The 120453-nt window shown below is 47.2% G+C and overlaps 3 protein-coding genes across 8 annotated transcripts; all 3 read left to right on the plus strand.

The window, feature by feature from the left end:
• Positions 1–5942: 5942 nt before the first annotated feature.
• Positions 5943–19236, plus strand: PIANP (PILR alpha associated neural protein). Of its 3 annotated transcripts, none has more exons than XM_067545918.1 (6): positions 5943–6092; positions 12831–12899; positions 13141–13706; positions 13847–13928; positions 14237–14464; positions 14865–19236. In XM_067545918.1, exons 2-6 carry the CDS (start codon positions 12883–12885, stop codon positions 14884–14886), a joined length of 915 nt encoding a protein of 304 aa, XP_067402019.1. In that variant the 5' UTR covers positions 5943–6092; positions 12831–12882; the 3' UTR covers positions 14887–19236. The 3 variants fall into 3 exon arrangements, with proteins under 3 accessions (XP_067402019.1, XP_067402017.1, XP_067402018.1); XM_067545916.1 differs by lacking the exon at positions 5943–6092 and adding an exon at positions 6202–6495; XM_067545917.1 differs by lacking the exon at positions 5943–6092 and adding an exon at positions 6202–6495 and having other exon boundaries at positions 14237–14398.
• Positions 19237–39839: 20603 nt separating this feature from the next.
• ZNF384 (zinc finger protein 384) lies at positions 39840–70434 on the plus strand. The gene is given in 11 exon segments (XM_067545919.1): positions 39840–40376; positions 40682–40871; positions 43713–43783; positions 43929–44169; positions 44570–44879; positions 65228–65452; positions 66078–66260; positions 67051–67129; positions 69685–69843; positions 70017–70119; positions 70122–70434. Coding segments are annotated over 9 exon segments (1533 nt in total). The 5' UTR covers positions 39840–40376; positions 40682–40871; positions 43713–43717; the 3' UTR covers positions 70289–70434.
• A 16800-nt stretch (positions 70435–87234) lies between these two features.
• ING4 (inhibitor of growth family member 4) lies at positions 87235–116671 on the plus strand. 4 transcript variants are annotated; one of them, XM_067545924.1, is made up of 8 exons: positions 87235–87322; positions 108509–108580; positions 108709–108875; positions 109149–109263; positions 109600–109708; positions 110165–110312; positions 110744–110805; positions 111086–116671. In XM_067545924.1, exons 1-8 carry the CDS (start codon positions 87286–87288, stop codon positions 111123–111125), a joined length of 750 nt encoding a protein of 249 aa, XP_067402025.1. In that variant the 5' UTR covers positions 87235–87285; the 3' UTR covers positions 111126–116671. The 4 variants fall into 4 exon arrangements, with proteins under 4 accessions (XP_067402025.1, XP_067402024.1, XP_067402022.1 ...); XM_067545923.1 differs by lacking the exon at positions 87235–87322 and adding an exon at positions 97628–97684; XM_067545921.1 differs by lacking the exon at positions 87235–87322 and adding an exon at positions 98204–98329.
• The last annotated feature ends 3782 nt before the right edge of the window (positions 116672–120453 follow it).

Below are 120453 nucleotides of genomic sequence, written 5' to 3' on the forward strand. Positions count from 1 at the left end.
CTACATGATTACAAAACGTTACTATGTTTGAATACAGCTGTGAAGAAACGAGATAGCTGGTATGATTATCGTGATTTGCCTTGCTCCGTACTCACTGGTCACAGTCAGCATCAGGTAATTCTTCTCAGTTGTGTTCAATAACAGAAAAATTCATAGATTCATACATTTTAAGCACAGAAAAGACCATGATGCTGATCCATTCTGACTTCCTCTATATCACAGGCCAAAGAATTTCAGCTAATTACCCTCTATTGAGCCCAATAACGTGTATATGACTAAAGCATATCTTCCATACAGGCATCCAGTCCTGATATGAAGACTCCAAGAGATGGAAAACCCACCACCTCCATTAGTATTTGTTCCAATGGTTAATCACCTTCACAGTTAAACACGTGTGCCTTGTTTGTAATTTGAATTTGTCTGACTTCAGCTTCCAGCCATTGGTTCTTGTTAAACTTTTCTCTGTATATTGAAGATCCCTTTAGTACCCATATTTTCTCCCCATGAAGGTACTTGTACATTGTAATCAAGTCATCTCTCAGTCTCCTTTTAGATAAGCCAAACAGCTGGAGCTCTTTACGTCTCTCATTGTAAGGCATTTGTTCCAGCTTTCAAATCATTGATGTGGCTCTTCTCTGCACACCATCCAATTTTCCAGCACCCTTTTAAAGATGTGGACAGCAGAACTTGATGCAGTATTCAGGTATCAGTCCTATCAGTGCTGTAACCAGCCGTAAAATCACCTTCCTATTCCTCCTCGTTACTCCCTTGTTTATACAGTCAAGGATCACAGTCACTTTTTGCCACAGTGTCACATTAGGAGTTAATATTTAGTTGTTTGCCCAGAATGAACCCTAAATCCTTTTCAGAGTCACTGCTTTCCAGGATACAGTCCCTCATTCTTTATGTGTGGCCCAGCATTCCTAGATTTTTCCTAGATGTATAACGTTGCATTTGGCTGTATTAAAACACATATTGTTTGAATGGGCCCACTTTACCAAGCAATCCTGATCACTCTGTCTGCCAGATGCCCCAGTTTCCTCATTAGTAGCCACTCTGCTAATCTTTGTATCATCTGCAAAGTTTATCAGCAGTGACTGAATATCACTGATGAAAATGTTGGATAATTGTGCACTCAGTGCCGGTCTGTGCAGAGCCGCACTAGAAGCTCTCCCATTTGATGACGAATGCCTATTGCCATTACTTTTTGAGAGGCCAGTTAGCCAGTTCTTTATCCATGTAATGTATGATCAGTTCTTGGCCCTACACTATTTAGCATTTTTATTAATGACCTGGAAGAAAACACAAAATCATCACTGGTAAAGTTTGCAGATGACACACAAATTGGGGGCGTGGTAAATAATGAAGAGGACTGATCACTGATACAGAGCAAGCTGGATTTCTTGGTAAGCTGGGTGCAAGCAAACAATATGTGTTTGAATATGGCTAAATGTAAATGTGTACAGCTAGGCACAAAGAAAGTAGGCCATACTTACATGATGGGGGACTCTATTCTGGGAAGCAGTGACTCTGAAAAAGAACCGGGGGTCGTGGTGGACAATCAGCTGAACATGAACTCCCAGTGTGACAATGTAGTCAAAAGGACTAATGTGCTTTTTGGTGCATAAACAGGAATCCTGAGCAGGAGCAGAGAGGTTATTTTACCTCTGTATTTGGCACTAGTGCAACTGTTGCTGGAGTACTGTGTCCAGTTCTGGTGTCCACAGTTCAAGGAGGATGTTGATAAATAAGAGAGGGTTCATAGAAGAGCCACAAAGGTGATTAAAGGATTAGAAAACCTGCCTTCTAGTGATAGGCTCAAGGAGTTCAGTCTAGTTATCTTAACAAAGAGATGGTTAAGGAATGACTTGATCACAGTCTGTAAGTACCTACATGGGGAACAAATATTTAATAATGGGCTCTTCAATCTAGCAGAGAAAGGTATAACATGCTCCAATGGCTAGAAGTTGAAGCTAGAAAAATTCAGACTAGAAATAAGGAGGACATTTTTACCAGTAAGACTAATTAACCATTGGAACAATGTACGAAGGATTGTGTGGATTCTCCATCACTAACAATTTTTAATCAACGTTGGATTTTTTTTTCTAAAAGATAGGGTCTAGGAATTATTTTGGGAAAGTTCTGTGGCCTGCGTTATGCAGGAGGTCAGACTAAATGATCACAATCATTCCTTCTGGCCTTGGAATCTATGAATTTTTTATATTGTATAGTGCCAATTTTTTAATCAGAATGTCATGTCAAACACCTTACAAAACTTCAAGTCTATTACATCTACACAGTTGCCTCTTTCATCCAAACCTGTGATCTTATCAAAGACTGAAATCAGGTTAGTTTGACAAGACCTATTTTCCATAAACCATGTTGACTGGCATTCATTATATTCCTTTCCTTTCATTCTTTATCGATTGAATCCTGTATCAACTTTTCCATTATTTTGCCCAGGATTTATGTCAGGCTAACTAGTCTACGGTTACCCAGGTCATCCTGCTTGCCCTTTTTGAATACTGGCACACCATTAGCACTCTTCCTGTCGTCTGGAATTTCATCAGTATTCCAAGATTTATCAAACACTAACATCAGTGGGCCAGAGATCTCCTCAGCCAACTCTTTTAGGACTCTTGTGTGCAAGTTATCTGGGTGCTAATTTAAAAATGTTTCTCTCTGGTGGATGCTGTTTAACATCCTCCTTAGTTACTAATGGACTGGAAAGTAGTTCATTTATTCCCAAGTGATATGAGTACATTATCCTGCTCCATTACAAATACAGAATATAAGTCTTTATTAACACTTCTGCCTTTTCTGCATCATTATTAACAATGTTACCATCTCCAGCTAGCAATGTATCTATATCACTGCTAGGGGTTGTTTTTTTTTTTGAGAGGGGGGGAGTAGAGGGTGGTGGTAGTGGGGGAGGTTAGGATATATCATTGCTGTAATGGATAAGGCCTGACCCTAACCTCACAGTACCACTGTCACCCTAATCTCTACCTTAAGCTTACTCTGATCCTTTAACCTTTACATCACCCGAAGTTTAACCCCTTCCAAAACCCTGTGTATAATGTCACCCTATCCTCCTCTAAGCCCCTAGCCCTAAATACCTCATCCCAACCCCTTCATCCAAACCTCACAGTAACCCCTTCACCAACCTCACCCTAACCCTTACTCCAATGTCATTATAACCATCTCAACCTGACCATACCTCAACCCACTCAGCCAGCGCACTTCCTTAATCTCACTGTGACCTGCTCATCCTAACCCCTCTCTAAAATAAAAATTCCCTCCCTTAACTACATATTAACTCCCTAATGCCCTTCCCCTAAATTCAGGTTAACCCCTTCAGCCCAGTCCTACCCAGATGTCAGCCTAGCACCCTCCCCTCCTCTCAGCCTACCCCCCTCATCTGTCTGTCTCTCCCCTTTCCTTAACCCCCTTTGCATTATCTTCACCCCAGGCATGAGGGTGAGAGAACTTTGTTCTGTATCTCCCATTTCTCTGGCTTTTTCCTCCTTCTGTGTTTTTGCTCTTGGGGGGATTTTCAGTCTTTGCGTCATTTGGATCTTCGCCCTTTAGCTGACCTTTTTCCTGATTGAATTTTCTCTTCTCTTTTGTGCTTCCCAATTATAATAAATGCATTCACCAGAATTTGAAAAGGTCAACAGGAGCCTGAGTGGCTGTTTAGACCCTCCTGGAGCCTCATAGCCCTTAGTTAATCCCTAGGTCAGTGACAGGGCAGGAGGGAGTGGGAGAAAGCCTGGAAAAGACCGCACGCTAGCATGCATAGGGTTAAGATGTCTGGTTTTGGGAGAAGTGGTGGCGCCATGTCTCCCACCCACAGTGGGGTGTCCTTGGTCCCGTAGATAGCTGGCTGCATACAACCTGGGTGGTGAGGATTAGCAGAGTGAGGTTTTTACAGATCATTTGCTCAAGTCCCAGGAAGGCTGGAGATGAAAAGTCTGGAGAATGGGAGAAAACGAGAAGCCTGGATACCCCACACATAAAACCAGGGGGCAGAGGGGAGAGGTGAGGGGCTCTGAGGCACGCAGACACAGACATCTCTCCAGAAACACACACACACCAAGTCACCCAAATACAAACACAAATACTGACCTCCCCATCACAACACACACACTGACACACAAACACACAAGCTCTCACCACCAACCTCACACATGGCCACACATGCATGCTGACACCCCCAGACACACACTCTCACTGGTTATCCAGACACTCCCAAACACAAGAAACACACGCTGACTCTCCCAAATACATATGTGAAAACACACACAAAAAGCACACACCAACCACACACACACACATGAAATACACATACTGACACCCTCAGACAACTCACTGTACTTTATTGGCATGACAATTTATAGAAGTGTTGACAAAGTGTAATAGACACAGACTCCTCAGGTGTCTGTCAAAGGTGGGTACAGTCTGTTCCAGGCTTCACACGGTTCTGGAGGTTTGATCCATGTGTCCATTTGTCAGCAACGTCCGTTCCTGATGCGGTGGCAGGTTTCTCTGTAGCGTGATGCTGTCTCTATTATTTCCGTCTGTCTCCCAAGGTCAGGAACAATCTTTCCTCATCCCTTTGTGATGAAAGACCTGATTGTTTCTGAGAATCTGAGGAAATCGCTTTCTTGTTCCCTCATGTTTCAGAGTCCGGAGTGGAAAATGTCTTTCTGTCTTAGTCTTTCTTCTGTCATCTGTTGGTAGCAGTTGCTCCCCTCTGGATCTACGCTTTGTGTTTAGTACTTTGTGGTGAAGGGAATATTTGTCCATGAAACACTCTCCAAGCCCCTCAGACACACACCCCTACCCCTCTAGCTCAAACACATGCTCAGACACACATCCAAAACAAGCACAGATGCTTCCCCCAAGCACAGCTATTCCCAAACAGAAACAGCCAGGAATGGATCCAAATGGACACAGAGAATCAAACACCTAACACAGGGTGAAGCCCTTTCCTAGGCAGACCATACTTCCCTCTGATGGACACCTGTCTCGGTACATTTCGGCAGCCTTTGTCCAGCATGTCATGCCAACAAACTGTTTAAAGCACTTTTAAATTGGCACACACAAACACATTCTCATACAACCAAACACAAACATTTCCACAGCCATCCCTGATTACGCACAGCCACACACCCAAATTGCACACACACAGTGACACACGCACACCGACACAGAATATGGACACTGACACGCAGTACCTCTGCCACCCGCACACTCTGCCACGCACAAACTCCCCCAGACATGCGAACAGGTTCCCTTCACTGCTTTGGAAGGATAACAACTGTTGCCCAAGCCTGGTGCAGAGGCTGACAGACAGGATTCTGAAGACCTGAAGTTTGGGGCAAGGGGAAGCCAGTGGGGATGCGGAGGAAAGGGCGATCCCAGGGGCAGCAGGAGAGATCTGGTGGGGGAACAGGGGGTGGGAGAGGGGCAGCCCCGGGCAGGGATTCTGGGGGGGCAGTCTGCTCAGAGTCTTGGGTGGGGGGTCTCCAAAGGAGGACTGCTGCAGGGGGGGGGGGTCCTGGGTTCTGGAGGAGATGTTGGGGAAGGGGGTGAGGAATCCTGGGGTCATTTCTGGGCGAGGCGAGGATCGGAGGCGGGGGACGGCCTGGAGGTGGGCTGTGCTGTGCTGGGCTGTGCTGGGCTGGGCTGTTCCAGGGCAGAGGAGATTACAGAGGTGAGATCATAGGCTGGGGAGGAGGGAGGAGGTTTGGGGAGGTTTGGGGGGGAGGGGAAAGGTTCCCGGGCAGACTGTGGAGAGGGGCCCTCCGGGGAGGGAGGGGGGGAGGTTCCTGCACCCCCCCTCCCCGGGAGAGACCCTGCTGGCTCTGACTTCCCCGCCTGGTCCTCCAGCCCCGGTGACGGGTCCCTTGGAGACACCGCCTCGCCATAGCAACGCGTAATCGCTTCCTGTCGAGATGCTGACAATAGCCAGCAAGATGAGCGAGGGAGCCAGACAGACAGACAGACAGGGGCGCTGAGCCGGGGGAGGGGGGACGGACGGACGGACGGACGGACGGCGGGTCTTGCTGCAGGGAGGTGGGGGCCAGGTCTGTCGGGGTGCAGAGGGAGGAGACAGCGGGCGGGGGAGGGGCGCTGCGGGGAGGGCTCCGGCCGGGGGGCGGCGGGGACAGGGGCTGGGCGGCGGGCAGAGGCGGGGCTGATGCACGGATCGCCCCGGGCCCCGATCCCGCTCTGCACACGCTGGCCCCGGGGAGGCGGCGGCGGCGGCGGCTCCGGCAGCCCGGGGGTTAACGGCGGAGGCAGGGAGCCGGGCTGGCCCAGCCCTCCGCCGGCAGCTGTTTATTTCCAGACGTCGGTGCTCCCCCGGCTCCCGGCTCCGCTCCAGCCCGGGCTCAGCCCCGCCGCGCCATGCCAGGCACCGGCCGCAGCCGGGCGGCCCCAGCCCCGGGCTCCCCCGCGCCGGCTGGCCCCGGGCCGGCTGCCTGCAAGGTGAGTTCGTTCCCCGGGACGTGCGAGTCATCGCTCCCCGCCCCCCTCCTCCCGGTGGCCTTCCCCGGCTCCCCGCCGCCGGCCTGCCCCGCCATCCAGCGCCGAGCACCCCGCGCCTCTCTCCGGCAGGCTCCAGGGCTTGGCTGGGGGCAGTGGGCGCCTCTTGCCCTTCCCAGCACCCCCCCGCCCCAGCCCTGCGGCCCCAGGCTCCCTCGCACGCCCGGGGGGTGGGGGACGGAACCTGTTGTGCTGGAGCCGGGCCGTCGGCGATCCAGCCGGTGGGGGTGACGCCTGGCTCGGGGTGACGCCTGGCTCGGGGTGCGCCGTGCAGGGGAGCCCGGGGGGGTTTGCACACAGGCAGCGAATCCACACACGTGTTACACACCCCGGGGAAGCCGCCGTCTGCCGGGGGTCCGCACCCGCAGGGCGCAGCACCCGGGGGTCCCGCCCCCGGCTCGATCTGTGCCCAGCGCACGAGCACCGACTCCGCACCTCCGGCCCCAGCAGAGGAGAATCCACCCCCAGAGGCTCCCACGCATTGTCCCAGCCGCAGCTGGCCGGGATCTGAGCACCCCGGGACCGGGCCCTGGGACACTTGCCCTGGGATTCGCCTCGCCAGGCACTGAACGCAGCGGAGTCCTCACGCGTTAGCACCGGGTTAACGCTCCCAGCCCCTCCACACCATGGCACCAGCCCGGTGGGGGGCTGGCCCAGCATTCACACTCTCCGCCGGCAAGTACAGCAGAGTCCACAGACACTCATCAGCCTGGACTGAAACCCAGCCTCCAGACACAGCACATCCCGCAGGAGGTGGGATCCACCTTTCCCAGCCCCAGGCACAGTGGGGTACCTTAAGAGTCCCTTGATTCAACACCCCCCAGCTCCATTTGGATTCAGACTCTGCCCCTAACCCCGCCCAAGTGCACCACAGCATCTGAACTCTTCCCAGTGACAACAGGACACCACTCTCTTCCTTGCCTAGGGTGGGTGGGTCATGCTCAGTTTAAAAAAAATATATATATATATTATTGAGTAGAAATTTGGTGTGGGTCAGGCTGGGCAAAGAGGGGGTTTCGCTCTCAATGACGTGGAGTTAATGGGGAATGTTATTTCATGTGGTGGTGAGTTCCGCAGTCTCCTATGAAGTTTCTGTTCCTCACAGTGATGAGCCCCCCTCCCCCACCCTTCAACTGGTTGACAATTTCATTATTCCAGTGGAAGGTATTTATCACATAAAGCCATCATCGCAGAGGGAGAGACGATTGATTGTTCGTGTCACTGGGGTCAGTCCCATGGAGGGCTTTGAACATCAGGATGGAGACCCTGAATTGGGCTCTGTATTCAGTGGGGGCCCTGCGCTGTGTGCAGAGAACCCATGTGATGCATTCCAGCAAAATGTGTTGCTGAACAAACAGGCTGCTGCATTCTGAATTAGCCGAAGCTCTCTGAAGGCAAAGTGCTTCATTCTTGTATAGGGTATTGCAAGAGGCTTATTTAGATGTTACACAAATACAGATGGCTCTGGCCAGATCCAAGTCAGATAGAACTGGGTGCAATCTTCTCACCACCCCCGCCTACCTTCTTCCCACTAGCATGACCTGTCTTGCATGTGTTCAGCTTTAGCCAGTTGCTCTTCATTCAGACGTTGATCACCGCCAGGCATCAAGAAAGCTGTGAGATTGATAGTTTCCAAGGCCAGCGGGGACCATTGTGATCATCCCGTCTGAGCTCCTGTAGAACACAGGCCAGAGAATTTCGCCAGTTTTATTTCCTGCATCAAGTCCGTAACTTCTGGGTGAGCTACGGCATATCTTTTAGAAACTCATCCATTTAAAGACTTCAGGTGATAGACAAGCCAACACAGCCCGAGGTAAATTGTTCTGTTGTGGGATCCTCATTGCTAAAAATTTACACCCTATTTAAATTTGTCTTGCTTCAGCTTCCAGCAGTTGGCTAGTATAGACAGTCAATTCTTTATCATCTGTTATCATCTTCTTATTGCTGGCACCGCCGCCCTTGTGGTCTACCTAGTTCTCCACAGCTTTATATTGAATAGGACGGCAGAGAGAATTGCGCATTCTTGCCGATGAGAGGCATGGACATGGGTAAACAGTTGTCCATAAGGAGTTTTTGTGTTCCATCTCTGTGCGGCAGGATCTGCACCTCAGGATACCAGCCGTGGGAGTCACATATACAGCATCCAAGTGGAGCATCATCTCAGGTTCAGCCTCCTAACATAGGAATGTCCACTTCCAGCCCGTGAGTGCAGCAGGCTTTCTGCCCAGGGGATTAGTACCGAGAGGCATACTGCCAGTCCCTTGGCACAGTGGGATCCCTGCTTTGTGGCACAAGCACCAAGATTTACACTCCCAGTTTCCAAGAACAGTGGGATCTCTGCCACAGCAAACCAGACGCAGTGAGTGCAGCTGGCTACACAACCCAGGCTGGCAGCACTGGGATTCACATTCTTAGCCTGCAAATAGAATGAGATCTGCCCTGAGTTGGCACATTTGCCTCCGTTTTCACAGTCTCAGTCTGGGTGCATAGTGGGTGTAACACTGCCTGTGGCGACCCAAGAGCATGGGTGCCAGTCTCAGGACAGACTGTTAGGAACCCAGGCACAAACCCCAAATTGGTTGAGTTCTACACTTAGATTTCAGCAACTGAGTGTCACGTGGAAACTCCTCGGGCACTTTAACAGCCTTTACATGGAGTCACAGGCAGTCCTGCTTGGGTACTCTGCCCTATCTGGCTACCCAAATGAGCCTACCTTTGCAACAGATGGTCCCTTACACCAAGAATCACAGCAGTATTCAAGCTACTCCCAATCCCAAAGGACCAGTCGCTTACCCCAGGTCAGTTGCGCCTTAGATCTCCCACCAAAGACAACACTTGTACCAAGCTACAATGATCTACGTAAAGATTTATTAGGAAAAGGAAATTAGAGAATTATTTTCAAGATCAAAGCAAGCAAACAGCTACACAAATGAGGTAGTCTTAAGTTTCAACAGGTGATAGAAGCTTCTATAATCAGCAAGCTCTATAAGTCTGTTAGGGCTAACGCAGGCTAAGCAGCTGGGGATCTCTTGCATATGCTTAAAAAACACATTGCCACTCCCCCCCTCCCCCAGAGTCCAAGCAGCACAGAGATCCCAACTTCCTTTCATTTGGGGTTTTTATCCCCTACCTGCCATGCACTCTGAGCTGCAAGTTCAGCTGATGAAAGGAGTCCACTTGCATGACTCTTCTTCTTGGGGAGAAGGGCAGAACAGCAAAACCAGTAACTCACATTACTTAATGTCTCTGCTGTCTGATGATTTGTGCAGTCACAGAGGTTCACGATACAGCTGCTCAAATATCACCTTGCAATATGGGATACAGATGTTGTGAGATGAATGAACGCAGCAACTCACAAGCATTCCATAAAGTCTCTAAAGACTAAACATATTCTTATCATTCTAATATCTATTTGAACAACATGAACACACAGGTGAGCCAGACTGATTCCAGTTGTGTATTTGTCAGTCTTCAGTTGAGACAAGGGGACCTTGGCATGAGCTAGAAGCTGGTCTACCAGCACCAGAGTGGGATCTCCACCCAAGGGCATCACGACTAATGTTTCCAGCACCTGAGTAAAGCAGGATGCTCATCCTGGGTCACTAGCATCAAGACACCTACTCCCAATTTCCAAACACAGCGGGACCTGCACTCCAGGACAGCAGCATTGAGATCCACACTCTCAGAGCCTGCGCACCAGTGGATGCATACTCAGAATATTAGCACTAGGAGTCAGACTCCCAGACCGCATGTGCAGCAGGATCCGTGGGAAAGGCACTAGCACTAATATTCAGACTCCCAACTCCTGAGCACAGCAAGATCTGCACCCGAGGGTACCAGCCTGGCATTCACGCTTCCCGCTGCCAGAGGCAGTGGCATCCGTACCCCAGGACATTAGAGCTGGAATAATAACTATTATTATGCCCACAGGCAATGTGTGCAGGGTGCTAGCATCAGGATTTGCATTCCCAGACCTTTAAGACAGCCTGGGGCACTGACATCAGGAGTCACAATCACAGCCTCTAAGCACAGCAGGATGTGCATTACAGGGCATTAGCTCTGTGATTCCTACACCTGCACCTCAACTCACTAGTGCCAGAATTCCACGCCCAGCATCTCCCTCCCCAGTACAGGTAGACCCATGCTTCAGTTCATCAGCACAGATTTACGCTCCGATCCTCCATGTGGGATTCCCTCCCCCGTGACAATTGTATCCGGATTCACACTCCCAGCCTCTGAGCACAGCAGGATCCTTATCCTGATGCCCTAATGCCTAGTGCAACCTGGACATGTGGGAAGCTGCCCCTCCGAGCACTATCACCAGGATTCACACCCCAGGCTCCTGAGTCTAGGGAGATCCATAGCACTGGGCTTCACACTGTCATTCCCAGAATACAAAGGGGTCCATAGCCCAGGGCACTAGCATCAGGATTTGTTGCCAGTCTCTCAACCAGGTTTAATCTTCTAGGGCAACATGATAATTATCCAGAAGACCAAGGTCCTGCTATTGTAGGGAATCCTTTGGGCTCTGTGGGAACCTCACTCCATCCCGGTGTCTTCGAGCTGAGCTACATTTAAATGTCTTCCATAGGAGTGCTATGTCCCCTCTACCCACCACAGTTTGCGAGTAATGTAATCCCTGCATCAATGAGATGCAGGGACAAGAGTGGCTGCTGATCTCCCCCCATCTTCATATCAGTGGAACCCCAGGTTCTCTTCTTAGGGTGATCCTGCCATGTGTGGGAGGGGGGCAGGTTGCCCTGGCAGATGGATGAGAACTTTTTTCCTCTGTGAACCTTGTTTAAATATTTAGCAGCAGCGACCTAAAAATATCCCCGCTCAACGCATCAGCAGCGAGACATCCACTCCTTCGTGGTGGCTGTTGTCTCCTGCTAACCCCTCCATCCCAACGTGCTCTTGGGAGGGCATCTCCCTTGCCCCGCAGCTGGCGTGACACGCCTCACCTACCAATAGGAAGGGACTTTAATTTACAAGGCTGGGGTTTTGTTGTTAATCAATGCAATGCCAGGGGCAGACTGAACGGGAGGGGATGGCAAAAACCTCTGACGGGAGTGGAGGTTGTGCAACAGGTTGCCTTTGAGTCAGGACATTCTCAATGCTCAATCACCCCTAAATATGCACACACAGTCTGTTTTCCACCCCTCCACAGGGTACCAAGACAAAGCAGCTGTCCAGGGGTTCCCACACCCACATACTCATTGACTGTGGGGCTCATATTTTGTAGCGACAGCAAAGAAATTAGCAGAATATTCACATTGATTTTCTGGTGTAAAAGTTTTGCTTTATAACAGACTCCCAGTGTCAGGCACCTCGTCATCCCCCAGCACAGAAAAGAGTCTGGGGCTTTACTGGGCCTGAGAGATGGAGCATCTCCAGGCACGAAGGGTAGCAGCACTGTGCCGCCTATTGTCAGGCTATGATATAGGGAGAATGGGCATGGCAGACTATGAATCCAATGAACAAAGGCAGCCCTTATTCTGCTATTATCTGTGCTATGTAACACGCTCCTAGAGAAAGTGATTGCAAGTGGGGGGAAAGTGGCAGAAAGGAGCGTGTGTGTGAGAGAGAGATTGAGAGAGGAGTCCTGGAAAAGAAGGTATGGAAAACCTAATTCCATGTTAGCCAATGGGAGTGTAGACACTAAATATTTGATGGGCACATTTTTGCTCTTAAATTCTTTAGCAGATCTGGCCTTTTCTAGATGATTCACTCTCACGTTCATAATTTTCTTTGCTTACCACTACTGGTTTTTCCCATTTTCTCTTTTTTTTTCTCTGACACACAGAGGAAGAGTCTCTTTTTTAATAAACGGATGTACTCACTCCGCACTGTAAACAAACACAGAATTAAGATTCCAACATGTTCTAATGATAAGCAAACAAATTCCCCCCATGGCCTTCAGACATGATAGTCCCTGGGGAAATTGTGTGTGTGTGTGTGTGTGTGTGTGTCTGTGCATGCGAGTGAGTGTTTGTGAGACTAAGTTTATGCATAAGCCAGTCTGTGTGTTTTTGTGGTGTGTCTGCATTCGGATGGGGGAGGGAGGACTGTGGTGTGTGTCTGTGTAAGTCTGCAGTTTGTGTGTATGTTCTAGATGTGTACCTGTGGGCTGTGTGGACTAAGGGGCCTCGGTAGAGTTGTGTGTTGGGGCCCAGGATCTGAACAGCAAGGGATGATGGAACGCTGCACATCAGAACTGAGGGACACCAGGAGTGCTGGAGATGACATGCACTGAACCTCCTTTTTTTGTCTCTTAGTGAAGAATATGAGACGGGGTTGTTGCTGAGTGAAGAAACTGTTGCCTCTGCTATGGAGTCTAGTACCTGGTAGGTTCACAACTTTTAAATTGAACCAGTAATGTAGAAGGCACAATACAGAACGGAAAAGGAGCCCTGGCTAAGGGGGAAGCTCCCAGGTACTCCAGTCAGAGCTTTTCCTTGCAAGAGATACCATAGGGAGGGGTGTAGGAATGCTGGCTGTGAGGAGAGCGCCCCAGTGCTGGTGTCTCCCAGCAGGAGGTGCTCTTCCAATGACTTTCTCTCTCTCTCTCTCTCTCTCTCTCCACAGTGTGATGCTCCCACTGGTTTCCTGCCTCCACTCGCTGCAGCTCTGGGCCCTCCTGCTTCTGGCCTTAGCATTCTCATCACATGGCGTCTTGTCTCTTCGCTCCCGGAGCCCCCTCGCAGCTCGGCCGCTCTGCGTCCGGCGCAGCCCCTCAGCTGCCAGGCCTGTTTGCATTTGGGACAAGATCTCACCGCCAGAGAGAGACTCTCGCTTCATCGCACTGCGCCAGCGATTTCTGACCCCACGGGAGGGGGAGCTGCGTCATGCCATGCGGCTGAGGCGCCAGGCCTCAGGGGCCCGGCCTGCCACCCCCTCTGGGTTTGAGGATGGGCTGCCCTCCTCCCAGTACCCCTGGGCCATCGTATGGGGCCCCACAGTGTCAGATGAGGATGGAGGTGACACCAACTCAGCCAACCCAGGCTTCCCACCTCTGGGATACACCTTTGTTTCACCGCACGGGATGGCAACGGCGCAACCCAACTCCCACTCCCTGCTGCACAACGCAGGGCTCAACCTGCGGGAGACCCCCGCCACGCTGAGGCCCTTCTTGTTTGGGCCCCGGGGGGAAGGTAAATCTTCTTTGCATCTCTTGCACCCTGCTGGGAGAGGCCAGAGGTGCACTCGTGGGGAGCTCCTTCCCGCCCCTTTCCCTGCAGTGCCTTCGGCTGGGGGCTGGGTGTGGCTCTGACCCTCTCTCTGCCTCTCTCAGGTGTGGATCCGCAGTTGTATGTTACTATCACGATCTCCATCATCATTGTCCTGGTCGCCACTGGGATAATATTCAAGTTCTGGTGAGTGGGGTTTGAAGGTCTGGATGTCGCCCAGCCTGGGCATCTGCAAGGCTGCGGTGGGAGTGAGTTCTGGGGGTCGCGGGGCCAGAGACACTGCTTGGACTTGTGGGGAGGGGATTTGGGGACAAGGATCTCACTGTGCTCAGGGTGCTGTGTGCATGAGGGAGGTTTGGAGCGTGGACTCCGCTGTTCTCCGGATGGTGCATATATCAGGGGGCTGAGGGGCACAGACCCGGCTGTTCTTGAGGTTCTGGGTGCAAAGGGGGAGATGTCTCTCCCCTACTCTCAGGGACCATCTCTCCCTGCAGCTGGGACCGAAATCAGAAGCGGCGGCGTCACTCTGGACAGCAGAGCGGGGTGCGGCAGCAGGAGAGTCAGCAGCCACTCACAGACCTGTCGCCCACCACAGTCAGCATCCTGGGACCCTATGGAGACACACTGGTCCCCACCCCTGAGATGGAGGAGCCCAGGCAGGTCCAGGAGGGTGTAGAGAAACTGGGGGGCCAGGGGAAAAGCAGGACCTTCCAGCTCAACCGGTGAGTGACAGAAAGGAGGCCAGTGAGCTGGGGATAGAGACGGGGGAAGAGCGAGATGATGCGAAGAACACTTGGCACAAAGACAGACAAAGGCGGCAGAGTGCAGTTCTCTGGTGACTGTCTCTGAAGGCCAGGGCAGAGAGGGATTGTTTAGTAGGGGCCACGCGGGGGAGCCAAGGGAAAGGCACTCAGCAGTTGTCCACGAGTGCCGAGGGGTGTGTGAACCCCAGACATCCTTTCTCCAAGGGAAGGGCCCGGAGTCCCTTCCCTTGGGATGCTAGGAACTAGGAGCTTTGGGAAGAGGCTGGGGGTAGGGAAAGGTCATAGCCAGGAAGCGGGGAGGAGCTGATGAGGCATCTTCCATCTCTGATTCTTTTATTTCACTCCCTTTTCCCCCCAGGATCCCACTGGTAAACCTGTGACAGCAGCGGAGAGCAGCGGAGCTGGCTTCCACCCCTCCCATCACATCCAGGGAGCGTCCACGTCGGTTGCCACTGCTACACCAGGAACAACTCCTTTGTTCACCGCTTCCCACCACCATCATCAACTTAGCCGACGTGCTCAGGCAATGGACAGACTGGGCCTCGCTGGTCCCACGCTGGGCGGAGGGGAAGCACGGGGGTAACCCACACGGTGGGGTGACAAGGGAGTGGGATCGGGGAGCGCCAGAGCAGTTGGTGTTGTGAAACCGTAACCTCCGGCCCCGCCGCCAGCATACACACAGGCACTTTGCTCTCCGAGAATAACCCGCCAGTGCATGCCTACCACGGGGGTGGGGGAGGGGGAGAGGCAAGGTCCTACCCCCGGTTCCAACCTCTCTGTTCGTTCCTTTCTGTGTCATGTGCGTTGAAGTGTCTTCTGGATCGCTGGAGCTGAGTGGCTGCAGAGTTCCCAGCCGGCGGCAGGGAGTCCAGGACGTGTGTGGGGCTGTCTTCTGCCCGTAAGGTCCTGACCTCTCCCAAGGGCCCGGGAGCTGACAGCAGCAACTAGTGTGTGCTGGGAAGAGCTCACTCAGCATCTGCCCCCCCTTCCCCGGGGGAACCTTGCCGCTCCCTCTGTCAGTCCTGTCTTTCTGTTTTCTCTTTCTCCCAGGGCTCCTCCTCCTCTCTCCTCTCCCTGTCTCTTCCTCTATCACCCAGTCACCTTCTCCTCTCGCTTTTACTCACTCGCTCACTGGGAAAGGCTGCTTGCTCCCAGGCACTCAGATCTTTTGGAACCTCCCTCACCCAGGTCTGAGCTCTGAAGCATGACCCGTGGATGTGGGTGGCTGGACAGAGCTCTCACTGGGAACTGGGGCCTTGGCTTGCCGTTGGCGAGGGTAAGTGACTTGGGTTTAACAAAGGTCTGGTGGTTGGAGTTGAGCCTTCTGTCGGGACCCAAGCATTCCACATGGGGCGAGGAACGGGGCAGCAGAGAGTCTGGGCAGAGGCAGTGAGGGACTGATGCCACAGGAGGCAGGCAAAAGAGGGGACCCACCCTCAGCATGTTGCAAAAGGGAACAATGAGGGTGCTATATACCATTCAGTTATTCCTGGAGTGCTCCCTCCCAGTCATCAGACAGCGCTTGTGAGAGACCGGGAGAATGCCAGACAGAGGTGGGATATTCACAGGCAATTAGGATGGGGCTGAATGCCTAGGACGTGTCGTCACTGCTGGAAAAAGTGTGTTTGTACAGTCCGAGCAGAGACATGGCTATGGAGTTTCTGCCGTGATGGAGCTTGTTGAGGTTGACCTCACCTGCCTGTCTCGCAGTAAAAAGTGCCTGTGCCTTGTCTCCAGTAGGATTTTACTAGCCAACACGCGCTGGTCATCTCGGGGTAAAGATACCACTTGGTTTGTGAAGACATGGCCAGAGACTCCACAGCACACAGAGTTTCAGTAGATAATGCACAGGATCAAGAAAAGCCCTGGTCCTGCCCAATCACCCAGCTGCACAAGGAGATTCCCTGGCTCTTAGTAGCAAAGGTCACATTGTTTCAAGCCTTGCCACCCCCACGCTGATCTTTGTTTCACATTAGAGTGTTAAATTCCCCAGGTTTGCTTGGGTCCTGCCAGAAACACCCTTCTCAGATAGAGCCATCTCCACCAGGTGGAAGAGGGAAACAGACCAAATGGTCTGATGTATTTTCTGTCTGTCTCACTGACAAGCTATTGACAGGGACATGAAAAAGTTAATGGACTTGCCTTTATAAAACACTAAAAACAAACAGTAATCATTTAGAAAAGCTGATATTTACGTAAAATTACAGGCTGATTTTTTTAAACTAGGTTGATTTATAACTATGAACTGTTTCCTTATCTAGTATCAATTTTAAGATGTGTCTATAGGAGAAAAGTTGCACGACTTTAGTCATATCAGTTTACAATGTAATCACTTAAACTGGTTTAACTCTTGCTTAAATTGCTTTATCTTGTGTTGGTAAATCACCAAATTAAGCTAAACTAAACTAAGTGAGGCTTAAACTGATTTAAACACATCTACATTCGAGATTCTTCACCAGTTTAACTAGATCATTTTAAAATCAATTTAATTAAATCAGTGCAACTTTTCTAGTATAGTTGAGGCCTAAGTTTAGGTTCTCAGACCTTCAGTCCACTCACCTGATGAGCCAGTGATGACTGTTCTGCCTTTCCATTTGCAGCAAGGAAAATCTTCATAAAAACATTTGTAGCACATTCAGCTAGTTCAGTGCACTCTGATTGTTTTAGGAATTTACAAGCTCTGCTGGCAACAAGTGTGTTAGTCACTCTGAGTGAAATTTTTTTGGCAAATGGTTATTTCACCAAAAAATGCATTTTTCAGAGCAATTTGCAAATTCTGATTGAATTAAATGAATAATTTTGGCTGAAAAACATGGAAAAAGTCAGAATGTTTCAGTTTAACCATTTTGAAACGTTTTGTTTTGACTTTTCAAAGTGGCATTTCATTTTCAAATTTGGCCAATTTAAAAAGTTTGAAAACCTTCTGAAAATGGCTAAACCTGAAATCCGCCCCCTCCCTTCTCAAGTATTTCATTTTGAGTCAACCACAACAGTTTGCTCTATTCAAAATGAAACTTACCAGATTTTTGATTTTTAACAAAATTTTTAAAAAATAATTGGTTTGTCTGACTCAAAATGAATCTTTCCCCCTTATTTGGCTCCCCCAAGCTGAAAAATCTATTTTTGCTCGCTTCTGTTTATAAGATCTGCAAACTCGCAGTATATTGTTTTCCTTTATTTAGAAGAAAAGAAACAAACATAGAAAATGAAATGTGAAAACTTTGTAAATGCAATGTTAAGTTTGCACAAAAATCAGTAAATGCAGAAGAGAAGTCTCCTGTAGCAAGATCACCTTGAATACATTGCACATGTAGAATATTAGTCCAATTTTTCTAGCTAAATATGCTATTGTTAGTATCATTAATTATCTCACCTGAAACATACAGGATGTGCTATAAAATCAAGTTAACCCTCGGGTACAAAATTTCTCTGCTGCAGTTTCTGATTTCAATTGAACAATCAAAAAACGTGTTACCAAAACTTCTTGCATTCGGTAAATAATCTCACTGGGCCTGATTCTTTCCTGCCTGGTGCGTCATTTTCATCTGTGTGCACTGCTGCTGAAATACTCCCACATCAAATTCTCCACTCACCAGGGTTCTGCCCAATTTGAACAGGTGTAAATGACAAGACCAGGTGCCAGGCAAGGGAACCAGGACCCCTGTCTCTCCTTGTCTCTCTGGATCTAGCAGTTTCCCCCTTCCCCACAGATGAGTTGAGTCCTGTGCCTGCACTGGACACCCCAGTCATTGTTTCCTTGCAGCCTCAGCCCTGTCTTGGGTAGGAGGGGTCAGAGGGACAGGAATGTGCCAGTTTCTTTCACTGCCTGCCAGTCCCCACTTCCTTAGCCAGCTGTTTTTCTTGCCCACTATTTTTCCTCTTCCCACTCTCATTTCACGCCTCCATCCCCGGAACTCTTCCCTCCTGCTGTTTCAATATCCCCCCTCTTTTCCTGTTCTCTCTCTGCTGCTTTGTCTTGTTCTGTTTCTCCCCCACCCATTTCTCTCTGGTTTTTCCCTTTGTGCCTCCCTGACTCGCGCTCTCTCCCTCCCCCACCCCTGTGCGCTGTGATATATATTTTTGTAGGATTCTCTTCTCCTTGTGGTGAAATATTCAGTAGTTGTGGGATGTAAGTTTCAACATTTTTAAATAAACCTTTACAAAATACTGAAAACAAAATTGCTGTGTACGGTGTCATGGCAGGAAGCTCACAGGCCATCACCCCAGGGAGACCGGGATGGGGGGCACCACACATACCATCCTCTGCTCTAGGCTATAGAGAAGGCAGAATTCAGCCCCGTCCAATCCTGAGCTTCAGCCCTCTCCTCCAACACACATGCATTGCTCCCTGCCTCCACGGGCCCCTCTGCCATCCCTGCCAAGCGCCCGCTCTCTGCCATGGGATTCGGGCTCCATGTTCAGTTGCAGGGTGGTTGTTTTGCCTCTGACGTGCGATTTCCCAGCTACCGTCGTGGACTAGTCATCGCACGGTGATTTCTGATTGAAGCCGGAGTGGCAGTAAGAGGAGAGAGAGAGACAAATAGAAAGAAAGGGAGGAAGATGGAGACAGGCTGGGAGCAGAAAACTCACTTGCTCCATTCCCCTCTGCTGCCTCCACGATTTCTATTTACAGCCTTGCTGCCGCCCCTCCTGGCCACGCTGCTGCTGCTGCGGTTGCTGGTTTCCAGGGCTGCTCTGTAATTAAGCATCCTTGTATCCTTTCACTCCCCCACTTTATTAACTCTGGCAGTGCTCACACTGGAGCGGTGGGCAGAGAAGCAGGGGGGGAAGAGGCTGCAACCACAATCACACGTTGTGGCAGATTTAGCAAGTTCGTTTCCCTGGCTACTGTGCCAGGGCCTTTACCCATTGGAGATAGGAACCAGGTCTTCCAGGCACGGTCCCAGGGCCTCTGTCTGCTGGGGATGGGCCCCAGTTACTGGCCCAGGACCCCTAACTGCAGGGATAAGACCCAGACCCCCCAGTTACTACCCGAGTTCTCAGTCTGCTGGAGATGGCGTCTTATTTTCCCTACTTCTGCCTAAGGTTCTACATGCTGGTTGGGGAGCAGAAGTTCACTCATACCAGGGCTCTTCAGCCTCTCTCTCCATTCCCTTCCCAGATAATCAAACACATATTAAGAGCCAGGAGCCGGCTGTGACTTCCAGGCTTCCACTGAAGAAGTTATAGATTCTCCCTCTCCTGAAAGAGCCTCAGAAACTCAGCTGTGTGTCAGGCTGGCTTATAAAAACTCCACCACTGCTCCAACTCTGCCTTCACAGGCCTCAGATGGTTTTTCCCCTACTGTCCTCTCAGCTGGGGCTAACTCTGAGGGTATGTCTACACTGACAGCGGCAAAGTTGCCGCCGTCAGATCGATCCTTCTGGATCGATTGAGCGGTCAGTGAAGACCTAGTAAAGCCACCCCACTCAAGTGGTGTAGCGCTGCGCCGACGGGAATGCAGTTCCCGTTGGCACAGTGCAGTGAAGACGGCGTGCAGAACGGAAGTACAGCAGTCAACGGGAGTTATGCCGAATTTCCAGGTAAGTGTAGACCAGGCCTCAGTGGAATATTCCTCTACTCCATTTGCACCTGTTTTCCACAAAACAGATGATGTTCCTGATGCCGCCCTTTCTAAGGCCTAGTCTTCACTAGAGAGTTTTGTCCACTGAAGTCAGCTTTTGTCGCCAAAACGCTGCTGGTGTACACACTGCGATCACCCCCTCGCCAACACAACTGCCCTGTTTTTTTGACAAAATAAAACCACCTCGATGAGAGGTGTAGGCTTTTATCAACACACTTATCAACAAAGCGTCTGTGTAGACACGGCGCTTAGTTACGTTGTGGGAAATGGCCTCCAGGAAGTGTCCCACAATGCCCATCCTGACCGCTCTGGCCATCAGTTTGAACTCGGCTGCTCTTCAGCCACCCCGCCCTCCCCCTTTAAAGTCCCAGGAATTCCACTTCCTGCTTGGAGAACTCACATCTCATCCTCCCTGCTGACCACAGCGGCTCCACACACCAAACGCTCTCCTGCGTGAAGCACATCGGAGTTGCTGGACCTGATTGGCATTTGGGGAGAGTCAGCCGTGCAGTCCCAGCTCCGCTCTAGCCGTAGGAACTATGATGTCTACAGCCAGATTTCTTGTGCCACGGCGGAGAAGGGCTATGAATGGGATATGCTGCCGTGCCGAGCAAAAATCATGGAGCTATGGCAGAGCTACCAGAAAGCCAAGGAGGCAAACCATCAATTTGGTGCAGAGCCAAAAAGCTGCTGCTTCTACAAGGAGCTGGACGCCATCCTCAGCGGCGACCCCATCTCCACCCCCAAGACAGCCATGGATACCTCCGTGGCCCCGGGGCCAGCAGACATCAGAATCAATCCTGACGAAGAAGTCATTGATGAAGAGGTGGAGTTGGAGGATGACCCGGAGTTGGGGACCGGTTTGTTTGGTCAGGTGAGGTGGGGAGTCAGGAGCTCATCTCAACCCCAGAAGGATGCAAGAGAGGAGTGCTCAGATAAGTGGGTTTTTTTAATCAGATGCTGCTTGTGTATGTGAGATAAAACTATCCTTTGCTTTTTTTGCATCATAGAGGTGATTGACGGGATAAAAATGCACAATAGTAGATGAGTTTGTATGTGCTTCCCATCCCCCTCTTCAGCTAGGCAGTGTGACGGAGAAACGTGTTCATGCACACTGAGCTTTCATGGGAATCCTCCAGAGAGATCTCAGGAAAACTTTCCTGGAGGTACTCGCAAATCCTCTGCCAAAGATTTCTTGGCAGAGCAGCTTTGTTCCTTCCGCCGTTGAAGGAAACTTTGCTGCACTGATTGGCAATCACTTGTGCAGGGACCAAAGCGGCACACAGGCGAGCAGCATTGGGACCCGGTTTGAAGCTGCTCGCATGGAGGAGATGCACCCTAGCATCCCTGCTTATCTGAGGAGTGAGATATCGGCTTCTATGGGCATTTCAACATTGTCCTCACTGAAGTCTAGCCTACCATAAAGGCACCTGCAGCGAGCCTTTAATCTGCCAAACGCACATTCAACAGTCATTCGGCACCTGCTCAGCCTGTTATTGAAACGCTCCTTGCTGCTATCCAGGTTACCCTTATAAGGTTTCATGAGCCATGGCAGTAAGGGGTAGGCTGTGGGCATTTCAACATCCCCCACTGGAATCTTTTGATCTGGAAAGAAAGTCTCTGCTTGCAGCTTTCTGTACAGGCCAGTGTTCCTGAAGATGCGCACATCATGCACCTTTCCTGACCAACCCGCGCTGATGTCGGTCACATGCCCACGGTGATCCATAAGCGCCTGCAGCACCAGAGGGAAGTACCCCTTTCTATTGATGTACTCCATTGCAAGATGATCTGGGGCCAAAATTGGGATGTGTGTGTGCAATCTATCATCCTGCCACAGTTAGGGAATCCCATCGCTGTGAAGCCATCCACTATTTCATGAACATTGCTCAGAGTCACAGGATACGATGAATGGCCCTGCACACTTGTGATAACACAGCTCCAACAGTAGACTTCAAACTGGTTCCACCACTTCAAACCACTCCAAACTGGTTAGCGACCGACCGGTAGCAGTCTGGAGTTGCCAGCTTCCACATGGCAATCGCCACATGCTTCTCCACTGATTGGGCGGCTCTCATTCTGTTGTCCTTGCGCCATAGGGCAAGGGTGAGCTCTGCACACAGGTCCAGGAAGGCGGCTTTGCACATTCGAAAGTTCTGCAGCCACTGCTCATCATCCGAGACCTGCATAATGATGCGGTCCCACCACTCGGTGCTCGGCTCACACACCCAAAAGTGATGGTGCACTGTGTGCAGAAGCAACGTGAATGCAAACAGTAACACGGTGCTGTTCGTTTGTACGGCACACAGCAGATCCGATTACTGTTCTGACTGGGCGGTCATGATGTACTGCATGACCAGCCGTGATGTGATCAGAACACTGACAGCAACAGTGGAGAGCAGTACAGATTCCATCCTTTCAAATAGAGGTGGCGGGTGCTCAGGAACCAGGGGCCAATGGAAAATGCCGCGAAAAGCAATTGGAAACCCACAGAAGGACGAGACGGAAATCAGTGCATCGTGAGAGGTAGAGCCTGCAGCCAAGATGCACTGCGGCCCAAATGCCTTCCCACAACTCCTGGCAGCACGAAGTGGCAAGTTGCACAGGGCGATATCTGCCCACAGTGCGCTGCTCTAATGTCGATGCTAGAGCACCGAGTGTGGGTGCGCGTCGGCGACACAGCGAGTGCTGTGTGTACGGGCACGAGCGCTGTAATTACAGCGCTGTTTGATCACCGCTCCAACTTTCACTGACAAAACTTTCTAGAGCAGACAAGGCCTTAGTAGTTCTTCTGGCACCCTGACTCATTCACAGGCTTATGGCTGTTCCCTCATGAGTCCTTGCCATGCCTCCTCTGCGCTCCTACTTCTCACTTCCTACCCCACCCTCCTCCCTTCCTTCTCTTTCCAAAAGGGGAAACAGGTTATATTTAAAGGGAAAAAGGGAAGAAATCATTTTGAACAGTGAACGTTCACCCGAACAGCCAACCCCCAAACCTCTGCTAAACTGACAAGAAGCTAAAAAAAAATGCACCCAGCATGTTAGGATGGGATAGTGTCTTCCTTAGACTGAAAGTTCCCTAGGCACACAGAGGTCAGAGTGTGTCGGCTCATGGTACCTCAGGGGAGCCAATACTTTCCCTGCTGCGTGCTTTTTATGCCTCAAAATCTGAACTTCCATTTCCAACAATGATACGAACATTTTCCAGAAGTGGCCACTGATTTGGGTTGCTCAACATGTGACACCTGGGGGCTGGTTTTCAGAACTAATGAGCAGTTGCTGCTCCCACTGACTTCAACTTGGGATGTGGAGCTCGGTACTTCTGAAACTCCCCCAAATTGAGACACCCCATTGGGACTGAGTCGCTAGCCCCAAGCTGCAAAGAAAAACTTCAGCGTGTAAGTCTGCAGAAAGCCTGAGGGTATGGCTTCACTGCAGAGATCACGTGGAGTCCCCAGAAATGAAAGATTAATCTTTAATTAAAGATAATGTCATGTGATGAAACCTCCAGGAATACGGCCAACTAAAATTGGCCACCCTAGTCAAGCTAGGGGCAATACAGAACTTATAACTCAGGTTAACTTTGCAGTGAACACAAGCTCTGAAACAAGCATTTATAGTATCTCAAAAACAGAACATGAGTAAGTACCGCTGTTCCATTTCCAATCTGATCCTTGATAGCAAGACTGCTCAGTGCCCGCTCAGTGTGACGTTGGAAGGCTGTACAGAGCTTGGGTTTTCTCCCCCCTCCCTTTTTTTTTTTTTTTTGCTTCTCTTATCTAAAGGGCTAGTGTCTCTGTGGCCAAAACCAGGAATGGAACGAATCTGACTGCTTAGTCCTAGCTACCAGCAGCCCCAAACCTGACTAGCCCAGCTCTGGCTAATTGAAAGTCAAAGATGCAGCAATTTCCAGTGAGCAGAACCTGGAGGAACGTAGGGCTTTGAGGATATATAAAGTCTAAGAGCTGGTCAACATGAGATGGAGTTTTTATAATTTATTATCGGTGGAGCTGGTAGCCCTGCCTGTTATTTAGGTTGGTCAATACTCTGTTTTCTGTTGTTTGTAACTTCAATTGAAGTTTAACCAATCCAGGCTGAAGTTTTCTATGCCATGTATCTGCCCCAGGCTGAATATTTTAGAAAGCTTCAGTTATAACAATTCAGCCATTTCTGAGAATGAGGTTAGCCAAAAATCTGTTGCTTTCCTCATCTTAAAAAATTCTTACAATTGTTTTGCTAAGAAGCTTTAGAGCCCCCATGCTTTGGAGCAGGGACCTGAAATTTGGCAGGGAGGTGGTATGGTGTCAGGGATGTGCCTTTTGCTGTCCCCCAAAAAAATCTACCCCAATTTGACCAAGCTATAAGCCTCTGAAAAATCAGTGAATACATGTTCACTAGAGGCTTGTTAGAGTTCGGCAACTAAATTCTCCAAGAGTCTGTCAACACTGAGCATGCTCTGTCCTCTCACAGTTCCTACCTTCTCACTGGACTGAGCGTGCATCATCCCCACAGACAACTGAGCATGCTCAGGGCCACGACCTTCCTTGCAATGGTTGATGTGGGCTGGGGTGGGAGTGGGCACTACAACTGAGAGATGGGATGGGACAATGTCTCTCCTGTGCTCTCAGTGCTCCCTCGGCTGGTGTCCAACCAGCACGGAGGAGAGGAACAAACAGTCTGACTCACATACAGCAGGGGCAGGAGCTGAGGACAAGAGCAGACGAAGGAGCCAAGAGAAGGGAAGATTTGAGTAACGAGAGAGGTAGGAACTTGAAGGGGAGAGTGCACAGGGGCAAGAGCTAGGGGAAGGAGGAACTGGAGCTGAATTCCCCTCCAGATGGGACAAGAACTGAAGAAGGATGGGGAGGAGAGGGGTACTGGGGCAGGAGCTCAGGGATAGAAGCAGAGTAGAGAGGGGCTCAGATAACTGGGGCAGAAGTTCTGTGGGAGGAGGGTACAGGAACAAAGCGGGACTGGGGCAAAAGGGCTTATAATCATTAAACACTTTCCTTCAGAAGCTAGGCTTCCTGAGTCCCAGCATTTCTTTGCTATCCGCAAATAGCCATACAGCCCACTGTCAGAGTGCGTCTCAGCCACCTCTAGTGGCTGCTCCATGCAGAAGATAACAGCCTTCTATTGCTACCACTTACTTAATTAGCTCGAGTGGCAGAAGTCTGTGCAGTGGCTCTAAAGGTTCCAGAGCTGCAGATGAACCATGTGGGTGTCAATGTTGCCAAAGGATGGATGTAGCAAGGTGCTGTGGCCTTCCTCGGAGCCTGGGCCCGAGGAAGGGTCGCAGTGCCCCTGCTGGGCAGAACCAGGCCTTGCAGGCCAAACAACCTGGAAGTCGAGGGGCGGAGCCAGGGCTGGGAAGGGAAGTATAAAAGGCTGGCCCAGTAGCTCACTCTGGAGGAAGCTGTTGCTGGAGGCAGATGTGTCTTTGCAGTGGTTGTGGTCTGGGCCTGACCCAGGCCCTGTGGCTATTTGGAGCAACTACCCCACTGACCGGAGCCTTCAAAGCCTGCCTGGACTGCTCGGCCCTAGTGACTGGAGAGGGCTGCTGGGCCCTAGTAGCTGGGAGAAGCTACCTGAGACTGCTGGGTGGGAGAAACCCTAAGGTTGGCCCTGATGACTGGCTCCAGGTACCTGGGGACAGGGTGGGAGGAAGTAGCTCATGGACAGCTGACTCTAGAGTGGCTGAGTCTGGGGTTGGACCAGTCAGTGTGTTGTGGCTGGATCCCTGCTGACTCTGTGGCAAACCACTTGCCACTGATAGGGCCCTGGGCTGGGATGCAGTGGAGTCAGGTGGGCCTGTGTCCCCTTCCCTAACCACCCTGGGAGTGCTTGGCCTCCTCTGAGCGTTAACAGAGGACACTGAGCTTTACCGGCCCTGCCTGCAAGGTTGGGGGCTCCAGACTATTTTACCTGCCCTGCCAGCTTGGGGCCAGGGGCTATTGACTACTTCACCAGCCCTGCCCTGTTTGAGGGCCTGGGACTATCGATCGCCTGTGCTTGCCTGCCCCACTTGAGAGCTGGGGGCTAAAGACTACTTTGCCTGTCCTGCCCTGCCTGAGACTGCTTGCCCACACTGCCTGTTGGAAGACAGGGGTCTTGGACTCCTTACCAGCCCTGTCCTACGTGAAGGCCTCCCCTGCCTGGGTGCTGGGGCTAAAGACTCATAAGCTGGGAGTTTATTCCCCTAGACAAAGGTGCTGTGGCCTTCCTCGGAGCCTGGGCCCAAGGAAGGGTGGGGATGCCCTGGCTGGACGGTGTCACCAGCCTACAATGGAACTTTTATTTTTTTTTCAGTTTGCTTTTTTAATTTTTTTTTTTTTTTTTTTTTAAACACTGTGTCCCTCATTTTCTGGGTGCCCAACCTGAGACACCTGGGGTCTGATTTGCAGAAGTGCTGAGAACTTGTTGTTGGGTCTGAAGTCGATGGCAGGTGAGCTCTGTATATATAAAATGCTAAGTTCTCTACAATAAATCAGACCCTAGGCATCTTTACTTGGGCACTCAAAATTCGTGTGACCTTGACAACTGGGGCCCCCATTCTCTGTGTGTACAATGGGGATAACATCTCCTCACGTCACGGGGTGCTGGGAAGATGAATTCATGAACGTTGTGAAGCTCTTAGACATTACAGAAATAGCCACAGAAATGTCTGAGGAAGTCAATAATCCTGTAGTCAGTGCAAGTTTAGGAAGGAGTGCAGTAAAATAAGCCTGGGGTCACATTCAATGAGGCGGCATATTGAACTGCTGCCTCATTCCCTGAACACTTTTCATCCTGTGCACCGGATGAAGCAGGAGTCCTATGGAGAAAATACCATGTGACTATCCTAATGCGTAGGCACAAGAGGGGCCAAACTAAAGTTGTACAGGCAACCTGAATTCTGGCATTTTCTAACTTTCGAGGGCTTGGCTTTAATGTTCTTCTACTATAGGATTTTTTTGTATGTCTGTAAGAATTATACAGATTGCTTTGGCACAGATGATTCCGTGTATCCACACTGACTATGCTTTAATTGTGTTTTGCTCATATAACTGCCAAGCTTTGTGCAGCTCCATGTGACATTTTATACAAAATATTTTACTGAGCTAATCTGTGTATTTAAAGCTAATTTGCATATAACCACAAACTTTGGCTTTAAAAAGTTGTTTGGGTTTAGTACTCATGACTTTGGTGAATAAATCCTTCTGCTTATCTACAGGATAGCAGCAGAGGAAACTTCCCCCACACACGGCCTTGTCCGCCCTGATCTGCAATGACTTCCTCAGTCTCCGTGGTCCATGCAGTTCTTGGCCTCTCTGCTGAGTCTGCTAATCTGTGCAAAGTGTAGTGGGGAGGAGATCTGGGCAGGGAAAGTTCATGCTGTTTCATGGAGGATTTAGATATGTTCAAAAGACCGTTCTGTTCCTATTTGGAAAAATATTTAATGGCATTTTTCCAAGCCACTGAAGCTGAGTCTGTAACATGGGAGCTGGAACTCAGACCCACCAACTCATCTCATAGAGGGGCCACCAAATGTCCACTAGGTGAACCCAGCCCAGCTCTGTAGGGAGTAAGTTGTTCCCAAGTTGATGTCTCCAGGAATTGCTAATGAGCTGCAGATCTGCAAATCTGCTCTGTAGCTCGTTAGCAATGCCTGGAGACATCCAGTTCCCTAATCAGCGTTCAGATGACACTTTCAGGGATAGCGTTTGCTTTCTGGAAAAAAGTGTCTTAGTGCTGACCTTTCTGGAGTTGACACAGGCAGGGTCTTCTCTCTGGCCACACAGGCAAAATCTTCTACACACTGTTCTCTGTTTCGATGCCCACTGTCATCTTGGAGGACCCTGCATGCGCTGGTTTATAAAGCCATTCCCAGACCAACTATATTCATCTAGAGAAGATTCAGCCCCAGCTGGAACAAGTGCAGGATTGTCTGAGTATGCCTTGGGGAGGCTGAAAGCCAGATGGAGACATCTGCTCACTGGCAATGATGCTACTATTGCCATAGCTGCCTACTGCATTTTATGCCGTATTTGGAGAAGCAAATATGGAGTAAATCGTAAGAATTGACCCACCCAGGCCAAACTTCCTGTCCCCACCTTTAGGTAGCAGGACTCAAGACCATGGCCATGACTTGCAGAGGGTGTGCGGCACACACTGCAATGTTCTGTGCACATCTAGTGAGACTGTATATGGTGAGGATGAAGGAGAGTAATAAATGCTGGATATCCTTCAGTGAATTTAAACCTTAATTTTGCATCAGTATTCTAGGGCAAGTTTGACAAAGGGACTTAGGTGCCTAACCCCCACGTTAGGGGCCTAAGCGCAACATTTTAAGCATCACTGAAATCCTCAACCTCCACTCAACTGCTGCCTAATCCTGTAGGTGCCTAAAGTCTCTAGGCACCAAAATTTCCACTGTTAAAGATCCTACAGAGCCTAAAAATTTGCCAGTGAGCATACACATGGATGCTACTGCACTCCTCAGTCCCAGCAGGAACCTCAAACTAGGCGCACACTGTGAAACAACTTCAACAGGAGACTGAGGCCTTCTCTACACAGTTTTGTTGATAAAAGGCAGCAAAACGCTGGAGCTGCACACGCTGGAATGCTCCTGCCCTGATGGAACTCTCCCTTGCTACGCCGACATAATAAAACCACTTTGATGAGAGGGATAGGGCTTTTTGCGACACAATTACAGTGATGCTGTGTCAGTGCAGACACTGTGCTTGGTTATGTTGCCCTAACTGGCCTCCAGGAGATGTCCCACAATGCCCATCCTGACCACTCTGGTCAGCAGTTTGAACTCTGCTGCCCTGAAGGGACACGGGTATGTGCCTCTCCCCGTTTAAAGCCCCAGGAATTTCTGAAATTCCTCTTCCTGTTTTGCTTGGCGTGCAGAGTTCACACAGCATCTTCCCAGCTGATCATGCCGGCTTTCCACAGCAGATGCTCTCCTGCATCAAGCACACTGGAGCTGCTGGCTCCATGCGGAGAGGAGGAGGCTGTGCATTTGCAGCTTTGCTCCAGCCGTAGGAACTTTGACGCGTACGGGCTGATTGCTAGTGGCATGCTGGAGAAGGGGCACGAAAAGGACATGCAGCAGTGCTGTGCTAAGATCAAGGAGCTGAGGCAGGCATGCCAGAAGGCGAGGGAGGCCAACCGTCGCTTTGGTGCGGCACTGAAAACCTGTCACTTCTACAAGGAGCTGCACGCCATCCTCGGCAGCAACCCCATCTCTACCGCCAAGAGCCCCGTGGATAGTTCAGGAGGACTGGAGCCAGCAGGCTCAATCCCGATGATGAGGTGGTGAACAAAGAAGTGGAGCTTGAGGATGATGTGGAGCACACGGGAGGGTCATCCAGTGGTGCAGTGAGTCAGGACCTCTTTTCTACTCCGGACGGGTCTAGCCAGTCCCAGTTCTCCAACTCTGGGACACAGGATGCACAAGAGGGGAACTCTGGTAAGTGCTCATTTTTGCTATGATAGTGCACAGTGAGAGGAGATTTCTTTCATGTACTTGGTTATATGGTAGAGGAGGGATAAGAGACACAAATTAACAGAGCCTGTCCATCTAGGCTGTGGGGCCACAGTGTTAAATTTTGATGATGTACATGGGGATGTCCTGGAAATTCTCCAGAGATCTCTAGGAAACTTTCCTGTTGGTATTCTGCAATCCTCTGCCAAAGGTTCCTTGGCAAGAGTTGCTTTGTTTCTCCCCTGCTGTAGGAAACTTTGCAATGCCACCCAGCCATTATTTGTGAAGGGACGAGCGTCACACAGGCAAGCAGCATAGGGAGCCAGTCTGAAGCCACACACATGCAGGAGATGGACCCTGAGGAGTGAGAGATCTGGTTCGTTTACCCTAGCCTGTGGAAAAGGGTACCAATAATCAGAATAGTCTTCCTAGCTACTTGTAGTAGCCCCTTCGCAAACCACCCTTCGTCCCTTCTTGCCCATTCCCTTTGCTACCCCCAGGCAAACTCACCATATTTGGGACTCGTCTGAGCTGTATGCTAGCCAAGGGACAGTGAGAAAGGAGTGTGTCACTTTGTGATTCGTGGCTGTGAGCGCACTCACAATACTGTCTCTGTTCGTTGTTTCTTTGGCTCCTGCAGATGTGCTCTTGAGGACCCACTCCACACTGGTGGAGCATCTCTGTCAGATAAGGTGGTGAAGCAGGAGGAGTACGGAGGCTATGTTTTTGTGAAATGCTGCAGTCAACAGATACAGCACACAGCAAAACAAGAACAGGGAGGGAGACAATTAATGAAAGGCCGGGTAACCTGGAAAGGACACCGGGGCAGGAGCAGATGAGAGAGCTCCTGGAGAGCCAGATAGAGATGCTGAAGTCCTCATTACCCTGCAATCTGAGCACATCCATACACGACTCCCCCTGCCGCCACTACCACACTCCAGTCCTAGCGTGTTCCTGGTCCCTCACAATACCCCATCCATGCCCTGCCTAGGCACTGGTATCCCAGTGACAGCTGCAGTTACACATAGGAAGCAACCACTAATAATTCAAGGTGGCATGTAAACACTGCCTGGCCGAATGCATCACACACAGACACATTACTGAGAAACGCTGTCCAATGCTCCTTCAACGCCTCCCTGATTCAAACAGCCTCCTGCTGTGCCCCTCTCATTGCCCTGGTATCTGGCTGCTCAAAATCAGCAGCCAGCCGATCAACCTCAGTGCTCCACTCCAGGGACGTGGCTCCCCTTGTTCACAAATATTATGCAGAGTAACACAGGCTGCAGTGACCACCAGAACACTTCCCTCAGTGAGGTCTAACTGGCCAAAAAGACAGCGCCAGCGACCTTTTCATCAGCCAAAGGCACCTGCTGAGCCTGTTGTTGAAGCGCTCCTTGCTGCTGTCTAGGCTCCTGCTTTAAGGCTTCATGAGCCACAGCAGCAAATGCAGGCATTTCCACATCCCCCATTGGAATCTTCTGGTCAGAAAGGAAGTCCCAGCTTGCAGCTTCTGTACAGGCCAATGTTCCTAAAGATGCATGCATCATGCACCTTCCCTGACCGCCCCACATCGATGTCAGTGAAACGACTCCGATGATCCACCTGCATCTGCAAGACAATGGAGAAGTAGCCCTTTCGGTTGATGTACTCTGTTGCAAAATTGACAGGGGGCCAAAATTGGGATATGCGTTCCATATATCATCCTGCCACAGGCAGGGAATCCCTTTGCATCAAAGCCATCAATTATGTGCTGCACATTACCGAAAGGCCTTCATAGCGTGAGTCGACCCCCCGTGGACTTTCCAAATCCAAACTGATCTGCAATTTGAGTGGTAGCAGTCTGGAGTTGCCAACTTCCATACGAGGATCGACTCTCACTTCTCCACCATGAGGTCAGTTCTCAATTTGGTGTCCCTGCACCAGAGGGTCAGGGCGACCTCCGCACAGAGTTCCAGGAAGGTGGGCACTGCTGGTCATTGCACACCTGCATCACGATGTGATCCCACCACTTGGTGCTTGTTTCCCAAGCCCAGTACTGATGGTCCACCATGTGCAGCTGCTCCATGGATGCCGAAAGCAATCTTGAATGGTTTCTTTCCATGGCACACAGCAGAGCAGACACCACGGTGTCATCATCAAATTCATAGCTCGTGAAATATTGAAGGAGCAGACGTGCTGTATTCATAATGCTCATCAGAAGACTGAAGAGCAGTGCAGGACCCATGCTTTCAGACAGAGATGGCGGGTGCAGAGTTTACAGCAGTAGATCGTCGATGTAACTTAAGTTGACACAACTGTATCGTGTAGACCTGGCCTTAGGATAGGTCTACACTTAAAATGGTGCAGCTGTAGTGCTTCAGTGTAGACATTACCTACACCGACAGGAGGGTGTCTCCCATTGGTGTAGATAATCCACCTGCCTGAGAGGTGGTAGCTAGGTCAATGGAAGAATTCTGGTCTACACTGGGGTTAGGTGGGTATAGCTGCATCTCTCAGGGATGTGGGCTTCTCATACCCCTGAGACACGTAGCTATACCGAAATAATTTCCTCCCGTAGACCAGGCCTTAGGCACTTAAGTCTCTTTGAAGGGTGGGGCTTAGGCCACACCTCTATCCTAGGCATTTCCTATTGGCTACCATAGGCGGCTGTCCATTTAGCTTGATGGCTGTTTATGAATCCCATCCAACTCTCCCCAGGTGTTGTTTAAGGAGCCTGGGCAGTGAAGTCAGGGTTAGGGATCCCATGGGGTGGCAAGGTGCCTAAAAGTGAGTTGCTGCCATGCCAAGTAGTGCAGCACTAAAGTCCCTTTGTACATATAGCCCTTAGTGCTCTGCATGCTTGTCACTTTCAAAGAAGGTTGCTTTTCTGAACGGTGAAGGGCACTTTGGTGAAGAGAGGCAAGGACCCGGGGTTTTGAGTTCTTGCCACTGTGACTATATAGCGGAAGTGCAAAGAACAGAGATGCTATCTTTCAAAGGAAGAATTAATTGTGGCTAGCTGCCAGCATAAAACAAACTTGCCATGCAATTAAACCAGAGTTCTGCTAGCCAAAAACGACCACCTTAGGGAAATTGCTTTCTACCTCAGTATGCCATTTGGGTGGGAAGTCTGGGATCTGGTTGGGAAAGGCTATATGGCCTCTTAAGTCTCCCACCTTTCAGAGGGCATAGTACAGCGCAGGAGGGGCAGGAGTGGGAGCCTGCACATCAGTAGTGTACACTTGGGTGTGGAAAAATCAAAATAATTGTAGCCTATTTGTAATTTCTTCCCACCTCTGTGCACGTCTTCATCATGCTGACTGGAGTCAGACAAGGTCCCTTGGGCCTTGTGGCTACAGTCTTACCTATTCCTCTATTTTTCCTCCTCCAACTGATGGGACTAGTCATATTTGTGAGCCATCTTTTTCTGGAAAGCCAACAGCAGATCCTCCCTGCTTTTGTGGAGTCTGGCCTGAATGGGGGCTAGTCTGACTGTGATGGCACTGGTCCCAGGTGGTCTTGCTCAAAGCCGTCAGGAAAGGAGGGTGTTGTAGCCATCTTGGGCCCAGGCTGTTAGAGAGTCAAGGTGGGCGAGGTAATAGCTTTTAGTGGACCAACTTCTGTTGATGAGCGAGACAAGCTCAAAACCCACCTTTTCCATCAGGAAAGGAAGCAGACAGTCCTGCTAATGCAAATATAAAATTTAAGTCAACCCTTGTCACATTTCATGTATTGAAACTTGTAGGCCAAGGAAAGCACATCGGTGCTGCATAATTTGGAAGCTGAATCATGAGCACCACAGCCAGTCACCCTCTGCTATGCTGGGAATCCAGTTCTTAGCTGCTCTGCAGCTGAGAAGTAGGTATTATAAGAAAAGACATTTAGGAGTTCAAGAGGGTTAGCATAGGAAGGACAATGCAAACAGAGTAAAGATCTTAATATGAACCAGTTGATACCAGAAAGACCATATTCTTTCCTGTTTCCATACACTGCGAAGGAAGGCAGAAAAGAAATGCTGCACAGGGATCGGCATGCACGACCGGCAGGAATAATCAAATGAGGGGAGAGGCTACATGAGCTACACAGGATGGTGAGGAAAATAATCCTTGCTGAGAAATGTGATAGCTAGATTCGAATACTGGCTTTGGGAGACTTTCTAATATCTCATAAAAGGAGATTAAGAATTAGGGCAAGAATGAACAGACTGCATCATCAAACAGCTCGCTACGATTTTGACAGGCCGTTTAAGTAAATTTCTTCATCTCCGCCTGCACTACAAGTGGCACTAGCCAACTCAGGACCCAGCAGACACAGTGTATGGACATGCTTGGCTAGCTAGTGAAATCTCTGTTTGTGTTGTGACCGCACCTAGAGGCCAACCGAAATCAGAGCCCCGTTGTACAAAGAGTAACAGAGCATCTGCCCCAAAGAGCTCACAGTCTAAGTAGGCAGGACAAAGTGTGTCTAGGAACATAACAGGGCGGTAGAGTGAACAATGTGATGGCTTTGATGTCATGTTAGCTCCATGGTGTTAGTTGTTGAGGGGGTGGGATTAGCTAGGCGGAAAGACAAAGGAAGGGAGAGAAAAGGGAGGCGGACAGAGGGGGCAAGTGTGGCTGAGGAAGAGACAGTGAGGCAGGGTGTGGAAGTTGGAGCCAGGCAACACAAAGGAGAGAACATCCAAAGTCAAAACTGCGTGAAACTGTCTCATGACTTCATCAGTGTCAGACAGCGAGGGCGGTGGCTGCTCCTGTGTGTGTTTCCTGCTGAGTTTCTAGCTGCCTCTGCTCAGGAGTTCCTTCCTTCAAGTCCACATGGTAGGGTGAGGCCACAGAGTCTGGTGACCCGGGATGGAGGGATTGGGGGGGGGAGGGCATGTCACCTGTACGGTTGTGGGGCCTGGCAGAAGCAACTTCGCTGGGTCTCCTCTCTCTCTTCTCCCTCCAGTGCCAGTTTACCTGCCGCAGCCGCTTTTGTTTGTTGTTGGTTTTGTTTTCCTGCCATGAGATGCTCCTGTCTTTAAACCTTCCCACACTGCAAACACTGTGTCTTTTTAGTCTCCCACTAGTTTGCCATCTTGGGTCCAACCCCTAGCACAAGCTGGACAGCGGTACGTGGCTGGCACTGGCGGCCCATGCAAAGTGGAGCAAAGAAAAAGGAATTGTGGGGGAAACTGCTGAGTTGGGGACCTGTTACTTGTGCTGTGTAGTCAGGAGGAGGAATGGCAGAGGGAGGGCAGTGGCATGGCAGAGCATGGGGAGAGAGACATTTCTGCTTTAAAATGAAGCTGCATCTGCTCCTGTACAAACACACACGGCAGCATTCTTAAGAACATGGAATTTTCTTCCCCAACCCAGCCATATCCAATCCCAGAGACACATCTGAAGCATGAAGGGACTTAGTGGGTTCAGATGTTGCAGGTAGATGTCTTGTCCTTATCCTCCAACTCCTAAAGTAACTCACCCACCACCTCCAGTAGCGAGCCTGCAGCCATCTGAGGCCCTGTGAAGGAGTCTGGCAGTTTTAGCCACACTTAATTGGAATCCCACAGCTCGCCCAGCTTTCACAGGCCACCAATGCCTTTCTTCTTCAACCTTACACTTCTAGATAATTTGTCGCTTTCCAACAGCATCGCTAGCTGGGTAGATGGGAAGTGCCATGACACTGTCGTCATAGAAACGGCATTTTTTCAGCACAGCCCCAAACCTGTGTCTTTTGTCTCTTGCTATGTTATCTTCTGTTTCCTCTAATAGCCATTGATTGACCTGTCCTCCAGGAACTTATCTAATTCTGTTTTGAACCCAGTTATACTTTTGGCCTTCACCACACCCTATGACAAGGCGTTCCGCAGGCTGGCTATGTGTTGTGTGAAGAAGTACTTCCTTGTGTTTGTTTTTAACTTGCTATGAATGTCATTGGGTGACCCGTTTTTTGTGTTATATGAAGGGGTAAAGAGCACGTATTCATTTTCTCCACACCATTCATGATTGTATAGACTTCTAGCATATCCCCTCTTAGTATCTCTTTTTTAAACAGAGCAGTGCTGGTTTTTTATTCTGTCCTCATAAGGAAGCTGTTCCATACCCCTAATCATTTCCGTTGCCCTTCTCTGTACCTTTTCCAATTCTAATATCTTTTTTGAGACGGAGCAACTAGACCTGCATGCTGTATCCAAGGTGTGGATGTACCATGGATGTATATAGTGGCATTATAATAATTTCTCTCTTATCTATCCCTTTCCTAATGGTCCCTAACAGGGTTAGTTTTTTTAACTACTGCTGCACAAAGAGCAGATGTTTTCAGAGAACTATCCCGGATGACTCTAAGTTCTCCTGTTTGAGTGGTGACAGCTAATTTAAACCCCATCAATTAAGACCTGCATCGATTAAAGTTATGTAATGCTACCACCTCAGTTTGTATGGCAATGAGGGCTTTAATGTCAGCTGCTAGCTGGCAGCCAACATGCTCTTATGACTGTCAAAGAATTGTCTAGATCAGAGACTGGATCAAAGATCAGTCAGCAGAAGAAACTGGTTACTGTAGACACAGCTTGCAAGTTCGGTTCACCTGGCTATGGGTACAGGTAGCTGGCTTCCAGCCAACGCTTGTGCAGTTGAATGCAGAAAAGAAACCAGAGAGGGCTGCTTAATGCTCACTGCTGGGTACTATAGGATACGCTAACATGACAGTGATCGCCCTCCACACTGGCACTCAAAGGATTGAGGCTGTTACAGGTGAGATTCAGATTTTAAACCACTAAAAAAAATGAGCAGTCGGTATGGCACAACTGACAACCATAATCAGAAGACTGAAGGGCTTTGGCACATAGATGTGGGGTGCATTACACTTGTATGACAGAGAAAAACAATGTGGACCCTGACAAACTTCTGTCATGTACAGCAAGCCTAAGGGAAAGAGACAGTACAGTACAGGCAGGAGTTTCAAGGAGGGTCAACACAGCCCTAGAAAAAATGGTCAAGAGCTGGCCCAGAAAAGATGTGTCATACTCTGCAGTAATAAAGGGAAACTTATTGTCTTGTTTCTTTTGTTTTGTCTCTACCTGGGGGGAGGATGAGAGAGAATGAATCACAGATGACAGATGTTAGTCACGTCCTTTAATACGCTACTGGAAGGTGCTCAGTAGTGACGACAATGGCATAAAATTCTATTTTATTTTATACAGATTATCTATTTTCCTTCCCAATCCTTCAGGCAGCATGCATTTGCATAAGGCAACCCAACTGCTCAGCTTGTGGGAGGCCTCCCCTGCACTTTACTTTCAGTCTCATTCCTTCTTTGGAAGGGGAGGGGAAAGTATTCCAGATTGGTATAGGGAAGGGAGATGGTGTGTCTGGCCTGAAGTACAGTAAGGAGGATAGGCAGGAGTACCTGGCTCCAACCCCGCTGCAGAGAGATCAGATTTGGATACCTAAGATCCTAACTCATTTGCTGGGCACAGAGGGAGAAATGTCACCTTCAGGCTTGAACTGTCAAATATAGAAATAAATCACAGGATTCATTAATATTCATGAGGCAATTCAAATAACCAAAACAACAAGAAAATTAATTACCAAACTGATTAGGCTGTCAATTCTCTTTATTTAAATACATCAACAATTCCCTGCTCATGGTGTATCCTGCTGAAGACTGCAGAGGTAATTCCAGCTGTTCCCAGCAGGCGGCTCTTAGGGAGTCCGGTGCGAGCACCGTGAGATCCCAGCTCCTTGGCCTTGTCAGAGGGCTAGAGAGGGAGTTGCTGCTGAAGTGTCCTCTGTCCTTTGTACCCAGTGGTAGTTTTTGTCCCTACTTCAATAACTCCTTCTCAATACTGTCTTGCAATAAGGTTACTGGGCATGCAGTCAAGCTACGCACATACTCCTGTACCCATTCCCTTTGTCCTCCAACCTCCATGCTAACAGCACAGAGAGGGGAGGGTAGCCAGTTTTACCACAGATGGCCTGCAAATCTTAGGAACCTTTTGCCCCCTATCTCCAGACTCCATTTCTGCTGAGATCCCTGGTTGTCCGCTGTCACCGATGATTTCAGTTACTGTCGCACCCTCCCCTTCAGCCTCCCTGACTCCCACTAAGATTCTCCCTGATGCCTCTCTGGATGCAAGAGCCTCCTCCCCTGCAATTTCTCCACCACATGCCTTTGCTCAAGCTCAGGACTCACTACGGAGCAACCCATGTCACAATTCCAGTTAACAGCCCCTTTACCTTTGACCTCACTCGTGGCCTTTCATGACGGCACCAGTTCACGGAAGGTGTGAAGCTCCCAGTCATCACCCCTCTTGGGAGGAGACCCATCTCTCTTTCTCTCTCTCTCTCTCTCTCCCGGCAGACCACGGAGCATAGGTTTGCAGTCCCTTTGCACCTCACTGATTTCCCCAGGCCTGACTGGAGTAGAGCACCCATGGGTAGCCCTTGTTCAGGTATGTACCAGTCACCAACCAGCCTTCGCCAAAGGAAATACATTTATTCTTATAGGTAAAAGCATTACAAAGAAAACATAAAAACCAACAGCAGTTCTTCTCTGCATGCCAAGCGCTTACCAGGGGTCACCCACCCGCAGTCTGACGGGGCTCTAGTCACCCAAAGTCCTTCCAACCCTTCCACCAGGGCTGGAGCCCATGGCAGAAAGTCAGGTCTGTTTGCGGAGCGAAGAGCCGGCCTGGCATCGGTCCGAGCTCGTCCTTGGACACCGAACGCCCTTCGCTGGTCTGCGGGAAACGCAGCTCGGGCCAGTAACGCAGACCACTGCAGGGATCCCAGCCTGGCTCTCAGTCACCAGGGTGATCACACTCACACACTCACTCACTCTCACACACACTCACACACTCACTCTGTTTTTAGCTCCTGAGGGAGCTGTGGTAACACCCGGCCTAGAACACAACCACAGCAGGAGGTGTCAGGGATGCAACACAGGGTCGGTCCCTCCTCACACAGCCCGGGGTTGTGTCTCTGCCACCGGCCCGGCCCGGCCCAGAAACCAACGACGATGAAGCGTGACCAGGGCAGGGGCAGGGGGCGAGGACGGGAGGCGGCGGCAGGGCCGGGCCCGGGCCCAGGTTTGCACCAACCCCACGGGCAGGATCCGGGCGGGGGGTGGGGCCCTGGCTCCGCGGGGGGGGAGGGGAAGACGCGGCAATCAGCTCGTTAACCAGCCGCCACTGAATTATTCATCAGCCTCTTGAATATTCAGCAGCCAGCCCCTTCCCCCACCTCAGCTTGAGAACGCCTCCCCGAGCGGAAGTGACATCACGGACCAGGAAGCCGAGTTCGTTCCTCTCCTGTAAACAGCGGCTCCTCCGCTGTCAAAAAACGTGACTTCCGCCCTTACTTCCGGGCTGGAGTCATCCCCCCTCCCCCCGCTTCGCCGACCTCGTTAACTGCTTCCGGTACGACAATCTCCCCTCGCCCGCCGATGTTCTGGTTTAACCCTAGGAAGGTCCCGCCCTTCCCCCTACCCCGCGGTTCGCGGTGCTGCGGGCCAGCGCGAGCCGTGCCCCTGCCTCAGTGTCCCGCGACCCTGATGACCACTTCCGGTTTCTAACTTCATTCATTTCCGCCTGCCGTGCACGGCAACGGCTTCGGCTTATGACGTCATCTCCGTCCTTTCGCGTGCTCCGGAAGTTCCGAAGCACACCCCGCCTCATGAACCGGAAGTGACTTGCCGCTCTCCTTTCCGGTGAGGAGGCTGCTGCCGCCGCTGGAACCGGGGTCGGGGTCGCAGCTGGGGGGTGGTGCCCGGTAATCGGCGGCGGGCGAGACTAAGAGAGCCCCTGGGCAAGGGTACTTCCGGGTTGGAATGACCCGGAAGCGGAAGCGGGGAGGCTTGATGGGGTGTCTGGGGTAGAGTGCAGCCCGCCTCTGGGCTCTGCCGCGCGGGGAGTGAGATTCCGGACCCCGTCGGCCCCTCCCTCGGGCTCGGCCGCCGTGCAGCGGGGGCTCCCCCCCTCCCCCGTGGGGCGGACGTGGGATGTGCGCGCGCGCGGGGGCGGCCCCGTCTCCCTGTGGCCGGGCCCCGGCGCTGACCGGGGGGCGCGTCTCTCTCCCCCGCCCCGCGCCGCCATGCAGCGCCCCGAGCCCCGGCGCCGCCCAGGCGAGCAGTGAGGCGGGCGGTGTGTTTGCAGAGGCAGCCCTGGAAGGAGGAGACATGCGAGAGGAGGGGGAGTGAGAGGGAGCGGGGGTAAGACACTGCCAGGGGCGTCCAGGGAGCTGCGGGCATGGCTCGGGGCTTGCGGCCCCCCCCGCCCGCCCCCCACTTCTGTAGGGTGGCCCCAGTGCCCCGCTGCGCGGGGGCCGGGGCAGGGGATCTGGGGCCTTGCTGCGTGTGGGGGCTGGTTCCAGGCCAGGGAACTGGGAAAGGGCCGGGAAATAGGATGTAGGGCGTTTCACCTTCCGGGCCATCATCAGCTCCTGTCCAGCTCCAGTCACGGGGGAGGTGGGGTTGAAGGGCAGGTAGATCCTTGACCCATAGTGTCTGAGTAGGGGTGGCTGGAAAAGGGGAATTCCCTTCTGTTGTCCCCGCCATCGGTAGGATATTGCTGATCTGCACCCAGATACGGCTTTTCAGACTGTTACATAGATTTCCTTAATTATTCCTCCTCAGAGCTCTGTGAGGATGCTTTTGCATCTCATCAAATGCCCTGTGTTCAATGTGCGGTCTTCAGCATGAATTGTTTCCAGCAACACTTGGGCCTAAAAGTTCCCCATCACGAAATCGAGTCTTGTTCAGTTAGAATAGTGCTTTGGGTACCACTCCCAAGTGCCCTCCTCAGGGATTTTTTTTTATTATAAAGTTGGAAATGGAACATCACAATTAACTGTGTGAAAGTAAGGAAAGTAGTATTTAAAGTCTATTTCCTCCGTACTTGCATATCTTGCCTTAATTGTATCCCCTTTTACACACACCTTCTCCCCTCTACGTCCTTGCTATGCTCTTCATGTGCGTGCTAGTGACTCGATGCAGTAACAATATGAAATGTAAGCCCCGCCTGTGAAGTGTGTGAATCTGTAAGGGTGATACCTTGTCCCTCATGACAAGCAGTTATTGAGTTCTCTGACTTGTTCAATTGTTTGTTCAGTGCATGTACATTTGTGGCCTGTTCATGGAAGGTATTGTTTCTGGTTTGTATCAGGAGTGTACGTTGACATCTATCTGATACTAGACTGGTGAAGGGGAAGAAGGTCCCATCTGTGGCCTGTTTCTGGAAGCTGAGATGGTGAAGGCACTTCAGTGGGAACATGCTGTGGTACAGGGTTGAAGCTCCATCCCGTATGTGATAGTGGTAGAGCAATTGAAAAGGTTACGTGCAGAGTTCTGGTGAAGTAAGTGTGAGCTGTGTTAAGGGGGTTATGGTGGTGGTGAATAGGGATTCATGTTTCCAAAAGGGTTTTTAGACTATGATGGGTGGGTAGCTGTGGGTAGGAGGACAGAAGTCTGGTGGAGGAACTTTATCTTCAAATTTCCTCTCTTTGGAGGGTTGGCATGCTGCTGAGATTGCATGAAAGCTTCCTTCCCCCTTTCTCCCTCCTCCCCCCCCTCTCCCACAGTTCCTTATAACTTTGTCAAGCTTTCGCCTTTTAAACTGAAATTTTCCATGCCTGATCTCTTCCTGGATGTGAAGTTTTTTTGGGGATAGTCATTACTGAGAACCAGTACAGTGAAAAATATACTTTTGCCATTATAAATAAAGTTGTGACTATTTAACAACTCTAATAGTGGACTAGATGGGGGTAGGAAGGATTATTGCTGTCAAAATTGGTTTGGATTTGAGTTTGAAAACTGAATTGCTTTGAACTATCTTCCAGTTTTCTAAATGAAAGAAGGCTGTATTGTTTGTGTGTGTGTCTGTCTGTGTGTCAGTCAAAATCAGGATTTTACTTAATTATACGAGCCCATGACTTCTACACCTAAAACTTTACAGGTGAAACAGTAGAAATCTGGCACCACCAACAACTTTGTTTGCCCAGTGCATACTGTCTTCAATATTGTATTGTACAAACCCAATTTCACTTTGGTTTTAAGGTTCTATCTGGGCAAATAGTGAAGGTACTTAGATCTTGTGAGGGCGGGGGAGGGCTAAATGCCTTAGGAAACCCTATAGAAATGCCATTGGAAGCACTCGGAAGTCAGAAAAATGCATTAATTCTGTCCCCTTATATACTTGCATTATGGTTCTGTTCTGTCATGTAATTAGACTCTACTGTACACAGGAGCCTGTTTCAGTCAGTGCATGGGCTGAATGATGTTAAGGAAATGAAGATGAGGTGGCTTCTGTAACTCCCTGGGGTTCTGGACCAGATTATGGTTGAATGACCGTAGGGTAAATCCAGAGTAATTCAAAGTCTGTTAATTTACAATGAATTTATATTGGGGTAGCTAAGAAAAAAAATTTGGCCTTTAAGCATACTTGTTGGATAGTAAATAGTGAATGAGGCAGGGGTGGTTTCACTAAACAGAAAGGAAGTCGTTCATTTAAAAAAGTTACAAGTAATTGGGTTTATTTAATATTTTTCTATTTTTTTTGGCTGATATATAGGAATTGTAGCATGTGCAGCAATCATCTTCATTTTTGTTTTAATATGATTTTTTAAAATGTCTTATTTCTACGTTGTTCATTGCACACTGCTCTGCAGATTGTATATTGAATGACACAGGTCCTACAGAAATAATATATGGTCATGTAATTAAAGATAGTAACTCATAACTGATGTAGAAATACAGCATGTTGAGGCTTCCTGAGCAACCTCACCCTGGGCACTTTCTGATTATGAGCACCTCCCTTTTCAAACTTAATGTTATCCAAACATAGTTTTTATTGAATGGAATTTGATTGACTTTCAACATATATTTGAGACAAAAGTCTAAGGCTTCACTCTCTCATAACAAATGTTTTGTATATGAATTTCCTCAGTTTTTAAATAATAGTTTCGTAGATGTTGAAAGCTTTGCCAGCTGAGCATATTACCCCAGGGAGTGGGTAGCATCAGCCTTTTTTAAGATCTCTTCCAGTTGCTGTACTCATGGAGGTTAAACTCCTCCAATCATGAGAGGGCTGCCATTTGGTTTCTGGCTGATAATCAGGCCCGATCTACACTTAAACATTAGGTCAACATAGCTGCATTGGTAAAGGGTCTGAAAAATCATACCCTTGACGGATGTAGCTATGCTGACCTAACCCTCCGTGTAGACGCAGTTGTGGCGCTGGAAGAATGCTTCTGTCGATGTAGCTACCCTTGTTTGGGGAGGTTGTGTTCCTACACCAATGGAAAAACCCTTTCTGTTGATGTAAGCTGCATTTACAGTTACTATGGGGTTATGCCAGCATCGCTATGCTGAGATAGGCATAGTCTCTGCAGTGTAGACATAGTCTCAGGTTAGAGGCAGAGCTGGGGTTAGATGGCAGTGACTTGTGCCCAAAACGTGGGTGAAGGATGGCATAAAAGAGGTGGCATAGCAAGTCACTTCTTCACCCTTTCTGGAAGGAGGGGGACCTGGAATCAGGGACTCTTAGGTTTTCCCGAGGGAGTGGCATCCAGTGAATTAGAGCAACAGGAGATTGGGAGTCCTGGGTTGTATTTCTTGATTATCTGTCGGCTCACTATGTTATCTTGGGCAAGTCTGTTTCCCTCTCTGTCTCTTTTCCCCTTTGTAACACAACGCTAACATTCTTCTGCTGCCTGTGGCTGAGGGGTAGTTAGTGCCTGACATTGTTAGAATGAAGGGGTCGGACAGGCAGGATCTGGAATATTCACTATTTGGGGATGCACTGTGTGCAATGTGAGAATTCGTTTCCACCTGTGGGAGTCATGGCTACAGAAGCACACCCCCACACACCTTGCTCTCTTCCAGAGATGGGGTGACCAGGGAGGTGCTTTTGGCAGGGGAAGTTAGTCATCTTTGGGGTGGGGGACTGTAAGTTTGAAGCTTCAGGCAGGAGGCAATTGAGAGGAACCCAGTTCTGGGTGAATGGTGGGCAACAGCCTCTTTTCCTTGCTGGGTAACAGGGTCTTGGCAGAAAGATCAGAAGAGGGGCCATGTTGCTTTGAGTATAAAAATGGGTCACTGTTTTAGACTGGGCCAGTTCCTTGTCACAGTCTCTCTGGGTTTAATGTTTTTCTTTTGTGTGTCTCTCTCTCCTTCCTTCTCTTCCCCCCTCCGCCCAGCTAGGATGGAAGAATCTCACTTCAATTCCTCTCCGTACTTCTGGCCAACAGCGCCCACAGTCTCGGGACAGGTAAGGGCCTCTGTCTTCCACCACGGTCTGTTTGGTTCTGCTTCTTGCTGGGACCAGAATGCTCCTGCCCCATTTCCTACAGTGCCTACTGCTGGGAGAGGTCAATTCAGGGACATTCTAAAAGCACTCTTTCACATCCTTTTAGATCGAGAATGCCATGTTCATTAACAAGATGAAGGAGCAGCTATTGCCCCCAGAAAAGGGCTGCAGCCTGGCTCCCCCCCATTACCCCACTCTGCTGACGGTACCCACTTCTGTGGCCCTATCCACCGGCATCTCCATGGATTCAGACACCAAGTCGGAACAGCTGACGCCACACAGCCAGGCCTCCGTGACCCAGAACATCACCGTAGTGCCAGTGCAGTCTGCTGGGCTCATGGCAGCAGGTAGGGAGCACCGTGGGCTTGTGGAGGAATGGAAGGGTGATCTCCGTGTCTGGAGGGGATGAAGTGTGTGTGATCCTGGATGTTCTCCTTTTGGGGATGTAGGTTTACTCAGGTTTCAGGGATAGCAGATGGCATGGGGGGAGGGGGGATCCTGGCCCTACCTCTCTTCATTATGCCCAGTGTACTTCTGGTGTTTCTCCTCTCCAAGTGGTGCTGGGCTCCCAGTATCAGAGAACAGGATGGAATGGGGAGGGTAGCTACTCTTCCATGCGGATCAGGGTTAAAAATGGATTTTGAGGCCCCACTTTCCTGGGGTGGGGGAGTTGAAAGGTGAGTGGGCCCTCCCCCTGATATCTGGAGCGGCAGATATCTGACCTCTTTCCCTTTTCTTTCCTTACAGGTCCGGGCTTGGTGATCACCTCTCCCTCAGGTTCCCTGGTGACCACAGCCTCGTCTGCCCAAACCTTCCCCATCTCAGCCCCAATGATTGTCTCTGCACTACCCCCTGGCGCCCAGGCTGCCCTCCAGGTGGTGCCTGACCTGTCAAAGAAGGTGATAACCACCCTATCTGAAGGTGGGGGAGTTGCTCCCAAACCTCCCCGGGGCCGAAAGAAGAAGCGACTGCAGGAGTCGGGGCTGCCAGAGATGAGCGATCCCTTTGTGCTCTCCAACGAGGATGATGACCAGCATAAGGATGGCAAGACTTACAGGTGGGGAATGGGACCCAACCATGGCTGTTACACTGCATGGGGTGGGGGAAACCGTGCACCCTTCATAGTTACGTGGGGAAGAGGAGATTTGTGCTTTTTCCCTGGGAAGTCCTAGTGTGCCAATACTTTTAGCTGCAGAAAGAAATTGGGATTTCATCTCCTTTTCTCTTTTAACAAATCAGGCAAATTAAAAAATACAGATTAATCTGATTTTAAGGATTTGAATTTATATTGCTGCAGTGTCAGGAAGTTGAGATTGAAGTTTGACAGTCGGGCTATTGGGGCAGCGGGTTAATGAGAATCCAATTAGTCCAAACATCACTAATGTCAGCTGTGTGTGGCTATGGTACTGCAGGGTGTATTACCACTTGCTGCCATTAGGAGCTGCAGTACACTGGCCTTCCCCAGGGTTGGGACTCCTGCCTCTGCAGTGCATAGACCCCAGACCGCAGAGGAAGGAGGCAATGAGCAAGGACTAGACTTCTGTAGGGTAATTTCAGATCACATGCTCCCTGATGGCTCTGCTCCTACTCTTCCACCCCAGCAGAAGGTTGGGGGATGGATTTCTGAGCGAGGGGTTGAAGTGTTTCCGAGACTGGTGGTGGGTGTCAGATAAGAGGGGGAAGAGTTCTGTGCCTGGAGATAGGTTTTCGGAGCTTGGGAGCAGTGTGTCTTTTAAGTTTGAGGGGACTGGTTCTGAGCTGTGGAGAGGATACGAAGGAAGAGGTGAGGGTCTTAGTCTGGGGGAGGGTAGAGAGTAGGTATTTCTGAAAAGGTGAGCATTGAATGTTGGTGAGGAAACCTGGGGTGTTCTGAGCTGAGTAGGGGAAGAGAGTGGGTGGGGTTGACCGGGATGAATGGGAGAGTGGCTGCGTGAACAGTTGTAAGTAAGGGGAGTTTGGAGCTAGGAAAGCTGAAGGGGTCATAAGGCTAAGTATTTTCTGCCACCACCCTGACATTTACAGCAAAGTGTCCCAGCTCTGCATTCGGAAAGGGAGAGTGGTGGGAGAAGAAAGCGGGCAGGGCTTTTCCCTACTAACCTTCCTTAATCCTTAACAAAACAGTTCTTGTTGGGCTTCTCTGAATAGTTTTTGTTCTGAGATAACCCCGTTTCTGTAACTGAGCTCTTTTGGTACAAGCACCTTTATACTGTATAACTGTGTCCAGCTGGGGGTTGTATGACTTTAACTACGCTGATATGTTAAATTGATACAAAAACTTTTTATAGAACCAACCCTTTGTCCAGTGTCCTAGTCTTTCACTTTGAAAATAGGATCAACCTGTAGGAGGTGTGGGGGGGTTTGCTGCTTGCAGCCCCACCATTTATTTTGGGCACCGACCACAACTCTCTACGACTCAAGCGTCATACTCTGAGTCGCTAGTTAGGTCCTTTAAAGATGTATTTATGAACGATGCACTTGGCAGTGAAGAACGCTAGAATTAAAGTGACACCAGGACTTGAATTATAGCCCCCTGTTTGCTTGTAAGTCTGAAAAATGCCTCTAAGCAGGTGGAATGACTCAGCAGAAACCTCCATGCAAAACCACCATTTGTTGGGCTTTTCCCTCATGGGCCAATGTTTGGAACAAAGGAAAATGAGTTCATAACCAAGTACAAGTAATTGCGCTGAGCCCCAAGATAGGAAGGTTTCTATGGGTGTGGAGCCTGCCTCTTACCCTGTGTCCCGAGCAGACCTTCCTCTCTAAGCACTTGTGCAAAGGGAGAAAAACTGAATTGAGATTTGCTGGTGATCAGGGAGTAGCTCTTCCCACTTTGCAGTCTCTTTGCTGCTATCTTCCATATTTACTCTCAGCCCAAAGGTAAATATTTTTGAAACTGTGAGCAAAATTCTCTCATCTATTTGAGCTGTGGGCGGGAAGGATAAAATCTAACTTTCCCCACTGTAAAAATCACAGTGTGCAAATATGGCCAGACTTTTCCTGCTGGAACTTTCCAAGTGGCTCATTCCTTGAGGACTCCTGGCTTCTGTTCCTTGCTCTCGTAGGGTTTCTATAGTGCGCATTGCTATAGTTTTGAAGTGCTTAGGAAAATTACCTCTCCAGGGTGAGTTTCCTAATGGTTTCCATGAAGTCTGTACTCTTTTCCTCCCCTGGCTGGAGGAAGCTTTGCTTGGGGTGTGGCTGTACATGTGCGGTGGTGGTTGTATAAATACACTGTTTCTGGTAGAAATGTTTCATTGTTGAGAGTCTGGCTACCTGCTCTGAAGAGGATTAAACTAGCTCAGTCTGCTGTCTAGGAATTCATTCTACAACTGGAACCTCCTTCTTTGAGGTGGCTTAATCTTTGGCCTCCATGTGTTTCTTCCTGGCCTTTCTGAGATGAATTGCCCCCATACCTATGCAGGTTGCTGATAGTATCTAGCTTCTAACTCACTGAAGAAGATAAGGACTAAGACCTTGAAATGGCAACAGAAATATGCTGGAAACTGTGGAGGGAATAGAGCTCAGAGGTGATGTACTCACAGCACCTCAGCCCATGGAAGAGGTGGACAGCTGCATTCTGCATGGGGTGAAGGCTGTCACCTTCACCCAGTGAGCTACACCTGGTCTGGAGGTGATGTATGTGAGGCTCCACAGTGGCTAAATCCTCCTATGGCAGGAAAGGGTGGAGTTTTCAGCAAGCTGGGGGTGGAAGAATCATCTTGGTACTGGCACTATCTGCTCATCTGGGGTTAGTGATGAGTCCAACAGAACCCTGAGGGCTGTTGGGGAAATGCCTGCAGAGACAGAGGACAGTGTCTAAACCAGTTCTTTGAAATGTCTTCCCTTCTGAATAGCATCACTTCAGTCTCGCCCGCGTGCAGTGTCAGCCAACCTCTTCTTCACTCGTGCTGATCTCTCATCATTGTGACATCCTTGTGATGGTGTTGGCTGCATTTGTGGAAGATGGGATGGACAGAGCTGTTTGTTGCTGGTGTGGAGTTCAGTGGAGCACATTGCTTCTCACCATATTTTCACATGGTCTGCTGTAGGTGTTGAAGTGGAGGGAACACAGCATAGATCCCTGTGGGTACTGGGGGAAGAGAGCTGTTGCCTGTTACTTCTTTGGGGTCGGTTGGAGTGGAATTACAGGAGCCATTGTAACACTGCCTTACGTTCTAGCTGTGTTATGTACGCAGTCAGCAGCACTTTGTGGTCAATTGTTGAACTTAGCAGGGAGGCCAAGTGATAGATGTGTCTTCCTTCTGTTGTCATCAGGAGGTAATTATTTGGTGCCTCGAGGGGTGTCTCATGCTGTTCCCTAGTCTGCACTGCAAAACATCCAGGATATGGGTGACTTGGTTATCACAGCTTTGTTTAGGAATGAGAGGTTTGAAACTGGACAGTAGCTGAGTTTCTGCACCCAGGGCTGGCTTTTTGCAGATCAGGCAGACGACTGTATTTTTCAGGGAGATTGATGGGTTCGCTTTTTGAAAGAGGTGGCAATGATTTCTGTTAGGAAAGACATCTTATGTTCACTCACTGGCTTTCATTACACAGGGATGTGGATCTATTCATAGATGGTGGCTGAAATGTTTCTCAGGGCTTCTGAGTTTCCTGGCGTGTGCCGTGGCACAACTCTGCCAGGGCCGGTGAGGCGGTTACTGTGTTCTGTTCCACTTCAGTTCTCGGCCTTGGCAAGTCCCTCTCCCACGTGGTTTGTTTTTCCTCTGAAACAAGATGAAAGCTCTTTGCATGTGGTGTTTGGTTCTGATGTCTGGCCTGTGCAGACTAGGATGATTAGCCAGTTCTCTACATAGAATAACTTTGCAGGTTGAGATTTTTTTGAAGCTGGGAGAAAAGAGGGAACAGAAAAGAGGAGCCTTCCCACTCTTCCCTGCCTTGGGCTCCCCTACCATTTCGCTGGTTCCCCAGTTCCCTTCCCTTCCATTGCTCTTGGATCATGGTCCAGGAAGAAGGGAAAGGCAGGGTAGAGGCGGCACGGGCTTAGGTACAACAGTCATACAGGACTTCATGCTGGCCAGCTTCTCTGTGCCACCTCCAACCCCAAGTTCCATTTCTCTTATCCCTACCCCAAAGCTTCCATTTTTTCTGATCAGAGGAGCTAGAATTGCAACCCAATGAACTTCCTTTGGCTTATTGTAGCAGAACTCCTCCTCTGGCTACCCCATGCACATTCATCAGAAATGGAGCTCTGCTTGACAAAGGACTTTCTCAGCCAGTTCTCCTCTCTCCCAGTGTGGGGATGGGAGCAATTGGGTGAGCACCAGAAAGACTGGAGCGACAGGAAATTCTGGGGCCTGGAGCTGCCTGTCAGCTAAAAATACAAGGAAATGATAAACTTTGTTTTAAAAAAAAGAGTTTCTCAACTAATATTTACTCAAACGCAGTCCACAGAATCATGAAAACAAGGAGTTAAGTCCAAATTTGGTGAAGACACACTCATTAGAACATAAGCTCGACCATGCTGATCAGACCAATGGTCTATCTAGCCCAAGCGCCTGTTTTCTGACAGTGGCCAATGCCAGGTGCTTTAGAGGGAATGAACAGAGAAGGGCAATTTATCGAGTGATCCATCCCCTATCGTTCACTCCCAGCTTCTGGCAGCCAGAGGCTAGGGACACCAGATCATGGGATTATAATCCTGACCATCTTGGTTTATAGCCATTGAGGGACCTGTCTTCCAGGAATTTATTTAATTCTTTTTTGAACCCCCATTGTTATAATTTTTGCCTTCACAGCATCCTCTGGCTATAAGTTTCACAGGTTGACTGTGTTGTGTGAAGAAGTATTTTTGGTTTATTTGTTTTAAAACTGCTGCCTATTAATTTCATTGGGTGATTCCTGGTTCTTGTGTTATATGAAGGGGTAAATAATGCTCCCCTATTCACTTTTTTCACGCCATTCATGATTTTATGGACCTCTATCATATCCCCCCTAAGTTGTCTCTTTTCCAACTTGAAAAGTCCCAGTTTTTTAAAATATCACCTCACATGGAAGCTATACCATACCCTTAATCATTTTTGTTGCCCTTCTCTATACATTTTCCAGTTCTAATATATCTTATTTGAGATGGGGAGACCAGAATTGCTCGCATTATTCGAAGTGTGGGTGTACCATAGATTTATATAGTGTTGTTATATTTTTTGTCATATCTATTCCTTTCCTAATGGTTCCTAACATTCTGTTCGCTTTTTTGACTGCCACAGCATATTGAGCAGATGTTTTCAGAGAACTCTCCACAATGACTCCGAGATTTCTTTCTTGAGTGGGAACAGCTAATTTAGATCCCATCATTTTGTATGTATAGTTGGGATAAGTTTTCCAATGTGCATTACTTTTCATTTATCAATATTGCATTTCATCTGCCATTTTGTTGCCCAGTCACCCAGTTTTGGGAAATCCCTTTATAAGTTTTCGCCATCTGCTTTGTACTTAACTCTCTCGAGTAATTTTGAATTGTCTGCAAATTTTGCCACATCACTGTTTACCCCTTTCTCCAGATCATTTATGAATATATTGAACAGTACTGATCCCAGTACAGACCTTTGAGGTACACTGCTATTTACCTCTCTCCATTATGAAAACTGACCATTTATTCCTGCCCTTTGTTTCCTGTCTTTTAATAGTCACTGATTCAGGAGAGGACCTTCCCTCTTATCCCATGACTGCTTACTTTGCATAAGAGCTTTTGGTGAGAGACCTTGTCAAAGGCTTTCTCAAAGTCCCGGTACACTATCCACTGGATCACCCATCTCCACATGTTTGTTGGTCCTCTCAAAGAATTCCAGTAGATTGGTGAGGCATTTCCTTTTACAAAAGCCATGTTGACTCTTCCCCAACAAATCGGATTTATCTATGTGTCTGAAAATTCTGTTCTTTACTATAGTTTCAACTAATTTGCCTGGTACTGAAATTTGGCTTATTGGCCTGTAGTTGCTGGGATTGCCTCTCGAGGCTTTTTCAAAAAATTCGTGTCACGTTAGCTGTCCTCCAGTCATCTGGTACAGAAGCTGATTTAAATGATAGGTCACATACCACAGTTAGTAGTTCTGCAATTTCATGTTTGAGTTCCTTTAGAACTCTTGAGTGAATACCATCTAGTCCTGGTGACTTACTACTGTTTCGTTTATTAATTTGTTCAAAAACCTCCTCTATTGACCTCAATCTGGGATAGTTCCTCAGGTCTGGTCTACACTACAGACGTGTATTGGTATAACTATGTTGCCCAGGGGTGTGGATTTTTCACACCCCAAGTGATGTAGGTATATCAACCTAACCCCCTGTGTAGACAGCGCTGTGTTGGCCGGAGAGCTTCTCTTGCTGACATAGCTACTGCCCCTCGGGGAGGTGGATTAACTAAGCCAATGGGGGAGTTCTCTCTCTTCTCCTTAGAGCGTCTTCATTAAAACTGTACAGTGGCACAGCTGCATTGGTGCAGAATTTTAAGTGTAGATGTGCCCTCAGATTTGTCACCTAAAAAGAACAGCTCAGGTGTGGGAACCTCCCTCACATCCTCTGCAGGGAAGACTGATGCAAAGAATTTATTTAGCTTCTCCTCAATGGCCTTATCTTCCTTGAGTGCTCCTTTAGCACCTCGATCATGCAGTGGCCCTGCTGATTGTTTGTTTGGCAGGCTTCCTGCTTCGGATGCACTTAAATGTTTTTGCTGTGAGCTTTTGGAGTCTTTAGCTAGTTGCTCTTCACATTCTTTTTTGGCCTGCCTAACTATACTTCACCTGCCAGAGTTTATGCTCCTTTCTATTTTCCTCAGTAGGATTTAACTTCCACTTTTTAAAGGATGCCTTTTTGCCTCCAACTGCTTCTTTTACTTTGTTTAGCCACGGTGGCACTTTTTGGTGCTTTTAGTATGTTTTTTAATTTGGGATATACATTTAAGTTGAGCCTCTTATTATGGTGTTTTTAAAAAATTTCCATGCAGCTTGCAGACATTTCACTCTTGTGACTGTTTTAATTTCAGTTTCACTAGCTTCCTCATTTTTGTGTAGTTCCCCTCTCTGAAGCTAAATGCTACTGTGGTGGGCTTCTTTGGTGTACATTTTAATAATTTGCTGTTACTGAGCGGTTCAGCTATATTTGCCTCTTGGACCACATCCTGTGTTTCCCTTAAGACTAAATCAAGAACTGCTTCTCTCTTTGTGGATTCCAGGACTAGCTGCTCCAAGAAGCAGTCATTTATGGTGTCCAGAAACTTTATCTCTGCATCTCGTCCTGAGGTGACATGTACCCAGTCAATATATGGATAGTTGAAATCCCCCCATTATTACTGAGTTTTCTATTTTTATAACCTCTAATCTCCCTGAACATTTCACAGGGTGTCTGTAGTATATTACTACTGTTATATGCTTATTATTCAAGCATGGAATTTCTATCCATAGTGATTCTGTGCTCTAGTTTGGTTCATTTAAGATTTTTACTATATTTGACTCTATGCTTTCTTTCACGTATAGTGTCACTCCCCGTCCAGCATGATCCACTTTGTCATTTCTATAAATTTTGTATCCTGGTATTTCTGTGTCCCATTGATTATCTTCATTCCATCGAGCTCCTGTGATGCCTATTATATCGCTGTCCTGATTGAATACCAGGCACTCAAGTTCACTTGTCTTAGTATTTAGACTTCTAGCATTTGTATACAAGCACTTACAAAATTTGTGATATTTTAGCTGTCTGCCATTATGTGATGTAATTGAATGGGACTCTTTTTCATTTGACTGTTTCTCTTCAATTACTACCTGTACTTTATCAACTTCCATCCTTTCTTTCATCTTAGGATATAGAGAATCCCCATTAATAGATCTTCACCTAAGGGATGTCTCTGTCTGATAACTCCTCAGCACAAACTCACAATTGTGCACATTCTACTTGCAGCAAATCTACCAGCAGATTACAACCACGCTTTCTTATTTTAAAATAGAATGTTTTATTATAGATAAATGCTTCCCACTGGAAGACAGTTGCCTACAAGTTTGCCAGACTTCAACCATTTGGGTTGAAATTTTCTATGCTGGTTGCTGCCTCAGGTTGAATTTTTTGGAAAGCTGTTTTCAGTGGTGGTAGATGGCAGAACTAGGAGCAACGGTCTCAAGTTGCAGTGGGGGAGGTGTAGGTTGGATATTAGGAAAAACCTTTTCACCAGGAGGGTGGTGAAGCACGGGAATGGGTTACCTAGAGAGATGGTGGAATCTCCATCCTTATAGGTTTTTAAGGTGCAGCTTGACAAAGCCTTGGTTGGGGTGGTTTAGTTGGGGTTGGTCCTGCTTTGAGCAGGGGGTTGGACTAGATACCTTCTGAGGTCCCTTCCAACTCTAATCTTCTATGATTCTATGTATAAGCAGAAGAGTAGTGAGCTGGAGAAGGGAAGTGGTTTTGCTTCTGTGTACGATATTGGTGAGACTGATTCTAGAATACTGCATCCAGTTCTAGTGTCCACACTTTGAAAGGGATGTTGGGGGAAAAAACCTTAGGATGTTGAGTGTTTGGAGAAGGGCCACAAAAATGATTTGAGAGCTGGGGAAAAATGCCTTACAGTGAGAAACTTAGAGCTCAATCTGTTCATTTTATCCAGAAGAAAATCTAGAGGTAATTTGATCATGATGGGAGAATATACTGGGTACTGAAGGTCTCTTAAATCTAGTGAAGAAAGACATGACTAGGGCCCAGTGGCTGGAAATTGAAGGCAGACTAATTTAAGTTAAAAATGAGGCACGGTTGTCTAACAAAGAGGATGATCTAATGGCCTCTTCTGTATCAATTGCCACCTGAGTGCAGGAAATCCACGTTGCTCCCCACAGTTTCCTGCATGCTAAAAACCCTAGATATTCTACGTGGCTGCCCAAGCCCTATAGCTTCCCCTGCAGACATCTGTGACATCAATACACAAATCTGCAAGATGTTAGAAATTCAGGGTTTTTGCCACCTAATTTAGTTGTGTACGCCTTATAGGTTAGAAGCCTCTTCCAGAGCTTTCCAAAGCAACCCAGGACTGTAAAATTGATATCTTCATAAGTTTCATTGTCACAGGCAGGGGTTCTGAATAACAGCCCTGAGCTGACAGGAGTGGTGGTTAATTTCAATGTATTGTTCTGCTACTTAGCAAAGCTCTGAATAGCAGCAGTGACCAGAACTGGCTGTCTAGAGACTCAGGAAAGTGGCACTACATTAATAACCTGAGTCACATATGTCAAGTCAGATGATGATTGGGGCAGTTCAAATGCAGAACTCTGATGCTAGGATGACAGGCACAACACACAGATACTTACCTTTTTAAATAATTGAGAGCTTAAATTCTGCAGTCATGGGTCCTCCTCATTCACCACTTACAAACAAATGGAGTTTTCAAGCCTTGTAGATGTCTGTCATCAGCATCAGTGTAGTAAGATGACATTCTGACTGCTGTAGTTGGAGGCTTTATCCGGGGACTTTCAGAAACCTACAGCCTTCTTATCTAAGCTAGGAATGTTGGCTCACATTCTCCTGACTTTGTGGCAGGATGTATCTAGTTGGACTGGGATGATACAACTGTTCTACGGTGTCTGTAGCCCCAAGGAGTCCAACCAAATGCAAACAGAAAAGGGTTAATATGTTTGAAGTTTCCAGCAACTGATGTGATTGCTCAGTAGTGAGAAGACAGCATAGGTATTGGGCAAGTCGCTGCTGTTTTTACAGGAAGCAGGCAGGCATTAGTGTTGCTGTCTTGTGGGGAAGGTGATGTAGGGTATTGTAAGGTCTTGTTCAAGCCAGCTTGATACAAAGGTGATCGGAGGACTGGACATGGCTGGATGGCTAGCTGGGTGTAGCTGACACATACAGATTTGATAATATGTACAATTAGGAGGATATGTAGTAAAGAACACTGATACGATACGTGTGCCGCCATGTGCAAGCATAAAATTCAGTCTTCAGTTTGAATGAAGGTGGCTTGGGAGACAGTTAAGTTGCTTAGGCTACTTTTATTTTGCATTTCTCTATTCCCAATTTTGTTCTTAAAGAGTAACCTCTGAGTTTTCTGGTTTTCAGCTATTAGTTATTTTTAATCTTCAATGCTGTTATTTCCTCCTTATAAAGTACTATTCTGTATATATAAGCTTGATTCAAGCTGACTTCCTAAAGCCCATACCAGACCCAGAGGGACATTAGGAACTCCATAGTTCTTGGGATCACGTAAAAACTGGATTTAATAACTAAATACAATAAACTGCATGGTTAAGCACTTGAATCAAAATCCTTGCACATCTGTATTACAATAGTTCATTATTACTTGGTTGTATTTCTGCAGGCCTCTTGCCTCACACAGTTAAACAGTACCCTAAGAGTGAGACAGAGGAACTGTTAATTGAACAGTGCGGGGAAAAAATACAGTTCAGTTGTTTCTCCCTGGGCACCAGATGAGACCGGGGTCTCATGGATATAGGTGTAGTTGTGTTCTTGAAGATAGTGTCACAGTCACCCAGACTTACAGGGACAGCACATCCATTCTTACTTACAGGTGAGGGCTCCTCCTCTACTGTTATTTTTTTAAAAAGAATAACATTTCAAATGAAATTCATTGTTGACAAGTACGTGGTACTGCACACTGGAAGGAGTAATTTGTCCTTCACATGTTGAGAACTAAATTAACTCTAACCACTCAGGAAAAAGACCTGGACCCTACTGAGAATAAATTTTTATTGAAAGTCTACAAAGTGCAACACCAGTGGAAAAAAACCTAAACAGTGTTAGAAAACATGCAGGGGGTGGGAAATAATTCTGGGAATATTATGTCATTGTATAAATGTTTTGAGTACCCTCACCTGCAATTTCTGGGCTGCCGTCTCAAAACAGATATAGTAAAATATTGGTGGTTCAGAGATGGAGTAAAAATGATTAGAGGCTTGGGGAGATTGGAAAGATTGGGACGGTTCAGAGAGGAGAGAAAGGAATCAAACTAATGAATGGAGTAGAAAAAAGGTTGACTGAGATGCTCTTATTTAACTTTTCTCATAATAAAAGAGCAAGGAGACCTTCAATGAAATTGAGAGGCAGCAAATTCAAAAATTATAAAAGGAAATTGTTTTCTTGCCTAAGGTAACTGTGGATTTCATTATCCATATAAATCTCCAACCTGTTTTGAATACGGCTAAGCTCTTGGTCTCAATAGGGTAATGAATATCAGTAGTCAATTACGTTTGTGTGTATATAATAAATACACATTTCTTTTAAAGGTAGATAACTCCTGTAGCTTCAGGCTTAAGCCAAACACTGCTTGGAGTTAAAAAGAAACTTCCCGTTTGGGCAGGTTATTCCATTATTGCCCGCAAGGTGGCTGTTTGCATCTTCCTTTGAAGCATCTGGTGCTGGTGGCTGTTGGATACAGGGCACTGGATTAGGTGGACCATTGGGCTTATTCATTAAGACAGTTCCTGTTCCCACGTAATATGAAGCTATCTGGAATACGGAGCACTGCCTTATTGCAGAATTCTCCAACTCCTTTAGTACAATCTAGAATTCCATACAAAATTGTTACACTCCCATATGTGGTGGTATTAGAATAGCAGGAAATGGTTGTTTACCAAGAAACCCAGGAATTATTTTAAATATAGCGCGGATGAATGGTTGTAACTGCTAAATGCAGACAGAGTTTCACCCACATGCCAAAAGGACATGTGACCTAGGAATAATTTCTTTCCTCAGCATCGTTTCTACCCGCTTCTACTCAGGTGCCAGAAAGCCTTTTAAATTAAATCACATTCTTTTTTAAATGATTTTATTCTGAAGATATGGCAAAATCATTTTCAGACTGACTTAAAAAAACAAAACAAAAAAAAAACCCATCCCTTGGGCAGGGACCAACCTGGAGAATTTCTGGCTTTAAGGTGAGCATTTGACAAAGCTATAAATAGTGGAAAGACTAAAGGAAATCCCTTCAGTAGTCTTGACTGCAGGTGTTGCTACATACTCTGAGAGACACATTGATTCAGGTCTGTGACTGGGAACTGTCTGGAAGTACCACCGCTGTGTAACTTTGGGCAAGTGCTTTCGTTCACCTCTTGTGCCTCAGTTTCTGTATGATGAGGATGATGCTGACCTTTCTGTAAAACTTTCCTAGATTTATAGATGAAAAGCCACAATACAAGAACTAATAGCCAACTCCTGTAAGGCCCTGGACCTTGGTGAGGAAAGCAGAACAAACAAACAGAATGAACAAACTAGGCCACACTACTCTGATGCGTAACATTTGTTGCAAAAATATTTTTGAAAACTTTTCCTAAAGTGAAAAACATCCTATTTCTTAAAATTAATTAACTCTTTACGATTTCCGCACAAACTTGTCTACTAGCCAAGGGTCACACATGCAAAATTTCCAGCTGATCAGTTTCTTTTTGTCTAAGTGACAGAGACTCTTATAATGGAAACAGGTCTTCCTGTGATTGCACATGTGCATTCCGCTCCTGTTTTCTGTGAGCCCAGCACATAGCTATCAGAAATATTTTCCCTCAGTGGTACCTGTAGGGCAGCTTGAGCACCCTCTGCTGCCACGCACCAGTGCGTGAAGGTATAAAGGGCAGAGCGGCCCGTGCCCGATTTCCTTCTTCCTGCCAGTGACAGTCGTGGAAACCCCTGTTCATTGCCAGAATGGTTTTCTCTCAACTGTGTATGTGGTAGTTATAGTTATTATAGCTAGAAAGTTTTAATTGTTTAAAAAATGTTGTTTCCTCATGTCGGGGGTCTGCTGCCAGCACCAAGGCATTTCCTGGTCACCGGGCTTCTAGTAGTGTGCTTCTTGCTCAAAAACTATGCCAGTGAGTGACCGACACAGTCTTTAAGTGCGTGTGTGAAGCACACATGAAAGACCAGGAATTCAAACCTAGAATGGAGGAGTATAGTGTCCAGTAGTGGGCCTGGCCATGAGCCTCAAGAAGAGGTGCTGGAAGCAGAGGAACAGCTTGTGGAAGAAATTCAACCACCTTCAGTCTTGGCCTCTTCCTTGTACTCTCCAGATGAGGTGGTTTCCTCAGACAGTTCACCCCTTCTGGTGACTTTCAAGCTTATCAGGAATTGTGAGAGGGTGACTTCAGACTTGGGCATTCAGGATTGAGAAGGTCAGGAAGTCCTCACGTTGTCTGATTGACATTTTATTAGGGGCTGGTCCCTCTAGGGTGGCACTGCCAGTTAATGAGGCAATACTGGAGCCTTTGAAGGCTCCTTGGCAGACCCTTCATTGCCTCCCATTTCAAAGTGGGCAGAGTTAAAGTACTCCATGCCCTCCCAACTCCGTAATATCTTTACTCCCACCTGCCTCCAGCAGTGTTAGTGGCTAATGAGAGTGTGTGACGGGCATCAGGCTGCCACCCCCGAATCAAAGGACCCAAAGAGATTTGACTTGTTTGGGCAGAAGATTTATTCAACTGTGGCACTGCAGTTTTGAATGGCCAGCCAACAGGCTGGGCTGGCGGCTAGTATGATTTTCATTTAAGGGGCTGCGTGGAGAAGTTCAAAGTATTGCTTCCTGAGAGTGCTAGGCAGGAATTCTCTTCCTTGGTGAATGAGGACAGACTCGTAGCGAGAACATCGCCGCAGGCTGGGCTGGATGCAGCAGTCCCAACAGCTAGAACCATGGCTTCTGTGGTCTTCCCTACGAAATCCAGAATACTAGACAAGACTTGCCTTTTGAGAGTCCTTCTCTGCTCTCAGACCAGCAGGCTCCACGGGCTGAAGGACTCAAGGGCTATCTTAAAGTTCTTAGGTTTGTACACGTCAGAAAACACTATAGACCTCTGCAGCTGCACCATTTTTCCACTCCACCTCTTTGACAGGACCTGTCAAAAAAAGAAGTCCAGGGGTTATAGGCACAGGCCTCACTCTCCTGCTGCTTTGGCTTCAGCCCTTCAAGACACCCAGAGAGTGACAAACAGTCATATTGGTGGGCCTGTCGAGGTTGCCATACCAGTCTCCATCTCTCCAGACCCAAATTTCCCCACTTTCGCAAACACTCTGTCCCATTTCCTCAGTACTTGGTTCCAGGAGCAGTGAGTCTTGAGCGCTATGGAGGTGGTTGGGATATACCCTTCAGTTTGTTTCTATCCCTCCCTCAGTGTCCCGTTTTAGGGACCACTCTCATGAGGAACTCCTCCTCCATGAGCTACAATCTCTCCTTCCATGGGGGCCTTAGAGGAGCTCCACAGTGTCTCAGAGGGAAGAGATTTTATTCCCTCTATTTCCTAATCCCAAAAGCAAAGGGGGTGGCTGGGGGTGGGGGTGTGAAAGAGAGAGAGAGAGACCAATTTTAGACCTGTGTCAGCTCAACAATTCTTTAAAAAGATAGGGTAACCATGCAAAACTAACTTCTATTGTCCCCACAATCCAGGGAGGAGATTAGTATGCTGCCCTCAACTTTAAAGATGTCTGCTTCTATGTGGCAGTCAACCAAACTCACAATTCGTTCCTCAGATTTCTGGTAAGTCAAAATCATTACCAGTTCACCATACTATGGCCTGCCAGCAGCTCCCTGAGTCTTTGCAGAAGTTATGGCAGTAGCTGCACTCCTAAGAAAATCAGGAGTTCAAGTTTACCTTTGCCTGGATGTCTGGCTTGTCAAGGGCCGATCCAGACTGCAGGTACAGTGCAGTGTATCGCTGATCCAGTCAATATTCAGTGCACTGGGCTTGCTAGTTAATGCAGACAAGTCTCTTTTCTCCCCGATCCGGAGGATACAGTTTAGAGGGCTGTTCTGGACTCTACTCAAGCCCCCAGAGCTTTTCTTCCAGACTCAAGGTTTCAGGCAATTCGATCAATTGTTATAGATAAGGAAGCTCACTTGGTCACAACAGCACAAAACCACTTGAGGCTTTTGGGGCATATGACCACCTGCATTTACATGGTTCAATATGCCAAACTGTGCCCTCAAATTCTATAAGTTTGACTGGCATCAGTCTATTTGCTGAACTGTCGTCATCTAGATTTGATGGTGAGGGTGACTTCCCATGTCCTCGCTTCCCTAGATTGGTGGACAGATCCAACCAACACATGTGTAGGTGTTCCCTTTGCCGGCCCACAACAGATGCTCACATTAGTGATGCCTGCATCTGCCTTTGGGTGGGTGGCCCATCTGGGTTCTCTACAGACTCAGGGTTTATTGTCCCCAGAGGACTTAGCTTTACACATCAGCGTGAGAGAGGTGAAAGCTGTCAGACTGGCGTGCCGAGTGTTTCTGCCACAGATCAAGGGAAATAGCCTGTTAGTCCCCACAGAGAACAAAGCAGCAATGTTCTACCTCAGCCAGCATGGAAGAGTCCGCTCTTCTCTACTCTGCCAAGAGGCTTCTCTGCTTTGGGAGCGTGGCATTGCCAACTTGATAGATCTAGAAGCTTCTTACCTCCTGGGGGTCCAAAACAATTTAGCAGATTGCCTGAGCTGATGGTTTACACATCACCACAAGTGGTCTCTTTGTCCAGATGTGGCCATCTATCACATCTTCCATCGCTGGGTTTCCCCAGTTAGACCTGTTTGTGTCAAGAACCAACAGAAAGGGTCAGCAGTTCTGTTTCCTATAAAGTCACAGCCCGGGTTCCCAGACAGATGTGGTTTTGCTACAGTGGTCAGGCAGGTTTCTTTGCTTTTCCACCAATCCCTCTTATTCACGTGGCATTACTAAAGATAAGATAAAACAGGTTGAGGCCAGAGTCATACTTGCATCCCCAGTATGGGCCCACCAGTGCTGGTTCTCCACTCTCCTGGCATTGTCAGTGAATCCTTCAATCTCACTTCCACTAGACTCGGACCTGATCTCCCAAGATCATGGTTGCCTACTGCACCCGAGCCTCTAATCCATTCATTTAACTGCTTGGATGTTCCATGGCTAGATATTAGAGAGAGGTCTTGCTTGAAAGAGGCTTAAGAAATCCTGCTAAATAGTTGATAGCATTCTACAAGAGTTACTTACCTATCTAAGTGGTGAAGATCTTCCATCTTGTCTCACCAGTAAGTGGTATCATTGTCCTGTTCTTCGGTTCAATATATTCTGGACTACTTATTGTACTTGAAGCCCCAGCTGTTGCAGCATTTCACCTTAAAGTGGATAATTGCTCCATTTTCTTTAACGGCATGTTCATAAGGTTTTTGAAAGGCCTAGTCAAATTATATCTGCAGGTGCAAGACACCCTGTTCCCCTGTGGGATCTATATTTAATGTTGTCAAGATTTTTTGGTCCACTGTTTGAGCATTTCGCTACTAGCTCTCTGTTGCATCTCTCAACACAGGTGTGGCATTTTTGGTTGCCTATCACCTTGGCCAGAAGAGTAGGAGAGAAGCATTGCCTTAATGTCTGGGTCTCTCTGTATGATCTTCTCTAAGGACAAGGTTTACCTACATCCTCATCTAAAGTACATCCCAAAGGTGGTGTCATCTTTCCATATCAACTAGCCAATTTATTTTCCTGTATTCTACCCAAAGCCACATTCAAGCAGGGGAGATGAGCGTTTATATACGCTGGATGTCAGGAGAACTCTGGGGTTCTTCTGGGACAGAACCAGGCACTTCCATAAGTCCTCCTAACTGTTCGTAGTGGGGGCAGACAGAATAAAAGGACAACCAGTCTCCACGCAGAGAATTTCTTTTTGGATAGCCTCCTGTATGCACATGCGCTATGACCTGGCTAATGTCACCCCTGCTTAGCAGAGTCACAGCTCATTTGACGGGATCGCAGTCGACCTCAGTGGGTTTTCTGGCACATGTTCCAGTTGTGGCTATCTGTAGAGTGGCAGCCTGGTCCTCGTTCCACATGTTTGCCTCTGAGGATGCTGTTGCTCAGGGCTCCAGAGATGATGCTACAGTCGAACAAGTTGTTCTCCAGTCTTTTATTTAAATAAACTCTTGTTGTCACGGCTTGAGAGTCACCCAGAGTGGCCTGCACATGTGCCATCACTCAAAGCAGAAAAACCAGTTACCAACATGTTCAGTAACTGTTGTTCTTCGAGATGTGTTGCACATGTCCACTCCACAGCCTACCCCCTGCCCCTCTGCATCAGAGTTCTGGCAAGAAGGAACAGAGGCGGACTAGGGGCGGCACCGCCTTTTATACCTGCATGCACTGGCAGGCAACAACAGAGGGAGCTGAAGCCATCCAATGGGTACTGCTGAAGGAAAACGTTTCCAACGGCCGTGCATTGGGAGCACCAAAACCAAGAGTGGAGTGGACGTGTGCACCACATCTTGAAGGACAGCAGTTACTGAACAGGTTAGTAACTGTTTTTTACTCTTAATTAGAGAATGCCTCCCTCAGTAATTTAGTTCTGAGTTTTTCACACACACATCTGGGAGCCAAGTTGTTGTTTTTAACATATACAAAGTGCCTTTTTAAAAAAAAAAAAAAAGGAAAAATCGGAACCAGAACAGCCAGAACTGAGTTTTGTCAGAGTTTCCGAACAATTTTTTTAAAGTGCTCCTTTGGGTTGAAAAGCTTTAAACAGTTGGAGACTTTTTATTGTGAGTGCTCATCTAGACTTCTGGAAAGTAAGAGATCTCTGAATGCTGGTCCTCAGTGGGAATTCAGAAAGAAACCTGGCAGGCAAACTTATAATGTTATAAAAAAAGCCATCAACATTGCTAAAGGGAATGCGGTGAATGATGTCATTTAGATTTGCTACTGTGTCAATATTCAGAGATTTTTAAGTCCGAAAGGGACTGTTGTGATCATCCATTCAGACCTCCTGCATCAAATCCATTAACTTGTGTTTAAACTGGACCAGATCTGTTAGAAAGACATCTAAGGCCAGATTTTCAAAAGGGAGCAGCTGGGCACCGAGCACACCTAAAAATCTGGCCTCCAGTCGTGAGATTCCAAGTGACAGAATATCTGCGCCATCCCTTAAGAAGTTGTTCCAGTGATAAAATACCCTTACTGTTGAAAATTTGTCTTGTTTCCAGTTAGAATTTTTCGAACTTCTGCTTCCAGCCATGGGATCTCATTATGCATTTGTCTGCTCCATTAAAGGGTCCTCTACTATTGCATATTTTCACCCAGGTAGTTACTTAGAGACAGTGACCAAGTCACCTCTTAGTCTAAGCTTTGAAACAAGCTAATACTTCAGACTCCTTCAGTCTCTGAGGTAGGCAGGTTTTCCCCAACTTGAATCTTTCTTGTAGCCTTCTCTGTGCTCTTTTCAGTTTTTTCAACATCATTTTTGAAGTCTGGATACCAGAACTGGACATGATATTCCAGTGATGGTCTCTCCAGTGCTGTTTGGAGAGAATATTTACTGCTACCCAGGTATTTCCCACACCTACCTGATATTTCCCAGCCACGGGTCACGTTAGTCGTCCTAGCCACAGCATTGCAGTGGGAGCTCATGTTCAGCTGGTTGTTCTTTTCAGCATTGCTGCTTTCAAGGATATAGTCAGCCATCTTGTAAATATGACACAAAAAATCACCCAAAATGTCACAGTCCAGGGTTGAAACTCTTTGAAAAGTTTGGGGCAAATTGGACAAAGCGTTTGAAGATATTTGGGTTAATAAATGAGCTTTCAGTTCTTGGAAATCATTCTGATGCTTTTTTTGGATCCTCATATCCTCAAAACAGCTTCATGTTGACACTCAAAACTTCTTCCACTGTTGGTGCTGGAGAGCACTGATGCTACGATTGTCTGAGGAGTTATGTAACTTTGCTTGAAAAGATAAAGGTGCACTCAGGCAGTGGGTGAGTTAGATCTCTGAGTGCTGTATCAATGCATTATTTGGATGCATGCATTTGTGCTGGGATCTGGAAAAAAGGTTGGATGAGAAGCAGGGAAAGATGAATGTGGGAATGATTGAAAAAGGGAGTTAATCAATGGTGGGGGGGTGGGGGGGAAGAGCTCTGAGCAATGATAGGTATCTACAACAGGACTTGGAATGAAGACATGGCTGGGTAGGGTATATGGAGGTGCCAGGTAAGTGTTGGATAAATGTATTTGTGTATTACATATATTAATCAAACTGATGTGTATTTCATAAAGGTCACATGGCCCCAGTATGAATAGCCATGATGTGGTGGGTGGTGGTGGACACAAATGCAGGAGGAGAAAGTGATTGCCTGGGGGGAGAGGAAAAAGCCCTGTGAATTTGAGAGGATATCTGAGAAGAATGGGTTCCAGCCCCCTCTGGCTCCCAGTATCTACTGGGACTCCTGTCACTAAGCAATTTTTAAACACTTTAAGGAAATTCCCAGACAAAAAAAAAAGTCATCAATCTGGAGTGAAGTTTGGAATAATTTTTGGGTTAGTCAAAAATCCTGTAGGTGGCATTTCAGTTTTCTCGACCATTAGCCTCGACGTTCCAAGTGCACATTCTATGTGCACAATCCATTGTGCTAAAATCCCACAAAACACTGAAAAGTCTGCAAATGAATAATTAAGGCCACAACAAATGTAACTCTGCCCCTGTAGTGGCACCCTGCAGAGTAGCAGAGACTTAGCCTTTCCTTTCCATCGTACTAGCAATCATTAAAACTTTGACACGCTTTAATTAGACAGCGGTGTCTTGCAGCCACATGCAGTCCTTGGGGGAAAAACCTTTCTTTATCAATTTCTAATACATAGCAGACAGGTCAATCCTTTCTCCCTGTTCAGAGAGCCCCCGGATATACATCTGACCATAGGCATAACGTGTCCAAACTCCTAGAACAATATAATGAAATACCACAATGACATGGAAACAATAAAAGCACGAGGTGATGAAGCATGTCTGGTGTTCAAGGCGCATGTGTGAAACCAGTTATAAAAGCATTCTCTGTTCTTCTCATTTTCAACATTCTGCACAGACTGTACAGGTACAATAACTTCCCCAGAAAGGGGGCAGAGCGCAGGTGGCGGTGATCTTAACTGCTTTTGCAGACTTTCCAGCGCTTGCTGGTCAGCTTTTATTGTGAAGTCGAACTTTGACCTGGAAATCTCAGGTGTTCTGTCTTCTTTTTTTTTTTTTTTTTTTTTTTTTTTTTTTTTTTGACAAATAAATAATAGATGAACAAAGTTTTTTGTCTGGGAATTATTATTTCTATTCCCACCATACCTATCTGCATCTAGAGTGCTATCTTATCTTCCCTTTCTCATCTCTTTGCTAAGCTAAGTGGATTTGGCTCGGACTCTCCCAAGAATTTGACCTGCCTGGTCTCTGGAGTGTGTCTGTGGCTTTTCTCTGATCTTCCCCAATCTGTCCCTCATTCTGAGATTGAGGGGCCCATAGATGAGCACAAAGTATCCCAAGTGAGGGTCTCCCAGAGACACACAGAAGGACTATCCTTTCCCTGCTATTGGACATTAAGCCTCTGGTAGTGAGGGCCCCACTGGGTTAATTTTGATACATGTCGGGGCCTGCCCCATGTGACACTCTTCTTCCCCTCACCCCGGTCCCAGGTGCCGGATGTGTTCGCTGACGTTCTATTCCAAGTCGGAGATGCAGATCCACTCCAAGTCCCATACGGAGACAAAGCCACACAAGTGTCCTCACTGCTCCAAGAGCTTCGCCAACAGCTCCTACCTGGCCCAGCACATTCGCATCCACTCAGGGGCCAAGCCCTACACGTGCAGCTACTGCCAGAAGGCCTTCCGCCAGCTCTCCCACCTGCAGCAGCACACACGGTAAGGGTGGAGAAGGCTGGGGCCTTGCACACTGCATGTTGCCGTCATCCCAGCATGCTGCAAACACTAGGCTGGGGCAGTCACTGGGGGAGACGTCTCTGTTTCCCGTAGGCTGGGTACCTCCTCCACACACCAGATCTGTAGTGGTGCTCCCAAACACATGGGACGTGTTGCCACTGACCGGGAGGGAAAGGTCAGGACAGCCTGTTGTAGGGGGCAGCTGAACAGAGGTGATACTTCCTGTGAACCCGAGTCTGACGTTACCAGTGGGAGTCTTGTGTAGGTACAGGGCTGTCCGCTTCCCTCTCACCCCCGACACAGCTCTGCCCCGGACCACCACCCATCTTGCAGCCTCTCTGCTATTCCAGTCCTGGGCTTCCCACACACAGCTCTGCCAGTGCCCCTCAGTCCAGACTCCTCTCTCTGGCCCCCTGGTGCAGACAGACCTTGGTTCCTTACACCTTGGAGTGTGGTTTGAGACCTCCTGGGTTCAGTCCACGCCTGGAGTTCCTGCGTGTAGCCAGGTAGCGTGGTGCTGTCCCCACCCCTTTGTGCCCTCGTTCCATCCGCACTAGCCAGACGGTGGTCGTGTCCAACTGCTGCTGCTCCTCCTCCTCTTCGGCAGGGTCCACTCCAAGCTGCACACGGCGATTGTCAAGCCGCACAAGTGTCCTCACTGCTCCAAGAGCTTCGCCAACACCTCCTACCTGGCCCAGCACCTCCGCATCCACTCGGGGGCCAAGCCCTACAGCTGCCGCTACTGCCAGAAGGCCTTCCGCCAGCTCTCCCACCTGCAGCAGCACACACGGTAAGGGCCACAGGAGGCTGGGGCCTGGCCCTGGCCCCGCCCCCCACCGCCAGCATGCACATGTGGAGCACGCGCACCGAGCATGCGGGGGGCGGGCAGGGGATGCGGCAGGCTGCACCCTCAGGAGGACGCGGCCCACCAGCGAGAGGACGGAGTGGAGGCTGCGCAGGAGACACTGACCACGTCAGGGCAGAGGTGGGCACATGCTGGCCCTGGGGGAATCCTTGGTCTTGCACCGTGGGGGGCGCAGAGAGAGAGAGAGACATTGGTCCTGGGGGATCCCAGCCTGGCACCGTCGGGGTTGGGCACTGAAACTGAGTGTGTGGAAGCTTCCCTGGCATTGCAAGGGCCACAGAGACACAAACGTCAATCTTAGGCGATCTCACCCTGGCACTGTGAGAGGCAGAGATGGGGCGTGTGCTCTGAGGAGGAGCATGTAGATCTTCTCTTGGTGCACCTTGGTCATGTGGATGCCTATGCTGGGGACAGAGAGCCTGGACATTCAGCCACCTCCGCTGGCACTGCTCCCGATTCCAAGCTGGCCTGTCACTCTTGCCCATGTCCTCCTCTGAACCTAGCCTGACCTATGGAATCTCCCCCGTTTTTCCCTTCGCTGGGCACAGGAGCAGAGCAGGGGCCCTTTGTCTCAGTGAGGCTAGAGTAGTGTCTGTAGATAGCACTGCACCCATCCCTGCTTGCGTGGCTGCGGGATCTGGTCAGGGCATCAGGCCATGGAGATCGGTTTTGACTTCCTGTTCACTGCTTCCCATTTGTGCTCTTCCTCCGACAGCATCCACACTGGGGACCGACCCTACAAATGTGCCCACCCTGGGTGTGAAAAGGCTTTCACCCAGCTCTCCAACCTGCAGGTAAGGGTGCGAGCTCACCCCAAGCCCCAGTGGAGGGAGCAGACGGGTGCAGAGGAGGCTGGGAGGGGAGGAGAGCAGAGAAATCCAGGGAGGCTGCTCCAGATGCGCTGCATTGCCACCCCGACGGTTCAAACAAGTCAAGCCCCATAAAGCCATGAGATTTTGAAGAAGGTTGGGTTCTTTTCATTGGCTGTCTGGCTTCTGGGGTCACGTGTTCCAACTTTTCTCCCCAGCTGTGGGGCTAGAAACTTCTTTTTAGTGAAAGCTTATGAGACTCGGCCACAGCTTGAGACTGGTGGTAAAATCACAAGAGCTGGTAGCACGGCCCATTTGCCCAGGGAAAAGAGAGGCACTGGGGAACCAAGGGGAGCAGAGGTGGCCCTGGTTGTGGGCTGGACCGTTGGTTTCTTTACGTTTCTGGAGGTCGTAGGCAATACCAAATGGGGAGGAGCTATAAATAGCAAGGAGGACGAGGCAATAAAGGGGCCAAGAGAAGGTGGAGACAGGGACTGTTGAGGAGTTGTTTTGTGTCTAGGGCTACCATGAGTCAGGCAGCAGTGAGAGCCTAGGACAGCCCCTGGTCTGGAGGGCAATGTGGGACGTGGGGAAGGGGATGGGAGTGGGGAAGGACAGGAAAGGAGTAGGGGTGTGTAAAGGATCCCCTGTAGGGGGCGGCGCCGGTGGCTCTTCCTCTGCATCAATCTCAGAAGGAGGCCACACCTCCCGGCGCCTACGCCCTTCGGGGAGTCTGAATTAAAGGGACCGCCTCCGGCCCTCAGCAGGGTGAGCCTTGGTTCAGGCCGCTCCTTCGGCGGAGTAGTCTCTTGCCCCATGGGGCGTGCCAGCAGTCTATGGCCCGGCCCTCAGCCAAGGATGGGACGGCCGCGGGAAACAGCCCTCAGCGGGGCGAGGAAGCAGTCTATCGCCTAGCCCTCTGGAGGGCAGGCAGGCAAACACACACAGGCTCGAGCCCTTGGTAGGGTGAGCAGTAGTCTGTGGCCTGAATGGGTGAGGAAATGGTCCAGGGCAGGGCAGGGCAGAGCGGCGGCATTCTCTAGCTCTTAGCAGGGCAAGTAAGCCGTCTATACCCGGCCTTCGGCAGGGCGTGGCAGGCAGTAAGGGTCAGGCTCTGGTGCTCAACGGGTATTAACCCCAGGTCGGGGTAGGGGAGGGGGATGCAGGCCCACCCATCTCCACTGCGTCCCAGCCCAGGGCCCTGTCAGTGACGGGACACCCCGTCACTGGGTCAGCGGGGCTCCGGCCAAAACGCGCTGACTCACAGCAAGTGTCAGCTCAGCCGGACCGTAGTTGGCTTCCCTGGGCTCCTTCCTCCCACCCTCTCCCTAGAGTACCTGGAGCTCGTCGTCTCCCTCTGGGTCGCTGGGGTAGATGGCATATGGGAGTCCCACGAGTCCCTCACCGTCAATCGGCAGCAGGTCCGGAAACTGTGTGGGGTCCTCTGCAGAAGGCAGTTCCTCCAAGTCCTCAGGCCCCCAGGCAGTAGGCAACTCCGGCAGGTCCTCTAGGGTTCCAGGCAGTAGGCAGCTCCGGCAGGCCTTCCTCTGGGTCGTAGGATCCGGGGGTCTCCCTCGTATGGTCCGGCAGCTTCTCCTCTGGGTTGACGTTGGGCACGGCCCTAGGCTCAAGCACCACAGGAGAGGCATCCTTCTCCCTCGGCTGCTGGCCCCTGACTGAGCGAGCAGGCCTGGGTTTTAAAGGCCTGGCCTCCACCTACCTGCTTCCGGTCAGGCGTTGTCTTCCTGGGTCCCAACCCCCCGGGGGGGTGGGTTTGGCTCTCCCTGTACCTCAATCTCAGAGGGAGGCCATGCCTCCCGGCTGCAGGGTGGAACTGGCTGAGGGTTGGGAGATTCCCCTCTTCAAATACAGTCAATGAATCAGAAGCAGGGAGACTGGGATTGTGGGAGACAAGAATTGAGTGTCTTGCAGAGGAAGGAGCCTGGAGCCCATCACTTGGCAACAAAAATGATGAGGGGGCTGAAGCACGTGACTTATGAGGAGAGGCTGAGGGAACTAGGCTTGTTCACTCTGCAGAAGAAAAGAGTGATGTGGGATCTGATAGCAGCCTTTAACTACCTGAAAGGGGGTTCCAGGGAGGATGGAGCTAGGCTGTTCTCAGTGGTGGCAGATGACAGAACAAGGAGCAATGGTCTGAAGTTGCAGTGGGGGAGGTCTAGGTTGGCTGTTAGGAAAATCTTTTTCCCTAGGGCGGTGAAGCACTGGAATGGTTTACCTAGGGAGGTGGTGGAATCTCCATCCGTAGAGGTTTTTAAGGCCTGACTTGACAAAGCCCTGGCTGGGATGATTTAGTTGAGGTTGGTCCTGCTTTGAGCAGGGGGTGGGACTAGATACCTCCTGAGGTCTCTTCCAACCCTATCTTCTGTGATTCTATGACATTGGGAACAAAAAGGCCTGTGACCTGAGGGAATAGGTCATGAGGGGACATCTCCAAACCTCATGAGGGGACATCTCCAAACCTAACATCCAGTTCTCCTCCCCTCCCTCGCTTCCTTCACCCCCTGCTCTCACTTCTGCAGTCCCACAGGCGGCAGCACAACAAAGACAAACCATTCAAGTGCCACAATTGCCATCGCGCTTACACAGATGCTGCCTCGCTGGAGGTTCACCTGGCTACACACACAGTGAAGCACGCCAAGGTCTACAGTTGCTCCATCTGCAGCCGGGCCTACACCTCGGTGAGTATGGCCTAAGGCAGGGAAGCACTCCCTCAGGTGGGCAGAGATTTATTCCTCATCCCTGAGGAGGTGCTGGGCGGGAGAGGTCTGGAGAGCTGTCCCCAGTGGCTCACTCGTTCCTGCTCTCCCAGGAGCTGTGTCTCACCCTGGTTCCTGCCTTTTTCCCCGCACAGGAGACGTACCTGATGAAGCACATGCGGAAACACAACATCCCCGACCCCCAGCAGCAAGTGGCTCAGGCCCAAGTTCAAGCCTCCCAGCAGCAGCACTTCCAGCCGCAGGGGGCGGGGCAGTGGGGGGCCCTTCTGGAGACACTAACCCCCCCAACCCTCCATCCCATTGCTCCTTTGACCTGTCCCCTTACAAGACTTCAGAGCACCACAAGAACATCTGCCTCACTGTCAGCACCAGCGCCATCCAGGTGGAGCATCTCTCCAGCTCTTAAGAGACACCTTGACCCAGGGAGCAGAAAACCTCTCGTGCATAGCCCGCGCCCAGAGGCAATGCTTGTGCAATGGCCCCTTCTTGTGCAACAGCCTCTGGCCTCTCCTTGTGCAACAGCCTCTCCTGGCAGCGTACCCTGTTAATGGCAGCCCCTTGAGCGATAGCCTGTCTCCACGGGTGTCTTGTGCAACAGCCTGCTCCAAAGGGGGGATCCTCCCACCTGCAAGAGACCCGTACCTGTGATGGGAGCACCTCCTCATGCAAGAGTCTCTGAGTTCACACACACACACACACACAGAGGAAAGGCCTCGTTTTTGCCTCCTGTATAATTTTAAAACGTATCTCGAAGGCTGGAGGAGGAGACAGCCTCTGGGCCACACGTGATGGGATGGGAGGGAAAGAGGTTGTTCGTGTGCGGAGGGGCTTGGACGCACGTTGGCAGCAGGGCATTGAAGGTTCGGACAGGGTTTGCCATGAGAGGGTTTTTTTAAGGATTTCCTTACGTGGCTAAAGGAAAACATTCATTCCCTTCTCCTGCTTGTGATGGTGAGGAGGGGTCAGTTCTCCAGCCCCAGGCTCAGATACTTCCCCTGCTCCTGGGTGCAAGGGAGAACTCTTGGGGATGGGGGAGATGAGGCGTATTCCCTGGGTTGGACATTTCCTAAGCTGTCTGAGGATGTGGGTGGGCTGTAATTTCTCTTCTCCCCCACTGGAGCGCACAGGCAGGGTCTGTGTCTGGTCCAGCTGCCCCGTCTCCCACCTCACTGGGAGAGAGATCCCCCCCCCCGAGATACAGGGGGTGGGTTCCAGCTCGCAGCTGTGCCTGCCGTTTGTGGATAATGCAATAGCTCAATCTCCATATCCCCCAGAAAGAGAGTCTGCAGGCAGCAGCAGGAAACCAAAAAAGCAGTTGGAGGGTAAGACTGCTACAATGCTCAATGCCCGCCCCTCCCAAATCCCCTCCCTGGAAGGAGAGGCAGGAGTTGTGACCCCCACAGACCCTCATCCTTCCTCCCCCCCGTTCAGCGGTCTGTCTTCTAGTTCCCAAAGAGGGAGGCGGAACAGACCAGCCTTTTCAAGGAGCTAGCAGGAGGCAGGAAAAGGCTAATTCCTCCTGCTCATGTCTCACCGCGGGGCATTCTTCCGGGCTTCCGCTTGCCAAGACGGGCTGGACTCACATGGTAATGGTGGCCTCTAGGAACAGGACCAGATGGATTCCCCCAAAGGTGGACAGTGAAGGGAAGGGAACAGATCCCTCCACAAGGAGAGACCAAACCAAGAAGAAGGGGGAGCCACCAAGAATAAGTTGAAGGCCCCTTGAATTTATATTAAAAAAAAAAAAAAAAATCTATTTCCCACCCCTTGCCCGCTCTGTCCTTGCTGTAACTGTTTCTATCTGTGTTTATAAAACGCATTATCCTGGCAAATTTTTATTTTCAATCTTTGTTTGTTTGTTTTTCCCTCTCTCTTTTTGTCTTCCGAGTTTTTTCCGCTCCCCCTTTTTTGGTCCATGTGGTTTCTGGATTATCTTGTAATTATCTATCTGCCTTTTACTTGGATCATTGGATCATGAAGGCTGGCTCAGAAGAAAGAGAACAAGAAAGCAAGAGGAAAATTATTTATTGTTGGGATTAAAACCCTGAGATCCCAACCTTATGTATAAACTGCTAGCAGGGGGGGCTTTTTTACAACCTTGTATAGAAAGAAATGAGTGTAAAAGGCTTACTGGAGAAGGGAGGTGCTGATGTGAGCCTGAGAGTTCTACGCATCTCTTTGCCCCTTTCCTGTATGCATCGGCACATCTATGTGAGCAGCTGTATGAATGTGCATCTCTGCCTTTGGGTGTGAACAGTTCTGATGGAGTGAAGGTACTCCTCCCCCTCTACGTTGGGCATGCGTGGACTGGGGCGGTGAGCATTATGTCCTTATGTTCCTATGCATGCAGTAGTGCGAATGGCTGTGGGATTGTATCATCAGTGTTTAGGCCGGAAGGGACCAGATCTTCTAGTCTGATCTGTATATTGCAGACCATTAAATTTTACCCAGGTACCCCGCTCTGGAGCTCAATCACTTTTGTGTTTGAGTAAAGCCTATCTTTCAGAGAGGCATCTGTGTTTGATTTGAAGAGGTAGAGAATCCATCACTTTCCTTGGCAGTTTGTTCTACTAGTTAATTACCCTCACTGTTAAAAACTGTCTAATTTCTAAGTTAAATTAGTCTAGCTTCAGTCTCTAGCCAGTGGTTCATGTTATGCCTTCCTCTGTTCGATTAGTGCCCAGTATTTTCTCCCCATGAAGATACTTAGACACTGAAATCAAGTCACTTCTCAATCTTCTGTCTGAGAAGATAAACAGAGCTCTTTGAGTCTCTTACTCTGAGGCATTTTCTACAGCCCTGAAACAATTTTTGTGGCATTTCTCTGTGCCCTGTCCAATTTCTCCACATCCTTAAAATATGGACACCAAACCTGGATGCAGTATTCTGGTATCAGGCTCACTCAAGCCATATGTATACAGAGGTAAAATCACCTCCTGCTCAATACTCTCCTGTTTATATATCCAAGGATCAGATTGCTCCTTTTTGCCATAGCAGCACACTGGGAGTTACTTATCTATTATGACCCCTAAATCCTTTTCAGTGTCACTGCTTTCCAGGATACAGTCTTTAGGTGTGACCCATCCTTCCTTGTTCGTAGCTGTATAACTTTGCATTTGGCTGCATTAAAATACATTTTGCTTGAATGGGCCCAACTTATCAAGCAGTTCAGATGGCCCTGTGCCAATCTTTGTGTCGTCATCAGCAATTGTACAAACCATGATTTTTATATTTCCAGATCACTGATGAAAATGTTCAATAGCTTTTGGCCTCGTATCAATCCCTATGGAATCCCACTAGAAACACTTCCCTCCAGTGATAATTCCCCATTGCCAACTACTTTCTGAGATCTGGCAGCCAATTTAAAATGTGCTCGATTCATATAAAATAGTGCTATTTTTAATCAAAATGTTCTTGTGCTGTACTGAGTCAAACACGTTACAAAAATCTAAGTCTGTTACATCTATGCAGTTACCTTTATGAACCAAATTTGTAATTCAACAAAGAATGAAATCAGATGTGTGACAAGACCATTTTCCATGAAATCATATTGACTGTCATTAATTATATTTCCAACCTTTAGTTCTTTATTAAGAGAATCCCATTTTTAGTTTTTCCATTATTTTGCTTGGGATTGTTGTCAAGCTGTTGTTAGCTAGGTCATCCTGTGACATTACCCAGGGTACAATCAGTACTGTTGAAAAGCTGTGTCCCCTCAATTCTCCATTCTTAGGTGCCTTTTACACTGTTTCACTGTGAGAGCAACCATTCCTGGTCTGCTCACACACAACCTCCAGCATGTAAATTACTCTGTTAGACTGTATGAGGGCAGTGGCCAGCCAGTCATTAATTACACTGCAGGGCAATGCCAGCAAATTCCCAGTCCCAGATCTTCCCCCAGAAATGTACATCTTGTACTGCCCAGCCCTCTCCTGGATAATACAAGCTCATATACAGTTTGTCATATATAGGATATGATACGCACATAGCCTGTTCTCATTGAATTTCCCAAACACTTTAATATAAACACATTGGATTAAAGACAAAAAACCAAGTTTATTAGTGACAGAAAGATCGATTTTAAGTGATTACAAGTAATGAGGCATAAAAATCAGAATTGGTTACAAAGCAATAAAAGATAAAACAACTAACACCTAACTTAACAAAGTGAATTCAAAGCAAAAGTCTCTCTCAATGTATGTTTCAGCCGCCTTACTGGCTGAATTCCTGTCAGACAGGATCCCTTCCTCAGTCCAAAGCTATTTCTTTGTTCCTCAGGTGTTGTGGTTGCCATGGGCAAAGAGAAAGGGAGGAATATCTTGGGATGTCTGTTCTCCATTCTTAGCTTTTCCTCCTCTTTAAGGATCATCTCCAGCGGGGGTTCAGGACACAGGAAGTCTGTGGGGACTGCAACCTCCAGCTGTTCCTTTGCCAAGAAGTAAATTTCTCACTTACGCCCTTTTTCCTGCCAAAGAGTGGCTACTTAATCAGATGATGGTCCATTTGATTTCATTGACACTTGGCTGAGGTGTCAGTTTGCCTTTTGTCTCTGAGGAACTAGTTTGTGGCTGCTTCCCCAGATTTGGAATGTCTTAACATTATACAGTAGAATCTTTTAACTTTACATACAATGTTGCCACACACATTTCACCAGGACAATAATGATCAGCAAATAATGAGTCTTCAAATGATACCTCACAAGGCATACCTTGTACAACATTTACCATAGTCTTGTAAAAGGGGTGAACATAAGCGTACAGACTGTCACACATCCCACTTCCCCTTCTTGAATATTGGTACGGCATTGGCACCTCTCCAATCTTCTGGAATTTCCCTGGTGTTCTAAGAGTTATTAAAAATTAACTTTAATGGACCAGAGATCTCAGCCACCCTTTTAGGATTGTTAGGTGCAAGTTATCCAGACCTGCTTATCCAAAAATGTTTATCCTTTGTAGATGATGTTTACCATCTTCCTTAGTTACTTATGGATTGGAAAGTACTTAATCATCCTTGTTACATCATCCTGCTTCTTTCCAAATCAGAACAGAAATATTTATTGAACATTTATCCTTTCCTGCATCATTAACAATTTTATCATCTCCATCTAATAATGGGTCTGTGCCATTGCTGGGATTTCTTTTGTTTCTCATATACTTTAAAAATGGCTTCTTCTTGTCCTTAGCTCTGCCAACCATGGACTTTTCTGTGATGTCTTTAGTTTCCCTTATCAATTGTCTACATTTCATAACTTCTAATTTATATAAATTGCTATATATTCCCCCTTTTTCCATATATGATTTCTAATTATATATGATTTCTAATTGCTGCCTTCACTTCACCACTGAACCAGGATGGGCTTTTACCCAAAGTTGTCCTCTTTTGTGATTGTGGAATTACGGCTTTTTGGCCATCAAATAAACTCTCTTCTTAAAGAACTCCCAATTTTCATTCACATTTTTCTGTCTGAATATTTCCTCAGTTTCACTCATAGTGTTCCTCAGCTTTGGGAAATTAGCCCTTTTGAAGTACCAAATTACATATAAGAGGTTGGGACCATCCTCTGTCTGCATTGAATGTAATCATGTCATGATCACTGATCCCTAGGCACTGCCAACTTCCAGTCAAGTGATTTTCATTTTTATCCATCATCGTGAGATCCAAAATGTTACCTCATGTTGGTGCAATAACTTTTTTTGTTAGAAAATTATCGGCTATAATTTTTAGAAACTAATAATTTCTACTGGCTGTATGAATCCTCCAGCTAGTGTCTTACAAATTGAAGTTCCCTGTATCAACACAGTTTTGGTTTTTTTCTGTACATCAGTTTAGGTGTTTAAGGATTAACTCATCCTGTTTGGCTTGATTCAGTGTTCTATAGCAGACCACCTTGGGCCTTGTCAGAACATTGATTCATATGCATTCAAATTCAGTTCATTTTGGGGGAATTATTGCTCCTTTTCCTGTGTATGCCTCCTCTATCAGGTGTGATTAAGAGCAGCTGCCAGAGAGGTGAGACTGATGTGCTGGGTGTCAACCTGGGGCTGTGTGATTGTGAGATGTGCTCCTTCCCCTATACATGAATGGTTTACTAGGAGGAGAAGCACATGCGCTTGCCCTGCTACACAGACCGGGAGTGGAAATGGCTATGGGATGATGAGAACTCTGTGTTCCTATGGATAGAACGTGGGATAAATAGCAATGGGAGTGTAATATTCACAAAGTCCTGCTCCAGAAGTGAATCAGACAATGTGGGCTATGAGTATTATGCAGTATTGTCCTCCTGCAGAGGGCATGAGTGTGAATAAGGATGGGAATGGAAAGATAAACACACCTAATACTGGTCCTGAGTTTTAGTGGGTGTGACACTTGTGTAGCCATCAGAGTTTGTGACTCCTTTTTCTGGCTGCTGGTTGAGTATGAGCTGTCATTGAGGGGATGGGGGAAGTAGGTGTATGTGAGAGAATCATACTCTCTTGCTCCAGTGAACCCGGCATCGAAATGAACATCTGGGAGGTGAGTGATTTTGGCGTTCTTGTCCATATGCACTGGGATGTGGGTATGGGCAGCTGTAGGTGTGTGATAACCATGTGCTTCTGTCCATGTGACCACGTGAGAAGTGTGTGCATCTGCTGCTGTGCACCTGAGCCTGGCTGTGAGCAATCATGGGAGAATCATGCACTCCTTGTGTACCGAAGGACTAAGTGTGAGCCACTGTGGTGATGAGAGTTGTTCTGCCCTGCCCCTGTGCACCAGGCCTGGGTGTGAGCAGCTGGGGAGTGTAACAATTGTGTGTTCCTGCTCCCGTGCATCAGGAACAACTCTTCAGAGACTTGCACACTGGACACAGTTTTTTTTTTTTCTTTTAAGATGAAACTGGCTGTAAGAGTTGGAGTGACAGAACATCGTGTATTATTTTATGTTCAGTGTAAAATCTCTCCATTAATGCTGTGTTGAGGTATCGGATGGAAATGCATCAAGTCACAGAATCATAGAAGTGTAGGGCTGGAAGGGACCTTGAGCGGTCATTTAGCCAGTTCCCTGTGTTGAGGCAAGACCAAATCTACCTAGTGCATCCCTGAGTTTTTTGTCCAACCTGCTCTTAAAAACCTCCAATGATGGGGATTCCACAACCTCCATTGGAAGCCTGTTCCAGTGCTTAACTATGGTACCTTTTAATTAGAAAGGGGTTTTTTAAATTAATATCTAACCTAAATCTCTCTTGCTGCAGATTAAGCGGATTACTTCTTGTCCTACCTTCAGTGGACATGGAGAACACTTGATCAGCATCTTCTTTATAACAGCCCTTATCGTATTTGAAGACTTTTTTCAAACCCTTCCCAGTCTTCTTTTCTTAAGACTAAACAGGCCCAGTTTTTAACCTTTCCTCATAGGTCAGATTTTCTAAATATTTTACCATTTTTGTTGCTCTCCTCTGGACTTTCCAGTGTGTCCCCATTTTTCTTTAAGTGTGCTGCCCAAAATTGGACATAGTACTTTAGCTGAGGCCTCACCAGTGCCAAGTAGAGTGGGATGATCATCTCTAGCATCTTACATACAACACTCCTGTTAATACATCCCAGAATGATGGGGTTTTTTACAGCAGCATCATGGTGTTGTTGACTCTCATTCAGTTTGTGATCCAATATAACTCCCAGATCCTTTTCTGCAGTAGTCCACCTGGCTAGTTATTTGATTTTTCCTTCCCAAGCGTAGTACTTTGAAGATAAGAAATGCTAAGTGTTAAAGGTCTCAGCAGTATATATGTGCCATACTGCACTTACTGGGCCAGTACTCTTCTTTTCATCTGCATACTCTGATTGAAACCACTGGCTGTGGAGTTTGTTCAGGGTATATTATGGGCTCAGTTGACAGCCTGGCTCATCCTTAAAAATACCGCCTAGGTTTAGTGAGGGTGACCCTCAGCTTGCTCTGATAACCTTTCACATTGCCTTTCCTGGCTCTAGAGTATTTCCATTTTCAACCTTCATAGTGCCTTTGCTGCATTTTTGTATTTCAATTTCAGCAGGGTTTTTTTTTTTTTTCTAAGAAAAGCCCTCTTGCCCTGATAAACCTCAAAAGCCACTTCCTAGCAGTGTAGTGTTTTGTGTAACTCAAGAACAGGTTCCTTTCAAAGGACCCACTAATCTCAACAGACTGATTAACACTGAACACCTGCATATACCTCAAGCAGGCACATCTTATGCTGCTGGGAGCCAGATATGTACCAAAATAGATGGATACAGTGAAGTCCAGCCAGCTATTTTTTTTTTTTAAAAAAAGGCAGAAGACCAAAAAAAGTGCTGTATGGCTAAGTGGCAAAGTCTGAGGTTCTTCGTGCCAAACAAGTATCTTTCAGACAATGGAAATCCAACTTTAGTTAAAACAATGCACAGGAGCATAAACTACAGCAGATAATATGCAAGACAGAAAGCAGAAGAGCTAGTGAGGTCCTGTGACGCATAAATGGGCGTCTCAAATAGGAGAGGAGAGGTTATTTTACCTCTGTATTTGGCACTGGTGCAACCATTGCTGGAATACTGTGTCCAGTTCTGGAGTCCACAACTCAAGAAGGATGGGGATAAATTGGAGAGGGTTCAGAGAGGAACCGTAAGAATGATTCAAAGATTAGCGAACAGGCCTTGTGTATGACTGAAGGAACTAAATCTATTTAGTTTACCAAAGAGAAGGTTACGGGGTAACTTGATTGAAGTCTGTAAGTACCTATGAGGAGAGCAAATATTTAATAATGGGCTCTTCATTCTAGCACAGAAAGGTATAACATGATCCAATGGTTGAAGCTAGGCAAATTCAGATGGGAAATAAGGCGTACATTTTTAACAGTGAGGGTAATTAACCATGGGAACAATTTACCAAGGGTCGTGGTGGATTCTCCATCACTGACCATTTTTAAATCAAGACTGGATATTTTTCTAAATATATGCTCTAGGAATTATTTTGGGGGAAAAGTTCTGTGGCTTGTGGAATAGAAGTCAGACTGGATGATCACAATGGTCCCTTCTGGCCTTGGAATCTATACATCTATGAGGTAGATTATGAAGAGTAAATAACTAAGGACCTACTAACAAACAAGGATTTCTTAAGGATATGAGAAACTGAAAGACAACCTGGAAGGGAATCAGTGGGTCTGCTGGCATATCTGGAAGTAAAGAGAGTGAGAAACTGCAACGTAGCTATACATCTTTGCGTTGTTTTTTTGCCACAGATGTTAACAGGATATCTACCCTAGACCTTCTTTTTTCAGTAAGAAATTTATTCTTTTTCACTGTCAGAGTGTGGTGTTGAAAGTTGCTGAAACACCTGTATAGAGAACAACCAGTCGCCAGGATTGTATTGTATGATAGGACAGCAATTAAGATTGCAACATGTTTCCTGTTTAAAGCTGAATTGTGCTTGAAGCATAAGAAATGTTGCTGCAGTGTTCTTGGTGAACGCTAGTGCATGGGGTCATGCTGAAGTTTTATCATTGGCATGGAAATAGTTATTAGACCTTGTTTTTTGGATTGAGGGAATCTAATGCTGCAGCTGGCAGGCCACTATAGATCACCAGCACGCTGTGTCATCTCCTGATGTGAGCAGTTACTCCCACAAAATACCCTGTAGGTCAGGGGAAGAGACACTGTGCCACAAGCTAGGAGCCCATGAGTTGTAGGGCTCACCTCATACACTGACTGACCATTAATGTTTGTGTGCTTCACAACCCTTATTACTGAACAGAATCTGAGATCCCTTCTGGGACACAGGCAGGTAACTATAATTCCTTCCATTTCATTCATAGGTATTAAGGCCACTCAGAATCACGGCGATCGTCTAGTCTGTCCTCCTGCATAATACAGGCCATAAAACTTGGTTCAGTAATTTCTGTGTCAAGTTTACACCTTCCGAGCTGCCCCAAAACTTCATTAAAACAGCGTTAAAGTTGCCCAATCATGCCTCGTGCCCTTCCTTAGTTAGTTAGTTAGTTATTAATTGGCTGGCTAAACTGAAAACCAGGAGAAGAGGTAAGGTACATGCCACTGCAACAAGACCGTCTTAACTCTGCCCGCCTGGATCTGGGAATGGTTCAGTAAAGGTGGCACCACAAGAAGCCGACACGAGGGAGGGCTATTGGAATGTGCCTTTGTTTATGTGGTGTTCCCCACATTTGAACTGCTGCATTTACCTGCACGCACTGCAGTTGTGTTCACTGCCAGGTGGAGCCGTACTGAAGCGTGGGGAGATCCGTTGGAGCAGATTGGCAGAGCTGTCACTGTGATAGGAGGAGAGGTGCATGTGTGTATAGATTCCAAGGCCAGAAGGGACCCCTGTGATCACCTAGTCTGACCGCCTGTATAACACAGGCCAGAGAACATCCCCCAATAATTCCTGTTTGAACCACAGCAGGTCTTTTAGAAAAACCTTGAGGGATCAAATATGCCTCCTTTCAATGATGCGTTTTGTAGGGTGTTAGTAGTGAGAGGTAATGAAGGAATGTCTTAGAAGGAATTCTCAGGGCAAGCAGTGTCAGCCCCTGTGGGCCTGTGCCATGCACTGAGCATGCCCAGGGATGTATCACTTCATGCTTACCTGTTCTATTCATTCCCTCCGAAGCACCTGGCTACTGTCAGAAGATAGGATGCTGGACTAGATGGATCATTGGTCTGGCCCAGTATGGCTGATCTTATTTTCAGCTCCTACTCTGGTCTCAGCACTATGTATTTGTTCCATTCACACAGAGAGAGGTCTCTTGTTCGCAGCACAAATCGCTTGAATGGAAGATTTGAACTCGTTGTCCTTGGATTCTAGCAGTCCACACTATACATTTCATGAAGATTTCTGCCTTAGATTTTCCCCAGCTCTACAAGATTATAAGAATCTGAAAATGTTAAAAGCAGCACGTTGGGGGTGAGGGGAGCTGTCTATTATGAACCCTTTGCCCAGATGATTTGATGATTTGCATTTCTATGATAACATTCAGTCCCATTGTTCTGGAAATAGGGTGAGGAGCATGCAGCATGATTTCACTACCTTAATGCTGCTGCTTACCAGAGTCTTTCATTTTCTCTTTAGTTAAGGCTAATTTCCTTGACAATATTTCTAAAGTAAAATCAGAATCTGCATGGGGGTTTTAGAGCACTTACAATACCAGCTTTCAAACCAGAAGCTTTGGACTCTGGGCAAAACTTCCAAAAATTGCACCTGCAGAATGCATGTCTATGTACAACACTCGTTCTGTGAAAGCTGCCAGCATGAGAACTCAAATTTAAAGCACGGAGGTGCTGCTCAGGTAGCTTGTCCTCTTGAGCCATCCAGTTATCCTGACAGGCTTTTGCAAATCCTCTGCTTTCCAAAAGAGCCATAGTTTTGCTGTACATGCACATTCACTCTTTGGTGCACCAGTTTAACTCAAGCCAAGATGGAGTTTCCCAACTTTATCCTCAATAGCTTTTAAAATATTGCTGCCCAAAGAAGCAGTGATTACTGGACACTAGCTGAGATCAATCTTGAGTAGGTGATATCAGTGTGAGGAAGATCAGAGCCATAGTTTGAGCCGTAGGTGCATCAAATGAATGAATAAATAAGAATAAAAGGATTTTAATTTCAGCATAAGCAGTCTTTTTCTCAGAAACCTCATGCTCAAATGACCCAAAATTTGATCCACTAACACTGCCCAGGATGTCCACATGAATCACAGAAAATCTCCAAGATTCAAAGCATTTAAGGCCAGAAAAGACCATTAGAGCATCTAGTTTGACCTCCGGTGTGTCATATCACACCAAGTATCCCTGTGCTGAGCCCAATCACTTACATTTTCCAAAGGCCTGTCTTCCAGAAAGGTATCCAGCCTTGATTTGAAGACATCAAGAGATAGAGAATCCACCACTGTCCTTGCTGGTTTCCTCCAATAATTCATCATCTTCTCTCTCAAAAATGTAAGCCTAATTTCAATTTGTCTGGGTTCAGCTTCCAAACACTGGTTCTTGTTATGCTTTTCTCCAGCATCACCCTGGGAGTTCATGTTGTGTTTCCTGTCCACTAGGAGGTCCTAAATTCTTTTCCAGAATCCTGGCTTTCCAGGATTGAGCCTCCACATTCTGAAGGTAGGTCTGCAGTCATTGTTCTTAGCTGTATTACTTTGCATGTAGCTGTATTAAAAAGCAATTGAGGAAGAAGGTGATCAGGGACAGTCAGCATGGATTCACCAAGGGCAAGTCATGCCTGACCAACCTGATTGCCTTCTATGATCAGATGACTGGCTCTGTGGATGTAGGGAAAGCAGTGGATGTGATACACCTTTTAATTTAGCAAAGCTTTTGATAGGATCTCCCACAGTATTCTTATCAGCAAGTTAAAGAAGTATGAGTTGGATGAATGGACTATAAGATGGATAGAAAGCTGGCTAGATCATCAGGGTAGTGATCAACAGCTTGATGTCTAGTTGGCAGCCGGTAACAAGCAAAGTGCCCCAGGGGTCAGTGCTGGGACTGGTTTTATTCATTAAATTATCATTAAATTATCTGGAGGATGGGATGGATTGCACCCTCAGCAAGTTTGCAGATGACACTTAAGGATAGGATACAGGGTGACCTAGACAAATGGGAGGATTGGGCCAAAAGAAATCTGATGAGATTCAACAAGGACAAGTGCAAAGTCCTGCGCTTAGGAAGGAAGAATCCCATGCACAGCTACAGACTGGGGACCAATGAGCTAGGCAGCAGTTCTGCAGAAAAGGACCTGGGGGTAACAGTGGATAAGAAGCTGGATATGAGTCAGCAGTGTGCCCTGGTTGTCAAGAAGGCTAATAGCATATTGGGCAGCATTAGTAGGAGCATTGCCAGCAGATCGAGGGAAGTGATTATTCCCCTCTATTTGGCATTGGTGAGGCCGCATTTGGAGTATTGTGTCCAGTTTTGGGCCCCCCACTAGAGAAAGGATGTGGACAAATTGGAGAGAGTCCAGCGGAGGGCAACGAAAATGATTAGGGGACTGGAGCACAAGACTTATGAGGAGAGGCTGAGGGAACTAAGCTTGTTTAGTCTGCAGAAGAGAAGAATGAGGGGGAATTTGATAGCAGCCTTTAACTACCTGAAAGGGGATTCCAGGGAGGATGGAGCTAGGCTGTTCTCAGTTGTGGTAGATGACAGAACAAGGAGCAATGGTCTGAAGTTGCAATGTAAGTGTGTGTTGGAAATTAGGAAAATCTTTTTCACTAGGAGGGTGGTGAAGCACTGCAATGGGTTATCTAGGGAGGTGGTGGAATCTTCATCTTTAGAGGTTTTTAAGGTGCAGCTTGACAAAGCCCTGGCTAGGATGATTTAGTGGGGGTTGGTCCTGCTTTAAGCAGGGGGCTGGACTAGATGATCTCCTGAGGTTCCTTCCAACCCTAATCTTCTATGAAGAAGGCCATATTGGTTTAAAAAAAAAAGACCTGGTTTGAGGGGAAGTAAAGGGAACTATAAAAAATGTGTATATATAACAAATGGGAAAAAAGGGGCAGTTGATCGTAATGAATATAAATCAGAAGCTAGGAATTATAGAAAATTGACAAGGGAAGGGAAGGATAATCAATAATAATTTGAGTGCAGAGCATTGGAAAAGGGTAAAGGAGCAACCAACTCTGTTTCCAGCTGGAGCCAATCCAGGGCTTTACAGCACAAGGGAATGAGCCACTGTGCTACTTGGCTAAGAATTCATGCCTGATGGTAAAGTTTAAAATTGGGAAGTCTAAAACCATCTGTTTTGAAAGGAAGCTTTAATCTTTGTAAGGACATCCTGGTTTTGTTACAAGCACCCCACAAGAAGGACCTGAACATATTGATTTTAATACAATAAAAGAGAGGAATTATGGATAAGGAGGGAATTCAGAATAAAAAGGATCCTGTGAAAGGCATTCATTTTAATTGTGTTTATTTTTCCGCAAACGGAGAGAGGTAGTGTTCGCCATCTATTTAAATCGTATGGCATGTCGGCAGCTTGGCACAGGATTGATGATTGGCCTCCTTAGTGTTTTGGTATGCCAGCCAGTTCCTTCACTTTCACACAGCACTGCAACTGATCCCTGTCATACTCCTCCTCCTGCATCCTCTGTCCAATGTGTTCACAGATGTCTGCATTTCTACAGCTGGTTCACAGCTGTGCCTGCATAGCCTCTTCTCCCCACAAGTCCAGGAGATCCACTATCTCTTGTTGACTCCAGGCCAGAGCGTGTAGCCAGAATGATTGGTTGGCAGTTGTACACAGTGGAGAGCTGCTAGGTGTGCTCACCAAGATGGGCAATCAGGAAAAGGCATTTTAAAAAAATCTGCAGGGTTTTAAAGGGTGGGGGAGCTTCTGGTCTCCATGACCCCTGGGCAGTGGAGTTCACAAATGTGACCAGAGTTTTCAGTGTTGGTGTGATAGGATCCCCCCAGGGTGACACCTGAAATAAATTACAAACTCTGGTAGGTGCTGCACTTACACAGCCATCCACAGGCAGGGACACATGCAGCTTAGTTCAATTAATGCTTTCCAGCCACTCAGGAACCAACAATAGAGAAGCTCCAGCCAGCTCCCCAATCCAGAACCGTGCCATCTTGCCCTGCTCAAAAGCCTGGTCAGTGAAGTTTATTGCCCTGTCAGCCCTTCCCTGAGAGGAGAAGAGACATGCACCAGCTTTTGTTAACTTGAGCTAAGATTTTCCAAACACTTCAAGCAAAACACACTCTTTTAGGTACAATATAAAACAGATGTATTAACTACAGAAAGACAGATTTTAAGTGATTATAAGTAAGAAGCATACAGATCAAAGTAGGTTACCTAAGAAATAAAAGTACAATTTCAATCTGAGTTCTATTAAGTAGACTGGTTAATAGAATCACTATTGATTCAAGCAGTCTCTCACCTGGTTAAACAGGTCAAGCAGGCTATAGATCTTCCACACACAGGCTGGAATTCTTCTACAGCCTGGGATCCCCTCCTCCCATTCCAGGTCTTTGTCTTCCTGGTGTTGCATCGTGGGGGGAGTGAGAGCAAGTCATTATGTCACTCCCCTTCTTTTATAGTCTATTCCAGCTTGCTGGACCAGTGGTGCTTGTGAGCTGGGGGACTGTCTTCATTGGCCAGTCAGTACTTCATTGTGTACATGCTTTTTCGGTGAAATCTCTACTGTAAACAATCCCTGTTAGTAGAATCTATTTTTGAATGGGTGAGAGAGAGCCATTAACGCTGTCTGGCCACTCCACTGTTGTGCCTGAAAGGCTATTTGGGGGGAGGGGTTCACACCTTGCCACATATTCTAGTAGCATATTCAACAATGTTTCATAATTTCACATACAAACCAACAACATATTCATGTTCAGACGATCAAAACTTTTAAAATAATACCACACAAGGCATATATCTTGTACAGAACATGTAATTACATGAAATTGGTGAATATGGAGTTTCTAGGGTGTTCTCAGACACTGAGTGTCACAGTTGGGCATTGTGGGACAGCTGCTGGAGGACTGTTAGGGTTGACATGGGTAACATAGTGTCTACACTTGCACTGCATCAACCTTAGTACATTGACTGTCGCTCTACACTTCTTGTAATGATAGCCATTCCAAATCCCTGTTTAAACCCAGTTTGAATGTGTCAAGTTTGCAGATAATTTCTAATTCAGCAGTTTCTCTTTGAAGTCTGTTTCTGAAGTTTTTTTGTATAAGTATAGCCACTTTCAGGTCAGAGACAGAGTGTCCTGGGAGATTGAAGTGTTCTCCAAGTGGTTTATGGATGTTATTTTGTGTGTGTCTGATTTGTGTCCATTTATCCTTTTGCGACGTGATAGTCCAGTTCGGCCAACATACAGGGCAGAGGGGCATTGATGGCACATGATGATATATATAACATTAGTGGATGTTAAGCCCTTAAGGAGCTCATTCACCTGCACATCCACGTTAGTCAGTCTTAAGGAGTCAGTAGAAGTCCTCAAAGATGGAGTGCAGAGAACTTGTGTCTGGAATAAAGTATATTTGAAGCAGCCAAACCATGTGGCCTACAAAAGGTGAGCAAAAGCCCCCAGGCACCAGCAGAAGAGCTGGCTGCTTCAGGGTCTGGCTGGGCTGCATTGGTAGCTGGCTATGTCAGTTAATATCTTACTATCTGCCCCCCTCTCCTCCCCACATGCTAACTGCTCTGTTCAATCCATTTCCTGTAGTAATGCTAAATCCCTATTCATCCTCATATCAAACCATTGATAAAGAGATAATGACTGAATCACCCACGGTCTAAACCAACTAAATACACTGCTGCTGAAGGGCACGAACCATGGTCACAAGGTGAAAACGCCTCCTGCATTTGTCCCACGCTGGTGACAGTGCTCACTGCCGAAGCTAGGAAAGCATGCCCATCCTCTGCTCTCAGTCCTCAGGTCTCCCTCTCCCTGTGTGCCGTCAGTGTCCCCCGCCCTCTTGTGAGCGCTCCCCCTGGAAGTGCTAGGGAGCTATTTCCAATCACTGCCCCCCTCTTCCTCGGTGTAGTCAGTGCTCTTTGTCCAAGGAGAACTACCCCTCCGGGAGAGCAAGCGATGAACCCGAAGGGAACACGCAGACAGCTGTTTCTGAGTGTGACCAGATACCCAGCCACCTGGCCTCTCTTCCCCGACTGCGGGCTGGACACGGGGGCATTTCTGGCAGTCAGGCCTGGGCGGTGGGTGCAGATGTTGCAGCCAGTGACGGGTCAGGCGCCGGTCCATGTAAACAGCCTCTTTTCTGTACCGGGATGGGGGTCGCCTTGGCCCAGAGCCTCAGAAATATTCGGACTCCCAGTCAGGGCCCAAGCGTCATTGTTTCGGGCCCAGTACAACCTTGTAACACGGGCCCCGTCCCGTAACGGGGGCTGCAGCCTGGGCCAGGCCCCCCCTGGCCTCAGTAAAGTGTACCCTCCCTTCCCCCCGCATGGGGGGGGCCTGCTCCCACTAACTGCCTCTGAGGAGCTGGGCCCTTCCCTGCCGCCCCGACCTCTGTCCCGCCCCGCCCGCGGCATCCTCCCGCCCCGCCCCGCGCACCTCAGCCGAGCGGTTCTGCGGCCGGCGGCCTCCTCCGCCCCGGGACCCGGCGCCGCTGCGCCACCCCCGTCAGCCCAGCTCCGCGGCCCGGGGCTGCCGCGCGCCGTCCGTGTCGGACCGTCCGCGGCGCGCGGAGCCTGCCGGGCCCGTCCAGCCTCAGCGTCACTCTGACGTGTGCGGGCCTCGGCCTGGGCCGTTAACGGACCGCGCGGCGGGAGCAGGCCGGAGAAGGATTCAAATCAGCGCCTCACCAGCTCCGGAAGTACGTGCGCGGGGGGAGGGGTGGAGAGGAAGTGACGTCGTGTGGGGAACCGAAGGGGGCGGAAGATGGGGACCCGTTTTCCGGTCCCGCCCGGAAGTGGCTGTCTGTGAGGCCCAAGATGGCGGCCGGGATGTACCTGGAGCACTACCTGGATAGTAAGAGCCGGGCGGGGCTGGGGGTGGCTCCTGCCGGGAGGGTCGTTGCCGGGGGCCGCTCTAGTGGGGAGTGGGCTCGGCCCGGGGCGCAGCGGCGCGCGGGCTCCCGGGGCTCGGCCCGACAGCTCCGAGCAGGCGCCGTCCCGCGCCCAGAGTCCGGCCGGCTCCGGTGGGCGGCGGGGAGAAGCGCGGCCCCTTCCCCGCGCTCCTCCTCCAGGGGCTGGGGGACTCCTCCGGCCGTGGCCGCCGAGCCCGAGCCCTGGCGCTGCGGAGCGGATCGCGGCTCCCGGGGCTGCGGGCTGCTTCCTCCGCTGCGCGTTCTCGTTCGCCTCCTTCCCTCGCGAGGGGGTTTTATATATTGGGGCTTTTCATTCTTTTAGTTCTGTTCCCTCTCCCCCGCCCGCCCACGAACACCCAGGCAAGCTGCGGCGCTCATCAGAGGATGTGGTGAGAGCTACACCCATCACAGGGCCAGACAGAACTAGATCCGTGCATGGAGGGTAGATTCCTCAATGGCTGTCAGCTGAGGAGGTCAGGGATGCACCCCCATGCTCGGGTGTCCCTAGTCACTGGCTGCTAAAAGCTGGGACTGGGTTCCTGGCTGTTGCGTTTATTCCTTCTGAAGCATCTGGCACTGGCCCCTGTCAGAAGACAGGATGCTGGGCTAGCTGGACCATAGGTCGGACCCAGTATATCCGTTCTTGTGTTCAGAAGGATGATTGCTTGTACCAGCAGGCTCCTCCGAGAGCTGGTAGCCACACAGCTGGCAGTGGTGTGGACCGTGCTTTGAGTAAAGAAGAGGGAAAGCAGTTGGATTTCAAGCTCCATCTCCTACAGTTGTGACAAAGAAGTATATTTCTCTCTGCTCCCCATGACCCCACCCTGCTTGGGAAGCAATAAAGGAGAGTGGTGGACAGTTTTCAGAGCTTTTCTCTTCAGTATATGGGTGGAGAGGATGGTGGTGAGCCAAATCCCACTATATTTTATGATTATTCTTATATTTGTATGGCGTTTGTTATAGCTGGTTTCTTTTTACTTGCATGGATATGTTAAGATTTTTTTCTTGCTTGTTTTTTGTTATTCGAAAAGCGGTAATAATTTTATAGGTGAAGCTGGTAGCACCATCTTTTAAGGTTGCTTATTACTTTCCATTATAAGACTCCACTTTCAGTTGCTTATAACCATACCAGACTTGATCCATTTTGGGGCAAAGTCTTGTGAGTTGAGTGTCTGCTTCAGGCTAATTTATTTATTTATTTTTTTATTTTTATTTCAGCCAAAATAGTTCAGTTGCTTCAGAGAACAAGTCTAGGAGGAAATGTTTTGCCATATTTAAAAAAGGATATGTTAGCAACCTATTATTTAGAAAGCTCTACCACTCCCATGAATTAGGATAGGGACTTGAGATTTGGCAGCGGAGTTATTCTGGGGTCAGGGTTGTGTCTTTTGCCATCCTAGAGAAAATTCACCCAGATGTGTCCAAGTTACAAGTCTTTGGGGGAAAAAAATCTGTTTGCACATGTTCAGTATAGACTTGTTGGGACTTACCAGCTAAATTCTCAAAAAAAAAAAAAATTCCTTCAGTACTGAGTATGCTCTAGCTTGGGGCTGCAGGAGCCAGTGTGGCACTAGAACTAAAAGAAGAGAGACTCTGTCCCCTGCAGTATCAATTCTTTCCCTGCTGGGCCCAAGCAGTGTGGAGAAGAAAGCTACCTGAATTTAATGCAGTCAAGACAGGAACCAGACTTGGGGAGAGTAGATTTGGCAGGAAAACTGGCGCTTAGCTGGTTATAGATACTGAGCAGCAGGCAGGGGAGATGCATCTGATGAGGAGCCAGGGTGTGGTGGGAGAACTAAGATTAGCTGGACAAAGATACTGGGGAAAGGGAAGGCTGGGAGCCAGGAGGGTATGTGTGTGGGGGGTGAAACTGAGACTGCATGAGCACAAGGAGGGAGACTGGGAGCTAGTGTGGAGCAAAGAGGTGATGACTGGAGACCTGGCAAAAGGGAAAAGATACAGATTGAACAAGGATATGAGGGAGGGGGGTTGAGACTGGGATCCCGGCAGGAAAACCAAGACTGACTGGCACTGGAACAAAGACAGGGCTGGCCGAGGACAGGTTGGAGGGAACAAGAACAGAAGGCTCTATGATCACCAGAGCATGCTCGTCCAGAAACTGGACTGGAATCCAAGATGCCTGAGTCCCACCATTTGTCTGTTGTTAGCTAAGAGCTGTGAAACCCACTGGCAAAGTGTCTTGTACCCCTCCTGTGTCAATCCACTTGGAGGGCAACAACCTACTATTGCTAGCAGTTACTGCGTTAGTTCAAGTGGTGGAGAGGTCAGTGCAGTGGATTTAAAGGTTTTAATCCTGCTGATGAACCATGTGGATATCGATATGATGTCATATGATGAAATTTGTTTTTTTAGTTTAATTTTTAAAAAACTTAGGAAATTACCCCCAAAAAAACCCAACCAAACAAAAAAGTCCTTATGAGAACATTAAGGTTGCAAAGTCAAGTTTTCAGAAGTCAGGAAATTCCGGAATTAAGGTTGCATGTTCTTTTAATGCAGTTTTTGTGTGTAATATGTAGGTTGACTAACACGTCCCACTGTAAAAATATTTTTCAGCTCTAACACCTCTGTGATTTGCAACAGGGACTTAAAATTTGGCACAGGGGATGGTTCTAGGGTCAGAAATAGGCTGAAAAAGTTATAAAACTGTAAAAACATCTCCATTTGCAGTTTGTATTCTACTCTGTAGAGCATGCTAGAACCTTACTGTTTAAAAAATGTGACCATTATATCTTCACTGAGCTTGCCCAGCTTCCTTGAGCCTCCTCAAAGACAGACAGACAGTTGCATTGAGTACGTCCTCCAGCATTTCCCTTCTTCATCATGCTGAGACAGCTACACTCCATGGAAACATAGATGCAACCAAGGTGGGAGCGGAGGAGGAACATGTCTCTTCAGCTTTCTTCCTCCTTGATGATGTCTCTGTGTGTCCTGTTCTCTTCTTCTTCCTTCAACTCTGTGCAATGTCAAAGGAGTTAAAAGGGGAAAGGCTTCTCCCCATTTCCCTCAAACATGTCCTCCTGTAGCTTCTTATCTCCATTTAATGTCCTAAACCATTTTTGTCCCCTGCCTCCACTGTTGCAGAAGCGGGTCTGCTATGCTGTAGCTGTCAGATCCTGCAATGGGAGGAGGAAATTAGATTTTGAAGCATTTTCTTCTTCCCTTTACTAAGGAAGCAGTGGGTGGTAAAAGAGAGGGAGAAAAAAGGAAGGGGATCAGAGAAAGAACTTGGGAAGGGAAGAGTCTGGGGGGAGGGCTGGGAGAGAGAAGGCCAAGGCAGGAGGAATGGGGGGAGGGGGAAGGAGCTCTTTGTGTTGGGGAGAGGAGCGCGGGGGTGTGGGGGAATCTTGGAGGACCCTGTGTAACAAGTCCTTTATGTGTAGATTGGGAGAGGGAGTCTGTGTGTATGCTGTGCATGTGTTTGGTTGATTTTTGCAGTAGGAAGGTCAGAGAGCATCACATTTTTTTGGGTGGGATGCATGAGAGTGTCATGTTAGAGATTTTGTAGGGGGTGCCAAATGACTGTAATCTTGGGGGACAAGTGGGGGAAGGGATAGCTCAAGAATGTAATTTTTGTAATACCCAAAGTATCCTTGAAAATGGGCCTCATTGTACTAGTCACTATACAAACATATACAACAAGAAGATACAGTCCCTGCCCTAAAGAATGTACTATCCCTATGTTCACATGGAAGTTCCACTGGTGAAATTACACTTACATACACACACACACACTTACACACACACACTGGAGGAAACACACACAAATTTTCTCCCACCCACACTTCTTTGAATGTCCACTCATGGAAGTTACCCTTGGTTCCCATCCAAAGTAAGTCTGCACCAGTGGGAGTTAAATCTGTGCAGTGTGGTGGGGTCCTGTTTCACTTCCATGGCATATAGTCCGCCTGCTGCTGTCTCACACTGCAGTGGTCATAAAAGATTTGACCCGTTTCTACACTTTTCTGTTCTGAGGTCATCTCAGCCAGAAGTCACCCACCTGTTCAGACAGCACTGGCAAATGTACAGTTCCCTTTCATAGTCTACTTTTGAACGCTTTCCCAACCAAATTCAACCTTCTTTATTCATTATGCTTTGCACATCTGCCTGGACCCAAGAAGAGTTTTAATTGCTGTTAGGCACGTGGATCATGGATTGTCCCAGCTCGGAAAATTGCACCAGAATATAAAGAGATCCAAGCACCTGCCTTGACAGGTGGTACAAGTGGGCTACTTTCTGAATAACAGTGTAGAATGAAGGGTAAGGAGCTGTGACAAAACTATAAAAGTACCAGAGATCACAACAGCAGCTTTGGAAATGCCTGCACAACCGGCAAGGAGCCCATCATTCAGCCTAGGTTGGTTACAAACAGTGCTGATCCTGTCTGGAGGTTCCATAGAAGAGCGCTGATAGTGATGATGAGGTAGAGCAGTAGGAGGATAGCACCGACCTGTCTACTCAGAAGCTGCTTGATACTCACGTCATTGTCCTGGAGGTCACCTGTTCCAGATGCAGATACTAGGATACATCTGCCTCAGAGCCAACAACGGAGACAGCGGATTAGGGAGATGAGGGGCCCTCAGCCAGTAAGTTTTTATTGTCATATATAATCATTGTAGCTTTTTTGTGCAGGTGGGGCAGGGCTTTGAATTTTCTCCCAGGTTTGCTTTGGCACTATTTTTTTTTTTTTTTTTTTTTTTAAATGGGTAAAGATAGCTATGCCATTGGAAATCCCCCATTTCTCCTCCTCATTGCTCCATTCCACCCCCATCCCGCATCTTCTAAAATGCTGCTGAGACTACTTGCACCAGCCTCTTCTCCTTTCACCACACATACCCATCTTCTCCTGCCACTACTCCTCCCCCTGGTTCAATTCCTGACACTTTCATTTATTTCTTCTCCCAGTGCACATGTGGTTGGGTACAAAATGGCAAACGCAGCAGCAGCAGCAGCAAAAAAATTCTAGCACAAAAGGTTCATGATGTATCATAATATAAAAATAGAAGCTATTTTGAGATTACAGAGCTTGAACACAGTATCTGCCAGCCTCTGGTCTGTCCAGCAATATGTACAAAACATACTAAAAATACAGTAATATAATTGCTTCTTTTCAGTTATATTAAAACATCTTGTTAATACAGCACCATAAGCAATGTCATTCACTGTCTCGAACTTTTGGTTTAATTGCATGCATAACAGTATAATACAGAAAGTCCATGGAAAATTACAGTACTTCTGCCACCCCCCCCCCCCCCAAGTTAATTAGTGCAGTGTATCACAGGTGTTAAGAGCCAATTAATTTTAAACCTGATTTTTCTCAAGTCTCCTGGCATATCAGTGGATTTCTGGGACAAGAGGAGTTCTAATTTGATATGCACATTCCAAGGCAGTGCATGTTTCCCCATCCCCTCCATTCTATGGTAGGATACATTTTCTCATTAATCTAGCAGCAAATTTGGCAAAACCACCTCAGCAGAAAATCTTGCAGTTTCCCTGACTGGCGTCTAGTCCTCTTCAATATGTCCTACTTTGCCTTTTGGGACTCTGTGACAGGATAACGTCTTCCAAGGCCAGGACTGCATGTGATGGTGTAGCTGGAATTCTAAATAAGTCCCATATAATGCATCATTTTCCCTCACTCTCCCAATCCTGTAAAGTAAAGATTGGCATCAACGTAGTGATAAATATCTTTTTCCAGGAAGCATTTAAAGGCAGCTTACCATCTTGCTCTGGGTGCCAGCTGGTTGGGGGACTATGGTAATCTAATATGGAAAGGGCCCAAAAAAGGGGGTGAGGGGGAAATGATCATTTTATTTTTGGGAATGCTGGGTTACCATAGCTACTACATTAATTATGGTTACTGACTGATCTGTTTCTTTGGACAGTACCTGCAATAAACACACCTTCCTAGAAAGTGCCTCTGACACCTGCTTGCTGCCTTACAAATTTGAGCAAAAGAAAAAGGACCAGTGTGGAAGGATGACCTAATGGATCTGATACTGGCCTGGGACTCAGGATACCCAGCTCAGCTAGAGACTTCTTGTGTAATAAATCTACCCTGTGCCTAAGTTCCCCATTTGTAAATTAGGGATGATACTTGCCTCACAGGAGTATTGTGAAGATAAAGCCCACTAATGATTTTAAGGCATATGGATACTATGGTAATGAGAACTATATAGGTAAGTAATAGAAAGAGATTTGTTTAAAAAACTTATGGTGGCAGTGAGCTACAGAGAGGCCCTGGAGGTGTTGAAATGAGCAATTGACAATGTGTGGGACAGGAAGAAGACCGTTCTTTGAAGCTGATATAGCAAAGAGAGAGAGATGGGGGAATGTGATGCAAGAAGAAATGCTCACCCTACACTGGGTTGCTGGAGAGCATCGTTGCCCAGGCAAACTGCAACTTTCTTTGTGCTTCAGAATATTGAGCATAAGGATATTGGAAGGGCTATTTCAATTTCCCCACAAGATCCTAGTCATTCTCCCACCAATCCAATCCTCAGGACAAGGAGAACTACTCAATCTGTGGCTTATCTGTCACAGATTTGATCTTTAAATTAATGTATGTGTTTGTGAATGCTTTGCATGATTGCTGAAGTTCTGATTGTGTTTAATAAAGTTCGTATTGTTTAATAAAGCAGCAGTGATGTTCTCAGTTTCAAAAGACAGATGCTAATATTTATTGAATAGCACTAAAATACATATAAACCAGAAGATGGAGAGATTTCAGGACAGGCACATCTTTCTGTTATGTGTTGTCCAGTGCCTAGAACAATGGCACCCAATTGTTCATTTGGGACCCTAGGCACTACTGCAATACAAATAATTGTATTGTTCAGTATATAGTCTATCAAAACATAATATGTTTTATCTCCTGCTCTCAAAATGTATGCGCAGAGCATTTTTGACCATGACACTTCTGCTGGCAACATTGCCAACACCTTGGGCTGTTCATATTTGTCGGGTAGCCGCTACACCTCTTTTGTCCAGTCATCAGCAATTGCTCCTCCTTTAGTCTCACAAATTATATGTAAAATACAACATGCAGCAGTAATACCGGGGAGATGAGTCCCAGAACAGTCTATCCACATCATACCTTTCCACCTCCCCTGCAGCCTACCAAATGCACACACTACAACCATCCTACAACTGCTTGGATGTAGTTAACTGGTCTCTTGTGTTTCTGTCAAGATTTACTGTCTCCCCCTTTATAAGCCAAGGAAGCAAGAAGGTGGAGCTGCATCATCTAGAATAAATTGGTTCAGTTTCTTTATTACAGTCTATAGTACAGTGGGGGAAGAGAAGTTATTGTTTCATTTTTGTGACTAGTGCTCAATTTCTGAAGATCCTGGTTTCACAAACTTTTCCTGACCATCCAATGTTAATGCTGGTAAACTGTTGTGGTCTTCAAACAAGGCCTACACAACTATGGAGAATTAGCCTTTTCAGTAATTGAACTGCAAGAGCTGGCAAGGAAATACAGAATGGGCATACAGGTTCTTTCAGTAGTCCTACCACAGTTGGGATTTTTTCATATATTATAATGAGCTCCCATATTACCTACCTTGATCACATGATGCAGTATCAAACGCTGAATAGTCTTGTACACACTGCATAACAGCTCCAACTGTGGATCTCCCATCACTGAAATGGTTTTCCACTGACTGGCAGCAGTTGGTGATGGCTAGCTTCCAAATACTGATTGTCACTCACTTCTTTATGGTGAGAAATGCTTTCATTCTGGTCTCTGGCCCTGCTTCCTCAGTGTCCTCATGCACTTTGAAGTTTTGAAACTTTAATCATCCTAAATCTCCAGATTATTCATGCTTATTGGCTGGAGCAAATAGCAGCATCCCTCCAAAGGCAGTTGATCAAAGAATAGATTCCGCTAGGCTGTGCAAATTCAATTTCTGTGTCCTTCTCTGAACTTCTCAAACAATTTCAAAAATTCTCACTGTCACCATGGGTACCATAGTACATGCTTTCAAATATCCCAGGACCTGCTTTTCAGTCTCAGTAATGGAGAGGAGCACAGTATACGTAGACCACTTCACTGTGACAGAGTCGTTTAGAAAAATGGTACTTTCATCAGCTAATTTCCAGGATACAGTGAGAAGATTATGGGAATTAGGCCTCTCTTCCCACAATTTCTCTGGCCTCCTGGAAGTATCTCTCAATCTGGAACAAAAATTGCTCAGAATGCAGCACTCCTAGGAGCAGTTCAAGGACTCCTGGCATACCTATCCACACTATAATGCACTGGAATTGATGCAGCACAGCACCGCTATAGGAATAAATGGCTCAAAAGCAATCTATCTTACCTCAGTGTAAGTGCACATGCAATCAGTGTAAGATGCATTGGTTTCACTACACTAATGGAACTCTTGTGTGCAGACAAGCCCTAATGTAAGATAAGACACAACAAGTAAGTAGTCAAATGTTAGAGAGGGAGGGAAGATGAAGGGTAACGTCATGCAGTTATATAAGCTTGCAGAAAAAAATTAATGGCTGTGAATCATGTAACTGTTTTGTACTTGGGTGGTGTGCAGTATATGTACTCTACACAGCATTGTAAGTGTAGACATAGCCTCTGTGTGATCTTTTTTTTTTCTTTTTTATGGATAAGGCAGACCAATATATGAGACTCGTGATAGGGGAAGCGGGAGAGATTGTGCAAGAGAAGAAAGTGGGGAGAATACAGAGTACAGGAAACTGGGAACATGAAAGGAAAGGAAAGAGAGGAGAAAGTAGAGATTGGTAATGTGGATTAAGGAAGAAGGGAAAGCAATATCAGAAAAGGAAGGGAATGGAGGAAGAAGAAAAGTAAAGAGTTTATTGGACAATATAAAAATACAAAATAAAAATAGTGAATGAAGTGGAGAAGGAAAAAAATGCAAGGGAGACAAATTTCAAAAAGCTTTTACTTTATATAATTTTTCATGTTTTATTAACAATAACAGGTTTTTTTAAAAGGATGGAATAAAATGTGCTGACTGGGGGAATAGGCACGTGCTTGATTCATATATTTTAGGGCCAGAAAGGGCCATTATGATCATCTAGTCATAGTAACGATAGCCATAGAATTTCATACAGTGATTCATGCATCAAGCCCAATAATTTCTGTTTGAGCTATAGCTTATCTTTTAAAAAGATAGTATATTGAAGTGATGGAGAATCCCCCACACACCAAGGCAAATTGTTCCAGTGGTTAATTACCCTCACTGTTAAAATGTTGCACCTTATTTCTAGTTTGACTTCGTCTACCTTGAGTTTCCAGTGGTTGAATCTTGTTACGCCTTTGTCTACTACATTAACAAGGAGCCCTCTATCTGAAATCTTTTCTTGGTATAGGTACTTATAGATTGTGATAAAGTCACTTCTTAACATTCTTTTTCTCAAAATCTAAATAGTTGAGCTTCTTAAGAGTTTCACTGTAAAGCGGGTTCTCCTTCAAGAAATTGTGCACATACATGGTCCACTGTAGGTACATGTGCTCTGAATGCACTCAAGTTAAAGACTTTCACCAGCCATATGAGTGGATGGTACATGTGCCCATGCTCTCTTTGTGCACTAAACTGAGGGCATAAAAAGGGCCTGGTTGATTCTTCCCTCTCAGTTCCTTCTTACTACCATGTGAGAGTTGGAGCTCCATGTCACACTCTGAGCTTCAGGCCGGGTCTACACTCAAAAGTTAAGTTGACCGAGCTACGTCGCTCAGGGGTGTGAAAAATCCAAAGCCTTTAGTGATGCAGGTAAGCCGATCCAATCCCTGTGTAGACAGTGCTAGGTTGACAGAGGAATTCTTCCGTTGACCTAGCTACCATCTCTTGGGGAGGTGGATTAATTATGCCAATGGGAGAACCCCTCCTGTCGCTATAGTGAGTGTCTATGCTGTAGCATTTCAATTGTAGACAATCCTTAAGTCAGCCAGTCTTAGAAAAATTCTTTCTGTATATAGTTGTAGCTTAGTGTTAGTGTAGTTAGTATTTAATTGTTAGTGAGGTTTAACATGCAGCTATTCCTAGGCTTTGAACAATGTTCCACATGAAGGGCTGTGATTCCTGTTTGTGACAGGCACAGAAATTGCCTAATCTGTTCAGGAAAATGTCTTGTTTGTACTTCCTTCTCACCAAGAACAAAAAAGTGGAGGGATTTCTGCCACAAGGTACGTTGTCTTGGGAAGGCATTGTGTCCGTTTTCAGAGCCCGACCCCAACCATGAGACGATGGAGGATTTGTTCATGAGGCGTGTCATTCCAGCTGTCCCAGTTTCTAAGCTGAAAATGGGTAAGAAATATTTTCTCTTCATCTCTAGTGACCTTGTTCTCAGAGACTGAAAAACATTTGAAGTCTCTTCACAAAAAGGCTCTGAAAAAGTCCTCTGGTTCCAAGTCAAGGTCTGGTCATCAGCACCAATACTCACTGGCAGTGGCAGAGGCAGCACCATTAACTCCAGCCCAAGCAGCTTTAGTAGGATCATCATCTCCAGCACCACCAGCTTTAGTGGTTGAGCATTTACTTCTATCAGTGCTGTCAATGCAACAGGCATTCTTTGCGGCAAAAGACCTTCTGTGTCTTTTTCTCTCAGACTCTCCTCTGTTACATTATCCAGTCCCAATCTCAGTGGCTTCTACTTCATGGGGCCACCAGCACCAGTAGCTACACTTACCATGGCACCAGCAGCTCTGTCCACTTTGACAGTATATGCAACATTGGTTCCATTGGCACTGTCAACACGTTTATCTGCATTGCGACCACCTTGTTCACCTTCATCCTCTGATACATTGTTGATTTCAGTTTCTCTAGGACAACACTGGACGTCCCCAGTGTCAAAACCTCCTGCGATGCATACTGGGACTGCTCCTCCTTTTACTGAGGAGAGATGCATCTCCTTTTCTTTCAACTCTGTGATAGACCCATATCTCCACCAAGGTAATTTCAGGTCTTCAGACCATCAACATTGTAGAGATGACTGAACTCTAGAGCAATATCTTTATTATAAAGATGCTCCATGAGCAGTAGAAAGACTGGACTGTTCTCCCTGGCCTTATTGAGCTCCTTGGCCTGCTCTTAAAACATCTAGGCCCCTATGAGTGGCTCAGTCCAGGACAAAGTCCTCTTTTTTTTCTTATAGCTCCTAGAAATGTTCTTTTAGGCCCATTGTCTCAGTCTTTACTGGAACCCACTGAAAAAGAGGAGACTGGAGAGGAACCTCTAGATGCTCCCCACGGCATATCTCTTCCTCTTCCCTAGATGAGGTATCGTTCCTGAGTCAGCATTGCCTCCTCCTGATGACTTTAAAGTTTTTCAAGATCTCATTAGGAGAGTGGCCACATCTTTGGGAATATAAACAGAACTTGTGCAAGACGATCTTCACAAACAGTTGGACATTTTGCGCACTCACACTACTGTAGGGGTGCCCTTTCCATTAATGAAGCCTCATTGGAACCTGTGAAGATCTTTTGGCAGACACCTTCCTCTGTCCTCCCCACTGCCAAATGGATGGACAGACTTCACCTTGTTCCTCAACATGACTTCAAGTATTTCTTTAACAGACCATTACAGGTTCAGTGGCCACAGCAGCTGATGAGCATTTGAGGCAACTTCAGCCTAAGGGTACCCCAAAAGATAACAGTAAGAGACTGGATCTGTGTGTGGTAGGAAGGCATATATGACTGAGAACCTTCAAATGAGGGTGTCAAATTATCTGTCGTTGTCTAAATATACTTTTATTAACTGATCAGCAATTTCAAAATTTGTGGACAAAAACTGCCTGAGCAATATAAGGATTAGTTTTTGGCCATAGTTTCGGAAGGTCATCCACAGCATGTATATCCTTCCAACCAGCAATCCATGTATCAGACACAGTGTCACTGTAAGAGGACTAGTCTTTAGTGGTCTGGCCTACTGGTCACAGGTGGACTAGTGTCCACAAGTCAAGGATGGCCACAGAGTGATAATCAGCAAGCAGGGGTTGAAGTAATTACTATTGCTGGGATTCATAGGCAAGAGTCAGGGTCAGAGCCAGGCAAGAGTTGGAGACTGGAGATCAGAAAAGGTGAGGTCCGGAGTTGCAGCAGGCCAGAAATCTGTGTGATTGCTCAGACAACTTCTTGGGGCTTTCTCCAGGGTAAAATAGTGAGCATAAGCTAATCAGAAGGCTGCAGGGAGCTGTTGCTGTGGACCTTTGTGTGATACTTCACATGGTGCCTAATCTCCATAGCGCTCATTGGATGTGGCTCTGCATGGCCTCCTGGTAGCGATGTGAGAACGTTAGCTGTCCCAGGGCTCCTCGGACCCAGGTTCCAGTCCCACTGATCCTTATCGTCATGTTCATGACTGTAGCCATTTCATTGAGTCACTCTTTTTGGTAGCAGGCCTCCAGCATTCCCAAAGAGCTGCAAAATACAATAGGTTTATTGTTTGAAGGTGCTAAATTCTTCTCCCAGAACACCAATAAATACAATGCACACATTGAAAAACTCTCGTGCAACCCTTTTTTTTATTTATTTATTTTTGCTCGGTGTGTACACCCCAGTAACAAAAAGTAAGCAGTGTAATCCCCAAAAGCAATACAGACCCTGTTATCATCAGAAGCCTTTAGATGGAGGTCTAAGTCTTCTAGACGTAGTCTACTTGCATCATCTGTACAGGCCATCCACGCCAGACTTCATTGGTTTTGAAACAGGCATTTTGATACATCTGTCAAGGACAGAATTTCTGCATTCAGACCCCCCTTTTGGAAGACACCTATTTTTCTTTTAAGGAATGAGCTAGATGTTCAATGTTTCTCTGTTTTCCACATCATACAAGGTGTGGCCTCAGGCCTCATTCAATGCACACTATCCAAACCTGGAACTGAATACAAAATTATTAATGTCCTCATGGGCTTTCATATGGTGCTTGCCGCTGTAGTATTTGTGCCTCACAAATGTTCGTTTATTTACACAGCTACCTGTGAGATAATGAAATATGAATCCTATTTTAGAGATGAGGAACTGAGGCAGAGGCCAAAATTTGCAAAAGTGTTCACTAATTTTGAGTGTCCCAGTGCTTGCGTGCCTGACTTGGGATACCTATATATAGCTTGATTTTTCAGAGTCTTAGCAATGTTATATCTGCAAAGTAACATACAGACAGCAACTAATGAACCGTTCCATGAAAACAAAGAGCAAGGTGAAATGACTAGTGCAAGGCTATAAATTGAGCCAGTGGCAGAACCAGGATTAGACGTTGCTCCAGACCACACTGTCTTACAGACACAGGTGCTGAGCTATCACAGTTCCTATGGAATTGAGTTGCAGGGGTGAATGCTCAGCACTTCTGTAAACCAGATCACAGGATCTGAAGTTGAGCACCCAGAAACTGAGCACACAAGTAGTGGTCATCTGCCAAAATGTTGATGTGATTTGACCAGCATCACATAGGAGCCCTTTGGAGCAGGGACTTGAAATTTAGCAGAGAGATTGCCCAGGTGTGAGAAGTGTGTGCCTTATGTTATCACTGTGAAAATCCACCCACATTTGGAAACAGTACGGGCCTTTGAAAATCACAGTTGACACATGTTTATTAGCGTTTGGTCACTAAATTATCTGAAGATTCCATCTGTGCTGAGCATGCTCAAGCGCAAGGTTTCAGGGGCTAAACAGGACTTTCTGTGCAATTGCCCCCCCTCAGTGGTCGGGGGGTTGCCATGGGACTAAGAGAAGGGAGACTGTCTTTCTTGTGATCTTAATGCTCCACAAACTGGGGGGCCAGCAAGCAAGAAGAGGTAGAAGGATCAGCTTGACTGGAATGCAGAGGGGTGGAGGACAAAGACAAGCTGTGGGGGAACAGATTGGCTGTGGGGCGTGGAGGGGAGACAGTGGGGAGTGAATAGTGTCGGAGGAGAGAGAGAGACAGGCTAAAAGAGAATATATGCCAGGGGTTGTCAAACTTACTGACCCCCTCTCCCCTGAAACCCTCCTCCCCGCTGGGCAGGATCCTCTAGCCCCACCACCCTGCTGCAGGGCAGGTGCTCCCCAGCCCAGTCTGTTAGGTGGAGAATGGGCAGGGGGAGGGGCATAGGGAGCTCCATAAGCTGCACTTGATCTGTAAAAGAGCCACATGGGGCTCACAAGCTACCGTTTGGCCATCCCTGGTATATGCTAAGATCAGGGACAGAAGGTGGCAAGTGACAGCAAGACTGGGAAATAAAGGTCTATCACCACTAGAGGACCCTCCTTTCTAGAGCTCGGGGTAGCATCCAGGATTCTTGAGTCTCAACTGTTAGCAAATAGCTGTGAAACCCACTGGCAACGGGTGTGTATCACCCCCTCTAGTTGTTGGTCCACAGAGATCATAAACTCCTACTGCTGCTACTAATTACTCCATTAGCTCAAGTGATAAAGGGTCTGTGCTGTGGATCTAAAGGTTCCAACTTTGCTGATGATGCATGTGAGGGGTCAGTATGGTTTCTCATGATAGAAGTTCTGTTTTTTCAGTTCGCAGTTTTTAAAAAACTAAGAATTTATATTAAATTAATTGAAAAACATTTATGTTTGCAACCCCTTAGTAGTTAGGAAATGTCAGAATTAAGATTGCACGTACAATCTTAATTCAACCCCAGTGTGTGTGTGTGCATTATGATATAGTCTTTAATTACAGGATCACATTATTTTTTCCACAGGACCTCTCCATCATTCATTGCACAGGCTGAGCCTGCTCTGGGAATGAACAAGGGTTGTATAGTGAATGAAATTGTTGTCCATAGGACCCCTGCCTCATTTGTTGCAGAACTTGGATGGTGTGTAGTGAGTGAGGCAGAGGATTGCAGGAAGAGAAAGGATGGCCTTACGGTCCAGCTTTTTTGAGAATTCTGTCTTCTGAATTCACAAGCCTCCCTTAGAAGTTGGCAGCTTAATTGTCCTAGTTATTCTGATTGTGTCTGTTTGGGAATGTAGGGTCATGGAAGGTGTGGTAGTCTCTCATGTTGCTGTGACCAATTCCATAGAGGGCTTTGAATATCAGAACAGAGACCTTGATCCAGATTCTGAATTCTATGGAAAGCCAGTGCAGAGAATGGAGATATTTTCATGGTGTCCTGTGTTGCTGTGCAGACAAATGCTGCATTTCATACCAACTGGAGCTTTTTCAGGTCATGTGATTTCATTCCTAGACATGAATAGCAGTAGTCAAGTTTGGAGGTCATGAGCGCCTCGGTCATGGAGGCCATATCTGAGTTCGATTGGATGCAGCACAGTCTTCTGTCTAGTCACAGAAGAAAGTGGGCATTTTTTTCTCAGCATGGCTATCAAAAGAACCTCCATGGCTATGGGTTAACTAACAAGAAGTCACTGAAAAAGAATAATGGAATACTGATTTTTAAGTCTTGCAGTGTGTCTTTTACTGTAATAACATTTGGTAGTTACAATACATGTTGTGCTTCAGAACTTCCAGGGGTTGGAGAGAGACAACTGAGTTGCATTATAACGTGGCAGGCAGAATAGACTAAAGAGCAGGAGACTTGGAGTCAAGATTCCTATATTAAATTCCCATCTTTACCCCGATTTGCTATGTGACCTTGGACAAGTCTCCTCCTATCTTTGCCTCAGTTTTCCCATATGTAAAATGGGGATATTAATACTGATCCTTCTTTGTGGCACTTTGAGCATTCCATTGCTTTGAGTTGGTTGCATGAAAAGGACTAGTTTTTAAAATTATTTATTTAATATAAAATAGGTTTAGAATAGGCAAATTAGTTGTTTTCAAGTCAGCAGGGCCTGATGAAATACATCCTAGAATACTCAAGGAGCTGACTGAGGAAATATCTGAGCCATTAGTGATTATCTTCGAAAACTCATGGAAGACGGGAGAGATTCTAGAGGATTGGAAGAGGGCAAATATAGTGCCAGCCTATAAAAAGGGGAATAAGGACAACCCAGGGAATTACAGACCAGTCATTCTTCAGTACCCGGAAAGGTAATGGAGCAAATAAGCAATCAGTTTGCAAACACCTGGAATATAATAAGGTGATAAGTAACAGTCAACATGGATTTGTCAAGAACAAATCATGTCAAATAGCTTTCTTTGTAATAATAATAATAATAATAATAATAAGGTAATAAGACTTGTGGGTAGGATGGAAGCGGTAGATGTATATCTTGACTTTACTAAGATTGTTGATACTGTCTTGCAAGACCTTCTCATAAACAAACTAGCAAAATACTGCCTAGATAAAGCTACTATAATGTGGGTGCATGACTGCTTGGAAAATCATTCCCAGGGAGTGTTACCAGCAGTTCACAGTCAAGCTGGAAGGGCATATGGAGCAGGATTCCTTAGGGATCAGTCCTGGGTCCAGTTCTGTTCAGTATCTTCATAAATGATTTATATGATGGCATAGAGAATATGCTTATAAAGTTTGTGGATGATACAAAGCTGGGAGGGGTTGCAAGTGCTTTGAAGGATAGGATTAAAATTCAAAATGATCTGTACAAACTAGAGAAATGGTCTAAAGTAAATAGGATGAAGTTCAATAAGGACAAATGTAAAACACTCCACTTAGGAGGGAACAATCAATTACTCATATGGGAAATGACTGCCTAGGAAGGAGTACTGCGGAAAGAGATCTGGGGGTCAGAGTGGATCACAAGTTAAATATGAGTCAACAATTTAACACTATTGCAAAAAAAGCAAACATCATTCAAGATGTATTAGCAAGAGTGTTGTAAGCAAGACACGAGACGTAATTCTTCCACTCTACTCCATGCTGTTGAGCGCTCAGCTGGAGTACTGTGTCCAGTTCTGGGTACCACATTGCAGGAAAGATGTGGACAAATTGGAGAAAGTCCAGAGAAGAGCAACAAAAATGATAAAAGGTCTAGAAAACATGACCTATGAGGAAAGATTGAAAAAATTGGTTTTGTTTAGTCTGGGTAAGAGAAGACTGAGAGTGGACATAACAGTTTTCAAGTACATAAAAAGTTGTTACAAGGAGGTGGGTGAAAAATTGTTCTCCTTAACCTCTGAGGATAGGACAAGCAATGGGTTTAAATTGCAGCAGGAGAGGTTTAGGTTGGATGTTAGAAAAGCTTCTTAACTGTCAGGGTATTAAGCACTGGATTGCTGAGGGAGGTTGTGAAATCTCCATCATTGGAGGTTGTTCTGAAAGCAACACCCCAGAGCCCCCATATTCACCACAATCATGTAATTAGGAAGTTTTATACAAAGTATGCCTTGTGAGGTATCATTTTAAAAGTCTTAATCTGCTAAACATTAATATACTGTTGGATTGTATGTGCTGCCATTGTATGTGAAGTTATAAAGTTTTGCTGTGTATGTGCTACTGAAATATGTTGGGAGATAAGGAACACCCACAACCAGCTTTTCAGATACAACAGTGAAGTAGCCAGATGTGCTAATGGCCCATGTAGTGAGCAGGTGTGGCCTCCTTCAGAAACAGACAGGGAGAAACAGGCCGGGCCTGTGGGAGTGGAGCCAGAGACTGCCTGTCCACCCACCTGGAAGTGAGAGGGCGGGACAGGAAGTATAAAAGAGAGGCCCAAGAGCTCAGTGGGCGGCCAGCTCCCAGAGGGGAAGGGCATCCCTCCCTGCCCTACAGAGCTGCCTGCGGCCTGGTACCAGGGTAAGCAGACCCGGGCCTGGGTCCGGAGACCAGCGAACGAGCAGCGCGCGGTCTGGGGCCCAGAGGTACCCCCGGATCCGACCACCCCGCCTGACCTGGTGATCCAGAGGGGCCAAGACCTGGAGGAACTGCGAGACACATGAGGAGGAGGTGGCCCTACCGGGGCCAGACTTGAAGGAGTTGCCCTTGGAGGCGCCAGAGGACGATGACGAGGCGCAGGCCCTGACAGGGCCAGACTTGGAGGAACTGTCCCCTGCCGACCTCCCCGACGAGCTGCCTGACCTACTACCCCCTGATGGTATCGAGGGGTTCTGCAACCTGCCCCTGGGCGCCTACCCCGATGAGGTAGACTGGACGGCGACACACCAGGTACCCAAGGGAAAGGGGGAAGGAGGTAGCCCAGAGGAGGGGCCACCCGGTCTGGGGACTGGGGAACTGGACCGTGAGTCAGCATGTTGCTGTTGGAACCCCGCTGACTCTGTGGCGTACCCCTCTGCCATGGCTAGGGACCTGGGCTGGGACGTAGTGGAGTCAGGTGGGCCTGCATCCTCCTCCCCCTTTCCTGACCACCCGGTGGTCTCTGAACTGTTTGCTGCCCCGCCTGGGGTGCTAGACTGTTTGCTGCCCCGCCTGGGGTGCTAGACTGTTTGCTGCCCTGCCTGGGGCCTCTGAACTGTGTGCTGCCCCGTTTGAGGGTGCTAGATGGTGTGCTGCCCCGCCTGGGGCTTCTGGTCTATTTTTCTGTCCACTGGGGCATTGGACTAGTTGCTGTCCACTGGGGCACTAGACTATTTGCTGCCCACTGGGGCCCTGAACTGTTTGCGGCCCGTTGGAACTTGGGCTGTCGCCTTTGGGCGGCCGGGCCCAAGCCCGGAGACTGTTCCCCAGGCTGGGCCAACCCCTGCCAGAGCAGGATAGGGAGTGGGTGTGGCCTTCCTCTGAAATGGACAGGGAAGGGCGGCCAACCATCCTACAGCCCATTAAAGGGAATCCACTCTCCCAACGACCATCCCCGGAAGGCTTCACAAAGAGAAAGCACATAGACAATGGATCTTGCTTGACCAATGAGGGTGGACCAGGTCACAAGCATTGACTGTTCCAGCAAGCTGGAAGAAGCTATGAAAGAGGGAGAGAGACATCATTACTTGTCTTCACTCCCCCACAACTCAACCCTGAAGGAATATGTGGACGACAAAGGACTTTGAACAGGGAAGAGGAACCCAGGTTGCAAAGCAGGCACAGCCTGTGTATCAAGAATCCGTAGCCGCTTGTATCATCAGTCAGGGTGAGATGTTGCTGATTCAAATCCTGTTTAGTGTATAAAAACTTAGACTGCAACATTATTTTTATTTCTTTGGTAACTATCTATGATCCATTATGTTTACCACTTATAATAACTTGAAATCTATCTTTCTGTAGTTAATAAATCTGTTTTATAATTTTACCGAAAACAGTGTGTCTTGGATTGAAGTGTTTGGGAAATCTCAGCTCAGTTAACAAAGACTGGAGCATGTTCTCTCCACATCGAGGGAAGGGTGGACTAAGTAATGAACTTGCACCGGCCAGTCCAACGTGGCATACTCCTGTAGTGCAAGGCTTGGGAGCTGGGGGAATTGGCTGATACCATTCTCTATTGTTGATTGATGAATTGCTGAGGGAAAGCATTCATGTCCCACAGTTGAGTGTGTCCCTGCCTGTGAGAGTACTATACCTGCCAGAGGTTTGTAGCTTACTGATAGTGTCACAGAGCCAGAAGCAGCCCAGGTAAAGATTCCTGCTATCTCGCCGACTTAGGGGCTCCATCTGCTGTTGCGTTGGGTGATAACAGTGCCGGGAGGGGTCTGCTGTTTATCGCCAGTGAGGCATTGTTGGGAGTCAGCCCAAGCTGGATAGTTATGGGTCAGAGCAATCCCACAGCTTCCAGGCTGCACCCAGGAGGGCGGGGTTCCCATCACAGAGATTTTTAAGAACAATTTAGACAAACACCTGTCAAGAATGGTTTAGTTCAGTGGCTTTCACCATGTGGTCTGTGGACCCCTGGGTGTCTGCAGACTGTTTAATGGGTCCACGAAAGGTGGTTGTTATCATAGAACAGTAGTTTTTAACCTGTGGAGTCCGCAGACTATGTCTAAGATTTCCAAAGGGGTCTGCACCTCCATTTGAAATTTTTTAGGGGTCTGCAAGTGAAAAAAGGTAGAAAACCACTGGCCTAGTTGTTATAGTCCTTCCGTGAGTGCAGGGGACTGGACTAGATGATCCCTCCAGTCCTACACTTCTGTGATTCAGTGTTGTATTGTAGTGAAGTGACTAGTGTGTACGTGCCCTGTACTGGATGGAATCAGTATTGTTCACCTATGTTCTCCTAGGTCAGGGGTTCTCAAACTTTATTTGCTGGGACCCCCTTTGAAAATATGTCAGGCTGTAACGACTCCTTCCCCTGCCCCTTCTCCTTCCCCCCGGAAAAGTGATGACACCCCCTCACCCCGCCATGCCAGGTCATCCTTACCAACATGTACGGGGGCTGACAGCTTGTGACCCCCTATAATAACCGGGGGTCACGACCCCCAGTTTGCGAACTCCTGTGCTAGGTTCTGTACTGCTCATAGTAAGGGATATCTCCTTCATCTTTACTGATAAAGACATGTGCTTCTGGGGCATACGTATTTGAACTACATCCAGGCCAAATATTGCTGCTACTTCCATAATGTTTCTAAGTTCTTACCTTTTCTCTCTGCTCTCTCATCAAAACTCTTGCGCAGCCCCTCATCTATTGTCTTGATTACTGTGACTTCTTCCTTTAAGATCTCCTGGACACCTACACCACTTCTCTGTAATCCATTCAACGTGCAGCCACCAAGATTATCTTCCTGGCCTATTGATCTGACTGTGTCACCTCGACCCACTGGTTCTGGACCTTTGAATCCACTGGTTCTTCCTTTTCTTCCATTTCAAGTTCAAGCTTTTGTTCTCACCTTTAAACCACTTCACAGCTTTGTCCCTCATGACCTTTCCATTATTTCCTGTGCCATTGCCACCATGGTGTAGTAGTCAGATTCTTCCATAAACAACCTCATACCTTCTTCCACGCTGCATCGTCTGCGTGGAAAGCCCTCCTTGATCTCTTCAAGGCCACTACCCTCTCCTTCTACTGACTCACCTCTTCCATGATACCTGCAAGAAATTAGCCAAATAAGGATGTCTGAGTTGAGGGGGAGTTAGAGAGAGTGCCGCTTTAGTGGACTCCAGTAAGATTTACTAAAGTAACGACCCCATCTGTGAGCCCACCAGACTGTAGGCTTCCCATGGGCTCAAGATTGAATCATTGGCATTTTCGAGAACAGCTGCTGTGATTACATCAGAGTTAGACTGAGAGGGAAATAAGAGGATGTTAAGTCCTATATCTGGTTACTAGACAGTGCTATAAAAGCTTAATCGGGGAACAGAGACAGGGACCTGACACTCCATGTACCTTCCTCTCTCTCCAGGTATTGAGAACCTGCCATTCGAACTGCAGAGAAATTTCCAACTTATGCGAGATCTGGACCAGCGAACGGAAGGTGAGTGTCAAGAATGAGGCCCAGAGAAATGTGCTGTGACTAGGCAGGAAGCCTGCAGCTGCCCAGGTTTGCCCTTCCTAGCAGAGGGCACTGGGATATTCTTGACCATGAACCCGATCTTGTTTCAGACCTCAAGTCAGAGATCGATAAACTGGCCACAGAGTACATCAGCAACGCACGGACTCTATCTTCAGAGGAAAAACTGGGGCTTCTCAAGCAAATTCAGGAGGCCTATGGGAAATGCAAGGAGTTTGGGGATGACAAGGTGCAGCTGGCCATGCAGACCTACGAGATGGTACGAAGGAGAGAGAGAGAGGAGAGTGGTGTCTAGGGGTTATAGCATGAGGGGCTGAGAGTTATGACTCAGTGGGTCCTATTCCTGATGCTGGGTGGGATTTTAAAGCCCTTGGAAATCCTTTGCTTCAGCCTCAGTTCCAGCATGGACCCTGTCTGCCTTGTAGGCACCATCCACTGCTGCCTTTCTGCTGAAGCCCCATCCCCTCTCCTTTCTAGGCCCTTCAGGATTCCATCCCCCTAATAATGCTTTTGCTTATTATCATACCTGCAGGTGGATAAGCACATCCGGCGGCTGGACACGGACCTTGCCCGTTTTGAAGCAGACCTGAAGGAGAAGCAGATTGAGTCAAGTGACTATGACAGTTCCTCCAGCAAGGGCAAGAAGAGTGAGTCCCAGAGCCCTGCCACAAACTGATATGGTGGAGCCCAGGGACCACAGAAGTGGTGGGGTTGGAAGGGAGCCTGGGAGGATGATGGCAGGAGATGGTCCAGAGACTGTGACGTTGTCGTTTGAGGAGGAGATAGAGCCCCAGCAAGTGACAAGGAGGTGACCAAGGGATGATGATGGAGAGTTCTGTTGGGGTATCTCGGAGATGATGAGCGTGTAGACCAGATACTATGAAGGGGATAGTGTCTTAGTGCCCGAAAGGGGGCTGCTATATAGGTATCTATCTTGGTGGGTGGAAGAATTTAATCCTCATTTCTTCTCCCTGTCTCACCAGAGGGCCGGGCCCAGAAGGAGAAGAAAGCTGCCCGTGCACGCTCCAAAGGGAAAAACTCTGATGAGGAGACACCAAAGACGGCTCAAAAGAAGCTGAAACTCGTCCACACGTAAGTGACAGGAAGACTCAGGGAATGGGGGGTAACACCACAAGTCAGGTCACACCAGTGGGTCCATCAAAGCTCCCCATATCAGGATCAAACCAATGGTCAGGTCCTGCCCTTTATCCCCCAACTCCACCCAGATCAGACCAATGGGCTCATCCATCCCACTAGTCCCTGTTGTGCCCCGGAGCAGTGAGAGCAAGAGCCTCAGTATTGTGGCAGGGACTCCTAGTGAGAGAGCTGTCCTTCCCTCCAGAGCGAGATGAAGGCCTGGAGAAGTCAGGTCCTTGCTGTGGACAGGACCTGGGACAGTGGATTTCTGCATTTGTGTTATGTGGGGAAGTGTCTCTTTCTGTGTCTGTCAGGGTGGAGTCCACAGCAGAGGGGACCTCCCAAGGTGAAATGAGGGGGTGCCCTCGCCCTGGTGACCTTGCTGACCTGATTCCTCCTTTCCTCCTGCAGCAGCACGGAGTACGGGATGCCCTCAGTGACCTTTGGAAATGTGCACCCCTCAGATGTGCTGGATATGCCTGTGGATCCCAACGAGCCCACCTACTGCCTGTGCCACCAGGTCTCCTATGGGGAGATGATTGGCTGTGATAACCCTGATGTAAGAGACTGCGCTTGGAGGGAATGGGGGAGAGACCCTCACAGTGGGAGTCTGGTTCTGCTTGTGTGGGCCCCGGTATCTCAAGCAGTCACACCTGCGGGCTGAGGGCGTATCTACAAATTGTTTGGGGGTGGGGGACAATCAAGAGGGAGACGCTCATTTAGAGAGACCCTTAGGGGACAGACTTTTGTCCTGGACAAATCTGGAATCCTGGAGAAGGGGGAAGCCCTAAAACAAAGTAGGAATTTGGTGTGTTTCTCAGTCCACTTTCCCAGTGCTGTATATTGATGTGGTCACTACTGAGGATTTGCAAGGGGAAGTTATGTGACCAAATGCAGGGGGTTTTGGTAGCCCCCAAAAGACTTGGGGGGGAGGGGGGGGGGACGACACTCCACTATATGACTGACTCTGCGCTCTCCATCCCATGCCAGTGCTCCATCGAGTGGTTCCATTTTGCCTGTGTGGGCCTGACGACAAAGCCAAGAGGGAAATGGTGAGTGGATGCTGAAACAAGGGCGTTAGAGGTCTGAAGAAGGTATAAATCACTGGGGGGTCTATATGTGTCTGGAGAGGGAAGTTCTGGGGTGAGGTGACTATGGATGTAAGGGGGTATTGGGATTGCATCTCGAAGAGTTATTGGAGATTGTGTGTGTTTAAGGGCTTCTGGGTGTGTGGCTGTATTGGGGGGCACTAAGGAGGGTCCCACTGGCTTTGTGTATTAGTAGGTCCCTCCTACACCATAACTGCTGCCTTCTCTCTTCTGTTCCTACCAGGTTCTGCCCTCGCTGCTCCCAGGAGAGGAAGAAGAAATAAAACCCCTGGAGCCCCTGATGTGGTGGCCAGAGTCCCATCTCTTCTACCAGGGCCTCCTCAAGGCTCCCCCAGCCCCTGGGGCCTGGAGACTGGGTGGAGTCTTGCCCTGTTTGTGGTTAGGGCAACCTTTGAATGGGCCATGCCCTCATGACAGTTCCAGTGTGTTCTGTATCCCTTGCTACCTTCAAATTCCCCTTGGAAGTCCTTTGTGTGTGCTGCTCTAGAATAGGTCTCTGAATCCCAGAGGGAATGAGGGTAGCTAGATAGCTCCCAGATTCCCAGGGATAGGATGGTCCCCTGATTTCCCTGGCTCATCTTCACCCCACTTAGAGTTCATTGCCTGCATCTCTCCTTCAGGAAGCCAGACTTAGGGGTGGGGGGAAGTGAAAGATTACCTGAATGCCCATGGGAAGAAGGTAAGTCTCCACAAACTTTATAGGTTCTTGATTTTACTAGATATCTCCTGGGGGTGGGGGTAACTAGGCCACCTCTTCATCTTACAGGTTGGTTGAAAACTTGGATCCCTTAGTCCTTCACTGCTCTACCTTACATTCCACTATCACCTCTGGTATGAAGTGGTCTCTACTGTGTATGGGAGAGAAGAGAGTTTAGAGAGAGCCTGAGTCTCGTTTATTCCCCTTCTGGGGAAATATTTCAGAAATGGGGAATGTACTGTGTCTTACAGGAAGGAGGAAGTGTTTGTGAGCTCAGGCGGAGATGGCTCTGTCACCTGTGGTGCTGCCCTAGAGTTTCCCCTTCCTGTTTGCTGTCCAGTTTCCTCTGTTCTGCTAGTGATAGGAAGTTTGGGAATCCAGATCCCCCTTGTAAAATACAGAATTAAATAAAACCCATTGAAACAAACATCCCAGCATTTGCCAGGGTCTGTGATTGTGGGTCCTGGCTCTGACCTGTGGAGGGTGACACAGAAACCTCTTGTACTGATCCCCCTCAGTGGGCAAAAAAGGTGGTGGCGGAGGGTAGGGCGGCACTCTACATTAAAGATATCATTACCTATTTTAGAGTTATCAATGACTCAGAAGAAGACCTAAGTTAATCTTTTTTGGTTCACTGGCAATTCCAAAAAACCCAAAAGTTTCATTTGGGGTTAAATTTAAAATGAAAAATGTCCAATTTGTTGGTGAATTGAAAAGTTTCAAGTAGGATCATTTGAAACATTTTGTTTTGACCCAACTGGAATTTTTTTGTTTCAAATTTCGGCATTTTAACAAAGGCAAAGGAGGTCCAGATACAGAAAACAGCTGGAGGAGGAGGTGGTTGTGGTGACCTCGTTAAAATTTTAGCCTAGTAGTTAGGTCACTATGTAGGATGTGAGAGACCCAAATTCAAGTCTGCTCGAAGGAATATTTATTTATAAAAAGTGGAACAGCTTCAACAGAAGAGATTGAGAAAAAACATTTTATGAATCTAGTCCTCCTTTACTTTTGTTAAAATTTCAAAAATCAAAATGAAAAGTCATTTGAAAACAAAAGACTGTTTCAACATTTCCAAAACATTTCAGTTTTTTGGTTCGGTCAAAACTGCTGGGCAGACTCAACACAAATCATTTGGGGTCAGCCAAATGTACTTTTTAGTGAATAAAGTATTTGCCCAACAAAAAACATTTCTCAGCTGTACTTACCATATGGATTAATGTGCTTACTAACACAGCCCAGAACGGATACTGATGAGTGGTGAAAGTCTGTTACAGACCACCAAATTGAACCAAAGAAAAGGATGAGTTGCTCCTTAAACACCTGTATGTGTTGGTAAAAATATTATTATGAGGGACTTCAATCTGGGAAACTTATGCTGTCGGTCTCATGGAGCCAGCAGCAAAACATCATTAGAGTCTCTAAAAACTTGTACCTTTTGCAACCCAAAAGGTTCTGGGTTAGAAATTAGACATTGCAACATTTAGAGTGTAAGATCTTTGGGGCAGGAACCATCTCTTTGTTCCATGTTTGTACAGCACATAGCAGAATGGGGTCCTAGTCCGTCTCTCTCTCTCTCTCTCTCTCTCTCTCTCTCTCTCTCTCTCTCTGCGTGCTTTAAAAAAGATGATTTCCCAATGGTGAAAAAAATTTGAATAAAATTGATTAGAAGGAAAAATTTAGACAGAAAAATGAGAACAAAAATGGGAGTTTTTAAAGAATTTATTAGATGGCCAAAAAGCCACGATTCTGCAATTGTGAAAGTGAACAACTTTCATTAAAACCCCACCCTGGTTCAGAGGGCAAGTGAGAATAGCAATTAGAAATAAAAAGTAACATAACAAATTTAAAAAGGAGAAATAGATCACAATAATATAAATTAGAAGATATAAAGTTTAGAAGATTGCTAAGGGGAGCTAAAGACATTAGGGAAAAATCCATGACTGGCAGGACTAAGGACGATAAGAAAGAGTTTAAGTATATCAGGAACAAATGATATCCTAGTAGTGATGTAGGCCTTTTACTAGCTGGCTAGGGTAACATTGTTAATGATGCAAAAAAGGACAAGTATTTAATAAATATTTCCTTTCTATGTTTGGAAGGAAGTAGAATATGATTGTGGTACACGAGGAAGATTAATTACTTTCCAGTCCATTAATGAATGAGGAGAATGTTTAATGGCATCTACTAGAGATAAACATACTTAAACAAGCAGGCCTGAATAACTTACACCCAAAAGTCCTAAAACAGTTTGTGAGGAGATCTCTGACTCGTTGGTGTTCACTTTTAATAAATCTTCCAATCCTGGGGAAGACTGGAAGAGTGCTATTGTGCCAATACTCAGGGGAGCAGGGTGACCTGGGTAATTATATGCTGGTTAGCCTGACATCAGTCATGAGCAAAATAATAGAAGAGCCATTATGGGTTTCCATTTTAAAAAAAATTACAGGATGAGAAAATAATTAATGCCAGTCAACATGGTTTTATGGAAAATAGGTTGTCTCAAATAAAACCTGATTTCGTTGTTTGATGAGATTACAAGTTTGGTTGATAAAAGTAACTGTGATAACTACGTATGTGTAATAGACTTTTGACGTTCTGATTAAAATTGCACAATACAATATCAATAAAGCAGCTGTTAAATGGATTAAGAACTGACTAACTGGAAGATCTCAAAAAGTAGCAGTTTTTGCAGATCCCATAAAGCCTAATGGAGTGGTAAATATCTAATGATGATGGAGAGCAGTCATACAGAGTGATCTGGATGAGTGGGTAAGCTGGGCCCATTCAAACAAAATGCACTTAAATATAGCCAAATGGAAGGTCAAACATCTAGGAACAAGGAGCACTGGCCATATTTACAGAATAGGGGACTGTGTCCTGGACAGCAGTGTCTGGAAAGGATTTAGAGATGGTAGTGGACATGCAACTCAACATAAGAATCTAGTGTGATGTTGTAGTAAGAAGGACTGTGTGATTCTTAGATGTATAACAAATGAGTAGGAGTAGGGAGGTGATTTGACCACTGTATACAGTATTGGTGAGACTGGAACCCTGCATTCAGTTCTGGTGTCCCCTTTTTTAAAAAATACGTTGAAAATTGGAGAGTGCAGAGAAGAGCCACAAAATTATTTGAGGGTTGAGAAAATACCCTACAGTGAGAGACATAAAGAGATTTAGCTTATAAAAAAGAAGATCATGAGGTGACTTGATTACAGTTTTATCAGAACCTTCATGTGGAGAAAATACCCAAAGGATTCTTTAATTTAGCAGAGAAAGACATAACAAGAATGAAAGGTGAAACCAGACAAATCCAAACTAGAGATAAGGCATACATTTTTAACAGTGAAGGTGATTAACCATTCCAACAAACTAACGAGAGAGAAGTAATGGATTATCTTTTGAATACTTCAAATCAAGACTGGATGCCTTTCTGGAAGATAAGGTTTAATTCAACACAAGTTATTGGGTTCAATATAGGGGTAACAATGTAATTCTGTGCCCTGTGTTGTTCAGAACAGCAGACTAGGTGATCTAATGGTCCCTTGTGGACTTAAACGCTGAATCTGTAAAGTCATTAACTCATTTTATTAAAATTACTACCTATACTCTTTATAGGATGTATTTTCTGAGAACTCAAACTAACGTATTTCATTGTAAATTATCAATAATTTTAAAGTAGGTCCTTGAAATTTAACACTGCCCGTGAGCTTTAATCCCAAATGATGTCAGTAATCGAATCATTTTGTCTTTTCAATCTCCCTATGTAGCTAAAATCACTACAATCTCATGTATTGGCTATATCTGCAGACATTTTAGAATTAATGGTCATTTTTTGCCATTTTACAAAAGTGAAAGTTGCTCCTTCAGCAGGAACTTATGGGTAACATTGTATTACAGAGAATTCTACAAAAAAAGTGCCTTCTGTCAGAATGACCGCCATGTCTTATTGTTCCCAGTGGAACTGAGACCACAGGTTGGCCTTAGCAAATATGCCCACTGCCTCCATCTGCACCACAGTTTTGGTCTATCTCCTGAAAGTATAATGAGCTGCCATCTTTGGTCAGGGCAGATTGTTTTAAATCCTGTTGGGAATAATGGGAAGGGTGACCATTTTGAAAGAGAGAACCTTGTTTGAGGACAACCCATGGCCTCAATCCTATTGAAAATAGTAGAGAGGGTGGCCATTATGAAAGATCAGTTCTTGATGAAATTGGCTGAAATAGAACATTTTTCAACTGAAGGCGAAACTTAGAGTTATGGAGAATAATGACAAAAAATGACCATTAATTTTTAGTACTTGTTTTTTAAAGCTAACTGTTACATGAGATCTACTCAATAAGAAAGGCAATAGGAAGGGGGAAAACTAGAGGAGTGTATGTGCATGCAAGGGAATGTGGAGGGCAGGAGAGAGTGGAAAGTGTGTGTGTCTATGTGTTTGTGTGTGTGTCTAATTATCTAGTGTATTAGGGAGGCTTTGCACTGCTGCAGAGTGACATAAAACTGCTACAGCATATTAGTAGATCTGGCCGTAGAAGTTAAATTAAATAATGAGACGTTGATACTTCAACTACGGTGACTGTCCAGAAGTGCCACTGTAATGGAAGGACAGAAAAAAAAAAAAAAATCAAATGTGTTTAAATTTAGTTTCATTCAGTTTTGTATCTCAAACACTAAAATGTCTTAAACGTATGGTTATTGCATTACTGTCACTACGGAGCAGAATTAAGGTCGTTTGCATGACTGACCTGTATATTTCCATACTTGAACATGTTTGGATTGTTTTTAATGTAACCTTAACTCTGAATTTCTTGGCGTTATAATGTTTTTGGAATAATTACATCCCTGTTTTTTACACTAAATTAATTATATGAACTCTCAACCTTAACTCCATCTTAACATCTATGTACATATGTGTATAATATAAATAATGTTGTGTGTACACAAAATCCTTCCCCCCCAGGGGTAAAAAATATTATTTAGGTTGCAAAGTCAAGCACTCAAATATTAGGAAATACCATATTTACAGTTGCCTGGACAACTTTAATTCAGCCCCCTTGTGCGTATGCATTGTGATAGTATGCAATCATGTAATAAAAGACTGTTCTTCTTTGAGTAGTGTCCCCATGGGTGCTCCACTGTAAGTGTGTCTACATCCCTGCGCCTCTGATCAGAGATTTTAGATGGCAGTGTCTATTCGACCTGCACATGCGCTCTCTCTGTCTCATGCCTTGCCTCATGGTTATCTAGCGCTACACAGGCAAACCATCCCCAGTTCCTTCTCAACCTCCCTAGGCCTGAGACAGAGCGATTAGCATTCCCATTTAGTTTGCCTTGAATTTATAATAGTCAGTAGAGTTTCCATTTTTCATAGCATCTAGTAGCGTTTCCATTTTAAATTTTTCCCCATTTTAAATTTTTTTTAATATACCTTTTTATTTTTTCTCCGTGTTCTTGCTGACATGTTTTGCCCCCAATCCCTCTTTTTGGGGACCAACTCCCCATCACAGGGTATGTCCGTTTTCCCCCAGGTTCAAACGTTGCCTCTCCTATAGGGAGGCAATATGATCAGCGACAGTCATACTGTATTTGATGCCTCGAAGAGGCGCACATTCCTCAGAAGGACATCTTCTGCCAAAAATTGAAGGCCAGAATGAGGAAGAGCTGTGAGTCAAAACTTAAGCTCCTTGTGATGAAGAGTTCCCTTAGACTGGCCTCCAGTCCTGATCCCTGGGACTCCCCATGAGCAATGGTCATCCCCGAGACCATCAACTTCCAATGAAGAAAAGCCTAAAAGGAAATCTTCCATCTCCCCTCATCAGGCTTCTAAGAAGAAGGCTACATGTCCCCCAACTGAACTCTTAACCGGTTAAAGGAGATCTCCAGCAATATCAGTCACTTTGGACTGGCACCACCACGGCACAGTATCCATAAGGCTCATGGTTCTTCAGATACAGGTACCGCCATCAAGGCTAAAGACCTGAGGAGCACAGGCTTAGAAGCGTCAGCACCATCTGTCATAGCTAAGAGCAAAGACTACCATCTCTGCAAAATCAGCACCAACGCAAAAGACTACACTTCCGAGAAAGGAGCCCTCTTCTGACGGCTCATCACACAAAAGGCCTCAGCCCCCACTGACTCCCTCAGTACTGACGGGCCAGCACTTATAACCCCTAGTGGTCTCAACCACCATCACAGTACTGCAGGAGTTTCATTTCTCCAGAGACCTTCTAGTTACTGAGATACTAGAGTCTCCACTGCTCAGTACCAACTACATCTCTGTCTCCAGGATCACCGTCCGCACTGGGACATTCAGCACCACCTCCCAGTCAGCTGCACCTTTCTCTGGTGAAGAGACAATGAGGAAGATGACAACCTCTTTAGCCTTGCATCACAGTTCTCCTGTACAACAGCCAGGGCCTTCCCAGCCGCAGCCATGTTTGGAGCCTCAGCCTACCTGGTATGGGCACCCATGAGTGCCACCAGCCATGCCCTTTCTTCCACCCCAGTGGCCATAGGCAGCCCAGAGAAGTCATCCTTCTAGGGCCTCTAGTGTCTTCTATAGAGAGTCAGTAAGGCAATCTCCTTCAGCCTCTGTCCCCAGAACCTCAGGAAGAAACTTGAGGAGCAGAAGGCCTGACTAGAGAAGGACGTTACCCCACCAGTGAATATCTCCTCATCCTCACCAGATGAAGCTGTGATGCCCCCTCCTACATCAATGATAGATGACTTTAAACTCTTTCAGAACCTCACTAAGAGGGTTGCTGATGTACTACACATTATCTTCAAGGTCCAGGAGGTAAAAGAGGCACACCACAAATGATTAGACACATTCCATATGACCTCCTCTTCAAGGATTGCCCTTCTAGTCAATGACATGCTCTTAGATCCTGCCAAGGCTATTTGGCAAACACCAGCCTCCAAAGCACCGACATGTAAAAGGGCCGATAAAAAACACTATGTGCCCTCCAAGGAAATGGACTTTCTTTTTTCACACCCCTCACTGAACTCCATAATGATAGATACTGTAAATTCATAGTGTGGAATCAAAGAATTAATCATAGAATTGATTAATAAAATGCCTGGCCTGAAATTAATTACAGAAGGCCTGGCCTGAAACTGACCTGAAAGCCCCAAGATAAACCATTTAACAGCAGGCCCCAACTGACTCACATTCCTCCTGTTAATGGTCAGTCATGAGCTTTAGGCCTTTCTATTCTGTGAACAGCTGTCTCCGGCTTCGATAAGTACTCGGTACTTGGCCCCCCTCTCCTTGTCTCACCGACCCATAGAAACTCGCCTTCTTACAATTTAGCATTTGAACATGTACTATGTAATCACCCATCTTCAGGTGATAACTGGGGTATCTGAGATTTCATTGTATAATCAAGTGGCTCTATAGTTTTCCGGTGAGAACATCTTTTTTCTTTGTTTCTTATAATTACCTTTTTGTTAGTATAAGTTGTTATTAAAACTTCCACTATATGGTCAAAACATGTCAATGAACATAAGCCTCTGCTATATTAGCCTTTTGTTTTTGTAGCCTTTTCGAAGTTCCTGTGAGTAGCATCTAGACATGGTGCTGGAGCTGCCCTTTAACTAAAGTTCTCTCTCTCTCTCTCTCTCTCTCTCTCTCTGTGTGTGTGTTTTCTTTTGAAATGTTTTTCTTTTCCATATTCATAATAAACGGGGCATACTGCCTTAGCCCCTGAATAGGATCCTGCTGTTTATTTTATAAGTACAACATCATGAGGTTCTAATTTATCTGATTCTATGGTTAACACTGAGTTCTTTATCATTCTCCTAAACCTTCCCTGCTGTCTTCTTTCTCAAGTACTGTAACCTGGTGTCATCTTCGCCCTGTGCCACCCTCTATGTCCTCACCTCTAAATCTTGCCAATTCTTTCTACACAGCATCTGTGAGATATTGCCTTTCCTGTCCATCCACATAGCTAAACCTCTCATCTAAGCACTCATCACATTGCATCTGAATTACTGCAACATCCTTTTCTCTGGCTTTGACCAATCCAATCTTGCCCTGCGCATATCCATTCAAAACACTGCTGCAGAGATCATTTCCTACCCTGTCACATTGACCAAGTCACCCCTATTTTTACATCCCGGCGGTGGCTCCCCCTTTTCTCATGCATCAAACACAAGCTTTCAGTTTCAAGGCCCTTAATGACTTAGCCCTGCCTTACCTACTGTCTCTCACTCAATATTGAAAGGTCAGCTCCTGACTCTGATTAGCCCAGGATGCCCGCCTCTATTGCCCACTTGTTACATTTTCAAACAAGCACCTTCGTGCTTTCTCCCCTGCTGTCCTTCGTGCTTGGGAGAAGCTTCCCCTAAACAGCCACAAAACTTCTTCGTTATCCTCCTTCAAATCTCTCCTTAAACTGCCACTTTGTCGTGATGCCTACAAAACACTTGACCACAACTAGGCTGCTGGTGTGCTGAGATCCCTGCCTATCTTGCTGATCAATGCTGTCTCATTGTTTCCTTGTACTTCCCTGTCTGTCTGTCTGTAGCCATTTGTTGTCTCTTGTCTTATACTTAGATTGGCTTTGGGACAGAGACTGTCTTTTTCATATTTGTACAGAGCCTAGCGTAAAGGGGTTGTGGGTCATGAGTAGGGCTCCTAGGTGCTATGGCAATACAAATAATAAATCATCATCATCACCTGTGATATCAATTTTATACACACACTCACACACTTATCACTCATTTGTTATTAAGCAAATATTAGATTTTTTTTTATTTAAAGATTAACAGGATTGTTAATAACCTTATGGTAAGTATTAAAAGAGAGGGACCAAATACAAGCGATAAGGGACGGCAGCAGAGCTGAGACGTAATAGGCTGGCACTCCACTAGGTATTCATATTGATTTTGTA

The sequence above is a fragment of the Emydura macquarii genome, unplaced genomic scaffold (assembly GCF_026122565.2).
Source record: "Emydura macquarii macquarii isolate MOO-44397 ecotype Brisbane River unplaced genomic scaffold, CSIRO-AGI_Emac_v2 contig_1119, whole genome shotgun sequence".
NCBI classification, from domain to species: Eukaryota; Metazoa; Chordata; order Testudines; family Chelidae; genus Emydura; species Emydura macquarii.

Excerpts from the sequence above, each read along its gene's own strand:
- PIANP (XM_067545916.1), top strand. The coding sequence starts at position 6,206 with ATGCACGGATCGCCCCGGGCCCCGATCCCGCTCTGCACACGCTGGCCC. Across the intron at positions 13,707-13,846 it reads GTTTGGGCCCCGGGGGGAAG|GTGTGGATCCGCAGTTGTAT; the intron begins GTAAATCTTCTT and ends TGCCTCTCTCAG. Across the intron at positions 13,929-14,236 it reads GGGATAATATTCAAGTTCTG|CTGGGACCGAAATCAGAAGC; the intron begins GTGAGTGGGGTT and ends CTCTCCCTGCAG.
- ING4 (XM_067545921.1), top strand. The coding sequence starts at position 98,242 with ATGCATACTGGGACTGCTCCTCCTTTTACTGAGGAGAGATGCATCTCC. Across the intron at positions 98,330-108,508 it reads AGACCCATATCTCCACCAAG|GTATTGAGAACCTGCCATTC; the intron begins GTAATTTCAGGT and ends CTCTCTCTCCAG. Across the intron at positions 110,806-111,085 it reads ACAAAGCCAAGAGGGAAATG|GTTCTGCCCTCGCTGCTCCC; the intron begins GTGAGTGGATGC and ends TGTTCCTACCAG.